This window comes from Myzus persicae, unplaced genomic scaffold (genome assembly GCF_001856785.1).
Source record: "Myzus persicae strain clone G006 unplaced genomic scaffold, MPER_G0061.0, whole genome shotgun sequence".
NCBI classification, from domain to species: Eukaryota; Metazoa; Arthropoda; class Insecta; order Hemiptera; family Aphididae; genus Myzus; species Myzus persicae.
Window position 1 is genome coordinate 407 of NW_019104057.1, and position 144,179 is coordinate 144,585.

A 144,179-nucleotide genomic window follows, 5' to 3' on the forward strand; every position below is an offset into this window, starting at 1 on the left:
CATACTTATCAGACATTTTCAACCGTCTCAATGTATTAAATTTAAGTTTACAAGGTAAATCAATAAACAGATTTTCAATGAATGACAAAATTAAAGCATTTATTAAGATAATTGAAATGATAAGTAATAATGTTTCGAATGAAAACCTACAGTCTTTTCCTAATACTATAAAGAGTTTAGTTTTCAAATGTTTAATAAATTGTTTGCTAGTTTAGTATTGATTGGTCGGGAACTCTTGAACATCTCAATATACACCTATAACATAGTGATAAATATATGGTACAATATATTTCATGGCTCATGATAGTATCTTCTACTGTTCTACTATCTCTATTTTCTGTTGATTTGTAAATCATTTAAAACGTAGCTGTTAAAACGTAGCTGTTAGCAGCTTTTATTACACATATTATTACTAATTACTAATTTTTGTCTAATTTTATATGTAAAAAAAAAATTATTCATCAACAATAATAAGTTAAGATGACGGACGTCAGTAAAACTTTATTTAATAAAAAATGTAAAAAAAAATTTATCTCTAATATATATACAAAGTTTTTCCATATTGAATTAATTAATAAATTTACGGTTTAAATTAACAGCGATGTCGACTCACAATGTTGTCAGTTATAAATAAATACAATTCACTTAATCCGGTGTCCGTACCTAAATAATATTATTTTATAATTATTATTGTTATATACTGTACATTTGTAACTCCAAAAGTAAAAACTTAAAATACAGCTGGTACTCTGATGTTTAAATAATATTATAATTTATTGATGATAAATTATTATTATTTTCGTATAGTTACTGTAGAATACGCATAATTACTAATTAGTAAAACATAAACATTGCAATAATGGTTAAATACGCTGTAAAATTAAAATTATATGTTATTCTATCGTTTTACACAATTATATTAATACACGTATATCTAGTATATAGTATAATACACTGCGTCGAGGTGTATAAAACATAATATATCATGATATATAATAATACGCCTTACTTGTTCAAACCCCCGGACAACTTATCCATCAAAAGGAATACCAATCCTTCCCTGGATAACTATAGTAATATTGTAATAAGGTTCCCGCAACCGCGTTTTATGAGCTTTTTATTATTATGTGGCGTTGTAAGAGTAGCACATTACATTGAGAGTAGTGACTTACAAACACTGCTATAATATAAAATACACATCGATCGGTCAACATAATGCGACTACTGCTGCGAGATTCCAAAATTGAATTTCATAATATCATACAACGACAATAACGACTTAACGCTTATGTACTATATCGAACATAATCTGATTCGATTAGTTTAAAATACATTACCATATAAGTACATGCCTTAATCAGCTCGTTAGTTTTTTTTTTTATCTCCACTCATCGTCTATATATATATATTATATACATTGATTATAATACGCAAACTCGCTGCTGTATATATAGATTAAGATATTGTGGTTCCTCCGAAAATATCGGAAACCTTTTTAATCGATCGATCATCGTACAGAAATAAACCTACGAGACTGCAGCAGCGTGAGACATCTCAACTGTGTTCGTACATATATTTGCCATTAGGATAGGTATAATGCAATATCTATGTATCATATACAATATTAGGTATGTATATACGGCTGTAAAGTTTTTTTTTCATAATAATTATTTTAACGCGTGTCACTATGGCTATAATTATATGCTAAGATCGTGTTAGTAAACAAGCAAACGCGTAATTTAATGGACGATTCTAAAATTATATTTTACGTTTGACATAATATTCAGCCATAAGACTGTTGCGATATATCTGATAAATGTGGCCGTTTAGTGGTATCTGGTATAATGAGGACCCAGAACCCAACACGATAGTGCGCGTGCCGATATCAAAGGTTTTGGTGGACGTATACAAAAAGGAGCGAAAATATGTGTATTCGAACGATCGAGCGACAAACATACGCGAGAAAAAAAGTTGGTTTGAAAATTGCATGTCAAAACTTCGTCCCAGTACTCCGCCTGGGATGCACGTAGAAACGAAAAAACGGCTGATAAAAAAGTTGACGATCACAATCTACAAGAAAAAAAGGATCAATGTAAGTACCTATATTCGACACACCACATAATATATAAGTGGTCTAATTATAATACAATTATTTATTTCATATTTTCTCAAATCTCATCATGTGTTGACGATTATAATATCAAACTTAGGTGTACCTATTATAGTTGCTTATAGTTTCAACAAATTTTAATTTATCCATGTATTTTGATAACTCGTACATCTTAACGGATTCGACAATTTTGACGAAATATGCAAGAAAAATATAAAAAATAATCGACCGTCACCCCGCAACTATTGTAAAATCATAACACGAATTTAACTTTTATAATTATAAAATATGTACAATAAATAAACCAATAATAATATTCGCAACCATTAATACACTCACGCCCATACTGCTAATTACCTATATACGTTACACGTATTCGATATCGTTTAATATAATTTAATAGCTAGTAGCTACTAAGCATGGACAGTTAGATGACGAACCCAATTATTATTATTATTTTATGTTGTTGCATTGATTACCTTCAAAACACCGACTCCGTATTTAATTAACCGGATTAATCACACTTTCTATATTACCAGTCTGGAATCCGCAATAACAATATGCATATTATAATAAATTATTTTTAAATGCTCCCAGTTCTTCGTCTCTATAATATTAGCTTATCGTATAAATATATGTTGCAGAGATATGGACAATAATAAAGATAGGTGTTTGTAGAAAATCGATATGTATGTAAACCGATGATGTATTTTATAAAAAAAGGCTGTATTTAGGTATTTGGTGTTTATATTAGTTTGATCTAATACAATAATTATTCTATGCTTCATTATATATTGCGTATTTGAAACTCGTATAGTTATGTATATGGATACGAAGAAGGACAAATGGACGTAGCCGTTTGGGTGTGGGGACAATTGGACGTCAAAAAAATATAATCAAAATTTTAAATCAGTAAATAAAATTAATAAGTTATTTATATTTATTATACTATTTATGCGTCAAACAAAAACGAATATACAAATGATTCAGTATATAAAATATTAAAATTAAAAATGTATCCAAAACAATTTTTTATTACAATTATAGGTACACCAACAATTAAAATACGATATCAAAAAAAGTTATTTATAATAATTATCATAATACATCCAAAATATAATATTTAAAATACCTATCTAAGAAGTTTTTTTTTTATGTTAATGAATTAAATGACTAAAATTCAATAATAATATTGATAAGGTTCGATTTTATATGATACCATTAGTTTATATATTATGAACATATAATATAAATGGTTTTATAATTTATAAGCATAAACCAGAACAATTTATTTTCAATTTTTTTAAATATATTTTGAAGATGATCTATTATAATAATATTATATTTATTTAATTTATAATTTTTTTTTTTACGTCCAATTGTCCCCACATCCAAACGGCCACGTCCAAACGGCTACGTCTATTTGCCGTAGATCGATATGGATATACCTCAATTCCTCGATGTTCTGAATCTGAATGTGGACACAAATAATTTCAAAGTGTGTTAGCTAAAAAAAACAAATTTAAATTCAATGTAGTATATCTACGGTTATAAGTTTTCGAGTAATACAAAAAAAAATTGATTGAAAACATTTTTTTGTTTTTTCAAGTTGCATTTGAAAATTACTGAAAATGTATTATTTTAGATTCATTTTCATAGGTGATGACAAACAGGAAAAAAAACAAACATATTCTTCCCCACCTCCAAAGTCTAAAATATAACTTTTAGTATGCACACAACTCACCGTCTTTCGGACGTTGCCACATGCGGTGCATCCTATATTCACAAAAAAGTTTTTCAAACCTAATATTCGTAGAAAAATTATCTAGATAATACAATTGTACTAAATTTAATATATTATAGTATATATATTGAACTCAAATCTAAAAACTAAAATTGTCTAGTTACCTGCATGTATTAAAATTAATTTTGAGTATCTTTAAAATCGAGCATAAAGTATATATATATTCTATAGTGTATATTGAATCAAAAAATTATGAAAATCGTTATAAGACAATAAGATATTGTCTTTGTTTATGATAAATATTATACAACAATACAAACAATCAGTGACATTTTTAAATTTCTGCATAACAATAATAATTACTTTCTGAATAAATGTATTTCGTAAAAACAGGTGTGCCACGTAAATTTCACCATTTTACTTCACGGCTTTACGTGCTCTGCAATCACTTGCAACTTGCCAGTTGCCAATCACCCATTATGTACCCGGTGGTCCTAAATCATTCGAAATTTTTGCCCATTGATAATATTTATTAGGTATCCGAGTATAACTCATTTGCATAATTTTGGTCGCTGTTGGCGACCGTAGGGTCCACATAAACTATATTATAAACAAAATGCGGGGGGCCGGCCGATGCCACGCTCCGCTTTCTTCCCAGCTTTATTCGATAATATATATAGTTGCGCCGCTGTTAAATTTTCGGCTGTCCGTGCAGTGATCACATAATAATATTTAAGAATATTTTTTATGTTTCATATATTAATGGTTAACATTTTAAATTTGATTTAAAAACGTGCATTTAAAATTGGATTTTTAATAAAATTGCACTAGGTTGAATCAAATTTATTAATGTAATTATAAATTTCCTGAGAGAAATATATATAATATTATGTATAATATGCATCTAATAAATAATTTCGTGATAAAACTATAGCTATATATACCTATTTATAAATAAGTATAATAAGTTTATTTGAACATAATAATATAACGTAACGTTAATATTATATATTTGCATATAGATACGCTTCCACGAGCATAGCTGCTGTTTATAATACTCCTACGCGTATATCGTTGCATTTAAAACAAAATCGTTTAAATAATCATTCGAAAACTAGTAATTAGTTAAACTGTTTTAATATAATATTCGTTTTTGAAACACTCTTGTTATAGATCCCGGTTGAACTGAAAACGTAATCATCTGTCGAAAAATCGTTACGACTTCGGAACAAATTGCCGAGTGATAAGATATATTTCCGCAGGTTTTTGAAAAAAATTTAATATTGTGATTAAGTCAAATAACACGCGACGATTTATTCGAAAAAAAAAATTATTATAAATTATTTCTGTATTACTTTGACTATAAACATTTTAATGTTTTAAACAATTATTAGGTATGTATAGTGGTATTAATAAAATGTATAATATTATACCTACACGATGGTGATAAATAATAATTTATTATGATGATTCTTTTGATTTATAATTTCATGTCAAGCACCTATACAAAATCGCGAATAAATAAATAATAGTAGCCAGAGCACGTCGGCTGAAATATATATGAGTGTAGTATAATAAGCAGAACGCATTTAGTAAAAAAAAAATTAAGAAGCTCAAAACAGGAAAAGTACCTATATAAATTCAATTACAAATTTATGTGATATTATTACGTTTAGGTTTCTCTTGTTTATTTTAAGTATTATTGGCAAATTACCAATACCACTCGAGACAGGCATTTTTCGAATTTTGATGTATAGGTACGTGCAAATGTGCGATCGTTTAAATTGTATAATATGAAAAAAAATTCACATTGATCACATTCGTCGAATATTAGTAGGTTGAAGGTACACGACCTCGAGTCAATGACTATTTTATACAATCGGATGCAATTAATTGTCAGCACACATAGATATCGGAAATTCAGTCAAATCAATAATATACATAAAATATTATATTACAAAAAAATTTTGTCGATCGATAATATTCAAATTACACTGTCTTTTTTTTAAAAATTTTTTTCCCGATATTTGTTTCTTTCGTTTACATCCATTAGTTAAATGTTTTTTTTCACTGAAATACCAGTTTGCTACTTCATTATTTAGCTGTATAGGTATATGTATAATATATTATAATATATAATAATATATACAATCATTTTAAAGATATATCCTCTCTCTGTATACAAATCATGACAACTCTGTACAGAAACATAAATAAATTTAGGTAGATCCATAAAATCATATTGATTTAAGTTCGTGCTTATTAAAACTTACTAATCGTTATTATTTCGATCGTAAATTTTACTTTTACATAGTTTTACTACAATTTCCCACGGATAATGCTTACAACTTTTTTTTTTTAATTTAAGCTTAAGAATTTTATGTATATTAGGTATATCAATTATTATATAATATTTGATCGTTAAGTAGTAAAAAAAAATAAACGAGAAAATTAAATGAAATTTAAAATAATTATAAAATATATAAATTTAACTTAAAAATACGCAAATCAGAATATAGTCACTAAATGTCCGGCCTTCTTTAACCTTCTTTCCTTCCTTAACTGCGCTGTGTAACAGGTAGGTGCCTATTATGCAAGCCTATATAGTATTTAGGGAGTTATTCGCTTACAGTGAGATCCACTACAATGGTAATATACGAGTACAAATTTAGACTCTTTAGTACCCATCGTAGAATATGTTTAGTGGTCACCACATAAATAAAAAAATGTAAATACCAGATTATACCTATAGTTACGTTGAATGTAAAAGTAGATAATCTAATAAGAAGATAGTATAGCCGGTCAGACATATTTACTTACGCCAGTATACGATATCTATTAATTATTTATGCCAACGCATCAATAAGGGGTAAAAATATATCTACCTATATCGTAACACATCCTTATCTCTGGATAGTTGATTAAAATTATTATTTAAAGTATTTTTTTCTCCGGAAAGCGTGAATCTGTGTTGTACGCCTAGCTGCAGGTAATTCATATTAGTGTATAATATCCGATTTCTATCAAAAATTATTATTTTATTACATAATGTTTGGACAAGACGCTATCTTACAGCGATCTCGTCTGCCGAAGAACTCATCAGCGCGATTATATATTTTATACGCACATAACGCAAATATCAATTTCGTGAAATAGAAAAACTATTAAATTCAGTAAATTCGATATGCGAAGAAGTGTCACAGTCATGTTCTGTAAAATTACAGTCAGACAATCTAGTCGTGATTATAATCCTCTCGGTTTCTATATCTCTGTGGAATAGTCGAATTCATCACGTATTCAAAAACACGTCTATATAGTATTACAATATACATATTATTACACGAAAAACAACTTACGAATTGTCAATTATACCGCAACGGAATATTTTATTTTCACTTATTTTCACTCAACTGTTGCTGTAGCTGTTGGGTCTACATTTACACGCTTCTGCGATTCTCGTATGTTATATAAATGTATACCTACCGATGCTGCGTTCCTATATAGATTACATATTAGTATTTAGAATACACTTAATTATATGTATACCAATTAAAAAAAGAAAAGAAAAAAATAGGCTAAATAGTTGATTTTTACCTATCCACACCAGCAGTAAACCAGTTCAGTATTCCATGAATAACTATATTATATTTAAATCATATTATATACAGTCATTATAACCACGTCGTATAACTAGTTTTTAACTACGGTCGAATGTTTCAAACATTCTTACCCAATTCACTTGGGAGGTGAGGTTTATGATGGCATATTCATTTTTAAATCCCTTTCGTCACAATTCTTCATACACTTCACACATTGATTAGGTATATTATAGTGACGAGATAAGAAGCTTAAAAACCATGAAATATAAAGCTATTATGTATATTTTATTTTTAATTGTGTTCTACCAAAAGACTATACTTAGTGCTAATATGATACTTGGATTAAATTGAAAATTTTTTCAAAAATCTCAATCTCCTCTCCTGTATTTGTTCGATTAACATAGGAATGCAAATACTTAAATTATTAAATTGTTGTAATATCAATACAGTATATAATACGATGATTTTCCATGTATTACATTTTTAATAACCGTTTTGCGAGTCATTAATTTATAACAGGTCATAATATATGTGACATAACATGCAGTCATAATGAAGAGACCCGTCACTTTCAAAGTCCGGGTGTTTCTGTAAAATATACAGCAGTGAAAACCGACGAGGCGAAATAATAATTACGTGGTGGGCGTTAAAATAATTTGTTAAAACGTCTCCTCACACTACCTATAAGAGTATGTGATATATAATGTACGGTTACGCGTTATATATATAAAACCTACTAGATCTACACGACCGTATACCTGGTACCAAATGACATATTATAATATTACAGCCTTTGTCGAGTTTTTTACACTGAATTTATGGTTCGGGGCGATAATAACACTGTAGCAGAGGTGACAAAACTATGGCGGGTGTGCCAGTCAATGGTGTACCCGTACCTATATAATATAATATTATAATATCTCATAAAATACACACATACGCACACACACACACACACACACACACACACACCTACCTCATATCTCATAAACGCGTATACGATATTGTTACTATATACACACGAATGCAACTAAATTATACTGCAGGTGAACTTTATATGGCTGCAGTTCTGGCGGTCGTCCCAAAAATCAAAATTGCGAAGCGAATTATAATTGGGCGCGCACCGCAAATATAATTTATATAATTTATACGTACCACACACATATATACATATGTATCGTTGTGTACGGATGCGGTGCACGGCATTTATTACGATGCAGTTTGCGCGACGACCGTCACGGTTTACCCACATTAAAAAATTACAATAATATAATAGTGATCTGCATCAGATGCAGTGCTAGACGAGCGAGTTGTGCATTAAACTTACTATAGCACATATCAAATCATTATACTTACAAATTATATAAGCCACGCGCACCAAAGTCCACAATGATATGGGTGCGAAAATCGGTCGCCACGGTAATCGATCAAGGCGCTCGCGTTTATTATATCTTAAGCGTGCATTTGGGTTTGTAAATACGTAGTGAGTACACCTCGCCGACTGCTGGGAAATGACGGCGGCAGCTAGGTGCTGTAATTGGATTAAGTGACTATAATATTATAATGTGTGTGTGTGTGTGTGTGTGTATGTGTGTGTGTAATGTGTGTATATATATATATAATATATAATATGAGATATTGAAATACGAGTGCGTTTTAATGTATTTGGGTAGAAGTACTTCCTGCCTCCAAGATCACTGCACTCCGGGTCATCGTCGCATCGAAACGATTATAATGATATGGGAGGCCGATCCTATTTAGAAAACCGTGTATATATGTACATAATAAATATACATACATAAGTACACTATACGCATATAGGTGGTACTGCTACAGCACCGTCGTATATCCTCGCCCCTATCATATGTGTTGGATACACATAATATTATTATTATAGGTATACGTAAATCGACGGCGGCGGCGGTCGGTCGTGCGAAATAAAAACAAATTTCAAGTGATGTCGGCGAAGGTATACATAATACAATATTATATATTATTATATTATGTGAGTAGTGCCCGTAACCAGTCGGTCTGGTCCGACCAGTCGTCACAACTCATCGGCCAAAAAAATATACGGCGGCGACATCACCGGCGGTGGTAGATATAGGTAGGTAGGTATAGGTAAAGGTACCTCATAATATTTATATATACAAACATAATTACTATACTTACCCATATATAGCCGAAACTCATAGATCCGACGAGAACGCATTATCCGTTTATAATACGATGACAAATTTCTAGTGTGACGGCGACGAAATGTTTCACGACACTATCGAAATAATTATATCAATATTATACCGGCGGTGGCCGAACCGTGGTTAGTGTCTTAACACGAGACACAAACTGCAATAATTACCAATGCAACAACATGTATCATATTATAGAGACTATCCCATATACCATAATTGTACATTATTACTATATATTGTTTCGGTTTTCCACAATTTTATTAAATATTTTGTTACATAATATGCATAATTATTTCGTTTACGATATAAATTATCGACGACCAACCTATATTTTCCTCGGCTCTTGCATGTTTTTCATTACATTTCGAGACTCACAACTACAAATACTATCGTATCGCTGGTTACCCCAGCTGTCATATATACGAATAACTTTAACTGCATCGTAAACAGGTGTTATAATGTGTGAGGAGTTTAACACTGGTTTCCTTTCCGATCTCGGAATATACCTCACCGTCCCGATACCGACACACCGTTCCTACTATCTACCTGGGTACATAATAATATATTAGACTATTAGAGTACCTATACATATATATATATATATATATACTTAGTATAATACGTATATAATTAACGCGCTCGCCGAACGTGCGCTTCTTCTGTCCGAGACCGACCAGTCGGCCGACACGACCTGCGACCGAGCTGTATATAGATAATATGTACTCTTATAAGACTTGGAAGTTATATCATATACATATATATATTATACTCAAATACATATATAGCAGGCGCCCACAACGTGAAATTAACTCGTCACGGGTCACGTCGCGTCAGTCCGGACGACGGTTGTGTGTGTGTGTGTGTGTGTGTGTGTGTGTGTATCGCATTTACTTCACCCGACAAAGTTCATCAGCAGCACTATTTATAATACGTATGTATATACATACGCCGCCGCCGTATATATAAATGAAGTAGGTATACATGATATATAAGTATGATAAACGTATATATAGGCAATATTTAGTATAGGTATATATAATGCGTTTATGGTATAATATTGTACGCAGTAGATACACACAATATATGCACGCGGTGGTTGCTGCGGTCTTATGATGTAATAAAATATTATCCTAATGACCTTTCGCGCGCGACTACTATTAATTATTATTGTTCAGACATACCTACCGAATGATCTGTTGGATATACATATTATATTATATATAGTATAGCGAATATTATGGTTTATTACATTATGATAATATTATGTCGTCCAGTGTAACGATTATTACAGTCGACCGCTCTTATCCGCTCGGACCACCCACGCAATGATCGCATACCGATACACAGGTATAACGTGAGTATATAATATACATATAAAGTACGAGGGGCGTACATTGATGTATTATGTATATATATTTTAATAAGGATCAATACGATGACGACCGCATACGAATAATAAACACCGCAATATATTTCAACTACCGTTTAGCCCGCGACTTTAATACAACATCAAAACGTATCCACAGGTGCGCGCACTATACAACACTGCAATAATATGATGTTATACTATAGTCAGATGCGTATTATATACCTCATTACAATATATATATATATATGGAAGACGCTCATAGGTACTTATCATATGTATGATGTAAATATATAATAATATATTATGCTTCCACGACCGGAACCGAATAAACGCTGATTTAGTGGGCATTACACTGTTGTTGTTGTTATTATTATTATATACGTATTTCTTTCCGATCGCTGTCGTGCGATAAAGACGTAAAATATATGTAACGTGAACATCAAAACATAATAATATATAATATTATTATCGTGCTGCAATTCGCATATTCTGCGATCGCCGACGTGGTCTTCAGATAATATGCGGATCGGCGTAGTCGGTTATTTTTCTACTTGCGTATATTATATTATATTACATAATAATAATATATACCTTCCCAATAATATACTCTTTGTCGAACAGATAATAATTATATACGTACGCGATTTGCGAACTTCGCGGTCTGCCTCAACTACAGCGGTTCGAAACCTTCGGGTGATTTTTATCTATGTATACACGCGCAAGTGAATTTTATTATAATAACGCTTATGAGCTTCGAGTTATATTCTGCGGGACATCGTAAACATATGCTCTTGAGCGAATAACTTTACAAGAGTATAATAATATTATAAATAGACATTGGTGTTTTTAATTGTTTCGCGATTTAATAAAAAAAAAATATGTACACGTATTATAATATATAATGTACATAATGTATGATATTAATATGTACATCAGACATCCGATGGGCACTGGTAATACTTATTAATAATAGTAATAATAATATATAACTGCAAGCTGTGTACATAATGTAAAAATATAATATATTATTATATATTTTATTGCTGCAGGTATGGTATCAATGGTATAATATTATGTTTATAGTGTGCATACAATATGGACACGGACGAAACACATTATTTTTATTTTGACGATACTATCGTTGTGTACCGAATAAATGTTTTATTTCTTAACATACTTATTCGTATTATTATTATCATATCAGAGCACTTGTGCGTAGGCATACCAGTATAAAATATGATAATATTATATCACGCTACAACAATTTACATACAAGATACAAAATATATATATAATGTATACATAATGAGTGTACATATATTATATACCTATATATATATGTATGTATATATTATATGAATATACACTATAAATATGTTTACAATTATACCATAATATTATAAGTGTGCAGGAAATAGGATCAATGCGTACCTATGTCAATAATATGATATGCTGTTATATCGTGGCCATATGAATCGTGTATTCAGTATTGTAAAAAGAACATTCCTCGGCAGTTTGATATAATATTCGCGTCGTATATTATATTATGTCCCTATAATCAGCTACATTTTATTGAAATTGAGAGTATTTTTTTTTACTTACCATAAGCTTGAAATAAAAAAAAAATAAAACATATTTGTTACTTACAAAATATGTCCAATAACCAATTAAGATTACCTATGTAGAACTGACGTATTAAATATTCATAAAGTTCAAATAATATTAATTTCGACAAGTATTCAAATTTCAAACGGTTTTATGCATAAACATTAAAATATAATATTATCATAATATTTTATAAATTATGTAGGTAGAAGATCATGTAAAGTCAATAGGATATTTATTATTTTAATGATATTTATATATATGTTAACTTGTTAAGTATAACCCAAAATGAATTGTATATTATTATTGCAAATATATATTATTATTATTATTATTAAAAAAATATATTTATTTATTTAGTTTTCATCAAGAGCATATATAACCTATATGCCTCAATTTGGGTTTTTATTTCTCTCTGGATAATCGAATTAAATAATTTTATTAATATTATATTATTATGGCATTTTTAAATAGGGATATGTTATTTTAGTTATGTTTATAATTATAATGTTATTTACTATTAATTTGTATTATACAAAAGATATAGGTAAGTACTTCCGTGACATTATGATTTGTGAATACACCTATCTTTGCACCTATATCACACTTTCCCTTACACGATTACACTCCACCCCTGAGTCAAGATCACGACCTTCGGACGTCAACTGGATCGTGACTTTGCACGTATACGAAAAACATCGCAGAAGAGTTTTAAATGCATAAAAGTAATAAAACAACTTTAACATGGTAGTTACCAAATAAATTATTTTAAATTTCCAGTTTCGGCTTCGGGTACAGACTCCACGTTGTTTCCAATATACATATTGTGTGGTTGGATTAGATTGATCGTTTTATCGCATTTCAATATCCCGAACGCGAACATTTATTTCCCTGAAAATTAAATATGTGTCATTAACATTATAGCTATACAGCATGCAATATGATGACTGGTTAATATATTTATTCATATCCGATCTCTAAGCAGATTATATAAAGTTGGAAAATAGAGTTCGAAAATAGAAATCAATTTAAATATTATTACACTTTAGCCGACAGCGCTTATGTTGACATAGAGCCTGTGTATGCGCTATACGCATATTTATATTTAATATCGATAATATAGTCTATACGATATCACTAGGTAAAAACTTCAAACGTTTATACAATGATGTGATCGATCATTGAGTATCGACGTTATGTATCGAATTATATAGAATATAAATAATATAGGTACCTACTTATAAAATTCGAAGAAATGTTTCATTTCTCGAAACGGCTCGTGTAGACAAATTATTCGTACGTCTATAGTAATACCAAATTCCTTTATTTTAAAACAAAACATTAGCAATCTTTAGTTAATTTTCTACAAATCCGTCTACGACTCAGCTACAAATTTTTTTTTTCTTATTTACTTTTTAGTGGTAAAGTTTGTGGGGCACCTCCGATATTTTACAAGTATTAAACACACAATACCTGCACCACTGCTATACGAATATAATAAGTGCATTGTTAATATATATATTTAATTATTTTCAATAAAAAATATCGTATAAATTTGATTGATACCAAATTTTTTGAAAGTTGTTAAAGATAATTCATTGCCGCGTATCATCGCAGTCGTTACGGAAAGCCACATTACCGTCACATGCAAACGTTCACGGTATTTTATTATTATTATTATTATTATTATTTTACACACAAAATACAAAATTACATTTGATTTTTAAGTAATAACGATCCGGTTTAGGTTAAAATTAATTTATAGATGTTTAAACGATCGTTATTATAATATTATACACTACACTATAACTACTTTAATAACAATCAAATAGTGTCTTATTACTTGTCATAACATTATAGTCATATGAATTACTCTAAATGGAAAACTCAAGTCATGTTTTTACAAAGCGGACAAATTATTTTTAAACAATTTTTATATAAGATTAACAATTAATTTCAGATTCTGAGCGTATAGCGATTGATGAACTGATTTTACAATGTTGGCTTGTTAAACATATATTTGTTACATATTTTTTATATTTGTTTATTTTGTGTAACTAAAGATAACCTTTTTCTAGTAGAAGAAATGACAAATTTTTTGATTATCAAATTTAGTTAAGATTTCTTTGTAGAAAATTAGTTCTATTCACTATTCAGTACTTTTAAAAAGGTTTAAAGATAGGTCTAAAGATGGCCATTGTACCTAACAGCTTTGATATATATTTCTTAATTTCCCCTTAAAACATTATAAATATTAATTTTATCTAATTCCTCTTTATGTTGTATGGTGACATTGTATAAACTTTTATTTTTTTTACCAAACAAATCGATAAAATATACTTAAGCCATCTAATCAAAGAATGAATAATTTAAATAGTTTGTTTGTGCTTTTTTGTTGAAATCTAGTGTTTTTCAATATTGTCTTACTCCAATGCTTCAAGGCCGTAGCCCGTAAGTACATATCCGAATTGATATTAATTTTATAATAAATTATTTTTGTTTATACAATTATATATGGTTTGTAATTATTTTTATATTATTATCTGATTGCGAGTTTAATGTGTACTGAAATATTTGTTTTATTCAATTTACATATAAATATCTTAAATTAAGGTATGAGCTGTGTCGTTTATCCTCTTATTTAACATTTTAATTGCCAAATAATTATTGTGTATTGTATAATACACATATAGGTTTACTAATCAGATAGAAGTGTACATAATACGAGCTACCTATATTATAAAATGCAGAATATAGGTATCTGATAAAAGTGTATTATAATAATTATTATATTAGACAGTACCTATATTTAAATATCGTACCTTAAATACAATTATTATATGAACAAATGTTTAAATACAAATTCTTATACAGATAAAGACTTTTATATAATGTAATTATAAATGTAAATAGTTTTGTATTTTTGTAATGAATTTTAATGATTTCAATTATTATAATGATTTTAAATACATTAATACCTAGGTACATAATTTAATATTTTTGAACTAAACTGTCGGATAACAACTATTATGTCATCAAGTCTTAAATAACGGGATAAACAGTAGAAGGCTTATTATAAAATAAATCATCACAAAAAAAACTTTTTAAACTCGAGTTGCAGTTCATTATGCGGGTCTATTATTAACTCGTCATCTTAAATCTGTCATAAAAATAAGCTGAAGATTATTGCACTTTAGTCAACCATTACTAATTCAAGAGAACTGCAATTGTAATAATAATACGAAAATCCTTAAATAAGATTACAAAAATATAGGTGTTCTGTGTAAACTAGAATATACACTAAACTATTGTGGTCAAAATACATTTTTACTAATCGTATTACTATGATATTCATCCAGACTTATTTATTTAACAACAATACCAACCGTAGAGCCGTCAAACTAACATGGATAATGGGTGTACAAAATAAATAGGTACTTAAAATAGTATGACGACAGCTGATTTAATATAGACACGGTTAATGCAAAACTTCCTTTCTTGCCTTATTTATATTTAATATAATATTTAACATAACATAATATAAATTCTACAGTCGTTGTTATTTAGTAGGTATTACAAAAACTGATAAAAACCGAGGGGTCATAGTTTATTATTGCTGTATAGACGCGACTTTTTTGCAAATCTTTATTATTTATTTCAAACCATTTCCGGTAAATTAATATTTTTATGAGAAAAATATAACATCATAAACGTGGAGCTTGTTAGGGATCCAATCAATGGTAATAGCTTATCATGGGTTTTGTTTACTATAGGTACTAGATGGATACATAACGTATAGTAAAGATTAAAAATGCAATTTCCAGGCATTGATGTTAAGCGACTTTATACGTAATTAAATGGCATTAATATAGTCATGAACATATTCTGCAGTCTTCACAGTCTTTTGAATTGATCAGTTTATTAAAAACATCAACAACATATATTTTAATCCCTGTTCGTTCACCTATTGAGTTTATTGAGTTCATAAACAATCAAACGAACGATACAAATATGCATAGGCTCACTTTGAGGAAGGGAAAGGGGAATTAATAAGACTTAGTAACCCCAAAGTTTTTAATTTTAATTTTAATAGTCACTATGGTAGCCATAACCATAAGATAATATTGTCCAATAATGCTTGAGTGGTGATTAGGCTAGATAATTTTTTACCAATAATCATTATTATTTTTAAAAACATTTGGATAATACTTCAGTACATGAGTGTTGGGTACAAAAATGAATTGTATGAAACTACATATATTGAGTGTGGATTGTATGCGCGCACATATTGTATTGTGATCACTCAATACTATATTTTTGATCTAAATTTACCTTATTCGTATTTTTTTTTAACAAAATCGTTTAGGAAACCGTTTTTGACATAAAATTATACCCGTACCTATTAATAACACAAATGTGTTTTGTTGAAACAATATACGTCTAAACTTTCAGCTGAGTCCTGATCTCTGTATCTATCTCCCTGCAGTGATACCTGAATACTTGATAAATATACTATTATTCAACATCCACTGAACACCGTAAAAATATAAAATCGTTTCGATTTGTTCAACCGTTCTTAATTTTAGGGACTTTAATTATGTACATGAATCAATAAGTCATATAAATTATGATCTATACAGCGTATATGTAAGATATGCATATAAATTAATTTTAGTCTGTTTGCGTATGTGTTAGCTAAATAATCAAAAACTACTGAAATATTTTCTATTATATATAAATCAATAGTCCTTGAGATTTGAAGAATGTTGTTACTGTATTTTCTCAATCCCTGCGGTAGTAGCTTATGGGTAGGTATCTTATCCTTTGTTTCAGTTAACAAAAAAATAATTTTTTTTTGTTTATTTATAAATTATTTCCATTTTTTGTATATTTTATAACTATTATAAATATAGTATACAAATTACATATTATACTTTTTTTTACAAAGATATTTATAAAAAAAAAACATATTTATAGCGTGGTTATAATTCCGAAGTGGGACACTAGCATATTTGATATGTTGGTACTATAAATATCGTGTCAACTGCATTCGAAAGAGATGTTTTTATAAGTTTTAATTTGCATATATATATTTATTTATTTATTATATAGGTACCTACCTATATTTGTGATATCATAATATATTACAATATTTGTAGTTCAGCGAGGTGCAGCATAGAAAATCTGAACGCATTTTTTTCCTCCGTTTTTTTCAATCGACATTATATATATAATATAGTTTTATATAATTTTATATAATAAATATATTGTATAGCCACATTATATATAGAAGATATATAATATATACTCCAGATTTCCTGATCTATGGGCGTAGGTACATGTTTTGGATTCAATTGCATTAGGTACCTTTAAGTACATTTACTAGCTAGGTATACATTTTTATTCCGTGTTTCGAATCATAAATGTAGGTAGGCATATAATATATAGAAAGTCCAATAACAGAAAAGTAGATAAATCACGAAATATAAGTTTACAAGAACTATATACGCTATAGTACAACATGTTTTTGTATCAGTATATTTTGTATTGTGGTAGGAGGGATTTGTTCCAATAAGCCAATACTATTATAGGTATATGCTACATGGCATAAATATAAATGTACAGCGGCATTGGTCACGATAGGTTTTGTGCAGAATAGTATTTTGTCTGCATGGGGGGAGTCAATACAAAGAGTGATTTTCAGCCCCTCACGTGTGCCATAACCTGTTTTCAAAATGGCTACCACGTAGGACTTATTATGCTTATTTTTTTTATCAAGTTGTTTATTGTAGTTACAAACATTATCACCGTCACGCGACCCGTTTTTGTTTAGAAAAACCGCACAGATCTCAAGAATACATACATAAGTAAATTATGTGGGTGTTTAGATATAATAATACTTTTATGGTATACATATATTACATAGTGACCTCTAGATTTTCTAATACCAAAGGATAATTTAAATAATTTAAAATGGTGGTGGATGAGTGGAACGATGAATTCTGATCCCTTAATGGTCTTTTTTTCAGGGTTTCAAAACGTAGTTCAATACGATTTTTTTAGTACATAATAGTATATTATAGGATGGATCTAAGTCAAATATCTGATCCCTCTCCCCACAAAAAAAAAACTATGTAACTATACGACAGAAATGTAGAGTATAATGCGAACTATGTATAATGCACCTAAAAACCTAATGACAAATAATAGCACTCTTAATAAACCTTTTTATCTAGAATAAGAATCAACACGACTTTTTTATAATGTTACTTGTTATAGATATACGTTAACATAATACATGAATTTAACTTTGTTGGCAATTTTTTATTTGTAACAAAGCGTACCCAATAAATTGTTGAACTACTTAATTTTAAGATTTTATTATTTATTTGATTATTTCTATCCATATAGTATGTAAATATAAACATCTATACACACACGTATACCATACATAATATATATACATACAGGGTGATTCATAATTTATGTTACAATCAAATAGATATTCAAAATAGTGAAAAATGTATAATACAAAACATCTATTAGTGATTTCATAAATTTATAATTGTTATATTTTTGGGGGGTTTTGAGAGGTGAACTTTAGAAATTAAAATGGAAACCCATACTTTTAAAAATAGCCTTCAAGTTTTGCATTAATTAATTAATGTTGTTCATGCACTAAGATCTATGTTTTAATACTATATTATAAATATGTTATAAGATATATTTTGAATGAACTCAAATTAATGTTCTGCAGTTGGTATCTCATGTATGTACTAAGAATTGCATGTATCTGGGTTATAAATATTGTAACTAGAGTAATAAACAAATAACATATTATTATATATTGTTAGCAGTAATAATAATAAGTTATTACATACAAATTTGACATCATTTAAACTTTAAAGCACAGATAACTATATACATATAAAGCGACATAACCTTAATGACTTTTTTATACAACTAGGAGTTGAATTAACAACAATAATATGATTATATTTATTTATTGTTAATCCAACTTTTAAGTACCAAACTTATCCCTACATACCTCGCAATTTTTGAGCGTTTGCTGTGTTAACAATCCACAACCAAGACAATCGTATACTCATGGTTCTGAAATTTGATGCATATAGGTTATAGTGGTAATTCGTAATTCTATAAAAATATATAGAAATAACTTGATGAATAAGGTCAAAGATGTTTTAATCGTACATAAGTCATAAATCATTAAAGCCAATGTAGAATCAAACATAAAATACAAATATATCGATATTTAATAGAACGCATTAAATAGTTATAAAGTATATACCTATATAGGTAGCATATTATATATGATACATGATGTGCACAATTAGATCCTTGACGAGTTATACGAAAATATCCTAAAGTTCTAATTAAAACAAAGGAAACGCATTCCGAACCGTTTCCAACAACCTTTTAACTTTTTGAAATATGAGACTTTCCCACAAATCAATAATCTAAATTAGACCGGATATTATAAGAACGGTTAACCTTTCATAATACATTAACATTCTTAACAATTTTACAGTTGATTTCTATAAATCCTTAAAGTTCGGTTGCTCTATTCTTAATGTATTTAACGTGATTATTAAAAACTATTTTACTATCCCTTACAATTTTATCTGCTTTCAATTATTCTAGCAGATTGTCTCAATATTACAATTTATAATTAAAGAATAAATTGAACTAGAAAGCAGAAATTATAGGAGACACCAAAATATAGAAAGGACATTTAAGGAACTCTGTTTAAAAGAATAGAATCTTGATGGATGATGGGATTTAATTTCGTCTGCGAATAAAATTTAAGAATAAGACAAAAACGAGATATACGTGCTTTTTAGAAAATTGATACGAACCATGAATCCATAATTTGTTCACTATAAATCACAATACTAATATGTAAAATTAAACTTTTAAACTCTTATAAAATGAAGTATAATATTGTATTAGGTTACCTAATTTAGGTATAAGTATATATTATGTTCCAAAAGTTCCATTATATCTCTTCAAAATTATTATTGATACCATAGTAAATCAATACATCGAAATTTGTTTTGTTTTTTATAACAGTTATAAATAGTTATATAAAAGTGTATTTAGGTATAGGTATGCTATAAATTGTAATTAGCTTTAAGGTATTATATGTGTTGAGAAACCACATTCATGTATGAAGGTATATTGTATATGATGATACGGTACTTTTTTGATGTATTATTGTATAATAAGTAATAACATATAAGTATAAAATTTAGTATATAACTTCTCGTTTTGATAAAAACGATTATACGATATACCATTTTTTCAACATAGATATGTTTTTGGGCTGGGTGCAAAGTTTTTTTTAACAGATTTTCGTAATGCTTTATTGCCACAAAAACGTAAATCAACAGTATAAAAACAACAAAAATTAATTAAATACCTATAGTAAAATGTAGGCTACTACTAGATATTTTTCCACTGTAGGTATTATATCCAAAAACATATCAGTTATGATTCCTCAATTTTCCTTGTTGAATTTTCAATTCTTTTTTAACCTAAGTTTTCGTAAAGCCGACCAACTTTCACATTCGAATTACACACTGCAGTTATTGTTTGGAGCTAACCCGGTTAAACAGATTATACAAGAAAAGATTTTACTTTTCAATAATATATTCAATAATTTACTAATTACGCCCAGCAAACCGATGAAAAAATATGATTAGGTACTTATACACATATTGTATTGCCATTTGCCATAATATGTAAGTATACTCGTAAATTATATAAGAATCGCATGAATCCATGATGGCGAATACAGCAATAAGGACGTATAAATATGTGTAATAGTACCTATATAGGTATATCGACTATATAATATGTATATGGTACCTACCTATATATTTGCATTATAATATACTATAAACAAAATATATTTTTTATACTCCAGTTATAGAACGCAATTTATATAAATTTAAGTATTGCTTCGTAAGATGCATAATAAGTTTTGCTTAAATTCTAAACTTCCATGTAATATGTTATCTATTTAATGTATAATGTGCGATACACACTTTCCAATTCCATGGAATTGGGAAACTATTAAATTCTCTTAAATTTTGGACACATTATGTAGGTTATCAATAGGTACTTGAAGATTGTGGCAAAAGCCTCACACGCATGAGTTGCCGAATAATTTCAAACCTTGTGGCTTATAGAACATATAATATTATCTAATATTGTTATTAATTTTGTGTCTTAGCTGCCAAAAGCTCATCTTCGCTGAACTCATTTTCTCGTCAACAACAAGTAAGTTTATCCCACACGAACACTAACAAGAAATAGGCGCCCACGCGGACAGCACAGATGACGCGGGCGCGCGCGACCAGCGTCGGCGGCGCACTGCCGAGACAGTGCCCGAGTGCCGACCGCGGGTTCGTAGCGTCGCGGTCGTCCTTCGGGGGGCTTCCTCTCACCGGCACCACCGATGCCGCCACCGCGGGCAGCACCGGCAGCACGCGGCCGATACACCGTTGCGGACTCGGCGGGCGCTACGGCGTCGGCGCCGCCGAAACGCGAGCGGCGGCCAACCCGTCACCGTGCCCCACTGCCGGGCCATCCTGGCGCCGCCCCGTTTCGCCCCGCTCGCCGTGAAACGGCCCCGCCCCGCCGACTTCTCCCCCACCCCGCGCCGACGACGATAACTCCTACACCACCTCCTCCGGCCACTCTTCCGCAACGTCAGACACCACGCCGCCGCCTCCCCCGGTCGGCGTAACTGGGCCACCGTGCGAGCGAGAGAGATGAGTCGCGTGTCACCCGGGCGCGGAAAGCAAAAGTGTACGGCGGCGGTGGCGGTGCTCCGGCCGTCTGTTGCGGTTTATACCGCGTGCGTGTGCGCGCTCTCGCTCGCGTATTAATATTATTATTATTATTATTATTATTATTATTATTATTGTAATACTGTAACTGACCGCGCGCGCGCCGCTAACGTTATTTTTTCGCGCTACTCGGCCCGAGTGGGATCGCTTCGGACGGACCGACGAACGGACGGACGGACGGACGAACGAACGAACGAACGGGCGGCCGGTGGGGGGAACTCGTCGGTAACGGTGGCGGTGGCGGTGGCGGCGGCGGTCGACGAAGACGCGCCGGGCGAAACTGGGTTGTCCTCCGGCCCGGCAGTGGAACAGACGCATCCGATACGCGAACAACACTCTCTCGACGTCGCGGCACACACCGCACAACGCACACGACGCGCGACGACGATCACAATAATATTAAAATAGTGATAGGCAGTAATCGCGAATAATATCGATCGTCGCCAGACCGTTAGAATATCGGACCGCTCAGTGATCGTGTAAACCTCATGGGTTTAAATACTTCGTTCGTGTGAATTGTATACGGAATAATAAAATTATTATATTTATTATTTCGCCGTCGGTCTTGTCGTTGTACGGTTTTCGTGCGATTTCGTTTGTTTGTTCGTTCGTTCGTTTTCTCATCGTCACATCTGTCGTTTTTCCGTTTTTGCCGATCGATCGGCGAACAAAAAAAAACGTTTGGTGTTTTCGTGCCGTCCACTGCGACATGGCCACGCGGATGCTAATATTAAATATTCGTTACGTGACGGCCGTTTAAGCTTTTGAAGTGTCCAAGTGTGTTCCGCGTGAGGATAACAACGACGCCGCCGCTGAATCTGCTGCCCCGCCGACACTCGACCGATAATCGGGTAAGAATATTTTCCTTTTAAGTCACGGGTTCTATATTATATGGTATTATTATTTGGAATGCGCTGCTAAGCATAAATAGTAGAACTAGACTGAATTATATAATTTCATTCGAAAATAAAAAAATAAAATTAGAAAAATGACTATAAATTCACAAGTTTTTCATTTTTTTAAATTTTTTTTTTAGAAACTATTTGGTGAATATAATGGAGTGGCATTTTTTAATGAGTATTTAGGTACTTAAGTATATATTTAAAAGTTGTTTTTTTAATCCAACAGAAAAAAAAATATTAAACTTAAATGTATACTTTTTTTTTTATACCTATACCCATACCCACAATTCTAAAATTAAATAATAAATATTAATTAGAAAAAAAATATTTTCCTAATAACTATTTACTTATAATAACTTTATCGTTGTTAAATTGTCTGTATTTTTAAAAAAATTAAAAATTAAACTAAAATGATAAGTAAATTGTCTGATCAAATTGTTTTCAATAAATCAGATGGATCTATAGTCCTTGATCCTTATTGTTTTCTAAATAATATACAATTTATTTGGATTTTGAACTTTATGTCGTATTTATAATTTTATACTAATAACAATATAATTATGTGTTATGCATCATAATCCTTCTGTATTAGTTATATTTCTATAATTGTTCATTGATTATTTTTTAGTACAAAATTCTTAAAAAATTATAAAATAGTAATTTTATATTAAGTGTTTATAAGTTTTATTTCGAATTTCAAATTTTCATAACGTAAGTATGTCCATGAAAATCGTGATTTTATTGATACATTAAATTACGATCTTAAATATATAGTTTTAAATACTACCTATATTTCAATAATTTATAAAATAAAATCTGTAATAGAACCTATTTCCCTATATTATATTAAATGTATATTTGAATCAAACCAAAGTCAGTATAATACATGTAATATTATAATCTATCGTAACTATAATTACCATTTTATGAAGAATGTGAGGTAATAAAAACAGAAAATACATAGGTACCCATGTGTTAATATTCAATAAAATATACCAATAAATTAAATACCTTTAAAATAATACCTACAATCTACATTAAATAATACCTATAATGATAAAGATACCTGAGAGCTAACGCTATAAGTATACGCGTAGGTACCTATTAAAATAATTGAGATGAGCAATTTTGATTTGCAATTATATTTTATTTATAGAACCAATATCACTGTATAATATAACAGTTATCAAGTTGTATGTATTTAATTATGAAAATCAATTTGTAATAAATTTAGAGTAGATAGGTGCTTCGAGTATTTATAATAACGATGCATAGCGGCTGTACCTATATAGGTGCTTAAAATACTCCCATCTATAGGTAATATTATATGATACTATTTTTTAGGAAAACGCTCGTAATCGGTACTTTATTATTATATATTGTCGTGGTTTTCCTCTCGCTCCCCATCACTTTTTGTTTCGTTGACCGAGTTTTCTCATCCGAATTCACTTTTCCCAATCTGTATTGTTCCCCGTTGTCTCCATTCTTATTCACGCGGTTCTTTTGTGTCACGAATGATTGATTACTTTTTTTCGTTACACATCTCGTAGAAATAAAAATAAAAATAAGAATAAGAATGAAAACCACAAGTGTATTGAAGAAGCCGAAAAAAAAGAGCAAACTCTGTTTCGTAATACGTATAATCCACCGCGAGAATATAATATAATATGCTGTTTCACACAAAGAACAATACCGATTTACCGCGACATTTTCGGTCACATTTAAAAATTCTTCACGAAAATATTGTTCTCCTCGTATAATATAATAACATACACCTGTATAGTGTATTGTGTATAATATGCGATATCTCCCGTGGTTGTGCAACAGGACTCGATTTTTTCCGCACGGCCGCTCCCAAACGGCACGTTTCTCGTTCGACTTTGCGAGATCGGCTAGCGCGTGGCATTGTTTATACTTTATGTAAAATGCCGACAAGTCCATCCACTCGCGTATATACAGACAACGCGGAAAGAGACGAAATGTGTGCCTAGGTATAGGTTAGGTCAGGTTAGCGTCATAGCTACAGTGAGAAATAAAATGATACATTATTAAAAAACATTAGCGCACTCGGGGGGTCATTGTAGGACGTACATTGTATGTGAGTTCTATACGTGACCGGATCGGGTTTCACGATTTATGCGAGACAAACTTATGATACAATATTCCCTAAATGTTATAAAATGAATGGAGGAAAAATAATAAAGACCTAATGAACACGATGATCCATCGCGTGCCTATATATATACATAATATTACTATATCGGTTTACTATATTATATTCATTGAATAAAGCCATTAAAGTTTATTTTATTAAACAAGTATAAACAAATAATAAACAATAATAAATTGTGAAATAAATATGGGTTAACTACGTGTTTATAATAATATATACCATGGTTACAAACGAGGCATTGTTCTTGGTGGTAGCCGCGGTGTGCCCCTATCATCGTCCAGAGCGATCGGGGTTAATGATCGCCCGTTATTAAGACGTAGCGTAACTGTAGGCAACAAATAGGTAAGTGTATTATAATATTATTATGACGTCTCTCTTGGAGGAACATTTTTGCTGCCACTGCTGCTGCAGTCATTGTGGTTGCCCAATCGATGTCTCGATGTGAACCTACTCTAGCCGCCGTTTCGAAATTCGTCAAAATTGTACCAACAACAATAATAATTCGCGTAATAATCATTTCGTGTCGATTTGGAACGAATACACCTATAGGTATTCTATATAATATATATTAATAGTGATATTATTATTATTATTATTATTATTATTATTATGCGCAAACAATTGGAACGTTTTTCAACATTTTCTTTACATTGTAAAAATATCTGGTGTATTGACACAATTAAATAAAAAATAAAATAAAAATTTTCTTCCGCCTCTTAGTGGAGAGAAAAACATTATGTAGGTAGGTACTTAATGTGCCTTATACCTATTTGATAATATAGAAAATTACCAGCCACGTGATGGTTATCGCGAGTTCCAATTGTATAAGTATATACATAAATATTACCTCCGGAGCGACGCACGAAACAATGGTTAATCCGATACCCGCGCCCACCCCGCCCTCGATGTCGGAAGCTCTTCTTTTACGTCGTGTACTTGTAATTACGATATTATTTATTCTCCCGCAATGTGTGGCGAGTGGGTAATTTCCACGCAGAGTCACGGTTGTCTCGCAGATTTTATTCATAATAACAACAATAATAGGTAATAGGTGTTTATCTACTTTTTGGATATTGTTCGCGGATTGCGCGGCGCATGTGAATTAAAGTCGTCAAAAAGTAAAAACGATATTATTATAAAATAAATACTGTATAAAACGCGTATTATACCTATTAACGTTTCAGAGTTGTACACAATAATATAAAATATACATATAACATATTTTGTTTGTTTGTTTTCTCACTAATAATATTGCAGTATGGCAAGTTACCTAAATAGAGTATATACATAAATTTACTCTTTGGCGGATGAGAACTACTTTTAATAACAACAATGAATTGGGTACTCATAAAGACTAAAATTAAGGTTAAATCATTAACATTATAATAATACTCGTAATATCATCGTGAGACGGTAATAATATATTACTTGTATATAGGTAGTGTACATTATTTTTGTAGCGAATCGTCACTTACACCACCGTTAGAATATTAGTATAACGTCAGTATTAGGTAAATCACTAAGTTATACAAATAATAGCTGGTAACAAAAATAATATATATTGTGGTACCTATAGCCTATAGTGATTTTTAATCCTGATAAAGAAAAAAAACGATCGAGTCGCATAATATGCGTAATTGAGTATTGCGAACGTTAATCGTTGGGTAGTACAAACAACAAAGTAATAATAAAGTAATTGTATAAGAGTTTATAGAGTCTTAACTCCGACCATTCCTATATGTATGTTCAAAGTGAAATATAAACGCGATGAATCCATGTTCACAAAAGAGCTGTCAGTCCAGCGAGTATAGAATATTAGAATATGATGCTTAAGACAATAATGAGTATAACAGTCTAATTCTTTTGTCAAGATCTATTCATCTTTCGGGACACGTTATATTTAGCTAGAATAATAATAATATATATGTCAAGTCATTATGTCATACTAGGAAAATTAGTTTATTCATACGATACGTACGACCAGATGTATATACGTGCATGCGTGCCGTTGAATATTTCCAATACCTATAGGTACCTATAATATATGTATATAATAGGCGTCAGGCATACTGGAAACTAAAAAAAATAAGACATCCGAGACGGTGACCGACAGAGTGACCAAAAGAGAGGATAATAATAATAATAATATTCGATTCTAATACGAGATCATATTCTATTTTCAAAAGCACATTACCAATTCACGGGATGGTAATTTTTAGGTCACAGACTACGAGTAGGTTCCAATGTATACACATACTTACATTTATATACATAAGTATACGGAGTATTATTTTTCTAATATTATAAAAATATATACACACACGCGACCGATCGATTGCACAGATCGGCATTATAAACACAAAATTCATATATATACATATATATATAAATATATATATGTATAATATACGAGTATCTGGAGCGCATGCAAACAATATAATTTGGTCAGTGGGCGGCAGTTGCATTATTGTCATAGCCATTAGCCAGTCAATGTGATGTCAGAAAAGTATATCGTTTTGACGAAAAAAATGAAAAATAAAAGAAATCGGTAGATTTAGCATACCTATATGGCATATGCGGTATACCTCCTGTACGTTATTATAAAGATAATAAATTATAAGCCATTCCAAAACAACGGTTAATGCCAGTGCTCCAACCACACATGCAATAACCACGTGGTTTTCGGGATCGGTAAACGAAATTATGAGCGCATACTTCTTAAATTTTTTTCGTATTACCTTAAATCGTAATTATACACCGTCCAGATTTGAAAAAAATACATACACACACAATTATTACTATATTACCTGTGACGTCACTATCGATTTACCTGAAATTCAAATAGTATATAATATATATAAGTATATAAAACATAGAATATACCATAAGATAATGTATATACTATGTAATATGTAATATATACGCGTATTATATGTAACGTCAGCGGTAAGAGGTGGGACGCGCGGAGGAAATAAAATGCATAAAAAAAAATTGAAATCGACGAAATCGAAAGTGTTACAGATTGGTTCCGTTACGTCATCACGACGTCTATTATATATTATTATATACATATTGTTTGCCCATCGCGGTCGTTTAGGTACGGCACAAAACGAATGAAAAACGAGGGTTTTCCGGGTTACGACTAGTTCTTTTTTTGTGTATATATGTAGTATCCGCAAACGTTAATAATTTCGTAATAGCTATGATTGACGAAAAATAAAAAAGGAAAACTACTATACATACAATTATAAAATAATAAATACCTAAAAAAATCTACTGCCAATAACAATAATATTGTATGTGATTCTCGATTGTTGTCACTGTATGTATTACAGTAATACATATGCCCTATGCGTATCCCTATACAGGGTGATTCATTTAACTGTAGACCATACTTTAAACTTGTCTAATTAAATCAGTTTATATTTAGTTTGGACTTTTAAGTATGTTTAACTCTATACCTTTACGTTAATTTAAAAACAAAATAAATCTAATTGTATACTTATTTCATATCGTTGCGGTTATTAAATTCTATTTTCGATTTTTCATAATCGAGAGTAAAATATTTTTTTAAAATTATTAATTTATTAATGTCAAATTTTTAATAATTGGTTTTTTTATATTAATATAAAACCATTTAAAGTTTAAATAGTTGGTTTATTAAGGATTGTAGTATCTACCTACATACATTTTATGATCCGAACGTCTAAACTTTAAAAGCTTATTCATTTAATTTTTAAAAAAAAAAAACAATTCATTTAAAATCTGGTATAAATAAATCTGCGATACAAAAAGTATATTCTGCTTTTACAAATTATGAGGTTAAAAAAAATGGACTGTCTAAAAGTAAATTAAAAAACAAAAAAACGGCTAAAATTAGATTTTTTATTATATAAAAAACTATTGTATAAATTAGTATTGCAATTTTCATTTTCCAATTAATGCAATTTCTAACTAAATCAAACAAATAATAATTTTTTTTAATTTTATAGTTAAAATAGATCTATAGATATGAGAATTGAACATTTAAACCATTAATTTTTCGGTTCCCTATGTGAATACGTCGTATATCATAACTATTCATCTATGTAGCTAAATAATCAAACAAAATGTCTCTATTATACAATTTCATTTTTATTAATACATTTTATTATAGTATTTTTTTTTTTTGTATTATTACCCATAAAGAAGTCAGCAAGTTTATTATAATGGATATAAAAGACGCTTATTAGCTAAGATTAGTGGTTGGAGGGCCTACTAGGAGGTACATTAGCAGATTATAAGCTATATTTATGCCATTATTACACATCAAATCATACGTACAAATGTTTGTTTCAAGCACACAAAAAATTACTATTGTCACATTTTCAATTACCCTACAGTTAAATGGATCACCGGTAAACCTACTGTATAAATTGTGTAAAGCTTTACACACAATGATATTATATTCTTTACGAAATCGTATCATAATATTAATGATATGCTACACAACGAGTAGATATTATAATATATACACATAATAAAGGTAAATGTACCCATGTATCCGACGTCATTCGGTGTACGATATCACAATAATATTATAGAAGTATATAGGTATAGAGGTATATAGGTTCATCGATTAGTTACAGCGGTATTGGTATATAATATATGATACAGATCGTAATATATATTATAGATATATATATATACTATATAGGTATAACGTGAACATATATTACAGTGATTTTATTTTGTAAAAACCTCGTAAACCGACTAGACGGTTGCAAATTATTTCGCTTTCGCCTTAATTGGACGAAAGGAATGTTTCGCAAACTGTATCAAATCGAATCTCGCGGACGTTTTGCACTTGTGTTATTATTATTATTATTATTATTATTATTATTATTATTATTATTATCATTATCATTATCAGACGTGTCGAAAGTTTCGCGTACAGTTATACATACGATGCTCATTGATGATGATTATAATAGGTAATAATAATAACAACAATTATTTTTGTTATTATTATAGGTTTATAGTCGAACAACATAAAATAATAATATAATTTATGAAAATAGGTTTAATAGGTATTGCCGTTTTGTTCATAATGACTAATGAGTGTTTGGTACTGCAGCAATATATAATATATACCTAATACGCGGAGCAATATCAATAATGACGTGGTGTGGTGTGTGCGTATATCGCACATGTCCTACGAGTACTGTAATATAATACGATATATTATTATATGCGATGTGTGTACGTCTGCAAGCCGTCACTTTTGTCTTTACTCGCATTATTGCATATTATTATTATAATCGTAACACAATATATTTATATTAAATCGGTGGTACGCTCTTATATTATATACATCATATAGCCATAAACGTGTACGTACTTGACTGTAACGCACGCGGACACGTGCACCGTAGCGCAATCTCTGCGTTATATATGTACCTACAACTATATTATATACTACAAATATAATGTTATATTTGTAAATTTATACACACACTACTCGCGTCAGCTGATAGTTACAGTTACACATATTATAATTGCATATTTGTATATTATTGTGTTGATTTCCGCGGGCAGTAGTAATTTCACAGCCAATTAGAGAAAAAAAAAAAAAAATTAATAATAAAATAACAGCAAAATATTATTGTCAATGATATTCAAATGAGATTCCCGACAACTGGTCCCGACGAAATTTCATACTTCGAGTGTAATATGTATAATATACTTACTCGAGTTGATTGATATATTTTATATTTATATTTCTCTACTGTTTTCTCTACGCTGTATAAACTAATAAAAATAAATAAGATATTAAAATAATGATTATTATATCATTGATGTCGTTATGCTGTTATTATTATTTGACAGCAGTTGCTGTCGCGAACAATATAATTTATATTACATTTTAGTTATTATAAATTACACATTTACGAGACTACAACACGCGCCGAATGCAATATTAAAATAATCGTGATTTATGAGTTATGATAACAATAACGCCGCGTGGTGTACACGTATTTTATTACTATAACACATCTGATTTTCTCATTGATACCGAATCGAATTAGTATAATAGATATATTCTAGTTATACGTATTATAACATAGGTACCTAATTATATGTTAGCGGTGTTTTTTAAAAATCTTTTTATTTGAAAACTCACTATTTGCAAGTGCAATAACACAATAAATAAATATGATTATGCTACAGCAACACTATACGCGTAACAGTAGATTACATTTTGATGAGGAAAGTTCATCTATTGATAGAACCTTTCAGAACTTGATTCTAATTGAATTAATAGATCACGACATCTGCAGCGTCGTTTGAGATAACGTGGTGGTTGTTTTGCGGTTATCACTAATTCTTTAAATATCATAATCATAATTATTATTTTTATTATTATTTTAGTACGATATACGTGCTCAACATAGTATCAATAAATAATATTATATGCTATGGTGTTTACAGGATATCGATAATAAAATAATATATTATGCTTGTGTAATATACTGCAGGTAGGCAGACGTCAGTTTTTGCCAGGGACTGGTTTTCACTGTATTTTGACAAGGGCGTAGGTATTCGAGATGGAAATCGAGCTACCGGTATTAAAATATTATAAACGTGAATATACGAACGTATGAGGCATCGAACCGAAAAATATTAGCATAAAACGGCCGATTGATCGGCAAAGCGACTTTCAGTTTCACCAGGTTTGATCGATCGATGTCCGGTCCATTCATCTTTGATCCAATTTACTTATTCCGAATAGGTGGAGAGCAAAGAGAGAGAGAGAGGAAAAAAGAAATAATCGTATGTAAAAATATATACATTTACGTCGAACCCGTGCTTTTGTTCATATTTTTTGCTGGTCGTTGGCCCCTTTATAGTGCAGATATAGAGTTAGATCATAATAGGATCTACCTGGGCGCTATTTGTAGCCATATAGGTATACGATATTATGCTAATGTACCACTAATAGAACGGACGTGTATATACTTATACTTTATTCAAACTCTTACCTATAAAATATATATTATAATATTATGCGCCAGCAACGAGTCTTATTATATGTCAAACATATCATAAATTATTGTTGTAAAATAGAATATATAAAAACTGAGCTCCAGGTTTGTCATGTCCAATATACGTAATATATCATGTGTATAACCTATACTATTATTATTTAGGCATCGATTCCACTCCAGGTTACGTTCCCTGTTACAACCTTCGAAGGTGATCCTTCACACCATTCATGTCAATAATTTGCGCTACAAAATATAGCGTGTACAAGGGTAATATGTACTTGATACGATTAGATACCTATTATCTGCAAGGGGAGAATATCTTAATTATTACTTATTACACTCGAGTTGACATACAATGAAGTATAGTGTTATATTTTTTATTCTCTCGGTATTATTAACACGATCTTTTACTGTATTAACAACTTATAGTGAACACTGCGTCACTGCATGTCTTAAAAGAACAATTTTTTTCCAAAAAAAACTTTTTAAGTCCATTAAATAATATACCTATAAATGTATATACCTAATGTTTATTAGTAAATATATTCACTTAAAAATTAAAATATATTGTTAAACGTTTAATGAATATAAAAATTAAAGATAGAAAAAAAACTTTGAATACTATATGATATTGTAATTAAGCTTCGCTAATTTATGACTATATATGTACTATATACTATTTATAATTTTTATGACATAAAATGTATACATTATACACCTAAGCCATTTTTATAACCATTGTTATATATTTATATACCTAATAAGAACTCGAGATGTGATTAACATATGGGTCACGCTTAATATTATAAATTTATTAAATACCTGCAGCACTCATAAACAGTGCAAGCAATTATTGAGTCTTTGACATTTTGATACGGTTTTGTGTAACTCACTGCAAACAGGTATGCACATTATATACCTGTCATGCGTGGTCGTTGTGTACATTGACTCGCTGAAGGTAAACAAATTATAATGTTTTTGTATATTAATTTTTTTCATAAATACTGTGATATTAGAGTACGGTCCACGGTAGTGAGCGAGCCTGTACAAATATAAACTGCTTCAGATGTATTCCACTGCACCGTCGTCCGTCAGTATATTGGAGATATTTATAGTTATACTTGTATGTATAAATGTATATAATATAATATATAAACGTATAACGGCACGGTATTAATTTTAACAGCAAAGAATATAAAATAATAAATCTATAAATTACTTTATTATTCGATTGAATTGGAGTTATAAAAGAAAACTTACAAATTACTACTTTTATTGCAAATTATATGTATATTATATATTAGTATATGTAAGTATACAATATAAATATAAGTGTGTGTTTTTTTATAACCATTTACATTTTATATGCCTTTAAACGATCTATAATAATTCCTCAAGCTGCAGAAATATAGATGCGTATAGTGTGTATATATGTATATGCATACTTAATTTTTATTTTGAGGAGCTTAAAATATTAAATACAAAAAATGGGAGTTTATCTAATTATTCTTATTTTAACAGTGCTTTTAAATTCTGCAATCGTTTAGCGTTGCGGGCGTTAAAGTTTTCAGCACCTCTCCCTTTTATAACGGGTGCAGCTTAAAACTGGACTCGGCGTTATACATGTAATGCACTAATACTATAACGTAAAACAAATTTTAACAAGTCTTATCGTCTTACGTAATAGTAATTACATATTAAATAATATAACATATAAGTACCCCGCAGTAACGAAAAAAAAAATGACACCGGTTGCCCCTCAAAATATTTCGTATCTTGGAATAAACATTTGGTTCGATCACGGCCTTGGGTACGATGACGTGTCTACGCATTACCTTAAACGAACGAAAGATGTTGCCTAAATGATATTTATGCACCATTGATTGAAAATCGATATAAAAAATAAAATAGTTTTTTACATTATTATCGTATGCGCCATTAACCGCTTACAAATAATAATACAAATGACGACAAATAACAACGAGTGCGATGATTGTGTAAATATTTTTCTTTTATCGTCCTGTACGATCGCATAATAGAAATATGTAGGTATTAAATGATTAATTATAATTTCTCAATAATATCTTTAATTAAAACAAAAAAAAAAATACACACACGAGCGCGCGCGTGCGCAAAACGTAAATTTACGATCGTTATCGGAGAAAAACGTGTGTTGTACCTATATTTTCTATATACATATTATACATATACCTATTTATATATATATTCTGCCTGCAGTTGTGTTTTAAAGAAAGTCGTCCGTTTTCGATTGAAGTACCAATATATTTATATATACACATAATATGTATATAGGTAATCTATTTGAAAACGTTTACTTTTAAGCGATACCTACACCTATATATATATATTATATAATACTACAGTGATACAATTATATATACAAAACCTATACCCATATACCATATCGTAAAGGTACCTGCATATAGATGCATAGGTTTATATCATTATCGATCAATTATTGTGCTCATCACTATAATCGCATATGCCTATACACGCCGAAGATTATATTATTGTTTCGTTACAGTCTTCGCGATACCAGACGTTAAAATTTTTGTTTAATATACAATAGCATATGGGTTCAGCTACATATACACGCCACTCATAAGTACACTGTACCTCTATATATATATATATATATGTATTTTATATTTACCATGCATTGCAAGACCTTCCACGTTGCGGTCTTCGGGTGGAATTGATTTTCTGACCACCATACCATATATTATAATATAGCGTATAACTATTGACCGCGTATATAGTATCGTTGACTGTAGAGAGAATACGTGAATCGTAGACCACGGATGTTTGGTGTGCATCATATACATGGTATAGTTATTAATTGTGATTATACACATTGTGCAGGGCTATAATAATACGGTTTTGCGACAAAATATTTTATTAGGTATATACTATACACATAGGTACACATATACAGGATATACTTATAATGTTTACGGCGCTGGTCGATTAGGCTCGACCAGTCCGTTTTACGCCAATAAATCTAACCACTAGAAAAAAAATATTAATGAGACCCGATGGGGCCCCGTCAACATCAATTAGCTTTAAGTCGTACGCGTACATATTATATATACTGGCCTGCTGCATCACGCACGTTATTATATCAGGTATATAGGTATACCTGTACTGCTGGCATTTTTTATTTTATTTATTTATTATTATTTTTTTACTACCGCGTGGCGACCGATAGCATATAACATAAGATGTATGATGCGTATAATGTAATGAGCAGCGGCAACGGCAGCGAATTCGTATTATATATTATATTGGATCACGTACGCGGACACGAACGGTTAACATTCACGCGCGAGCACAGACACACGCATATTCGGATCACGGGCGCGAGCGAGTAATGGAAAAATACATTAGCATCCGCGGTGGATCGCTCGTCGTAGGTATACCATGCTATATGTGTATTATAATAATAATATAATATGTGTATACGAAACGTGTTATTATGCGGATTTCGGTGTAGGTATATAACATAATATATTTTATTTCGTGACCCATATAACGTGCGTGGTATTGGATTACGAGAAATACGATAGCGCGATTGAAGATTTACGCAGCGGTAGCGGCGGCGGCGGCGGCGGCGGCGGCGGTGGTTTTTTTAATAAAAAAAAAAAAAAAAATGTTAATTCTTATATACCTACCTACCGATCTTTCGCCGACCGCCACCCAGTGCGAATGTAATTAAGCCGTGGTAAGTCTGCAGCGTGTTGCATTGCATTCGACGACAGGGCGGCATATTCTACATAGATATCATGTATACCTGCAAACCTCGACTATTAGATATATTTTATAGGAAGGTACTATTATATATTGACACGAACAAGTCTTCTGACTAAGGGTCCAAATGAAATTTGTAAGACACTTTTACTGTTACACTTGACGGTTATGACGTTATCCGTTGGTTTGGTGACTTTATATTATATTATATAGGTGCATACGTACACATATATTGAAGTGATCTCGCACTACTATAAACAGTAAGTTGTCCTATAAAACTTATGTGAATAATCAAGAATCGACTATTTTAATAATATATTGATACGGGTGTATATAAACCATATTTACCTACGCTCCAATACAAAATACTTTTATAAATTATAATTAAGACACACGTTACACGTCTTATACTTTAAACCTAGAATGGAGGTTCGCTGTAATATTTTAGACAAGCAACTGTATCGTATGGCAACACTAGTGGAAATGCAAATCTAATTGTAATTATTAACTATATCGGTTTGCTCTGTGTAATACCTTCGTAATTATGTGCCACATTTTTATGATATTATAGCTCGAGAATAAGAGCTGGAGTGGAAAATCAGTGAAAAATTGGTCCATAGGTCAAAGATGAATATATTTATAATATATCACTAGATTCGCATAAGATAGGAAAAATACGTAAAATCTATTCCTATCTATTAAATTCATTACAATACAATCTTTACGAGTATAATAGGTAGTCATATATAATGTGTATATAAAGCTCAGTTATTTGCAACTACTCACTACAATACGGCACTAGCAAAAAAAAAAAAAAACCGTACAACCATTATATTTCAAAAAACACATTGGTGAGTCTTCGTTTTATTATGAAATGCCATCAGTTGTAGGTACATGTGTGTTCTATCATAACCGAGAGCTCAATAGCTTTTTAAGACACGTATTTCGCCGTCGTCTTGCCCGAGACGAGAAAAACGGATTTTTTCTAAAAACCAGTTCTAGTTATTTTAATTTAATATCATATGGATGTACGAATGCAATATGTATTATCGTATGTTCGTATATCGTCGACGACGCCAGTCAAAAATCCAAAAAGTTTTGTCGCGTGTATATATTATATACGATTTTAGAGATGTCTGATTCGTATCATTTAAGTAAACATTTTTAACAATATATACATGTATATACAAATATGTATTGAGAGTATACACACATCGTAAGATTATACGCGTACTAGCGCGTATCATATATAATTATAGTGGCTGCACTATCTCGACGGGCGGCGACGTGTTGACGTTGTAATATTAATGTCGCCGCCTCGGACGTTTTCTTCTCACGACAAGAATAATAATGTAATATACATAGGTAACGCGAATCGCGTTAATGACAATAATAATAATAACCGAGATATTGTGAAAAAAAAAAAAAATTATAAAACTATGCCACCGAAACGTCATCCGCCGCTGTTACGACGCGCGGCGTTAATAACCAATTAATACGTCGTCTCTGCGTTCTTCGTCGTCTCCGCGGTCATCGAACGTGTTCATTAATAATATCTCCGACGACTGCGACTGAAGTGCGCGATTGTCTCTGCTGCCGGTTTGTATAATAATATCGTTATATTATATTATACATAATACTATGTGATACACACCGCGGACGCTGCGTCGACGATCTCGTGTGTTACACACTCGTCCACTGCAGTCTACATTATAATAATAATAATAATATACCCACGTGAGAAATATTTTTAAAAAATTATAATTATTTTAAGATTACCGTATCGCCACGCCGTCGAACCCACCGACGTTCCGTCAATCCAATTTTTGTTTGATTATTTTTTAACATCTACTTTCTATGCAAAGTGAAATTCTTCGCCGTCGTCGTCGCCGTAGCAGTGTCCAAAATTGGATCGATTAAACGGTCAAGCGAATTATAACGACGCGCGTGCGGCGAAAGCAGATTCTCCGAGAGACGACACACACACACACACGCGCGCGCGTTCGCGCGCATGTGCAAGCGTACATTATATCGAACGGTTTCACCGATCTTATTATTATTATCGATCGCTATTATTATTGTTTTGCCAGCGATTTTATTTTTTTATTCTTTTATCGCCATTATTTTTTCTTTTTAATCTAATTAAAAACGATAATATTATCTCCGCCGTTACGCGTCGTCGGATCCACTTTCGACCCGGTCGATTTGCGCGTGGCGAACACATTCCTTTTGTCATAACACCGGCCACCGAATCGGGTCACAAATCAATATACGTGTATCAATATAATAATAATAATAATAATAATATATAAGAGAGCATATACTCTCATTATACGTTTACTAATCAGCGTTGTGCCATCGGCGAAACTTCGAGCGATAGCGCCGTATAGTTTTGCGAATGTCTGTACAATATCCGTACATACATAAACATAACACATATATATATATATTATAGATTGATGTGAGTGTGTGTGTATACTGTAAATGTGTATACAATAATAATTCGTGTTGCTGTATAGCATAATATAATAATATACCATAATGTTGAACTATAGATGGATACTAGAACTAGGTAGACAGTATATTATTATAACGATAAAGACCTCGAGAATTACATGCATCAATTGTAAATATTACATATTATGCCAATGATGCCAATAACGACGGTTTCAGATTTGAGATGTCAACATTTCAAATCTAACTGATTTCATAGAATCGTAAGCACAATATATTTGATTTTAACGTCATAATAAAATAAGCATACTTGGGTGGATAGGTTCAATTTGATCATTAGTGCGTAAACTTTGTACATTATAATATTATGTGTTATTATGTTAATTAGTAAATATTTCTGAATAATTAACTGTTTACGATGACAAATCATTATCATAAAATAAAAGTTAATTTCTTTAAATTTCCAACAAATATCATAATATATAGGTACTCGAATTGTATCAAACGTATGTTAGTGTTAAATGGAATAGATGTGCATCTTGTACTTACACTGTAAATCCAAAATTTATCAAAAGCAAAAGAGAAATACCCACAGATAATTGTTATTTAATTTAAGTTTTCTAATTATTTTTAGTATTTAATTTTATTATATAGGTAACATGATTAAAATAATATATGTAGGCACAACATTGAAAAGATTAATATTTATTAATTTTCATTGTATTTTTTGCATCATACATCGATAGTTAACACATTTTTAGTGTATATAATTTTTGTCTCTAGTTAGTATAATAGCATACCAGGTATGACATTCCCACGACGACGTAACATAAGTAATTTTAATACTATATACCTATCTATAGATTTTCAATTATTTGATTAGCTGGTATTATAATTTTGCTTAACTATAGTGGTTTAATCTCTTAATATATACTGCGCGTTCGTATTTATATGGCCACCACTTGATTTTTATGTTTATGATTGCAGATAAACGCAGATATTTCGAATTTTTATTCCTGCTCCTCGGAGGTTGCTGCGAAGACACAGCCTCAGACCACGGCGGTCTGTAGATGATCTACTAATCAGGTATGCAAAACACACAAAAACATAAAATCGATTTTATGTAGGTATAGTATACTATACGTTACGTACCTACATAATACACAGTATTTTATACCTATACAGTATACAATATTATATAGAATACTGCAGGCTAAAAGAATTAACGTTAAAATTATGGTCCTCCCGCAGTCATTATCATAATGCTGTTATTAAAATATTATCAATAACCTCGGGGGCTCATCGGTCACACGTTATATTAGCGTATTATATAAATACATTTCCAAAACACTACGCGATCGTATCCTAGTTGTTTTTATTATTTTCTCCACCATCGTAACTGCTTTACACCTCGTTGCCCAAACTGAACTTATCATATTGTAACAGATAGCTACATGCGCGTAGGTATACATTTAGGTAAGTACACCCAAGTTTCTACGGGACCGTAACGAATCGTTACGGCTAGTTTCTTCCTCCCGTTTATCATAATAATAAAATTAGGGTGATACTTATTTTTCACATTATCGTTTGGAAAAACGGTTACCGATTCAATATCGGTTGTTACCCATAACATATTATGATTATTTATTTACTGCTCGTATTGTTTTTTTTTTCATAATTTAATACGATATAAGTACAAAACATATTATTACACATTACACACTCTCTAAGTTCATAACTTTATTGTTCGCTTATACAAAAAAACACGACCTATATTATATTAAAGAATATATTTTCTTCTTAAGTTCCTAAAAAAATGTGTGTCACTTCAAAATATATTATAAGTAAATAAGCACCGAGACAATATTATAGCTATAAATAGGTATTCATGTATATGTATATGTAAGTGTCTTATAATGCCTACACATTATTATATTTTTGATAAATTTTATTTTTTTCTTGAATGTAATAGATACGTTGTTACTAATAATTATATAACCGTTGCAACGCGTTATATTTATTTGTGACGATTGTGAGGAACGTCTGTATAGGTAATATCTAAAAATTGAGTACACCCATAACATAATATAAGCAAGCATATTTTGTATGTTATTCCCAGAAGTTAAAATACGATAAATGTTTGTAGGTACTTATGAAATAGGTATCGAACTGTACACTTTCGTCGTCCTTTTTTGGCTGATAGACTTGTGAAAAGGTATTATAATTATTCTGATGCGAAAATTACGGCCGAAAAATTGAAAACGCAACGAAATATTAATCTTTTGTATGACACATTAAATGTAACACATACTTAATATGTATTATTATTATTATTATTATTATTATATGACTACGAACGGGCGCGGGCTCGCCGAGACCGGCATCGTGTTGCGTTAACGGGCTCGTGAAATATTACACCACAAACAGTGTCAAACCAGTATAATCGTTATTATACGTATTGCAGTGTATACGCCGTACCATGTACAAACCGTTTTTTAGGTTCATCTCGAGATACCTATAATATACATACACATAATATATATATATAATACGGTTTTTACGCGTGACGGACTGTGCAGCACACAAGACGCGCGGTTTTGCCCAGAGAGTCTTGTACGCCAGTCGTGTACTATAATAATATGATATCGCGTGCACACCACATAATATTATGTATGTATAATACGCATATGTATAATATGATATATGCGCAATAATAATAATAAGCGCTGCATAAAAGTCATATATGTCTGTGTATGTGTATATATATTATATGCTCACGGTTAAAACGTAACGTCTGAATTTTAATAAGCTAATTATTATTACACGTCTATGATTTACGCTATATACATGCTCATCCCCGTTTGATATTTCGCCGACGACTGAGCCGCCGCCGCCGACGACGACGACTGTACCTATGTATATAGGCGAACGGACCCGATTGCAGCAGTGTGTTTCGGTATGTTAATGAACGCGCGCGCGGTAATTGCAGCCGGCGATGCTGCTGCCGGTGCGGCACGAACGAATCGTATATTATATTATTCGTGTGGCAAGTTCGGGTCGGAGGCAGACCCGGTACATGTATATATTATTTCACGCAAATACACATGCGTATACGATATATTACACACGAATTATAATAATAATATGTATATTACACGCACACACACACACAAACGGGCGCTCGCGTACCAATTGGCTCCCAATATAAAATATTATAATACACATTGTATATATTATGTACGGATGTGGGTGGGTGGGAGATGCCGATGCTGCTCCTGCTCCTGCTGCAGCAGCAGTGTACCCGCGCGAAACTAGGTTGCCCCCGAGCAATTCGAATACGCACACGCGTATAATATAATAATATCAACCGGGCATGCCGGTTCGTGAAACCACGCGAAGATCCTCCACGATAATATTATTATTATATATAATAATATATAGGTAGGTACTCGAGTTCACTCGCGGTTTATTAGCAAAATATAAACTATATTCCCCTCAGCCGTGTATAATAATATCTATACGATATTCGTCCGAACGAAGTGTAAAACGGCGGGCAGTTTTGCATCATTTTTTACCGCATAAAATGAAAAACCAACTACGATTTTCTTTTTAAATGTATTAATAAGCGCCTTGCGACAATGACGTTAACATTTCCACTCAGTATTATTGGTACTTATACACAAATACGATTTTCCCTGCAACGAGTGTCCTTTACAATCGACTGGAAATGTTTAGATTAAAAATCGCGTAAATTTCCGTTATCTCGGACGCATTTTTACATATTTTATGTATCATTAACTGGTCATTCTGCTACTGCATAGTGACGACAAATGGACGATATATAGGTATACAGCAATATGTTGTTACATGTATTATATTATTATATGTTATGCTCATCGTGTGTGTTATTTGTCGGTTACTCTTCAAAACCTTCGGAAGCATCAATATGTATATAAACATAGAAACATAAATAAATACTATGTACAGCACCGCCGAGGCCGTCAACTATAGATTATATAATATAATGATATCGGTTTAACGTCATGTTTAAAGTTGTCGTCAATGTGCAGCTGACAAAGCATGTAGTCCAGTGCGCATCGTCGAATATCACCTATACCTACTTCAATAGTGAATTTTCGATAAGTTTGCGTAAAAAATCGAAATATTTCACAGAATATGTGATAGCGATATTTCGATTCGCGTACATACAGCGGCAGTACGGAGGATTCGACGAAGATTTACAACGATAGATAATATATATTATATGATATCGAATCTTCCTGGTTCTCGGTGTTTTGATTCGACCGCAAATGTCGTAGTAATTATAAAATGAGAAAACGGAATTCCAACTCGACGTTGCAGCTGTTGCTGTGGAAAGCTGCGGCCCGCGGATAAACGTCCACCGAGTACAACGCGGATAAACGTCCGTTGGCATTGAGCTCGCCGCGGTATATAGGTACTCGTGTCGTGTATATATATATAGATATAGTAAACACCGAACTGGGGCACGTCAACGTATTATATTATTATGCATACATACATACATATATATATATATTGTGGCGATGGTAATAATAATAATAATCGCGCCGTCAACCCCTTCCGCCTGTATACCTTCGTCGCCGGCCGCATGCAGCAGCGGTGCAACGACATGCAAATGCACTTACCGCCGCCGGTCCAGTTACCGCACCGATGGGCGAGGATGCTGCGGCCGCTGCACTGTTGCACATATTATTATGCGCCTCCGTTTAGGAATGCGCTCTGCACGCGCCTGGCAACGTTCCTGCAGCTCCGGACCCGGCTCGATTTATTTTTTATTTTTATTATTATCCGATACACGTCGTACTTACACACACACACACACACACACGCGCGTGAACGCGCTCGCACATATTGTCATCATATATAAACGTCTCGCGTAAAGTCGTGTGTGTGTATATACGTCGAAAGGAGGAAACGCTCTCGACACGACTGTAACACGCGTAAATGTTTCGAGAAGGAACTATAACGGTCGATCTCTAGCCAAAAAAAAAAAATATATTGTGAAAAATTATAATAATCACGTAAATTTCGATTAACGACCATCACGGGTCAGTAAACGATATGATATTATACCTGTAGGTAGGACGTAGGTACTATACGACCAATTGGATCTCGTCCTCCGTGGTTGCGATTAACTTTTGAACCCATCCATATTATACATTTATACGAATATATTATTATTATTATCATCATATCATATATATTTTAGTTTATATTATACGAGTATGCGCTTTGGACGGTGTGGTTATAAAAAAAAAATAATAAAATCTAATACACATCCAATCCAATTACAAACACTGATTAGATCGTCGCCAGTTTTAATTGAATAAAATGGATACATTTTACGCTCGTGATTATCTCTGTTTTCGCTCGTACATAATAATATTATATTATATGTAAGTAGTTACAGCCAAATATAAAATTGGGGGCGAAATAAAAAAAAAAAAAAAAAAAAAAATGAGCTCTGATTAACGAATTAAATGCTTATGAAAATAAGATCGATTAACTAATATTATATTACACTGCAGGATTCTATAGGATATTAAAAAGTGTAATGTGGAGTTTTTTTTTAAGATCGCAGTCGTAAAATACACGTCTTACCGAAAATGTTGTCGGGTTTCTGATCTAAATTAGTAGGTTTAATATCGGAGTATATAACATACTCTGAGGTACGTGTTTCTTTTCACATTTCTATAATTATTCATAAGAATTATAATAACACTCGCGCCCAGAAATATACAAACACGCACTCTCGCGTTGCTGCAGATAATATACACACAATGTTATATTATTATATTTTATTATACTATTCCCATCGGATTGAACTGTTGCCCGAGAATGCGATTGTACATCCGATTCGATTGTAGGTATATAATAATGATGCAATTGTGCATCTTGTTAAACATTTTTAATTAAATTAGCATTGAATGCCACTATAAGAAAACGTTATTCGTGTTTGTTATATTATAATTTCGCGTGTATGTGTATAATATATTATTTATTGTATTATTATAATAATATTATCGTAGTGTTGTACACTGCAGCAACCGAGCTGCAAATGTGTCGACGGTGAAACACTCTCTCTTCTTCATTATTCGAATGCAACTTGCACAGTTGCACCGCGATGGTAATCTGTTATTAATAGTCTAATTTGGGATCAAAAAAATGATCATAGTTTCTTTCTGGTACCTACGAGTTTATAATAATATTATTGTATGTATCCGATCGTTTAAGAGTATTCTCATGTCCGGGAGCACGTTTTTCGCAAAATATTATATTAATGCACGGTCGACCGAAAAATCACAACATATTTTCTCATGCCGTGGGTCTATATCACTTCTAGTCTCTTACCTGCAGACAATTTACCCATTAATTATATGCTATAGCTGTTATACAACTAATAAAGAAGACATAATATGTGAATTATAATACTATATACATCTTATATTAAAATCGTTGGGTGACAGTACAATTTTATTGACTCTGTGGTTGCTGCATCATACACATCAAAAAAATGGCCATCAACCCTGACAACGTGAAATTATGTTCTTCACAAGCCGTGGAAATACCTATAACTATAACTGTAAATTATTATTGTTATTTATCGCTTCATATGCCATCGCGACACTGACGTCAAAACACGTAGATAAATACCTAATACCCATAAACACGAGCTATGTGCTTTGTGCTGCACGATGGACGTGGCATTAGGCCATATTTCCGACTCCGTACCGATCGTACAAAAAAAAAAAAAATAATAACATAACAACGATATCACATTCATATATGTATATACCTACCCTACACCAGACGTGCCCAAGACGAAAAAGACAGAGGACAGACCGCACGCCCACTCGTCCAGCGTGCCCGAGACTTTAAATACGTCACTCGGTGTTTTATTTGTTCTTAAGTCGTTTTTATCGTTAGCCTGTCGTCGTCAGATCGATCGATCTTCAACCGATCGATGGACATCGTGCACGGTATACTTACCCATACACAGTGTGTACCGCGGTTGCGTGGGCATACCCGACTGCAGGTTATACTATGTACATATACGCGAGTTACATACTATTGCGAACTAATTGGACACCGAGTGCCAGTGTCACGTCGTATATATACAATAATTACGCCGTGCCTATACATTGTAGAAACGTTTCGCAGCTTTCGTGTGAAAAATCCGAATAGACGAGACCGGGCCGCGTTGTTCGCCGGGAAGAGATGGAAAAATAATAGTTATCCTTTTATGATTGATTTACGTTCGGACGACGCACGACGGAATCGAACTACAATACACTGCCCAGAGAGATGATGATGGTGGAGGAGAAATTGCATCGTTTGCGCGACAACAATATTTTTATTATTATTATTATTATTATTATTATTATTATTATTATTATATTACTATTGACTTTGTTCGCGCGCTGCTGGTTAGGTAACACGCACGACAGGAGCACTGCATGCAAAACGGAAGACGGTAGACGTCCACGCCGCCCGTCTCGTGGACTTTATTTATTTATGATGTTATTTTGCCCCGGTGAAAGTCGTCGAAAATTATTATTCGCTCTCCGCCGTTGACGTATATATACATAATATATATAATATTATACATACCTGCCTTAACACAATGTACGCAAGCGCGGTGTCGGACGAGAGATCACTAATCGCGGATGCTGTGGCCCAGTTTTGAAGTTTTTTGCGAGCGGAACCTTTTTTTAGACCGAACTGGACGCGGCATCGGTCGCGGCGATCATCGCGCACACAGTCGACGTGCTGACCGGCGAAACAACGCCACTGCCCGTCCGCCCTCTTAAATAATTACAAATTATCTTTGCCGATAAAAAGAGAGAGAAAAAAATCCACATATAACCGATATCGCGTACCTACCTATATATGTATGTATAATTTGTGTATCGGACGAAAAAATAAAATAATAAAAAATAATTACTCCACCGCCGCCGCCGCCGCCGACCTGTTTCGAGCCTCCGGGACACTGCAGTATTATATTTTACTCGCACAGACTCCGGGTCGTCTGATCACCCGCGGTCCGTCCGGTATATATGTACCTATATATACTTGTACATAATATCACATAATACATATGTGTGTTGAGCAGTAGGTATAGGTATAGGTATAACATTATAATATTGTGCTCACTTCCCTGCCCAGTCTTCCACCATGCGTACGCACATATATTATATGTACATAGGTACGTATTATAATATGAGCACACCGCTCCGACCGACGACGACGTCAATATATATATATGCAGTCCGATTATCTCCGAGGAATATCAATCGCCCGAGGACGCTGAAAGTTGCGCACCGTGTACCCGCGCCGAAACATATCTTTCCGCGAACGTTCGCCTAAACCCGATGTAGGTACCTCCACACTACGTACATGTATGTATATGTACCTATATATATATATATATACCTCTATATACCTATAGTGTATATGTACCTATAGTCTATATATAATTGATACGTGCACCCGGCTGCTTTCCTATTGTTCTCTCTTTCCAACCGTATTGTAATGTTATAAATGTATATATTATGCGAACGAACGGTTATACAGTTATTAAACGTGTACGAAATTGTATTATATCATTATTAATATACATCATCATCGTAACGTGTTTCTTGATCGGCGGTTTATATATTGCATAATCTTCGGACGATTTAAATATTTGTCCGGGCCAGAACGCACGGTGTCGTATTATTTCTTTGTGCCAGATCCGATCAGAATACATTCAGAAAATAAAAACGTCGAAAAAACTGTCGTTTCGATGAATTTATTACATATATTGCGGACATGCATAATATAATACGTATACAATATGTATAATACGCGCATCTATTTTAAACATTATACGTTTTCGACAACCTGTCGTGTGACCATTAATCCAAAGGAATATTGATCTCCTGAGGTTCAACAAACACCGAGCACCTACATATAGGTACATAATATGTATAAGATGACCTTCGATGTTGTAGACGTTTTTTTAACAGTTGAGAGGACAATATTTGTATCCAAGATTACAAGATTTTTTTTTTAAGATCTAGGTCGATGTTATCGTTTTACCAAATATATTAAAATCATATTTATATCCTTTGCTTATTTTTTGTAACATTGAATTGTTACGATTTGTGCGGGTTATAGACAATTTTTTATCACGATGAAATAATATAACGTGTTCGGAACCAGTTGTTTGTATCGAATATTTTATGAGCTTTACAATATCATTCGTAATATTATGTCCATAATATATAATAATCCAAAAGAAAAAAATGTAATTACGCAAATCGTACATTATTATATTAAGTATATAAACTATAGAGATGATACTATATAATATTAAATTATTGTGTATAATATGTGTTCATCCATTGTACGTTTTCGACAATCTGTTTTCGCGTCGGACTACGAATGTGCGATGCGACGTCGATTATTTGTTTTCTTTTCCTATGATCGCACCCCCGCGGGTTCGGCCCACGTCGTGACCAAGCGGACACAATACACCATACAATATTATATACATAATATACCTGATATTAAAATATGTACAAGTACGATAAATACTGACGCAACGATGCGACGTCGTTAAAGTCGTTTTCGGTCGTTTGAAATGCGTTTAGGCAGATCATTAAGCGCGTTAGCCGCCGCCGTCGAGGATCGTCTCGCGTATTGTTGTCCGTGACCCGAATGCCGTGCGGACCGTGGTGAACAAGCGCGCCAAAAACGATTCAAAATCAGTTTCAAAACCGAAAAAATCCATTAGCCGTGGGTACATAGATACGGCGACGGCGACGCGTGAGCCGTGACATGGTTTTTTATTTACGATTTTTTTTCTCCTCCGCTCAATAGGATTCCACCGATATCGACGGCTGTCAATCACCCTCATCTGCGCGGTATAATCGAATCGCGCGACTATTAATCCGGCGAAATATCGATCTCCCGAGGTTCAACAAACAATGCGTAGGCAGATATACCTAAATACCTTCATACATCCATCTGCATATAAAATATAGTAGGCTGTAATAATTACCAATTTGAAAGAAGGTTATTCAAAGGTAAAGAAGACAATCCAAAACTAAATTGGAAAAAGATTACTGCTTACCGCGTCTTCTGCTTCGAAAATAAAAGCTAGAGGAACATGCGCCATGATGAGTCATAAGATAGTGTTATTTAAGTACTATTTAAGTACTCTACGGGCATACAAATGGACAAATAATATTTATTATCTTATCTAAATATTTATTTACCTAAGTTGATAATATTATGTATTATAATTTTTATGTTACAGTAATTTATGTTTTGAATTTCAATCGAATTAATTTTTTTGATCGAAAATTTCGAAAACATTAAACTAAAAAATTATGTTTTCCCACTTTTCGTCTACCTTATATGAATATATTATAACCACAGATTGTGGTTATTGATGTTGCAGTCTTTTTTAAACGACTAAGAGGCATATGCAGGCACTTAGCCTGCAGATATAAACTTGTCGAAAAAATCTGCAGAAGAATGGTGGTTATAACTCCATAGGTACTCACTTATTTTTTAATTGCTTTTTTGTGATTTGCTTGTGATTGACGATTTTTACGGTAGGTACCTATACTATACTATGTGTACTAACCGAACACGACGTTGTTGATGGAATTAAACGTCTCCGCAGAGCAACCCGTTTATCCACGAGTATAGATTTGTTGGGTTTGTTTTTTTTGCACCGGATAGCGTAGAAGCGGAATATATCGGGCGAGAAAGCAGATACGCGGTTTTTTTTCTTTCGAAATCGCCGGTCGGCGATGAAGTCATACGATAACCGCGGCGGCGGCAGACGGTCGTTCAGTCAGCCGCCACAGTGAGCCCCTGCCGCCCGCACCACACATTATATATTATAAATTTATAAATATATATGTACACATATGCACACTTGCTTGTGTGTGTGTGTGTGTGTGTGTGTGTGTGTGTGTGTGTGTGTGTGTGTGTGTGTGTGTGTGTGTGTGTGCGTGCGTGTATTGCAGTGACGGCGGCGATCCTATATACGTCCGAGTTGGAGACAGTTATAATCTCACGATCGTCCCGATGGCTTTTCCCCGGCGCGCCTATATGTTTTTGCGTACACATAGATAGGTGGGTAGGTACACATCTCGCGGCGGCGAGTTACGGGACGTTTTTATACGCGGATATCATTGCGTATAATATAATATAGTAGGTATAGGTACCTATACGTGTATAATATTATGCACTCGACCGCGCCGATATCGCAAGTTCGATCGAAAATTGTGCGAATTCCTTTCTATTGTCATCGTACGGCGGTCGTGTGCAGTGGCATAGGTACCCGAGCACATAATACCTATACATACACACTCGTGGCAGGAAAACGCTGCGCGATAACGAGCTGCTCATAATATATAATATAACAATATTAAATCGATCGGACCACGAGATACAATAATATTAAGCTTGCTGCGGGGAGACGATTTACATTCCGGGCGGCGGCGGCGGGATGACACGGAAACGCGAGCGCATAATGGATTCCGGAGCATTGACACGGCGAGCGAGCTCCGTATTCTAAATACTCGCATGGCGTGAGCTATTACGATCGCTCGGTATAATAACAATATCAGAGTTGGACGAGTTAACTGTTGCAGCCGGAAGATTTCGTCACCTCTGAGCGGGGCCTTCCGAAACGACATCCGGACGCGGATATTCGGCGGGCGATCGCAGCCGGATCGAGCGATATGTATTATTATTCGTGTGCACAGGTGTAACATTATTCCGTGCGATATTACAATATAATATACACGCGTATCGTATTTGCATCGGGTCCGGCGACCGCGACCGCGTTATATACATAATGATAATGATAATAATTGTCCACCGGCGTATTACATATATTATATCGTAAATGATAATATTATATCGGTAAATCACGTAACGCGTCTACACGGCTAGGTAGGACGTATAGGTACCTGGTACCCGCAGCGTACATGTATGAATATTATGTGTACTGCTCGGTGATAATATCGGACGCGCATTATTCAAATGGCATTCGGATTTCACGTGCACTCGCGTGTATAATCGGTCGGCGATCGCGGCGGAGACGGAGAGAGAGAAAAAGTTCCGTTTACCGTTATCCGAAATTGAATATTACGCTCGCCGGCCATTACACACACACACACACACACACACACACACACACACACACACACACACACGCACACACACACACGCACATATAAGTGCGACGGGATTATATTAAAACGCCGGCGTTCGAGGAGCGGCGGCGGCGACAACGATGATATAGTCCGTCGTCTTCGTTTACCGGCTACCGCGCGCGTATATATACATGTGTTATAGCTACCATATAAGATCCGCGCACCTACCTGGCTATGTATATACCTATATACAAGTACATATCCGAGTAACTCGGACGGACACGGTAGCCGACCGGATAACAACCATTGTTGTTATTCATCCCATTGTGTGTGTGTGTGTGTGTGTGTGTGTGTGTGCGTGTGTGAGCGCTCAGCACTTGGACTTTTGCCCGTTTCGTATACATTATTATATTATTCAGTTACAATGTCATCGTCGTTTTCGGTCGCGTTTCGCACAAACTTTAACACTATACGCATCGTATTATTATTGTCATTATTATCATCACCGTCACTGCAGCGATCGCAGTGTTATAATATTATATGGTCGGATAACCCATCCACGTCTAATGCATATATTTATATTAATATTAATGACGGACCTGGGCGACGAGGTGCTTTCACCGCGGTGGAGGCTGGGCCCGTCTGCGCGCGCACCCGCGTGTGTTACAATAATAATAACAATATATTATATATATGGGTAGGTAGGTGCCTCTCTGCGCGCCGACCATTATTATATTATGTTATTATAATATTATTGTGGTGTACTGTGCGCATTACAATATAATATATTATATGGAAAAGCGCGTGCGCGGGCAAAACACACGAACGGCGGCGTGTGCTCGAGATCGTGACGCCGCCGTCGCGTCGCCGGCGCGTGTGCTGCAAGTCGCGCGCGCGTCCGCTCGTCGTGTGTCTTGGCGTGAATTACACACGAACCCGGAGACTCGTGCTCTCACGACGAAGCTCACCGACGCGCGTGCACCGTGTGTGCAGATGTGTCGTCCGTTATTATCATCGTCATCGTCATCGTCATATATAGGTTATGTGCAGGGTACGCGGCGGCGCGAGGGGAGACGTACAATCCGCGCCCGCGATGACTGTCCAAATCGACGACGGTACATTGTGGTCGGCGAGAATTTTTTCCGTTGTCGATTCGAAATCAATTTTTACACGTCATTATATTATATGCCTACTCCTCGGGATATCACAATATCCGCCCACGTCGAGTCGAGTGCCGAGAAAATGTAATGCCCATATTACCGCATATATCCATTACGAGTAGGCCGGTTGAGATGTGTTTTGTAAACGCTTGAGATATTTCAATATTGAAATATTTGGGCTTTGACGAAACATTATGTGATTCAAATCTTGAAAAACTTCGATCCGTGTAGGTATATACCTGCAGTTTTCCGACCACTCATCATCACTCACCATCACAAAAAAATAATAAGAAATATGTGCATGTTTTGATCAACAACAATCGTAAGCTATCATTATAATGTAAGTCCGTACGACGGATTCACTTCATTCAATCGGTTATAAAATCCTCACAGCTGCAGCCATAGTACAATAATTATTGAATTATTTCAATTGTGTATAGCTACGATTTCGGTAAGAGTTTTCGTATGTACAGTATTATTATTAATCATATTAATATCGATGTTAAAATATTATTGTTTGAAATTGTAATCGGAGGCTATGCGTTTAGTGGTGCAGCCATATATTTGAACAGAGACACAGTCGGGTCCCTCTATGCGAGCATAGATAGGTACCTATATTATATTGTATGAATATACAATCATGTGTAGGCATACTCGTATCATTACACATATTATTATCTATATTGACGACGAGTCAAATCGCACTTCCAGTATAATAATTATACGTCGAGATCAATGTAAGAGGTGTTTAAAATAATGAATTTTCATAATAGGGACTCGCTCACAAGTACGTGTGTATGTATTATGTGCATATATATATATATATATACGCACATAATACATAATATAATAGCCGCCAATGACCATAATATATAGTTACGCGTATACAATTATTAGATTAATAGATCCGTTGCCGCATTGTAATACTTATAATATGCGCCGTACATTATTCTACGATATGCGTATACTGCTCGTTATATAAAAGGAACGGCTGCAATGTGATATTCTCTTAATGGCTTTTTAATTTATTTAAATTTCATCAGCTCAGATTTAGATTGTATAGGTATATTTTACTCTTATGCGTGTACTGCTCACTGTAAATATTATTCAATTACCGTTATCATTTTTTGAACGATCCGCCGCCACATCGACGATTTAAATGGATTATTATGATTAATGTATAACATATCGCGTGTCCAGTAGATAATGTATTCAGCGTTATACAATATCGAATGCATCTTCTAAAAACGCCAAGTTGAATTGTCCATGTTTAGGACTGATTCTTCCGAAAGAAAAATGTGTATCTACCTACCTATATTGATTTGATTTGACTTAAATGTTTATAGAGAATTTTAGTCCTATATAAAGAACGGAACGAATAATCACGTGTAAAAAATTGGAGCGCACGCCATATTCGTTTCCTATGCGTATACGTAGGTATACGTATATTATTAAATTCGCACTCGAAGCATGCCGGCAACTATTTGTGAGAGCGCAGAAATTATCTCTCATATAATATAATACAATATATATAGCTGCAGCCGCAGTGGCGGTGTAACAATAGTAGTAAATCCTGCAGGAGTTGAAACTGCCATAGAAGGATTAAACTTTATTCTTACACGAGTTTATTATACAGTTCCATTTCCATTAACACGATCGAGTTGAGGGGTAGTGTTAGAAATTCCTCTAAACTATTTTAATCGTCCTCGTCGTTTTATATTTGTTCGGCCACGCAAAAATGACGGCAACAATGTCGGAATCCGATGCCAGTTGTAGTTGTTCGCCGTTACATAATTGCGTTGCTGGCCGAAAAATTGCAATCGTTTTTTTGAAAACGATTAGCGCTCGGCGACGCTCTAGAAAAAGGCACGTCGACGGCAAAGGTATAACCCGATGGGTATTACTTGTGATACATTTATAGAATTTGAAGGACCCGTCGTCGTGCAGAGCAAACGGATTTCTATTCGAGCAACGTCAAGCAATAATTAATTTTTTTTTACTCGTAAAAAAATGTACGATAATTTATTATATTATTATTATTCCCTTTGGTCGTCGCCGCCGCCGCCGCCGTCTCTGATAAACCAAGTACTTATCGTGTACAAAATCGCTCGTAAAATATTATAAGTACGAAAAAAAGAACACACATCATATAAGTATGCAAGTGTGACGCACACTGTATATGTGCAATAATTAAACCTCCCGCTGTCCCGTACTTGATAGTTAATAACATTGTTTATCAACTTGTTGTATAATCGTAACCCACGCGTGCGGCGTGATGTCTTGCTGCGGATACCGCGACCACGGTGGCTAAAACCTCAACGGGTCGTAATTATTCATCAATTTTTCAAAAAATAATATTCAATTTGATATTCGAAATCGGAGAACTATGGAATAATACGCCTGCACGTACCTATAGGTACCTATAATAATAATACTTTTAACATCATAATACGCAGTACATCGCATGCATGATTTATTACACGTATCGCGCCATCGCGAAGAAGACGGACGGGAACCTACCTATAAATGTAATATATTTATATACAGTAGAACGTAGAAGTCATATAGTAGTAGTAGTAGTAGTTAGTATAGTATCTAACTTAACTGCGTACATTGTAACCCGTTCGGAACTATATATAGAGGGGACGATAACCACACTGTATAATAATAATAATAATAATAATAATAATAATAATAATAATAACTATATGTGTAGGTACTCGTTAATGATTACACTACTGGCTACTTCTGTTGCAAACTGTGCGTATATCTACTCTCGTTTTTCGGGCAGCCGTTCCGGGAGGAGGGGGCGCACACGCATATTTTAAGTATACCTACGCGCAATATTATGATAATATAATAATTACGAAAAACAAAATGGTAATGATAACGTAATATTATAACTCGAAGGTGAACTAGGGTTAGTATTTATGAGCCATGTGTGTGTGTGTGTGTGAGTGTCCGTCTTCCCGCATCTGCTGCTCCATTTTAAGACCAATCAAGGTTGGCAGGTCGATCCTCAAATTGTGTGCATTATGTGTATAATAAAATACATACCTTATACATAATATTATTATATAGGTACTCGCGATGTGTACGCGCTTTGGAAAACCGTCTCAAGGACGGATTCGGTGATATTGCGAGTATATATTATACAATTATATTATTATTGTCAAGGTAATAAGTATGTAGTTTACTATAATATTGTTATAACATATTATAAATATACCTACTATCGTAACAATAGTACCTGAAGCAGAGTCATCAAAGTACCTGCGTTAAATGAATTATACAGCGTGCAGCAGGGAAAAAAATGTAAAAAATTGTATTTCATCAATTTGAAAATGGATAACGCGGTCGAGAAAGCCCTAAGGAATTCGCGCTCCGTACCTTAATCATAATATAAGGCGCAGAGCATTATTATTATTATTATTATATTGTACATACGAGTCGCGTTGTGCCTACATCTGTACCTATACCGCATTATACTCGACTACCTATGCTACGCGTGTACCTACACCTACGTATTGGTTATTATCCACGAATATATAATGTATATATATATATATTTTTTTATATTATATAGGTAACGCGGTGAACGACGAAATATATAGAGAGACCGAGGGAAAGAAGAAGAATATAATATAATAATAATATATAGAATGATAAAAAAAAATCGCGCGCATAAAAACAATGAGCATGCGAGCATGCATATACAGGTATATTATACCTACACCGAGGAGATACACGGAGAGATAATGTTCGAAGTTTTCACGGTCCGTCAAGCGTGGCGTAAGAAAAAAATACGGTTATATATACGTTATAAATCCTTTCATCGTGCTTTCTCACTCGCCGCCGACGTCTTCTCTATACACCGCAGTACCTACCTATATAATATATAATAATATGAGCGTGATAGGTACCGTGCAGCTATAAATTGTGTACACTCTTGGCCGGCGTGCTGCCGTGCCGACTTCTGTGATAATATTGCTTTGCACACTGACCGAAATGCAAACAAAAAAAAAAACAAAAATCAAAACAAAACCGAAAACCAATTAATCGTTTAGAAAGTGATGAATTATTATTATTACGTGGCTCCGTTTAAAATAATAATAATAGTACGCCATACGCTTGTGTGTGTGGTGTGTGCAGGACAACCGCACACACAATGATTTTCTTTTCGTCCGTATAATACTCGGCGGTGTGTGTAAAATAACTACGTTAATTATTATTATTATAATCGTCGCAGAGCTCGATCGCGTGCAATCGACCGAAACGATTTCGCGGTTATACACACACGCATCAGAGATATACTACCTACCCACCTACCTATATATTGTACACACCGTAGATCTCGGCCGCTTCAGAAATCGCGAGCGAACAGGTCGTAGGCACGATAACAATAATAATACAATTTCATATTATAATATAGATACAGTCCGAGACGATTATTTTTCGATATTATTGCTGGATGCGTAAGATCCCGCGTCGGAGGTTTATGGAAAATAAAAACCAGTGGACTTGGAATAATATTATGTCGTCACTAGCAAAAAAAAAAAAAAAAGTAAAATCACATGTCGTCTGGACCGGTGGATAGGACGTGGACAGTGGACTGTAGTTGTACGAACAAGTTCATATAATAATAATAATGATATGTTATCACTTTATTATGGTACGTATATAGTGTTATTAGAATATTATATGTATCATTACATATTATTATATTGGGAGACCGTCCTCGATCGAGTTTTAACTGGAAAACGAGTTCGAAACTCACTCGCTGCAGAAGAGATTTCGCCTGGCCGCGACGAGTATCGCTTTTACCGAGCGCTTATAAACCACTAACCAGTGCTACTATATATTATAATATTATACTCGTATACTTATGCATACACATTATTATAATATTATGAGGACTCTGGTGGCGGCGTTACAATTCTAATTGCGATATTAATATATCCAAGTTGATGATTATACAGCAGCGACGTTGTATAATAAGTTATAATAACGAACTGCAGGGACACGCCAACGCGTCGATGTGTATATACGTAATTATCATAACGACTCGATATCATGCCGACCGACTACGGAATAATAACATATTATACGAATAAGAGCAAATCGGTTAGCGCGTATTAATTACGCATACACCTGCAGAGGTGCAACGCCAGTCTGAAGGCGAATCGATACCCAACGGATATCAGTGCACCGTACCGTATTATAACACCATATTATTATTATATTATGTTTATTATTATTATTATTATGAAGTCGAGCAAACGAGATTCAGCTGCAGATTATTACAACCAAATGTAATTGTGGAATATCGTTATCGTAATTGGCGAGGAGTCAGACACTACAATATAGTGTATTAGTGTCTATATTATTATAATACTTTTCGGACGCGTCCTTATTCTCCAACTAATAAAATATTAATTCTATTGTTTATAGTTTTAAACTGTAACACATTTCGTTCAAATTATTTTTAAAAAAGAAATGGATATAACAACAAAATGTATTAAACCCATATAACATGCAAGACATTTGTTTCGAAAAATCAAAAATGTAAAACAAAGTTGTTGTGATGGACACCAGCAGAATTAACTTTCTATAGCCAGGGCCTCTAGACAATTTTTAACTAAAAAAAAGAAGTGACTTCCAACCACTGTACGAGTACCTGCATAGTGAGTAAAAGAAGTCCCATGTCGCGGGAAGTATATTTGCGGAAAACTAATCAATTCGTATTATTTATATTAGTTACAACTATGATATTATTTTATTTCTTCTACAAATAAAAAAAATCACGTCGAGAGTTTTGGGAGACGTTCCTATCAACGACACTATTATTATAACGGCAAAGGGGGTCGTCACACACTGTATTTGTCGTTATTAGTTTGTTGGTGTATGGATTTTTTTTCCTAATGGGAGCCGCCCCCTTATACCGGTACTTATAAGCGTACACGATCACAAAAATCATAAATCAGGCCCTATAGCTGCAGTTCTCGTAGCATGCTGCATACGATATAATAATAATATTATGTTATGACCATAATAATATTATGTGCAGTGCTGCGGCCGTATAATATACCTACACCGGCTATATCTGCAGCTGCAGTAATAAGAGTTCGGCCGAGCTTTTTTAGGAGTCTCCGAGTGGGCGGCATTATAATATGTATAGCAGGCTGTATGTATAGTTGCACACCACGCCGGTGCACCGCGATAACCTGTTGGACTCGACAAGACACACGTTGCAGTGAGAATGGCGTGTGTTCACACTTTCCATCTGCAGGTAATAATAATAATTGCTCTACATGATGTTACTCCGTACATTATACAGGTATATTATAAATGTATCTATCGGAGTATCGGACGGTCTCATATCATAATATATAATATACAACGGCGCGTCGTATATACACAATACGCGTACAATATACATAATATACCTATACATTCAAGTACACCGAACATTCGAGACGTGTGTATATTTATATGTGTATGGGACAATAATTATTTATATTTTACACGCGTGTTAAACAAACATAAGCATAATTATATGTGAAGAAAAAAACTGGTTGTGCTCGACGACAATTTATTATGTGTACGCGTTAGGTCGTGGGACAAGTGCCGCCGCGGTGTATGCGCTTAAAATATTATTTTATTAAATTTTTCATGGGTGTATAATATTATAATATACTGCGACGATTACGCGTCGTCCGCCGAGAGAAATAGATACAGATCGGTCAAGTGTCCGCGAAAGTGCATGGACTCAGCAGTGCGCGCGCAACGGAGAAACAGCGATAAAGAAAATAAATAACGGAAAACGGCCGTGTAAATTATTATAATTATTGATACACGACGTTCGGAGATGGATCGGATTCGTGCGTTTTTATAATGTTGCCTACAACGATAAAATATGATCATACCGATCCCGATGGAAATGCGGAAGTGCATCGTTCAAGCTGCAGTCTCGGTGCACTATAACATTTATTTGAGTCCGATATCCTTATTATTATACCTATCTAATATCATCGTACTCTGAACCTGGAGCTACGACTTGAAGATAAAAAATATGTTAGTTATTTCGTTATTATTATTTATTACTATATCAATACGTAAAGTTGTAATATGTACCTGAGTACAATATTTTTGCTATAAACATTGGAGACTCGCGATCGCTGAGGGTCACACCGAGATCTCCTGCTCAGCAACTCGAAAAACACGCCACCGTACAGTGCACGCGGATAAGTTACCTGCTGTACATCATAAACTATGGAGGTATACGTACACGATAATAATGTATATTGTACGAGGTACGCCCCGTGTTCATTAACGCCCAAGAATGCAGTGACCTACGACGACGATGACGACACGCCGCCAACCCGGCCGCGTCTGGTTCGCGGAGATCGTGTGTACTTAAAAAAAAAATATATATATTATTAAAATAATTATTATTATTACACTTAATTATATAATTCGTTCTCATTACCGCGGGATCGTAACTGCGCTGCTGCACGTAGAATAAACGTAACGATATGCGACAGTGTGCATGCAGGAGAATCGCATTATAAGGAATAAAAAACAGAGATTTTTTTTATTTTACTCGAATTACCGCTATAAATCTCTGACGGACCTATTTAGGACGGGATACCGTCGTCGTCGTTTTTATAACCAAACGATGTGGACGACGCGTTAAATAATAATCACATATATATATATATGTATTATATATTATGTACCTACAGAAACTACAGAAACCGAATACAGCAAAATCGAGACGACGCCGAATATGACTTTGGCCTCGGTCCACCTGCAGCTGCAGACTTCGTACCTAGTCGTTTCAACGGCGTTCGAGCCCAAAAACTGAGCAACAACTGTGAATCGAGCAGGTCGTATGACCGCGTGACTGTATAAATCACATCGGTGATAATGATGATGAAACCTTTTTTAATTTTTAACGCTTCTCTCGAACGATTTTCGCTAGCGATAATATATTACAAATTATAATATACGTGAGTACGGAGGTTTTCGGTTCACGCACATATGTTTCTAAATTGCATATAGTTTTATACAAAATGTATATACACTCGGTAATTGACGGTAAACTGCGGCCAGAAGAAGCGCACGCTCGTGTGTGAAACGCGGATCCGTTGTGTGTATATTATAATAAATTATATTATAGTAGGCGTTGGCTAATGAAATAAATTACGCGAGCGGTCGCGCCAACAAAACGGATACGGAGGCACGTACGTCGCGAGTATAATAAATAGATTGTGGCGGTGGCAGCGTAAAATATAACATTTTATTTTATGCGTAAGTACGCGAAAAAAAAAATTATAATGAGAAACGGTCGCGAGCACCGTAATTATAATACGTCGTCTCCGCTCGCCTTGTGCATGATGTTAGTCATCTGCAGCCACCCGCAGCGTCACCGGTCCATCCGTCGGTCGGTCACGTGTAATAATAATAATAAAAAATTATTATTATTATCGTGGTCATCGTATTCGTTTTCCATCAAAACGACAACGCTGCCCTCCGGTTTAATTAATTCAAAACGTATATAAACAAAATAAATAGGTACATACTCGTCGTATATTCCCGAAGTCGTTCTGATTTCGCGTTTAATCGCCACCGCTATTTTATTATTACAATTTACAATTTATTATTAAGAATACATATCGACGTGGAATCGTGCATCGGTCGCGGACCAAATGCGATCGGTCGGCCGGTCGGTGCAGGTCGCCTTCTCGGATCATATATAAATAATGAAATATTATAACATCATATATTATTATTAAACCTATACGCGCCGAATAAACCCATATTTAATATTATGATGATATGAAGAGGTCGGACGTGTGCATACTTCGGGTTTTTCTTCGTCTACAAACGACCCTGTGAATAATGAATACATATAATATTATAATACTTTAACGGGGACAAGTGGCTTGCAAGTGAGCCTGCTGCAGTATTCGCGTGTTCCGCCCGTGATATACCAAATTATAATAATATGATGGCAACGAAGACTATATATACGTATAAAACGACGAGCATATTACATTATGTTAATTATGTTATCTGGACGTGCACCTAGTACCTATAAATGATAATAACTGTCGACGGGACTGTGGAAACTCGTGTTTATCGTCGGCGGGGAACGGAAAACAAACAAACGAATACATACGACAACAGCGACTTGGGTATGATATAAGTAGCCCCATAAAAAAATCAACGGGAGATTTGAATTGAAAAATAACAGCAACCACACGACGTGCTTATTAGAACGACGAAACGTATAATATAACATATACGATAATAATAATTACGATGATAATAATAATAACAATATTATATATTATGTGTACCTATACGTGTACACCTCGAAAACCCGTTTGACGTACGTAAACGCGTATACTTACGTATTTGTTATAATATTATAACGTTCGCCGTTTTATACATTTATATATAAATATTATTATCATCGTCGTTAATCCCGCGCCGGCGATTGATCGATTCGTGCCGAAAACATGGATCGAATGTTAACATTTACCCAATATTATATTATGCGCATTAGCTGCAGAGCATTGCGAAAAAAAATAACATCGATCGCGTAATAAAAATATATATAATGTTACCTACTCTAATATCGCGATAACGCCCGACGGACACCGCGTCCGGGAATAATACACTGCGGGCCGATGCGACGACCCTGGCGGCCGGTGGGCATTTTTTGAAAAAATAACCAAGTCGCACCCATACAATATATATATATATATTTATGTAATATTATTATAATCCGCTGACGCACGAAAACCTTCACATTAGGTATGCTAATATACGTCACGTTTTAAAGTACACGGCACTATTACCTGCGATTAACGACGCCTCGTCATCGTAGGGCCCCGGTCGCTCTCGAAACGTCACTGCTACGTCAAACACATAATAGTATAATAATAATATTATGTATTATTACGATGTGACGTCGAATTTCGGATCGTGAAATTTGTCCGAAGAAATTCCGCCTCGGAGGAGGACTGTCGGCTGCAGCGCTCGTATACCTATTATACCTGACCACATCGATTCGATTCGCATTCTGACACATCGACGACGCACGACTGCGGATTCTCGGAACTGGTTTCAGCTGACTGGTACCCACAATTATAATATTATAATCGAAATATGTACTCAACCCTTATTATGTATACGACAACTCGATATTATAATAATGTACTGCAGCGATGCAAGAGCATTAACAATATTAATATATCCAATCGATCAATAATATTAAGTAGGTAGTTACAATATATACACGCGGAGTTATCACATATCGTAATATTATATTATACCATTAAAATATCAACGTGGTCAAGTCGTCGAGGAGTTAATTTCGCTCTAAGGAGAAACCACCTCTGAACCGCCGTCGGAGTAGTCATCGTTGGATTTCATCACAATGTATCGATTGTAAAATCGTACTTGATAAGTGTGTGTGTGTATGAGTATTAAAAAAAAAATCGCGCAAGTGCAAAAGTCACATAATATATTACATTATTATTATTATCTTCTCGCGAGCTTCCATCATTAGCGCCGTCGCTCTTTTTCTCCAGCTGCTGTGCAACTCCGTAGCGGGCCACGACATGTTTACGTGCAATAAATATGTATGCCGAGGAAAAAACGAAATCCAACACGGCGTTGGCGAAGAAGAAGAGGAAGAAGAAGTATAGAAAAAGACGAAGGGAAAAATCGATCGCCACACCAATTAGACGACTCCGAGCTGGGGAAAACGAAAGTATATGTCCATGACGGTCGTCTGGTCCATATTATTATTATTATATTGTATACACCTAGGTACGTGCCGCGTACTCTGCGAGCAATCCTATAATAAGATATAATATATTTTAATGCAGTACAGGTATATACGTGTGGCAACGTCTGCAGTGTAGGCTCGCGAGTGTGATGGACCGGCGGCGGACTCGGCAATATAATATATTACGTATAATATATATTATATGGAACGCTTCAGCGGTGAACTCGCCCGGCGGATTCCGATCCGAGTAAATTATTATGTGCTCGCGTGTGCAACGCCTCCGTATGGTCTCCGCGCGTTACCACTTACCATATAACATAATATTATAGAAATGAGATGGCCGCGACTAGGCCCGCCGCCGGGGCGGTCTGGATCCGTCTGGGGAGGAGGTGCAGAGCGGAAATTTCGAATTCCGCGAACGCGCCACGCGGCTATTTACGGGGCTATTTATTATTATTGTATTCGCGACAATACGCTTATATATATTATGTATGTACAGCGTCAGTGCATTTGCGGTCGACCGCAGCTTATAATATATTACGGGTAGGTAGGTACGATATTGTAATATATATAATGTTATTATAATATGCATTATCTCAGAGTTTTCGATTTTCGAATTTCTACGCTCGAGAGAGCTGCAGCTGTAGCACACTCACACCGTCGGTGTCTCCCGTTTGATCGAAATGACGGATCATCGACGAAAATCATCATCACATCATTATCGTCGTTCCAAATATGAGTAAACTGTTTATAATGGCGAGCCACACATGCTGTGAATATACCTATATAACATATTATAATAAATTCGCAGTCGCATAATGATATAATTATATCATATTTCGCAGTATATGCGTCATAACGTCGTGGCTTATGCACATTTCACACGTATACCCGCGGTGTATATGATAATAATTAATTGTACCAAAATTTCAATGATACAGTGCCGACTTTGATTTCGAACGAGTATTTTTGCCGTGAAGTAATAATAAAGCCTGAAACTAATATAAGTGCCTACGTTACACGGAGTACCCATATATACTACATTATTATTATTACGTTTTTATATTGTGATTTAGTCGAAACTTCAACACGACCGTTATTATTCGTTCATTTCGAGAGTATACATTCGATGATAAAATATCTCGACTGACGTTTCGACCGCGTGTGTACAGTTGTAGGTACATGCCTATAACGCTATGATTTGTAATGTTTTCGCACGTATATACGTTTCTGGGCATTATTTTGTATATTTGGTTCCTACTAGGTGTACCTACTTTATCATACTCATCGCTCAACATGTATAATAATAAACTTGAAGATGACGATATGATTTTTAAAACGCCGCCTCAGTGCTGTTAATACGTGTACAGTGTACCTACATAATAATACATAAATTGTGTACAGGTGATGCGCTCAACAGCGTCGGCGGCGTTGGATGAGACGTGTTGTGAGGACGGTAGGGGGGAGGGGGTGTGGAGGCGAGACGGGAGAGGAAAAAAAACGATCGGTAATGTACGCCACCGAATGGTCTCATTAAGACGAATAGAATTTAAATTGCCAGCCGAGAGTGGTGATGACCATTAGGACGGGGATTGTTGTCTTCGAGTGCATTATATATATATACCTTCCTATAATAATACAATATTTGTTGTACATAATATACGTGCGTATATTATTATATACAGGTATGGGTTGGCAGATATATACACCTCCACGGAAATAATATATACATACGTATACTACGTACATGAAACCGTATTCTTTTCGTTCTGTTTGGTGTTGTACCGGATAGGTATGTATATAATGTAATGTACACACGCTCTGCACTTGGCCCCACAGCTTTAGTAGTCGGCGCAAAAAGGTCATCCTCGGCAGCTGACGAGAGCACAGCAGTGTATATAAATGTATAATAATATAATGTGTGCGCTTGTATCGCAGTGTGTGCGACGCTCGATGATCGTTGGGGGGGGGGGGGGGGGTAGTGCGGAGGAGTTCATACACATAATAATATTATACGTATGGTAGGAGGTCTATATATCACCGGGCGACTGACAGCGCCGCACACACCGGAGATTGATGGCATATCGCCGCGGCCGCGAGAACCGTTCATTCACAACTCACCGATAGCCCGTCCCACGACGACTTTGGTAATGATTTTAATAATAATAATAATTATTATTTTAGGTACTATTATTATTATTATCATCATCATTGTTATCATCACCGTCGCCATCAATGTAGTCGACATCGTGCGATCACCGTGATGAGTGTCATGATCATGACGCGTGCTTGAAAATACCACGGAGATTAAAACGAAAAAGAGGAGAAATTGCAGTTATCAGAACATTTGAAATTTCATAAAGATTTAATCAAAGCAAATAAAAAATAAAACCTCAGAATTATATAACTCTATTCGCGTACAAATAAGTAGTAGTGTTTGCTAGATATTGACAAATAATTTAAAAAAAAAACGGATGTATTATTATTTATTAAAATAATAATACAACTTTGTAACCTCAGATGAATCTAATACAGAATACGGCGTCATTTAATACATTATTCTAAGAAATGACTACCAAGTGTACCAACAATACATATATTATTATGCAAAAGTGGTCATATTGCAAACTTATATGTACATTGAGAAGCCTCCGAGCAACAGTGTTTTGGAATAGTGCCTATTGGTAACTGGTTCGAAAATAAATTATCGACTTTCTTTTTTAATTAACTTTTGATGATAATATTTTCGTTGTGTGTAAGTGTAACATAACGTTATGTTCTCCTATTTAATTGCACAAACGTAATACAAAGCTGCGTCGGTGCCATATGGTAATCACGACGTCAATCACTATTCGGCAAAGGGATAGAAAAAGCTCCACCAAATGATGTAAGAAAATATATTATGTACTTACCTACAATATATTGAAAATCAAAGTTTGTAACCATTGCGTATGATTGCACCTAATTTAAAAAAGTGTTAAATCAAATGATTGACTTGTAAAAATAAATTCACGAATAACTCTGGATGGATGTGACGAAATCAATAAATACATGGCGAACAATTTTAAATAATTTGCAAAACAAAATTTCGTACTTCGACTCTGGTAATCGGTGGCTATGATGGGTAAGGTAACCTAACTTACTATGCACAGCGTCCATCTGCTATAAGTTACTGAAACCGAAGTAAGCTTATACATAACAATGTGAATATGATTATATATATTATTTTATGATGTGTATATTTTGAGATTGTGGAACTTCAAACGATTTCCCGAAGGTACCTCTGGTGCGTTGGTAAGCCGGACATTATTCATAAATTCATAATTTCAAATATGCATCACATTATATATGTCTTGTCGGTCGGTATAATATCAATCTACATCGCAGTCGATCTTTGAATGTTATATTATACTAGTAGTCGGTATACACGGGAAATCGTCGCTGTCGTCGTCGTATATACCACGTGACCTGAATGAAGCAGTTTTGATCTACAACCTTCCTATATAATATATATATATGTATTAGAAGCGGGTATATGTATTATATACACAAATACATATAATATATGACCGTTTCTCTTTCTCCTTTTAGCCGACGACTGTATATATACGCGATATACGTTTAGTGCGTCGCTTTCGTCTATATCATACAATATGATATTATATTTAATATACAACGACGCCCACGTGATGGGATAAGAAAAGGAAAATTAAATTGAACGGTATAAACTAGTACCGTTTTTTCAATCGGAATGATACTCGCGGCGGCGGCGGCGGCGGCGCGTTCACAAGGAGATTGCGATAACAAATATATTGTAATTATTATACATAAACGTAATGAAAATCTTCGATCGGTCGGAAGCCCCGGCGGTTGTGGGTGAATCCTCTGCATCCTCTAGTATATAATATACACACGGACATATTGTGTATACACGGGCGAAGCAACAGGATTCTGCAGCGGCAATAAATCGTAAACGCGCTACATATAGCAGGCGGATGGCTCGTGGGCGAAAATCGTACGTTTTAATATCGGGCGGCGGCGGACCCGGGCATAATATTATGTTATTATTATTATATTATTATGGAAAAACAAAACAGTTGTTATTTAGAAGTAACGATATGTAAATGGCATGTCGAACAGATTCATCGTGCAGCGGGTCGTAAATTTCTCGTCTCTCCTCGCCACCGCCGCCGCCGTGTTACAGCTGAAGAAGCAGCCGCAGCCGCAGCAGCAGCAGCAGAGACCCATCCGAATTGAAACAAAACGCTTATATTACAGACCGATTTATACATAATATATTTTACCGGAATATATAATATGATGATATATAGGAGGCGTGCAACCATTATGCGCATAATAAGCGTCCGATATAATTTTATTATTATATTATATTATGCATATTCGTTTTCGGAAGAATCCGGGTTTTCAGAACCCCGAAGGCCCTTTCGTTTATACGCGTATTATATCGCGATGGATTCGGCGGTCGCAAGCGAGCGATGACGCTCCGATATGATTTACGGTTTCCCGCTCGCGTTTCCCCGCCAACGCCGGGCTCTATATAGGCACAGCAGCCCGCGGACAATATAGTCTTAATATAATATGTGTATGTTCGGCGGCCGAGATTGCAATAATGTTATGATATTTTGTATGTTATTATTATGTTGAAGCACAAACACTCGATACTAATAATTAAACGCATATTATACACAGTCAACACGCGGTAGAAGTGACATTAACATAATATTTTAAGACATATTTGGTCTATACGTGGTAGAAAACTATAGCAGGCAATGATATAATTACGTATAGTGTAACGGACGAATATTTTTCTCGGAAATTGTCTACCAAAATGTAGATTTAACTTTAAATTTAATGAGTTTAATTAACGCGTACGTCTAAATAGACAAAATCGTAATGCCCAGTCACAGACTGTTTATCGCAATATAATAATACATCATGAGACAGTACGCATCATCATGTGAATATGTAATGGCAGTATTGTCTTTGCCCCCCGCGCCATTATGATGATATTATTAAATGCTGTTGTTGTTATGACACGTGCGTGCGAATGAAATGTTTATAAATCGAAGCATATATACATTGTGCAGCAGCGGATGCATTTATAATATCTATATACACAAATCTGTGTAAAGGCTCACGTAATAAGTATTTAACATTGTAATAATGTATGGGTAAGTATCGTTTTTACACCTCACCGTAGTAAAATATTGTGTAGGCACAGAGCCGTATGGCCACTGCGATCCATATTACGATGTATTTTATAATATCCGTATCGTACGCAGCGGAACGGCGGCCTACTGACGAATCCGCTCCCAGGTCCAGGTAATAACTTTTAATAACACTTTTTTATTTACCTACCGACGGTCTAGACGCGTGCGTGCCTCCATAGTCCATACCTCGTACACACATATAATATGTTGACCATACGAGCACTGGAAACGAGTATTTTCAGGGATCACGATTAATTCATCTCGAAACCGTTCCGCGGACGGGAGAGTGTAATATTATACCAAATAAGCCTATATGCTAATACAATATAGATGAGGTGCCTACAATATAAACACGATGCAAATGCGCCATGACTGTATAATGTATATTGTATTATTGTATGAGTTTATCTACAGGACTATATTATTCTTAGTCTAATCAGACATGCACTCTGCTGAAGCGCTTCACCACAATGTTTTCGTTCGATACAAGCATAAGTGTTACACAACAATGAGAAAAAAGTCCAAGCTCAGTTCGAAAAATTCGATAATACTTGTTTGTTTTTAATTTCGGCGATTCACGAAGCCCGTAAAATATTTCAAAGAAGTTTTTGTCACATAGTAATAGTTTGTTACCTTAGTATATTTCTCAGAGTTTTATAAACTATTATAGCTTTTATACTATGTTGTTTTGCAGATAAATTAGCAATCAAATAGTATTGTTATATGAGAAAACTATATTAATACCATGTATATCGATATTATAGAAATCATCTTTCAAAAAAAAACATAAAAACCCAGATAACTGTTTATGGTTCAAAAAACGACCAATGTTTTGAAATATGCTCAAAGAAGATTACATGGACCAAAGAGTTTATTGATTGGGAGTATCGATTTCCGAACTGTCACGTTTTTCCCGAGTAGAGTATACCTACCGATTGCTTTCCGTTTTCGGCTTCGAACATAATATCGAAATGACTAAATAGGCATACGGCGGCGGCGGTGACCGTCTTCGTTCGTCCTTACAACGACACATTATTACTATCGTCATCATTATTGTTATATTATAAGACCGATCGGATTTTATACCAAATTCAGAAAAGAAAGTTGTACACGTGGCGTACAACGTACGTGGTCCGACGTGAGGCGGGTACGTGATCGCGAAAAAAATACGAAAACCGAACGTCTCGACGTCAGCCAGTTTTCATTAGGTATTGTTGTATATTATCGCCGGGGTCAGAAAATATACAGATTTCGACACTCGCCCGCGGGCCGCGGAGTGTGACGAAAACCGAAATTGCTCATTGCGCGAGGATCCAAATGATATACCTATATCGGCTAGGCATAATGACTATTATAATACTGACCTAATATAATCTATATCAAAATACCGATGTCGAGGTTCTCACCGATATCGACCGCGTTATCTGTGTACGTACAGTAGCGAGTAAACGACTACCAGTGTCTACCACTTCTACAACGGTCGCAGGTGTATAATAATAATAATAAACCGTTCTAGTTCCCAATATACAAGCGAATACAAAGAACAATGATATGGCCGGTCTTGTATATAGGTATAATAATATAATAACGAGATGTAATATAATCGTCGCGGTTGTATTATTACGTAACGTCGGCGAGAAAAAAAATCCGTCGGCAGTTTATTATATTATTGTTATTATTATTGTACATACATCATATATAATATATATATATATATATATACAGTAGTCGCCGCTTATTGGACTCACTTTGGGACCCGACAATTTGAGTCAATTAACCGAAAGAGTCAATAAGGCGAATGACTCAAAAACCTAACCTAACCTAACCGTGCGAATCGGGACCAACCGTTTTGAGTCTAATATGCGAATGAGTCAATTAACCGTGAGTCCAATAAGCGGCGACCACTGTACATATATATATATTATATAGGTACAGTATCGAGCGTATACAGATGTAATAATTATTATTGCGCGAGTAACGATCGCCGCCGCGCGTATAAATACGGTGTTCATCATCTCGTAAAGTACATTATGTTATTGTGTCGTATACTCGTATATAAATGTATAGTGTGTATGCTGTATGCATATATATATATTAATATCGTGTATAATGCGATCGTATTATTGCGCGACGAGACCAGTAAAATAATAACGGACTCAGAGCACGTGCGCGACGGTGTACGATAGGCAATAATAATAGTAATAATTGTCCGACAACAATGCCGCTCGTATATTACACGGACGACCGGGCTGCAGTAGCACCTGTAGAACGGTTGTGCAAGTGCAGCGCGAATCCGAGCGATTGTTATAGGTTTAGGTATTTTTTTTTTTTTTTTTGTTTCCTTTCGGTTTTAGGTCTTTGCCGCATCATATTATTATTATCATTTGTAATAAAGTTATGATACTGCAGGAGCAGCGGAGGAGCTCCGTGGAAATAACTGTCTACTGTACCGTAAATATTATGCATCATCTCCAAACCATCAAGTCGGGTTCGACTTCGACGAATACAAAGTAGCGATTTGCAGACTACCTATCGCATATAACATGCCTTCGTCCAAACGATTTGATATCGTACGGTATAATATTATTACAATGTCACGCGATGGAACATATTTCCATATATGAACACTGATCTCCACCATCTGTATTTCGGAAAATTACAGTCCAATGGCAGAGTACTTTCGCTATAATATTGGACTTGTATATTATATTAATATGACGTATTGTGTACCGATTCTGTACCTTTAATACATACTTACAGTTTATGTGGGAAAGTTTCAGAATTTTGAATTTATCTTGTTTTCAGTCATTACCGATATGAGCAGATGTACCTATATGCATAACATAAGTAATATAATATCACTACGCTTATTTCAGTTTATTCGTTTCACCCACACATGACAACGTGTGGTTTTATTTTTTTATCACGACGTCATAATATTATGTGCAACCTCACATTATTGATCGATTATTATTCAGTAGTAAATCGTGGGCTGAGTATAATAATTAATAATTATATAAATACATATATATATATCATTAAAATTTATAAGCGAGCGTGGAACGATTATATAATGATATAACGAGAATTTCGTCGGATCACATAGATAATATACATTAATACGTTGCGATGTAAGTAGGTAGAATTTACCAATCTATAATAATATACGATATAGGTACCATAGTATTTGTTTTTTACGACATATATTTTGAACGTAACTCTCGCTCGGAGATTTAAATGTATTGCCTATGCATTAAAAGTCGATAATAATCAACAAATATCGTCGATGAAAAACAATATTATAGTGTAAGCCACAATTCGTCGGTTTCTTTTGCCTTATATAACTGCAATCGGTCAGCGTTCGGGCGAATCGACTATTTAATTATCGCTGGAAAAATTACTCCACAAAATGTGTAGTCATCGGACTACATTTTCCTGTAATTTCTCTGCAGAATATCAATCTTTAGGAATAATAGGTGACCTAAATACGATAATGATGTTGATACAAACTACTTAAAAAAAAAAAACAAAAATAGTTGTACATCACTATTAATCTAGGTTTTTATAATTTACCTAATGCAAAACAGTAAACATGATATTGTTTTGTTTTTTTTTCACGCATACCTACGAGTATAATAGATACCTAATATGGATATAATACAACTATATCTACTAAAAGGACGGGACCAAAGGCATCCTGTTCGAAGTTTGTCCGGTCAAAGGGACATAACGATGCTCACAAAATTTATAATCCCTTTTTAAACGACAAGTGCGGCTATAATATGTCGTTTATTGTATACAGGGTGTATTCGTGTATCTATTAGGCGACTGGTATAATAACGCGATAGTCGGGTAGTGTAATAATTTTGTTCAGTAAAATATTGTCAAATCCTCCAGACAAAACCTATATATACGCAGGCAGACAATTATTTATGTGTGTCTCTTGCTGTTATCATTATAATATTATTACTATGAGCCTTCAGACATTCTATGTACAGCTAAACACAATTTATAATTATGCGCGTGACAAGCGTTGGCCAGCTACAAACCAAATAACTTTCCATCGTCACTGTGACTGGAGTGAATTTTGAAATTTCGTACTAAAAACGAGCCATGTTATTTTAATATATTACCATCGTCTGCAAGCTGCACGTGCATCGTCCGGGTGTGATTTCCAATCGCGTCACGGCGATCGTCGGACAATTATTATTATATTATTATTATTATTATTATTTAACCATTACTATTATAAAAACGTTCGTACGACAAATAAATAATGTATATTATATTATTATGTATACGATCAATGTACTGCGGTGTGCGGCGGTCGCGAGGTCTGATTTAACGAGACGTAGATCGATCGATCGATCGACTTGTTGCCGATCTCGTCCCGGCCGACTGCTGCAGGGGAGCGATTCCGGATTCGCGGAGTCACCGCGGTCTAGTTTTCGTCGGGATTCGCCAAAAAACGCTCGCATGTACAATGTACCTACATATACATTATACTGTAATAATATAATACACTGGTTACGTGAACGGCGGGTACTTGGGATTTTGTCGTGGATTATTTTATTATTATTATTATTATTATTATATATAAAGGTTTTTTTTAACTTTTTTTTTATCGGCCGAAACCGATTTGGAAATGCGATAAACGGGTTTCGTTTCGTCGCGGGGCGCTCGTTAGCGAAAAGTCCGCGCGGTGGACGACGTGAAAAAAATAAAAACGAAAAACGAAAATTGCGATCCGCATTCAGACGGGGAAAAAAAATAACAAATAACGTTACATAATTGGAAGTTTCTTCCACAATAATAATATAATGTATAATAACATATATAATACACGCCGGGAGAAAATCGGAGCGACGACGAGTAGTTATTTATTTTTTTTTATTCTTCTCCTCCGTCTTCGTCAAACTTGGCGAATTTAACAATATCACGGAGCACATGTCCCTACCTCTGTTATAGTACATACCATATGTACCTCTACACGACGACGACGACGACGACAATGACGACTACTACTGCGACGACGTATGTGTACTTTCAAACACGACATGTGATAATTCTCGGACGGGCTACCGGGTTTACACGGACCAAATTTTTGCGCCGCTCCTCGTTAAAATTGCAGTTGGTCTCGTCGTCTGTCGCCGTCGTCGTATAGTCCGTCCAGACGGCAATTATAGCCGCGTTTATGTATGTGTGTGTGTGTGTGTGTGTTACAGAGCGTAAGTGCACCGGTGCACCGGTGCACCGAGCGGCCACATTGCGTCACGTTGTGAGCGGAGAATTTTTTTAAACCGTTTTATATTGTACGTATACTCACACATAATGTGCCACCCTTTTCGCCCCCCCCCCACACGTGTTCTCGGGTTTTCCAGTCGGATCAAAAAAAAATGTATATATGATATGTAATCGCTATGTCACACACGAGACAGACGGTGATGACGCGATGACGATTATACTATGATGACGCGTCACCTTCAGCGCATCCGTCTACAGAACTATTTCATAAGTCATAGAGATAGGTAGGTACAACGTGTTTTTTTTCTTGTCAAACATTCCACATAGCGCATTGTGATTTTTGTTTATTTAAATCGCTTAATTGGATAGACCATATAGTGAAGACGTTAAACCATGACTATTAAACGCGAAACTTATTAGTAGTTATTTGGTTTCAAACAAAAATTGATTACCAAACTGTATTATTTTGTAATTATATATACTTACACTGTCTAAATTATATACGTCGGTATTCGTGCATTTTAAACGTTCTTATGTGACCTTTTTGCTAAAAAAATTACAATAATATTATTTAAGCTACCGATGTATATAGTAAAGTACTATACTGCTGCAACTTGTGTCTTTTTAATTATTTGATACTATAATATTATGTATCTACGTCGAAATGATTTGGAGAATGTCGGTGTCTTAAAATTTCGAATTAGAAATGTTCCTCTATTTGCCTTGCAGTGACATACGTACTAAATGCAATAATCAAATAATAATAATAACAATAGTTTATTTTAAATATTCACATTATATTCTAACTTACTGTATAGTATTACCCTAATTCCCGAAACATGACGTAAATATGTAACGCATTAACACACGTCAATAATTAGTAAATAATTTTTATTTTTGATGTTTTCGCAGACGGCGTGGCCAAAGTGATGAGCGTGGTGGACACGTCTCCTCCGGCGTGGTACACCTACTACCCACGACCCGTGGTCCCATCAGTAGCGCATCCGCGCGACCCGTCCAGCATGCGCGAGAAGCACTCGAGCCCGCGCAAGATGGTCACCGCGCCCGCAGTGGTGCCGTGCGTGTCGCCCAAACAGGGCTCCGTGTACCCGGCTCACCACCATCACCATCATCACCGCCGGCACCACGACCAGCCGGACCATCGTCATCACCGCGACGACGACGGCTCAGCCGCGGACAATGACGACGACGAGGATGACGAGGACATGATGCCGTTCGACTTGTCACGCAACGGTGGCAGCTCACCGTCATCGTCTCCACGGTCGCCGCTCCGGTCGCACCGCATGTCACCTGCCGCGTTCAAACCGTACGACGGCAGTGGTGCCGGCGTCAACAACGACCAACCACTCGACCTGCGAGTCGACTACAAAAAGTCACGTCGCGGCGACGAAATGGAAGACGAGAACCAGAACCTGATCATCAGGACGCCGTCCCCGGAGGACATCGAAGTCGACAGTCCCGGACCACCGTCCGCTGACCTTCAACGATACGCGTCTCACCGAGCCGACCACAGCGACCGCAGCGCCGTAGTGCACAGCCCCTGTTCGTCGTCTGATAAGGAAGTGAACGTGACCGACGACCACCATCATCACCACCACCACTTCCAACCATCTCAACACCACCAGAACCAGAACCAGCTGCAGCAGCATCAACAGCAACAGCACCAACAGCAGCAGCAGCAACAACAGCAGCAGCAACAACAACAACAACAACAACAGCAGCAACATCACCGCCGTGGTGGCATAACCGTCGAAGACGAACGGCATCACCACCAGCGTATGGTCAACTATCCGGTGCTGTTCCCGCCGCAGCCGCTTCATCCCATGATGTTGGAGGCCATATACAGGGCGGGCGCTGTGGGCGACAAGTCCCGGATGCCTTCGTCGCTGGCCGGTTACCAGACAGGTAGCGGTTACCACAGATCGTCGCAGCATTATCCGTTCATCAACTCGCCACTGCTCAACGGGCACCACCACTTGCCGCCGCCAACCTACGACGTTGTCAGACAGCCTCCGCCACCTCCACTACCGCCACCTGTGGCCAGATCACCGCAGCAGAAGCCGTCAGCGTTCCAGGAGACGTCTGGAAAACCGAAAGACAGGTAGGTCGATGATGACAATAATAAAAAATATTACAACAAACGGAGCACGCGCAATTTGGGTTAGGTCGTGGCACGTTAGGATGGCGCTATGGTTGGGGGGGTGGCTAGGCAGTAGTGCGTGCAGCAGTCGTTTAGGGGCAGCAATAAGTGCGAGTGGGGAGTGAGGACGTGTCGGAAAACCGCAACTCGACGGTAAATTTTTTTCAAAATTATTCGTTTTAACGCGTGATTATTTATTTTGATGAAATAAATATGGTCACGTATATTTCTGTGAGGCAAATTTTGATACATATTTTTTTATTCCTTTATAAAGTGTATTGCACCCGTGTCCGATCGGGTCTCAGTGGTAAAAAGTTAATAATATGTTTTACTAACAACATTGTGTATGCGTTCTGTGCTACAGGTACTCGTGCAAGTTTTGCCAGAAAGTGTTCCCGCGCAGTGCCAACCTCACCAGGCATTTGCGAACGCACACGGGCGAGCAGCCGTACAAATGTAACTACTGCGAGCGGTCGTTCAGCATATCGTCCAACTTGCAGCGACACGTGCGCAACATTCACAACAAGGAGAAGCCGTTCAAGTGTCCGCTGTGTGAGCGGTGCTTCGGACAGCAGACCAACCTGGACCGGCACCTCAAGAAGCACGAGGCCGACGGGCCGACCATAATGGACGACCGGCTGTCCTCGTCCGCGGCCGTGGTGGCCGCAGCGGCCGCAGCGGTCGCGGCCGATCGGAGGCGCCCGTCCCGGGGCCCCGGCGCCGGCGACGAGTCCTACTTCGAAGAGATCCGATCGTTCATGGGCAAGGTGAGCGAGGACGGCAGCAGGTTCGCCGCAGCGGCCGCAGCAGCAGCGGCGGCCGCGGCCATCGGCCACCGTCGGGGCGGACACGCGCATCCGGCCGGCGGGAGGCGACAGTCGACGACGTCCGCTTCGTGCCCGTACCGCCGCGGCTCGGCGGGCGACGCACCGCCGGCCGAAAGGTTCTCGTCCCGGTCTTCCGCCTCGTCGGCTGGTTCCATGGAATCGTCTTCGGGCGCGGCCGACGCGTCCGCCACCGCCGCAGCCGCCGCGGCCGCCGAAAAGGAGTGCGTCAACAGCACCTGACCCTCCGCCTTTGCGGACACTGTCGCGACGGCTTCCAATCGCGATCGTCGCGCTGATACCACATACGCGGTTACCGGCACCGACCGTCGACGACGCGGTTGATACCGACGGCTACGACGACGACATGATGTGCAGCACCCCATTAAGTGCGGCGGACGCATCTCCGTGGGTGCGTAAACAGCCCAGCGAAGATAATTTTTTTTTCTACCTACGTTATAATATCGTATCGTTCCATTTTATCACTACGCAATTTTCGACGAGGTAACGAATAACATATATAATACGAATAACATGATTTTTAATACAATATTTTAGTAATTTTAGTGGTACATGTACATAGTTTTTAGTCGAGGATTGTATTATTATTATTATTTTTATATATATATAAAGTTTATCATATTGTTATTGTCGCGTGTAAGTATTTTATGTCGTAGAATCTACACAGGTTATTAAGATTTACATATATTATTATATTTTTGTAAACTCGCTCCCCCCCGCAATCGACTGCGATCGTTCTGTGATAATAACAGGTATATCGTCGCGATTAGCTCCTCGCATTGGATAGGCATGTAATGTGTCAACTGCGACCGTTTTACCAGCTTTTGACAATATTATCAGCGGTACGTATACCTAACATGCCGAATCCATTTTAATATTATAACAATACGTATAATATGTTATTCTCGTTTGACTATATTATGTTATATTTTAAGTTTCGATTTTGACCCACCGCGATCCTCACACTTTTGTTTCGATCGTAACAGAATTTACTAAAAGACTTAAATCCATTATAATAATATTAACTTAAAAACTCGTATAGGAATTTTTATAATTGTATAAACGCAGTGTAGCACACCGGCGGACATGATGATATATTACGTATAGGTTCGATCGGCGTGTCCCATCGAGACACGTTTCATCAATCGTTCCATTACGGAAAATCGGCGACAGAAAAGTCTTTTCGCTTACTCAGCAGCGTTTGATAAATACGACGACGCTCGCCACACGACGACATGCGCCTTGAGGTTAAAATATTTTTTTACTCGCTTTTCGCTCGCGAGAACAATGAAAAGCTTCCGGACGCGGACGGCACAGGTGGGTCTGGTGAACTGGGAGCGGGGGCGAAAAGAGTATCCCGAGAGATATCACGCTTTACAGACTTGGTGGTGCACTCGTGTCAAACGAATCGGACGACGACGGCTGTGCAGGTAAAGAGGTAGGTAGGTATAGTGTATTAGAAAACGGTTTCTCTATCGGCCAATAGTGCATTTCGCATTACCATAATATTTAAAACGCGTCGAGCAGGATGCTCTAGATTCAGCCGGTGTGTGTGTGTGTGTCTGTGTGTGCAGGACGAAAACCGGTCGATGAAATCGTTATATACGGTTTGTTTTTTTTCACTCGTAACACACGCTCGCACACACTCACGTATCCACTTGTGTGCGCGTATTATTTTTTTTTTAACTTCCAGTTCGATAATATACGGTTTTCTCGCTAACCGGTTCCCCTGTGCGGCCGCGGCCGCTTCGGATGCTGCGCAGTGCGCGGACACGAAAAAGGAAAAAAATTATCAATTATTATTGTATATCTTATATTTATATATACGATTATGATATTGTGTAAGCGTGTGTTTTGGTTATTATTATTATTATTTTGTTTGCTCTCAACGCCCGTGTTTACCGACGGGCGGTTATAAAATCTCGGTTAATTTTCAACTGTAAATAATAAAAAAAAAATATTATTTTAATAAATAGGTACACATAGAGTGAACCTCAAAGTTCGTCTGTGCGTATACAATTATGTACATAATATAATAATAATAATAAAATTATGTTAAATTTCTCGCTTTGGGGTGTTTCGGAGGTGTTTCTGTGCACGGAATACGGTGAAAAACTACAAAAATCCAAAAAAAAAAACTATTGAGAAACGATTTGCGTCCACCGCAATGTTCTGTATAATGTTACTGAAAATGTTATCATATAATATTATGATGAATAAAAATATATCGTATAATGTATATTGTATATCTTATATTATGTAGGTACCGTCGAACGGACGACGACGATGGTAATAATTATAAATAGTCGATCCGAATAATAATAATGATAATAATGTGTTCAGCATCCAACCAGCATATATATATATATATATACGGTACACGCAAAGTGCTTAAAAAAATATCGCAAAGCTAGTCAAAAAGACGATAGGTACGTAAAATGAAATCTGTAAAAATAGAGAAAACGATATAAATAGTCTTACTTAAAACGGATATAATAAAAATAATATAGACAATGTGTTAGATTACAATATAAATAAATAATATTCAATTATAATACTTAGGTATACGATCGTTTTAGTTTTAGTAAATATTTTTTGTTTTTGTTATACGCTTTAAAATTATAGAATATACTATTATGTTTTGATTATTATATACTATTTTTTTAAACGGATCTATTAAATATATTAATATTATACGATATGATTACGTTATACAATATATTTAATAATATGGTAAAATATATGTATTTTTTTTTTTTTTGTTTTAAACAATATTATATTTTATAGCATCTTGTGTGTAAGTTACCAATATAATTTTATGCGCCTTCGTAATACTGTTGTCTATTATATTTTTTTTTTTTTTATTATTATATATTATTTTTGTTAATTTTTAGTTTTTAATTATATTATTAAATTTTTAAGATTGTTATTTGAATTTATTGAAGAAAAACAACTCAAATTTATATATTTTTATTAAGTGTTATGTTTAAATTTTTACTATTATAGTTGTAATAAATGCATACCTAATACCTATGTATTATGTGTATGTGTGTGTGTTGAACAATATACAAATATATATAATATATATTATATACGATTATTAAAATATAAACCAACTATTTGTTTTTTTTTCGTTCATTTGGCACACTGCAGAAATATAGATAGATACTGCGTTCTGAAACACACACAACCCGTCCCGCGCTGTACTATGCCGCCTGCAGATTACGGTTTGTCCAATATATCATATTCTTATTTTTTTTTCTCAGTCTTTCTAGTTCAATGAATGGACGTAATGTGATGTTTTTATAATGCACTACCTGCAGTTGTTTTCACACGATTCAATACGATGTCGATGTCGGATAGTGACGAAAAAAAGGGGAAAAAAAGAAAATAAATAGAAAAAAACAGGTTGTCTTCTATTTATTTCAAATAAGTCCCGGTGGCGTAGAAAAAGAATTCATATGTAGAAAGAAAAAATACGCCTGTTGTACAACACCACCGTTTTATGGTGACCCGAGTATAGGTAGTTAGGTAGGTACTCGGTATAAAGTTACGCGATCTAGTGTATCTACCTATACCCCGACCATACTGCGTCACACGCTTGTTTGCAACAATTCATTTATATATATTATATTATTAAATAAACACATGAGGTCCGACTATAAAGTGAGTAAAATCACTTACATGATAGATCGATACGCAATTTGGCTATTTCAGCGTTTTTCTACGACACACGTGTACAACAGGTGGTCACGTCGGGTTTGTTAAGGAACAAGTACATTTACATACACATTATACACACACACACACACACACACACACACACACACACACACACACACACACACACACACACACACACACACACACACACACCTTAAACGCCCGCCAACTAGGCTCGTATAGTTAAATGAATGTACTTCCTTCAGCCTCGTCAGCTGCCTAAATTTTAATATTACAGACATCAGTGTATCGATACATTTTTATAATTATTGAAGGTATCTCTGAGAAAGTGTTTAATAGTTTTCCAAACGGGATGGCTCCCAATGATCGCGACAAACACGCTCAGGCGCCTGTGTAAGTTGTGTGATCTATATAAAACTGTACATCAATGTTTTGTATGCGACAACCTAAAATCACAAACCTCGAAACTATTTTTTTCAGTTCCAAAGTAATTATGTATAAAACACTACTATAAAGGACAGTCGTGTATTTGATCAAACAGTCAAAGAGTGCATCTCCGATTAATTGCATTTATTTCGCGATAACGGTAATTTCGGATGTCGATTGATTGTATACTAATGATAACTGATATGTCAATGTAGAGATGGAACCGAACCGAAAAGAACCGGTTCTTTGAACAACTCAAACCTTAATTTTTTTAAAAACGAAAAACCGGAACCCGGTTCAGTATAGAAAAAATATTCCAGGTAAAAATCATGACATGTTGTCAAAATAACTAATTTCGGAGTTCAATCTCTCTTGGCCGTGATGTGTAATATTATAGACTAGATATCTATAGTCTTTTATAATTATTCTTACTAAATCATAATTTTTTTTACCTTCAGCTTTCTGATGTGGTTTTATTTTTTATGACATCGATGGATATTTACTATGCACGCGTCAAAGGAACTAATAATTACTTATGTCCGTGCCCAAACTGAAGTGGGAATCACTAGCTGGGTGATATTTTTAACGGAAGACACTCATTATCTTGAAAAGTAATGAAATGTGTGAAGTGATGAAAATTATTGTTAATTTTAATAATTATAATTGTTTAATCTTTTAATTTGTTGAAATGGTGACACAATTTTTATACTCGCAAGCCGAATACAACTAATTCACAGCTGTTAGTATCTAATAGATAATAAGTGTCTATTCTCGAAGTGATAATAATAGAACTCGGATTCACAAAATACCCAAACGACTCAGGTTCATGTATTATTTTTTATAGTGATTTTTAATCTATTAATTGACTGCACCGAACCAGACTATAGAGTGCAATGACGAATGCTCGATATGTCTTGGCTGGCGATTTATTCTCCTAGTATAACAGCTATTATATATAGGTAGTGTTCTTAAAATACAATCTTTAATACCTACTTATAATTTATCGAACAATGTTTAACCGGTATTAATTTTTATTAGTTAACATTATCATTTAAATTAATCGTTGTATATACGATTAAGGAAATGTTTACAACTCGTATACGTACTCTTATACATAGTTATATGGTTCCACAGTGAATTAACATTTGAATGAATATGTTTTATCGGTCGTTTTAAAAAAAATATACAACGTCGTTAAACGTAAATAATTGTGGCCTGTGGAGTAGTAATAATTTTATAATTAAAAGTTAATAAATAAATAAATAAATACCATAAATATTCAAAATAATTGTAATTCGATAAAGTTGTACCTACTGCATATTATTATGTCTGCACTTCTTATATTATATTTTTACTCGATTCGATGAGCTGATAGTGTGCAAGTTATTTTTCAAACGGTCATTTTTTCATCACAATAATGGGGGAATAATATATATTATATAATATTATTGACAATCTTTCATCTCTCATTTACCATTCAATGTACATTGTAATGGATATAGTATATAAGTGAGAAAACAATTGAAGTTTCTTTTTTCTTTACTTGAATCAATACTATTGTTAAATTCCAGAATTATAACTTTTGAATCGGTACCTTTATAGTATATATATTTATAATGTATAATATGTAGACAATTTAAACTGTACTCATGCGTACAATCTCAAATATCTTACTAACATTACTACTTCCGAGCATCTATACGACTATACTACCAATATACCTCAGTGGTCGAGAAAACAAATGCCAATGAAAATATATTTGATACGTTTATGCTAATTAAATAGGATAAATAATCTTCACTAACACAATATTGTATCAATTCCGATTATGACACCGGGGTGGTATGAACAATCACTAAATATTTAACTAATCAATAGCGAGCTAATGGTCCCTTAACATGATATTTTAGTGGCTCATCAAATTTTATTGGACCTATAATTTAATTCATTTTTCACTCGACTCAGCATATGAATCCATCAGATTACAGGTTTAGATTTATAATTGTCTTGAATTTATTTTGTTTTAATTTTTTTACATCGTTTATTATATTACTATATGTACGAACGTTTGTCTGTAATGTATTTGATTATAATTAGCCGTTTAATTGATTTGAAAAACATGTTGGTACATATATTTAATAGGGGATTGGCGTAAAATGCGTTCGTCATTCATGACAGCATTCGTCGTAGGAGGAATTTCTAGTGCATGGTACGATAGGTTTTGTGCCTCTGATTCTCTGTAACGATAAAATGTGTACTGCACTTAACATTATATTCTGTTACACAATCATATGCTGTAGCTTCTGGGAGGATCTATGGGGATCAAATGTAGACGAGCTGCAGTCGAATCATGTATTTGCAATGTGTATACCTACAATTATTCAAAAACCTGCATTGATTTCGATTTTCAGTCTACCGGAGAGGTGTCCAATTATTGTTATTAATATTTTTAAATTTATACATTTTAACTTGACGGAAAATATAACGACGCTATTTCAGGAACTTTCGTCGTCTAAAAATTAAACCCGTGATAATATATTCATTCAAATACGATTGGACCAGACCATCATTTGTAATCCGACTAACGTAATAGACATTTGTTATTTTAAAAAGATTTTATACTGTACACTCATACTCGTATGTTATTGCAGTATAATCACATTATTATTTACCAAAGGACCATTTTTACGGTTGCCTACGACAAAAAAAAAAAAGTACGTATGTAGCTATAAACAGACTAAACGCCCGAGATCTCAATGCATCGATATCTCGAGTTGGACTCATATCGGCGACGAGTGTGGGCAGAATTCTGCGAGGAAACGGTCGTGCTGGAAACGGAACGGTCGTCACCGTGGCCGGAAGGCTGTACGCGTATATAATATAATATATACGGCAGATTGGTCGTAAAACGGTCGGACGGCGCTCGGTCGTCGCTCGCGTGCACCGTGCATAATACTCGTAATAATAATAATAATAATAATAATAATAATAATGATTGCAGCGTTACAAATAACGCCAGGATAAGTCCGTTTATGAGGTGTGCACTGGCAATAAATTTCGCAGCCGCCACGCGGACGACGACCATAAATTATCACACACACACACACACACACTCGGAGTTTAGTTACGTACCTCAAAGTATATTATACAGGTACGTGTACTTATAAGTTATACGCAATTTATACATTATATTATATTATATGTGTGTACTGTTGGTGCTTTCTTTCTCTCTATTTTCCCGCATAGCACTGCCGCACACAATATATATGGCACAGCTGGCGAGTACCTACGTCGTAATAACAAAAAAGAAATTATTATTGTTGTTGTAGCCGCAAGACGAGGCCGAGTCGAGCGATTTTCGATTCATCTTGTCCTCCTCCGAGTCCATAACGATTTTTTCACACTCCCGCACCGTCGATAGCATCATATTATTACTGTGCAATGCGTCCTACGTGCATTTCTGTTGTGCACGCGACCGCAGTGGAAACCCAAGATTTTCGATCCACTGCCAAAACGATGATTTCCCGACAACTGTAATGTAAGTAACAATATAGATGTTTGAAGATGATTTTTTTTTTGTTGACGAAATATTGCTTGTGATCAAAGTTAATGTATGGATCAATTTTTGTATTTCTCCGTCAAAATTAACATTTAACTATTTAAGGGTCTGCAATTGAATCAAGACATTATTCAACTCGGAGTAATAATACTCTGGCTACGGCACAGTCGGCTAACACATGGCGTAGGATTTATCGGAATAGTATCAATAATTTTTAGATCTTATTTGTAAATCATTTGTTTTGGTAGACACTCAGTAAACACGCTTGGTGCACATTTGAGACTGTTGAATGAGTTTTATGTTTAATCGTTTAAACCGTTAGAACCAATTCATCACGATAGCGTTACTACATGAAGAATTATCGCGCTTTACATTAAGTAAATACAAATGACTCGCCATTAGTTATTTTGCTCATTAAACAATTTTTCGCACCTTAATGGAAACATTATCAAGAGATAATATTATTGTATATAATTATACGCACCCAGATTTGTTGACAATGATATCTGCATAATATTATGCTTTGAAAACCGGGAAAATATGGTTTTCACGGAAACCTTTAGTGTTCGACTCAAGACAACTCAAATTTTCAGCGATATTAATTAATTTATAGACGAGAACAATACAAGAGTTTATAATACGTATAGTAATCATTTACACGCCAGTGACGCGTTGGCCCCTCGATTGTTGCCGATTGATTTGAAACTTATGTTAATGTTCTGCAAAAAATTGTAAATCGATTTGTAAATAAGTCATTAAAGTAAAGCACATAACTTTTTCGTGTGCTAATAATATTTTTTCCCAAAATTGTACTACTTGTACTGAAGAGAAGAGAGTAATTTTGTGGAAATTAATTTCCGCGATGGGAAACATATCGGAGGTGGGGCCCATCGCTCTTGTGTGCGCCACTGGTCATTTACACATTGAAGAGGAATCATATCATTAGTATGGCGCGTCCAGGCGATAATATTATTAGTACAATAATTAGTTTTTACATTACGGTTTAATAGTGTTTAGACTGCTTTAAAATGTAAAAACAATATTATATTTGGTTTGTTTACATGTAAACTAAAACATAAAATGGAAGGTATGGCTGTTTTTTCATTATATAAGTATATACGTCTAACGGTTGCTTTGGTTAATTATTTTCTGTTTTGTGTGGAGTAGCAGTGTTTAAAGGAATCTTAAGTAAACTTATTAAATTTAGTGTTTTGGTTTTTTTCCACGTAGACGATAATATTTATTATATAAGCAATATTACATAATGTTATGTTTGTATCACGTAATAAGTGTAAAATATATGACACAGAGCAGTTTATTTTAAAACTTGCATATTGGAGCTGCTGTTCTGTGAGCTCCAAACAGTAATTAAGTGTGAGTCGCTTGAGTTGAAAATTGCAGTGACGGATACCAAAAATGTAGGTATGTATAAAAAAATAATAAACGACTAAAAAGTTATTATTTGCTACTTTGACGAAACTAGATGAGAGTAACTATAAGTAATTTATTACAGGTTTTTTTTAATAGTCTTCGCGGCGTAGTATTTAAATGAAATAAACGTATTAATCATATAAATATATTGCTACTGCAGTACTATTTTTATGTACCTATTTAATAATACGTTGGAACTTATAATAATGATACGTATCAGAATAGGCGCAGTGCAAGTATAAAACATAATTGGTGGAAATATTAAACGTAATCGGTCCATCTTATAACTTATTGTAACTTGTATGATGTTATTTTTTTGATTTACTTGACATTCGACACTCGAAACTAGACACTCGATATTAGACCCTCGACACCAATGATAATATATTATGGTCTAAAAATAGTTAAAGATTTTAGGTCTCAGTGGAGCGATGGATGTATTAGTTTTAAAAAGGTTGTTTTTTTTTGTTTATTGCCATAATGTGAGTTTTTTTTAAATTTACTAATAAGCACATCCTTTACAGTGACCTGCGGAACGAGGTAATTTCGTATTTAGTTTTGATAAGGAATTCATAGAACTGCAATATATACTATATATTATACTGCTAATAACTACTATAACACTGATAATAGGGGGGGGGAGGGGGGGATCGTATAAATTAATTATAAAATATTCTGAGAAATAGCGTATCTACTACGTAATTGCAGTGCAAGTTATCCGTTTTTTTGATTATTAATTGTTTCAAAATTAAATTAAATTTTAATATTTTAGAATAAAATAATGCATATTATGGGACGTTTTAGAAAATCTCAAATAATATTTATACATGATATACTTAAATAAATAATGTCTACTGCGAAGATTAGATATTATGTTTGGCCATTATCAATTATTTAAATAATCTTTCATATAATGCGAGTATTTTATATTTAATTTAACCACATCACCGCTGTCAGTATATACAATACTAAATATTATTGTAGGTATGCATTTTCTTATAACTATTTCACTTTTGCTCTGTTGTAGTTTATATCTAACGTGTCAACCTTCAATAAGTTAATTACAATTGTATATAATATTGTGTACTATTGAAAACCAAAGTCCGAAGTACTTAGAACAGTACAGAACTCTGGACGGGGCACAATTCATCTGGAATGCCCATAAAATGCAATTCGCCGGTAAATCGGACCATTATGTCTTTTCCACTGCTCCACTGCAGATGTTGTGCCGTCGTTTAAGGCTTGCAAGACTGTAACATGTTCAACAGCACAGAACATTAGCACGCAACAAAAGAAAATACAATTAAAAATAATAATCAGGTGGATGAGGGCTTCGAGTTTTTACAGTAATAAAATAATTGTTGTTTGTAGACATTCGTGTTCATTATGTTGCAATATCTATTGGTTTTACGCTTATTGCTACTCTATAATATTATATGTTTAATGGCCATCGATTGATGTAAAGTAATTAATAATATTTGATTTTTAATTTCTTGCATTTTGATGCATTTATTAATGACACATGCGATATTAGATAATTTTATAACAACCATTGAATTATGTTTGTTAATTGAGATTGAGCATTGTATTGGATAATTTGCATTTAGTATTAACTATTTAGTGATTAGTGATTGTTATAGTTTCCCCAAAGTTTTTATTTTAGATGTTCAGACACAAGATTTAATTTACACCACCTAAATTCAATAATTGTTGCATTCATTATTCGCTTATCAAGCAGTTCCTCATCTATTCGCCTACCACTTGGGGAAAAAAGAATAGTAAGCCCTTGAAGAATATTTTTTTATCACAATATTATGTTAAAGTTTACTGATTGTTTAACTTATTTTTCGATATTTGGATACCTTGGATAAACTTTAAAACATCGTTTTGAAAATATGATTTGTATATGTTGATCCGTGTGACCAAACCATATAGTATACGTATATGGACAGTTTCTTCGATATCTCGATTCATTCTTGGATTTTGGAAAAACCAGTACCTATCTTAAATTCTTAAACATTTTTATACGTGTTTATACATTATACGTCAACAAGTGTGTATTTGGATTTTTTTAATTACGAACAGGTTCGTAATAACACGGATACATTAATGATGTGTAGAGAAGTTTCTGAAGTGTTTAGGCGAGAATATTTTCAAAGCACTCACAAAAATAATCTAATGATTTAACGTTTTGAAATATTTAACATAAAATGTAATGTACAAATAAATTGCTAACCAATAAAAACGTTGGTGAATATCGTTATAATAAAAATTTTTTATGACAAAAAATGAATCATTTATTATTTTTGGATATTAAAAATTACCAAATTTTAACCTAGGTACAATAATACAATAATTTACTAATTTAATAAATATACTGAAACTTTATATGAATTACAGCATAAGCTTCCTCGTCTAGACGTTAGTGTTCTATTGGTCGACAACTCAACCCTAACCTTCTATAATTTATAATGACTATCGTATCTTTCACCTAAAACTTGGAAAGTTTTGTGTTCCAATCATTTTTGGTGGTCGTCCTGTGAAGTCAGTCATCCATTCATATATATATATCGGTCCAGATAAGGAATTTTATGTAAGCATCAGGTAAGATGGTAATTTTTAGATCGTCATCATCATCTATACATAAACAATCACATTTTTTCAAATTGTAATGAACTGCGCTCCCAAGTTGGTTGTTGAGAATAATATTCAAGGTGACATGTAGGTTTTTTGTTGCAAACTGACGGTATGGCTGTTTTTGATAACATCTAGAGGTAAGCGATATGACATTATTCCTTCGGAAATTGATGAATTAGCAGTGGTGCATGACAGCAGGAGTGCAGTGCAGAATGGTGCCGTAGTATAAAGGTATTATATAAATTATATCTATACATCGTGACAGACTTTGGAGACGGAAAACAAATTCTGACGCAATGCCACGAAATCATCTCTTAATTGTTAGTATTATAATATTCTAATCTGCTGCAACGTATGAACTTCAATTTTCCGAATGATTTTGTTAAAAAACTCAGTTTTAGCCATTCTCGAGTGCCCGCGGTAACGAAACGGTATAGTATAATATAATAACAATGTAATAACTGCTGGTATATAATAACTTATAAGGTATAAAATGTGTCATGATAATAACCTTATCGCGTTGTTTCTCTAAACATAGATTAGGTTATATAGGTACCTAATAACAATTTACTAAGTGGTAAAAAAATGCGTTTTTCGCGGTCGACGGCGTCGTCTTTGTCGTGATTTATATTGTTGCTACGGTGTGTATTATCCATTGAATTTATTTTAGATTCATCCTTCAGCAGGTCATCGGTTTAGTCGCACTGATGATAATATCCGCAGATCTCTGAACGAGTGGCGGTGCGAGCACTCCCGAAATAACAACAGTAATCGTATCATTATTAAACCCGTTGCAGTCGTTTGCAGCCAAATAATAATACGAGTCATAGTGCCATAGCTGTAATGGTGCAATCCATCTCGGCCGCCCTGAGTGCGAGTTCACACCTCCGCAAAAAGGGAACGAACACATAATATTACTATTATATTATTATTTATTACGCTTTTCAAAAATTGAAAAATCGATTCGACCGTTACCATTATCGTGAATTTATGATACGTGACGTCGAATCGGAAACAAGCAGAAAAGAGACATTGGTGAAACGCTGCAATCCAACTGCGCCTCCACCGATTGGTTGTGTTAAGCTAGTGCCGTGTAATAAGTTGAGCTCGAACTTTGGTTATAACTTTGACGTGTTTTTTTAGATTTAAATAAATGTTTATGCATATTATATGACAAAAATTAAAAAATAGACATTGGATCCCTGACTAAAATATTAAATAATAATATTTTTGGCAACGTTTTTTAACAAGCTGTTACATTTTATTTGTAACCTTTCACTAACTCTCCAAATTAACTTGGTAAATGTTTTATAGAAAATAATGTACGTGGGTATGAAACGAGTGTTGCATCATTTTCAAAATCAATTTTAATTTAAAAAATCGCATTTTAGAGCTGACATTCTCTGTGTTCAAAATGTTTTTCTAATTACCTCGAAGCTACTCTTATCTCTATCCGTAGATTGATGTACAAAATAATAAACGTAGTATCAATTACAAACACATCATATATTTTCTCATATTTTTCATAGAAAAATTATCTTAAATACTCACCTAAATGTATATGACAGGATTAAAAGCAAAAACAAAACACGTCATACGAAAGGCATAAGTTCTTTTTGGAATTCTTAGGTGGTCGGGATTGCTAAGAATGCCAATTTTCAAAGCCACCCTTCTTGAAAATTAGATAACATAAAAATGTTGAATACAAACGATTGGAATAAAAGCACAAACCAACACAAATATAGCACTAATAAATTAAATCAATTATGTCTTGAAATGCTGAAGTTGTGGGTAGGAGGAGGCTGGATCTAATACAACTTCCTTATTTGCTCAAATTTTCTTCTTGCCACAATAAAACATAAAAACAATTTTAGTATTCATATTGATTCTTCAATAATAAAAAAAACTAGTTGTTTTCGCTTTATAACGTTGCAATCGTGATATCTTAAAATATTTGTAGTATTTTTTTTTAAACTATCAGCAAAAAAAAAACAACTTTTAAGTAATTTTCCCTAAATTCTATATGAAACCGGCCCTTTGTAAATATTATTCCCACTATGATCTAAAGTATTTTTGGACAAAGAAATTGATAGTAGAATCGAATTATGATAACAGATTGTGGATATGAAATCATGAGACAAAATCTGATGCACATGGTGTATATATTATAATAATATACTCCCTATAGTGTTGAATTTCAAAATATTTTTCAATTGGCATCACAGGGTTGGTAATATCAGTCACAAAGTTGCAGTGCTACAAGTGATTTAATACGTAGATTTTTATTCTCTCTTCAAAACAATCAACATAACCGAGTTACAGCATGATGGGTGGATTATTTAAACTTTCAAAAAATGTCGAGTATCGGCATGTCACTCTCGGGGCAGTGAAAGAACAACTCGGTGTGACCCAAAAATGATGGGCATGGCAATGGAGAAAAAATTCACAAAATAACTTATGGTAGTAAACTTGTTAAGCGCATATTTGGTGATCGTTTACAGTCAGATATCTCGACACAAACGTGTTACCGTCGGGACTACTCGCCGGCCCTATAAGCGTTCCCGTGCACCGTTCGTATTACACTGTCAGAACGACGTTCGTTTTTTTTTTTTTTTTTTTTATAGATACGGTCTGCTGATATTAAAACATTTAAAACGCATTTATTTTCACCGTCGCGATTACACGGCCGTCGTCATTGGCGAGATATTTTGACACGTCGTTTCGCTCGCTGTTACGATTTTTTTTCGTCTGCTTTTAGTAGTCCGGCCGTTAATTATACGATTATTAATTACTATCGCGATTTGTATCATTTTCCAAGGTTTTTTTCACCGTTATACTGACAGCGACGGCGGCGCATTAGTTATCGTCGACAGAACATTTAATTTATCATCCGCAAACCACGTAAAAACATTATTTAACATAATACTATATAAGGTACATCATTCGATACGATTTGATAACTTTGATTGCGGCAGTACGGCTTACCAATGATAATTTTCCCTTCATATGTGTTCAGTTTTTCCGAGATGATAATTTGTATAACTATATAAAAAAACACACACACGCGCCCAAGTAATTCCAATACGGTGGGCAGTTTGTTGTATACCTATATGGTGAATTTGTACGGAAATTCAATAATATTGTTTGAAATGTTTTCATCGTCTAACCATCATATTACACTTGGGCTCAGATTTGTACAAGTTATGAAATGATTTCTTATACATATAATATGTTGTGTGCCTTTATAAATCATAAAAATAATTACAATTGTTTGATTGCCGTTATTAGGGAGAGACTTGCTATCGTAATTATTTAGGTACTCGTGAGGTAAAAATATTTTCTTTGCTTGCGGTATACTTAAACAATTAATCAGTATAGTAGTTATAATACAAAGAAGTTAAATAAAAAAATTATGTCAAGTGATTAGGTGTATAAAACCACTAGGTATGTAGACGTCCACGACTTAAATATGTGTAAGAAAAAGTTGTCTATCGATCTCGACCGTGAAATGAAGATTATTGAAATAAAGCGCTTGAAAATTATTACAATCATGTAGTTTTGTGCGATGTCGTTCGAATTCAGCATATTACAAGATGTAGGTTTGTCTTACATTAATCATTAATAGGATTTAAAAAAAAAAATCAACCTGTCGATATTTCTTATAAATTAAGCATCGCCCTTTAAACACAGTCAAATAATATTACGTGTATATTATTTGACTATATAGCATAATTGTTCTGTCGAAAGTTCTTTTTGAAACATTGAAGTCACACATAGCAATCAAGTAACCGAAATAGATATAATGGTTGACTATTTATTATGAAAATGTGGTAGTATGTCATTATGGTATTGGATTTATACATTTGCATTTGAAAATTAAGCTATTATCCTATTTTAAAGAACACGATAAATAAAATAATTTGTTGCATTATAGAATGGGCAAGACAAATCGAGTTTGTTACGGGCAACTTTTATTTCAGTATAATTTTTTTTAAATATCAGTTTAAAAATTAATAAATCCATAGCCGTGGGTACAATAATTATTATTATTAACTTGTTTTTTTTTTTTTGGAGTGCCCCCAAAATGTCTTCAACTGGATCTTGGTGCATACGATGGTAATTTCCTCTTGCATATACCTACTTGGATGCAAATACGCAAAACCGGGAAAGTTACTGTTGTTTTATTTACTCGGGACCATTAAGCTTATTAATTTCTTTTAAATCAAATTATTAATTTAAGTAAGTAGATATTTTTAAGCTTTTATTTATTTGAAAACAATTTTAATTTAATTGAATGCATTTACTATTCTTATAACGAATAAATAAAAAATAAAATGAAAATTCCAAATGACTCTTTATCCATTGAAAAATATTGTGTTACTACAAGTTAAGGCAAAACGTTCCGTTAATGAATTATAATTGACTGAACCTACTTTTAAACTACTTAAAAACTAGATATAATTTATTGTAGTTATTATATATTATTATAGTTAGTATTTAAGTTCATTTTCGTACGTATGTTTACAAAGTCATTTTTTAAGGTGGTGACGTATTAGGTATTTAGAAAAGTGTTTAAGTTTTTAAAGATATATATTTTTTAGATTATTTGTAGTCATTACACAATAATATTTTTGAAAAACATACATAAAATTCACTATTTTTTACATGGTATTTTTTAAAATTATTACTTTTATCACAGCATAGTTACATTATTAACTTTATATTCTGAAGCGGACTTTACCAAAATTTTCCTCCGCCGGACCTCTTAGACTATAGTAAAAATGATTGCAGCCCCTGTGATAAAAATAACGTAACCTAATATTAAAAAATAATAAAGTTCGCGGACCCATTCAGTATACACGAGGACCCTAGTTTTGGAAAAGCTGCTCTGAAGCAGAATATTTTTCTGATAATTTAAATGTATAAAAATCGAATTTTGAAAGAGCAGTTATCAATAAGTTATTATGAGAGCAGTGGACAAACCTTTTATGGAGTATCGGGCTACTATCCATTCAATTAAACATAGGACTCTTATAAGTAGGTTATTTCTAATTAACGACACGTTAAGATTTCTGAATTCGATTTTTACATTTTATTGAAAATAAGTTAATGACTTTCCATAAAATAGGTGTTCGCCTTCAATAATAAAACTATATGAAATTTGGCTATGATTAACATTGATTCGAGTAAAAGTCAGTCGTCGACGAAATGTTTACGATTTAGATTTCTGAATTCTTCTCATCCTCGTCCAACATGCTTGATATTATATTTTTTAAATGATCTTCCTTTATCGCCGTCAATAATTGCCGTTTACGTAATATTTCGTGAACCTACGTGTACACCACGTGGATGAATATTCATATACATAATATTATGATGTTCCAAATATTGCTGATTGACGGCAACCATTAAATATACACAATATTATTGCGATCAAATAATTAATTAATAATAAAATAAAGACCTCCACGCGACTAGAACTCATAAAACCGTTTACGCTTTAAAAGCCAGATGATCATAATAATTATTATTGTTCGGCTTTATTATTATTTCGAACGCTTTGGAAATTTTCTCACACAAGTCGGTTGGTCGGCGGCGGCGGCGGGTTCCGGTCGGGCGAAAACATCAATGAACTGGTTTTCCGCACTACGATGCTGCCGGTTTCCAATTCTGCGCCTGCGATTCCACTATAAAATATTATTATTATTGCGTTTAACGTTTAATGTATGATAAACTATGGTTGGCGGTGGTAATTAGTCGGCGAAGAGCGACGGCGACGTACGATGTTCGACAACCTTCGACAAAAATTATTTACATGACTCGGATCGAGAACGCGTATTATAATAATATCTGTACTACCTATGCGTATTATTCGGAGTGTTTGATATCTGGTTCCAATTATAACGAGGTCATTTGGCGCAACGCGAAAGGGCGTAGTAGATGCGCAGGATGACGGAAGAAAAAAAAATATTATCAAGTCGTCTCGGCCCCGGAGAATAAGACTGACGGGCGAAAAAAAAAAACCGCGATCGGATGAAATTAATATTTTTTAATTACAGTTTATGTATTGCAGGTATGTGGTACTAAACGGCGATGCGGTTGAATGTACATATTATAGTCGGGAGGACAAGACAACGAAATACATACATGTCCAGACTTGAGCGACGCGACGCGCGTTAACGGGACCTCGAAACGCTGACAATACCTAATCGTATTTTTATTAATATAAGACAACTATACTATTAGTATAATATATACATATATAATTAGCCCAACCTAACCGGCTACTGCCGTCGCAGAGGCGTATTTTATAGGATTTCCGTGACCAGAGTACGAATTTAATATGTCCGCTCATAAGTTCCAGCGACCGTCTGTATACCAACACCGACCGGTACACAAAATTATTGTAATATATCATACAAATATTATTTCTGTGTGTCGGTATCGTTTTTACTACGAAATCGCCCGTTTCGATTTGCATTTAAATAATCTAATATAGTAATATAATTAAGTTACACGTACTAGTAGTATATCTCAAGTCCTAATATATTATTTTTATTGCCGATAATTCTCACATTTCGACGTTCCATAGAACCTTTGATCGATTCACGTACGCCGTTTTCCTGCAATAACATACTTATATAGAACCGTCGATTATAAATACTATAATTTATAAATCATAATATAAGATATTGCAATTTTTTATAGGTAGGTATAAAGTGAATAAAATATATGTAGATGAATCGGACTAATCACAGTTTTCTTTCTTAATTTTTTGAAATTGTTGTAGTTTTTCCCTCGGTTTTGTACACTTATCACGTGATTAAATAAACAAATTATTATTTCTTAGGTAGTTTTACGATAAAAATTTAGCTACGACGTAAATGTTCATGTGATGATTTTTCCTAATTATAGAGAAACGTTCAATAGATACGGCCACACACTCAGATCGTACGGATATATTTATATTATTAATCTATCAGTGAAAATAATTTATTGGTCAACGTATCCCAGGTCATTAGAATTTACTCTGAGGTTATGGCAAGAAATCAAAATGTTAATTTATATTTAACTCCAAATTGTGTAAATTATTTGAAATATATAATATACGAAAAAAAATAATATGCGATAACAAGTGCCGTAGATGTTGAACGTACTTTGTCATTACATAAACATAATTTAAGTAGCAGACGATACGATTTTCAAGAGTACAATATAGAAATGTACTTATATACATATAAGTTTCAATTCAGAATAATGATATATTTTGATTTTTAAATATTATTTTTTGAATTCTATTAGATATTAGGAATTATATGATTTAATGAAGTAACTTTGATGCATTTTTATTGCAATTTTGGCATATTTTCAACGCAATTATGTCCGATCTTTAATCATAATTAATGCTATGATAGCTTTATAGTTGGGCGGGGGTCTAATTATATTAACCTATTATTAAAGTTTCTCTCTAGTCGAGCTTAGAGCTGTACAATATACGTGGCTATAAAAAATCGTTGCTAAAAAATAAAAATTACCTAAATAATCTTTATCGGTCTATATATTCGTAATTCCAAGGTTAAATAATATTTATATTCTTTAATGAATACATATTATTGTGGCGTTGGTGTTGGTAATTGGCAGAACAAATTGTATAATAACATTAATTTATAAACGCTATTTAACCAACACTAACTAAACGTTATAATTATTGTTCGGCATATTTATGAAAAAAGTAAAGCAACAGTAATAAATAATATTTTCTATAATTATTATTTTCATATAATAAGGGGCAATTCAAGATCAAATATTTATTACCCATATCAACAGGTCATATTATAGTGATGAAATAGAGGAAATAGCTAATTGCTATATATAGAACGTTTTGAAGATTGAGTAAAAAAGTTGCACGGATGAGCTTTGTGATTTACTAATTACCTATTACTCCTAAGTTGTTTCTAATGAAATAACGATAACGAATTTCAATCGTATTATTATCTATCGTACTAAATAATTATGTACGTATTGTGACTGGCATTTTAGTGTTCAGAGTACAAAGATCATACCGAATTGACGACTCGTAAGATCAACATAGAACCAACTATCGGTGGTGCCAAACTTAAAAAAAAAATGAATGTAATCGAACGAAAACACCGCAGACCCAAGCCTCTCATGTAGCCATAAGTCTGCATTTTTACTGTGTATGGAAAATCAATATGTTAAACGCATTCAAAGGATCGAAATCGCAATGCATATAGTTATTTATTTTACACCATGTATGGTATACTACACTTTAGACTCTAAAGTCTATAAACTTTATCAATAAGTGTTTGTCCCTTATTCACATTAAGTAATTGCAAAAATAGTTCTAGGGTGGATTATTGCGAGCCACCGGGTCATGTGGTCAGGCCTTAAAATAGAGTTTGGCTCCCCGCACTGCCGCCATATTATATAATGTTAGGCCTGCCCGGCTGACGACAATTTGTTATTTTCATTTTTTTTTCCACTGTCGTGACAATATTTCAATGACCTGCAGTTATAACGTAGTAATTAATAGTTATACAAAATTAAGAATTATAATATTATGCAATATTATCCAAATATATTATTGAACTCGCTAGACGACGCGGCGGTGTCGATATTGTTGGCATTGAATTTCTGTGTATTACGATGAATTTATTTTTGCTTTATTATCGTGTTCCGTTATTTTATAGTTTATTGGAGTTTTGACTATAGTATAAAGTGTTGTGATACAAATTTTAGTAAAAGCACATAATCAGTTACAACACATGTGATGACACAATATGTCCGCGTAGACTATTACGGTATATGTATACCTATCTGTGCCATGCTCTTCTTAATAATATAGTCACTTCCCTTGTATGCATATAACTCGCATAATATGACGTCTTTGGTTGTAAAATAATATATCATAAGTTGTAATAAATACGTTTATGTAATCTGGAGCAAGCCAATTATTTTGAGACACGTTGAGGTTACGTTTGAAAAAAAAAAAACAAACATATCATATACATTATATATGTTAGGTACTTTATAATATGTATTCGTGTTGCTATATATGTATAGTAAAATGATATCGCATTATCTAAGATTTATATCTCTTAGAATAACGACACAACATGTTTTCATAACTTCCATCGAGCGAGCCCTATGACTCCATTTTGCGGTGTCCAAGTTTTCGCAGTAATGCACGGAACGAATGACACTTGCCGAAATCATATAATATTAATTATTATAACAAATTCTATACAAAAAGAGCGTAATCCTACTCAATAAAACGATAGTGTTTTTTTTAGGTAAAACGTTTGATGACAATGTCTCTTGGTACATTATTTGTTCTTACAGAATGATCAAAAGACATATTATTATGTTACTACTGCCTATTTTATCCTTTAGGTCTGTACTCTAAATTAATGATCACCCGATCGCCGTTCTTCAAATACCATAATTGCAAACTTCGTATATCATAATAGTGCTATTGGCTTATGTGGTAAAAAAAAAAAACTGATAATTTTTTTCGTTACAAATTGAAAGTTATCCAAGTTATTCGCATAATATACACATATATTATGTGTTAACAGTTTTCTTTTGGCAATCTCGACATAAATTACATTAATATTAATATATTTAAATAGCTTGAAACTAAATAAAAATCATTATTGATATTGCTAGGATCTTAATAATTGTAATTACCCATACTGCAGGCTACTGGTTTTATTTTTTTTATGGACGTATATAGTTGTAGACGAAAATATAATACCTATATTAAACTAGAAATATTCCTTACAATAAATTCGGATTAAAAAGCCAATATTTAATTTACGATTGTATTTATCTATTCGTTTACTATAAATTATCTTCGTGTTTTGTTTTTTTTTTTTTATTCAGAAAACTAATAATATTTAATACTATAGTGACTAATAGGTATCTAATGGTAATGACCGGATTTGCATGCACTTATAATTTTTACATATTTATGCAAATATTCACTTGTAAAGTTAAAAATATTCAAGAAAACCTACTAAATATATATAACAAAATGTAATTATTTTAATTTTGTTTTGAATTGAAGATGAAGAAGTACCATCAATGCATATCATAGATTTAATAAAAAAAACAAATATGTACAACTCATTTCAATGTTGATTATAAAAACAATAAGTTACCGTATAATATGTTAAATTTTTAGGAAATTAAACCAGTGATTTGTTAGACTTTACGAAAACTGTATTTTTCATCAAAACTCGATATCAGTGCGTACCTCAAATTAGTAAATACTTCTGGTGAATAATGTTTCACGGGAATATCGTTAAAATTAATATTCTCTGTGATGGTGAATTCTATCACCTTGAATTATTTTAGAAATGCATTTCAACAATTATTTTAGTTTATTATTTTTGAAATTAACCTTTTTAGTCATTTTTTTTAAAAATTTCTTCTCAAATTTAATTTTTAAGAAAAACATTCGAAGGACTTTCAACTATACTTAATAGAAACTCTATCGTTTCTTATACTTTTGGGAGTAGTAGATATGTAGTTTCGAGGTTTTTAATACATTCAAAAATAATTGAAGAGTTAGAAAATGTAGCCAAGATGGTATAAAATCATGTTTTACATTGGATTTATTCAGAATTAATTTACAGTACCAATTAAATCTTTTGGCATCGTTTTGTAGACGTTGAATAAAATATAATTTTTCAAAATTATTTTTATACAAAATTGCAAATTCTATTCAAGTACGGCGCCGCATAATAATTTGTAGTATTGCTTAAACTTTACCGTTAATGGTTTATTTGGTAACGTTTTTAATGCAACTGCAGTACTCTATGCGAATTATTTAGTAAAAACCTTTTGCCAGTTTGTGACAACTTTAATTAAATAATTTGTATTAGGATACTAATGCTCTTCTCATAAATTATGTATATATTATGTTTATTTTTGTATAAAACATACATTTATACGTGGGCTACACAGTTTTCACATTATGTATCTTTAATTTGTTTAGCGATTCGAGGTTAATCTCGAGTAGTCCGGTGCCTTCGAAAGTCACGTGGACAAGATCAAGTATAATATAGCTTTACATTTTTCACGACCTTAATCATATTATATGGTGCTGTATCAGACTCCATCAATTCAAACTATCGTTATTGTTTCTTTAATTTCAATAAAGTTTGATTTAATTGCTTACAGTTCATCGAATAAATTGTTCCTCCCAAAATCTATGTAGAAAGATACGATTTAAGAGGTGAGTTAATATTTAATTTTCCAGCAACAAAACTTGCCACAATTCTAAGTGCTTTTTTTTAGGATCTATAGTTACATCAACATAAAAAAAATACTATTAGTTGATAATATTATCTCGAATTTGCTGTGTAAACCATCATTGTAATATAAAACAAAAATAGTTTCAATGAACATCGCAGGACCGTTGTATCCGGTTAAACCAATACCAAACAAGCAGAGTTGATGACTTCACTAAGACGTAGTGTATACTACAGATAGCTATATTTAATAAATACCAATAAAGGAAAATGACCAAAATCTTGGCTCAAGAATATCTAGAAGTAAAAATATCTTGGGTGGACACTGCTTTTTTAGCAGTTAATTTTTATAAAAACTGTAAAATAATATACCTACAAAATGGTCACAAAAGCTTCTCAGATTCATCGCACCTTCATAAAAAAAATACTGTAGTATACGTGTATAATATTCTATTTCTTAAATGTTTAGAGTTGAAACCATTTATTTTATGTTAAAACACATAACAACGCATCCAATTCAAACGAACAAATGTAGGTACATGGAGTATAACACGTATGGTTATTTTTCATTTACTCGCCTTCGCGTGAATGTCTACAGTAACTTTCATTCTACGACCCAGCGAAATGCATTCGCAGCTGCCACCGATTCGAGGCATACACACACACCCCACGTTACCACTGCAGCTGCACACGTGTAACACTTAAAGCGTGTGTTGGTAAAGATTTTTAATACTAAGATAAATTATAAAAAATAACTCGTTAAAGTTGGAAGAGCGTCTCAGCTGGGAGGATCAAACCTCGATTATTCTTTCAGGCGCGTGTTGAGCAGTTGGCCGTGGACGTGTTCCTCGCACATAAAATTCGAAAACCGCATAATATAGGCATATATTAATTTAATATACCCCCATGACTGGTATTATATTACTTACTGGTATAAAATAATAACATAATATACATTTAACCGTTTAGTGTTTTAATATTAAGGAAGGTCTGCGTGCTCATGTATTATATAGGTAAATGTATAATATATACAATGTAATATCTAATATTTATGGGTTATTTGGTGTTTCGTGTCGGGGTCTTCGGAATTCACTAGTCCTCGGGGGGGGGTTCGGGGAGACGTCGAACACCGAGCACTCCCTGCATCTGCTGCCCGGAGGCTCCGAGACACGCGTATCTCTTTATACATTTGCGTACTTTCGATCAACTCGGAGAATTCGCGACCACACCTTTGTGCAAAACGCACTGAAACACACACACGCGCACACGTGCACGGTAATAAACGATACGCTTGGCCGTCTGTTCCTCCGATTTGCGCGTGGCTGAAAAGACACGAACGACTTTCCGGCTCGTTTGTGCACGCGTCTTTCCGCACCGTCCGATCGTGTTAACGCCTCACACGTATAGGTATAGGCTCAACTGCACACACACACGCACACACGCATCTGTATGATCGGCCAGATGGGTGACCAATACTGGAATGCAACGGCACACGTGCCATCGTGAGGCGAGTGAGTGAGTGCAGCCCACCTTTGTATCGGGATGAGCTTGCAGGCTCAACCGTTCAACATTATTATTTCAACGGTTTTATAAAATGTTTAGTTAAATTAATATTACCTATATGATGTGCCTTTGTGTTGTTCACCACGAACCATGCACTTACGGTATAGGTACCTAATGTAAGCACTTTAATGCAGTAGACATCGTTTATGATGACACCGGTTGTAGTGACATATCGGGTTTTATGACCTTAGAGAAAAGGAACCGAAAAATGCTTAGACTATCTTTAAATTACGTTGAATTTTATCGGTAGTTATGAATATCGGTTATTATGACTCACGTCTTTCCTGCCTTACCTCGAACATCACTTTAAACGATGTCTACTGCATGCGTACTTTATAACTATATTAGGTACTATACAACAGTATTATAATATTATACAAAATGTGAACAGTATAAACTTATCTCGGAGAAGCATGTATATGATATACGCTTTATTCAAACGCATATTGAATAACTTTTCTCTATCATAACGTCTATAAGTAATAATATTGAGTCGAGTTTTTTCGGCTGGTTGTTGTCCGAAATCCTTTGGTTGCACTTCGACCCTTTGCTGGTATAGTCCACGCGTCGTAATCGTCGTAGACTTGTACATTCGTATTGTTTGTTTTTATTCGAATAATTAATATTATACACGTTGCCTTGGCCACTGCAAGTTATCGCATACCTCTGGACACGAGACAGGTCGTTGCAGAGGGGTCGACGCGTTCTCATAATTTTTCCGATAAATTTACTCGCGTACTACTCGCTTGTAGCTCTGAATCAACAATAATATATAATATACAAGTAACTACTTTAATCGGAGCCGACATCTGTCGGGACTAGGAAAATTAACATTATCCACTTAACATGTATCCGTCCCACGAAGTTTTATAAATGTTTTTTTTTTTATGTACCTATATTATATGTATATACACGTCTTGTTAAAGGTAAAACGATCGTAAGTCGAAATCTTTTGCGAGCAGGCGAACACGGGGGAGGGGGGCGGTGAGATCCGCGACGAATTCGCAAACCTGTGTGTTGACCGCGGCTGCAGTGATCATCATTATACCATGGACGAGTAAAACCTGCACCAGAAACCAGAAATACCTTTATACATAATTAAATTACGTATAATATGACACGTTTTGTGTGACTTATTCTTTTATCTTCTAATAGTCTTAGTGCTCGAGTCGTTTTCCGCATGATGAAAAAGTGTGTATATATTTTTAAAATGTACCTATATATATATATATATGCTTAACTATTATGCACCCGATTCGTCTTGTTCAGTGTTAATCTGTGTATGTTGCATTTGATATATTAGATCAACATTATAATGGCGCAACGCTACAATAACATTGTAGATGTATAAAACCTACATATAGTTACCTACTACCTACATTATTTCTCTTTCGCCTTATAATATGAAAACTGTGAAGTCATAGGAGCGGAAAATATTTCAGTTTAAATATACTGTAATAATCTGGTATTTTTTATTTAAATATACCTTATATCGGTTCTTATATTTTGGTTCAATCTATAAAGTATACCCGAAGGAAATAAAACCGTATAAAATAAACGCATACATATTATGCGACCATGCTACTGATCCACATGATATATCATAATATAATATAACGATCATGCAGTGTAATATTATAATATATACCTATGATGTATAAGTAGCGTGAATAATATATGCGAAGATATAAATTGCTTTCTAACATAATAGGTATTTATACAATAAATTTAAACACTGTCGTTTAGTTCTGAAAATCATGCAGTTAGGTACATACTTATATACTATATAGGTATATCTCTAATAAATACATATATTATAACATAGGTATAACATGGTACTAATATGCGTAAAACTCTCGCGCAATGGACGGTTAACCTATAATGCCGAGTCGTGCGTCAAAGTCTCCACGCGCTCCAGTGCATGTACCCACATAATATATAGATAATAATATAATATATATTAATAATAAGAGTATACATAGATAAGATGTACCCAACTATATGGACTACAACGCATGACACGGCAAACCATATAATAAAAATAATTATAATATATATCTAATATGTCCAGAGGATATTATATTATATATTTTACACTATATAGGAACTATATTATTATGTGCATTGTACGCGTATTAAAGTATCGTTTAAAACGAAATAATTTACTCCAGCGCACGAGTATTACATATAAATTATATTATTATTGTATATCACATATTATTATAATATGTGTGAGTGAAGGTGCCTATTATACTATAATTTCAACGCACAATAACAAAAAAACCGCCCGCGTGTCCTGTATAATTACGAACGGGTCAAAAAATTCAATTCGTACAAGAGCGCAACTATATAATATTAATACCGTAGTGAACTCGCAAATAACTCAATTTTCGAGTTCTCGTTCTTTGGGTTTTACGTTGAGGTATATATTATAGCCGACTGTGATACCAGTTACAGGTGACCTATATATATATATATATATATCATACGCATGTAAATACGCCTGCCACGTATTGTATAAAGTGCACAGAATGCTTACCTATGTCATATTATATACGTGCCGTTTGGGGGTAATATTTTGACACGCTGCTGCAACGGTGTAGACTCATGAGCTTTGGATGTCGAAGTCGCAATATGTTGTAATGTGCTGCAGTCGCCGCGAACAAGGAAGAGTACGAGCGGCTATAGATCGAGCGAGTATTATTATTTTGATGGATAGATGCAATTGAAAAAATAACTCATCGCACCGTGTTATTGAGACGAATAATATATGCATTGTAATTATATATTATTTAATCATTTTATATGCGAGTGTAACGCGCATGATGTAGCGATATCGCGTTCGCGGATAAACACTGTTTACTAAACATCCGTTCGTAGGTGTACCCATGTATAAGCGCATACCTAATAATATATTACACTCGTATATTTAATAATAATAACGGGCGATGGTCCGCGCGATCGAAAAATGAAAATCGATTAATTTCTCCGAGTACTTTTAATATATATTATAGTATAATATGATAGTAATATATATATATATATATGGCGGTGACGATAATATGTATAGGCACTTGCTGGTCGCCAGTCGCTATTACACGGATCTAAAAAACGGACGCTGGCGATAACTGGGAGCGAACAAATCCGAAAAGACATAATAATAATACGGCCCGTCCTAATCCATTCATAATGGACTAAACGTCGTTTAACCAGTTCGTCCGCCGGCGGCCGGCCCGCCGAAAATATACACACACACGTATATACGCAGGACATTATAATAATATATCATTCAATATTTTTTACGTCTGCTCCCCTGCTGTAACCCGTTCATCGTGCAGGTCTCGCAATAATTGTACACGCGTAATTATTGTTGTCATTACAATATTATTTACAAAACGATATTATTCCACGCGTATAACATGATATTATATAATATTATAACGTCTATGTCACGCGAAAACGCATGAGGCCAATGCGAAAATCCCGTCTATATATGCATTTATGAATTTTATCAGCGTGTATAGGTACCATGTATAGACACAAATCGTTATTATACCATAAACATTAAAATAATTATTACAATTTTTTGTTTGACATTCGATGAATATTATGATGTATTTAAAAAAACTCGAGGATGTAATCCCATCGGTGAAAAGAGGTGAACCGCAGGACGACGCGTATTCCACATACTTTTCCTGCAATTCTACCTGCAATATGTAGGCATATATATCCAACCTATTGGCTATTAGATACATATAGTAAGTACACTATATTATTACATTATTATATATTGCATATTATAATATTTACTACCACCTCACGTCTGGTTATTGTTTAGTATTATGCAGATTATAGGTTTATACCATGTTCAGTAGAATTCCAAAATAGCTAATTTCTAAATCTGATGTTTAGAAAAATGTTGATTATAAAAACATTTATCTAAGTCAAGGGGTTTATTTTTATGATTTTTTTTATTGTAAATTTTTTTAAGTAATAGCTTTTGAAAAAAATTTTAATTATTTACCAATATAAATATTCTCATAAGATATTTAAAGAAAGTTTATACTTTTTGAATTTAAAATGTGTTTTTACAATTATTGGATCGACTTAATTTTATAATAATAATGATATTTTCAAAAAAAAATTATGACAGATAAAAAATCAAAAGTGTTCAGTCATAAAAAAACAAAAATCAAAATGTTATTCTATACACGTGTAAAGCAACTGCCTGTAAATTATTTTTAAAAATAAATATTAAATTATCGATAAGAACAATAGTTATTTAATTTGTCCGGTATCCCAGTTACACCCCGCTGTATAAAACATAGGTAGTTAATAATGTTAACATTATTTTTACTTTCCATTCTATGAATGTTGTTCAATATTTAAATTATGTTTCAAATACTCGGACAGCTCAGAATACAAGATGGCATCGACAACGGATAAACCTCGGGACAACGAGTGAAACAATATTACACGGATATTATATACTCTTCTTGCAATATATCGTAATACTTACCTGCGTCGTATGCTATATTTTATATAGATTCCTATATGTATATCACCGCCACACGTATTACGAACGTCTTGTATTAGGCAGATGCCTTACATCTATATTATAGGTATATTACTCGTGCTATCTGCATTAATACAGTCTCGTCAGTTATAAATTATAATATTATCTACCCGCGGTTGTTCGGTCAAATTATATACACCCACCCGTATAAATGGAAACTGTATACAATAAAATAGTGTAGAGTGGTTTAAATTTGTGCGATATATACATCCAGATACGTACTGGGTGTTCCAAAGCCGAGTACATTATAATATATACCTGCCTGTTAAACAGTTACCAGATATTTACAAAAATACGAAAATCTTCTATCTACAATTATTGTCGGCTGGTGTAATTTATGATGAGCCGTATGGCTACATCAGATCAATAATTGTATTTTAAAAAACACCAGAAATTTCTGGGAGGTCTAGCTGGCGTGATATTGATGGGCAAATATATTACAGTACCTATATGAATTCCTGCTAAAGTGACGAATATTCTATGCTTCTTCCCATAAATGTGTTTAAAAAATACTCATATGAGACTATGATATTATGATGTGCACAGTCGACAATCATTAAACAAAAACTTGTCTCCTTCACATTGGGGTTATTAATATTATTCTTTTAAATTATATTTACAATGATAATTGGCAAGTATTTGCGTGCTTTTGGCTTGAGCATGATATTAAAAAAAAAAGTTGGTATAAAATGACGTATCTACAACACTACACGTGTCCCTCTGTTCCGTGATCGTGGCGGTTTCGTTCGGATCGAATTTTATTATAATTGGTCATAAATTTACCGTCATCATGATATCACGTTGTTTTATTATGGACGTTTCCTTATATCTTAATAAATTTATTGTTGTAATTTACGTTAAATATATAGCCGCCTAGGCAATTATTGACCTAAGTTTGAAACAAGTAAGGAAAATGAGTAAGCACGCATGGCACGCGCGCCGATTCCTGGTTTACGTACAAATATATATAGACATATAGTCACCTAAGCATTATTTATCAATTTATTATTAACAGTCCGAAGCAAGACACCTATAACCAATAATTATTATGTTTTGTACGATGTTGGTGCGTTGCCCAATCGAATTCAATATCATATTAGAAATGTTTAAATTTATATTGCTTAAACAATCATTTGTACCTATTCATACATTATAAGCTGAAATATGCAAACCCAAGATAAATACTGACTGCTATATTATGCATTATGCAATATATGGTGTGAAATGTGATAATAATACCTATTATTATAACATGATGTGCTATAACTCATTTGATTGAATGTATAATAAATAAAACGATAATATTATAAAAATATAAAAAAAATAAATAATATTATGAAATCCCGGGTGAAAATTATATCGTCAAATAGGGGCGTGCCGAGTGTTTTATTTTTGTGGTGATCATTAACTCTCAAAGCTGCAGCAGCTAACCAGCAAAATAGTATAATTTATTTTACGTATCCGGACGAAACGACATAATATTTTCAGAGTTTTATGAAGTCAATAAAGTATTTAGTCGTAGTCGATGACAGCAGCTGTACTCAAGCTATACGCGGCTGCTCATTAAAATAATATAATAATATTACATATCGATGTATACATTATGGACCGTCCGCACATCCATTTATACTTGGGCACACTCGAGTATAATTTAATATACGTATATTATATTATTATATTATATCGGGTCCACTGAAACGCGATGAGTTTCCCACACGGTGCATAATATTGTAATACGTTATATCCCACTCGTCATTAATATTGTTATTATAATATTCTCTCGGCTGCTCGGCGCCGTTATATGCAGACGACGACGACGACGACGACGATCTATCCGCCCTCGTCCGGCGCTGCATGTCTGCTGCATTTGTGCATCGCTCGAAGTGCAGTAAACACGCTTTTCCGTCGGCTGCAACACCGAACTCATCAACAACAACAACAATAATAATATATCGCTCGTGCGCGCGAGTATAATATGAAATATACAATTTAACATTATAATATTAATATTATCGTTATTATTAACTATACCCACTCGGCGTAGGTACTAGCCGCTGCAGTGCTGCACTATCGTCTCGCGGTCGTTATAATATCATGTTATTCCGACGGTTAAAGGTGCACGAATTATAATAAACTGCAGCAAGTACGTCCGCTTTCGGACGACGGGCGTATGCGTAGTCGGTGCATATTCGCTTAATAATGATTCGCGTTGGACGACCGCCACGATAAATGCATTTCGTTGCGACTTTATAATATATTGTAATAATAAAAATGATAATAATATGGATTACGGTTGCGCTAGCGAATATAATGTATACAGGTATATATATTATATGATATAATTAATCGCCACGGACCGGCGACGGCGGACGTACCGAATTAATTAAACCATCACTGCGGACATAATTTTCTCGCCGCTCTGCATTATATATATATATATATATATATATATATAAGTACACACACACACACACACACACGTGCATGGATTTGCGCGTGGTCGTCATCGGGTCAAATGTACTGCATTATACATAATATATATATATAGGCAGGTACATAATATTAGAATATTGTATGTGTATAATATAGGCAGGCCAGAGATGCTGCCACTGCACGCACGTGGCGGTCATGCTTGAAATATTTAAATGTCTTACCTATAATATTATTTATCAATAGCACAAGAGGAGATTTTTGTCTGCCTGCTTATTAAGGGTTTCGCTATTCACATCTCACTCAGTATCGACAAAACCAAGATCAAGATCAAGACTTTGAAATGAAAATCAGTATAATATAACATGTATGGAGTCATGACTTCGGCGGTTACCAATATTCAACAAAATGGCTATCGGGATCAGACGATTTCGTTATTTGGCTTTCCAGTGGAAGTAATCGCCAAATATGCAGGACGCCCCGCAGGGCTAGTCTCGTCTCGCAGAAGATCACTGCAGCGTAATAACATTATATAATTTTCGACGAATATTATCTAAAATCCACCGACTAAAGAGCTTAAGCGGGGGGCGGCCAACGACGAAAATGGCATTCACGTCGAAAAAAAAAATATGAGCGATCGAATGAGCAAAAACGCATGTTCCTACATACGTACAACTATTATAGGCACCGTTGTAATATGGCATATTATGAGCACACGCGTGTACATAATACGTATACAGGCGAATGTATATAGATTTGACGTTTCGGTCAGAGTACCATGTGTAATATAATAAATAATAATATTATATTCTACGCGTATAGAAACGAGTCGAGAATGGCGCATTAGATAACCAAATCGGGTCCGGTACAAAAGAATGATTTCTGATTTCGATTTCTGTGATCGCTTTCGTGCTCGCGTGCGTGCGCACCACACAAAAGCCGCACCGTCCTCTTTCCGGGCGATGACGCCGCGCCGATCAGTTCCGCACACGACACTGCCGGATATACGATACTCGTGTCTTAGTGATGGATATCACTGAACACTGCAGTAGTCCACTATAATAATATACTTTCGTCTTAAACACGGCACGTTCCACGGTATTTGAAATATTCCGAATAATTGTAATCAGGTTTTCGGTAAAAGTTTAATGACAAAAAATAACTATATATACATCAGAAGGGATCTGATTTCACATGCATGGCCCCCATCTATAAAATATAATATATGTCATTACTGATTATTGTCGTCTGATGACACATCACTTTTTAGAGATGCCGACCATCTATATAGTAAGTTGTTGATGTGTGCCTAATTGCCTGTTATGAGCCGAAATAATTGCATACATTTTATATAGACACTACTATTATAATAAACCGTATCAGTTGCATAATAATATTTAAATTATATAAATACAAAGTATAGAAAAAAATGATTTAGAAATTTTTTGGCCAAGAGCTCATACAGATGTAGTTGGTCCGCTGAATAGGTAGAAGTTTCGACTGTTCATCGTCATTGAGTAGGTCACTGTAATGGATGTGTTAAAATTTAATTCAATGATAAATCATTCTATACGAAAAACGACCTGAACGGAAACGGGGAGACAGTCTGCAGCCTCTCTATTTCTAACGATATTTTATATTTTATTTATATAACTAACTATTATTAATTTATTTTTCTCTCAGTAAAACAATATGTTGAACTAAATGTATCCAAAAAAAAATTAAATACGCAATATGATTATTAGTATAGTTAATAAACTGTATATTACTGTTATTTTAATTTAAATAAATCAATACCGATGTACCGTATAAGGTATAACATGTGAATATAATATACACGAATATCTTCAAATTATTAAGTAGACTAAATATATTTAAAGTGTCTATGTATAAATACCTATATTAAACAATAAATTAATATGCACGTAACTTAAACATTTTTCGAGTGTCTACGAATAACTTAATTTAGGGTGATTACTAAAACCGTTAGATGACAAATCATTATTTTCGCCTAAAGTCCAAGTTTTTAAAAATTGGAACATTAAATGCTTTAAAAAAATGCTCCAAACAATTTACAAATATTATTTGCATGATAATTAAAATTTCGTAAACAAATCAAACGCATAGAATATGAAGATAATGTTTTTAACCTTCAGTTTGATGACAGGTCAATCTAATATTAAAGCTATTAACACAAGATTGGTTCTACTGCTGGTAAATTTTCTATTTTGCGCACAGTGAGAAAAAAACAAATACTTATTGCTCTGAAATTCTTTAAACATCACCTTTTTTATTTTATGAGTAGGTAGCTTAAATATTTCACTTTGAGACTCCAGTGTTTTTAACAAATGGTTTACGACCCGTCCACCGCCCGACCGGCTCGTATAGATGTTGATTTTTCATGTCATCGGCTAATGGCATCTAATTTAATATCTCATAATATATCTGTCGGGCTTTGTATTTTACGCTATTTTGGATATACGTTTAAAAAAAAAAAAACAACAACAACAAAATAATAATAGCATGCGTGGTTAGTTTTCGATATTTAGTCGGGCGCTTAAATTTAATATTTACACTGTTAGCTTTGGTGGTGCTGTGAAACTCGGTCCACGACCATACTCGCGACGACAAATAGTTTCTTATCTTACACCACAAATGTCACAAGTTCAATATACTTCAATATTACACACACGTGGCCCGTGGGTAGCAATAGTGGAGGCATTATCATTACCAAATTCCGACCCGCGTTAGTTCACTCACACACGCGAACACGCTCACCAACTCAGGGCATGAATAATGCATTTAAATGATGTACAGGTAAGTGCATCCATAATGTGCTGCAGAAAACGAAATTACCCGATTTTAGATTCCGTGTTACTGAAAACGAGTGCAATAACAATTTTTGAAATGCAGTTCAGTTCTACTTTGTAGTGCATCGAAACCTGTTCCCGTGAGTTTCACGAACATAAATCAAAATCTTTCATACGACAAAAGTACCTAAAACAAAAAAAATAAAAAAACAACAACATAATAGGAGCTTGAACCTTTCTAAAAACAATTAGCGCAAATTATATACTTTATTTATATATATTTTATATATGTTTGAAAGTGTGTGTGTGTATAGGCGGGCCGAGTAACACTACCATATTATGCTAATCATTAAACATATTATATATATATGTATGGAAACTTCAGCAATCACAGTAATATAATTACAAAAGTAGTAGAAGATTTTTGCGTGTTAGCCGAGTAAGTTTGAATTTATTTCTTTTATGTATTACCATAATTTATTCAACGACGCACGTATATTGCATATACCTATATACGTTGTTGGCTAACGTCTATAAGCTCTTGATATGTTGACATTAAAGTCTCTCCGTATAAACACACATATAATATTATTATATAGAAGAAAAATCTGTATGCGCTATATCGATAACGCGTGCAGTATAAATGTCGCTAGAAAAAAATTATATTATATTATATTATATTATTTATTACCGGGGCACCTGTGTAGGTTAGGTATATATATGAGAGCATAATATTATAATAATATGTACCCGACATGAATAACGATAAAGCGTGTTCCTAAAACACGAATATGTACCGTGGTAGTTGTACATCATGTAAGCGATATCGGATACGAAATTGAAACTCGTCGTTGTTGTCGTCGTCTATTTATTCAGCGTGTTCGAAACGGTTTTCGGTGGATTCAATAAATCTCGTTTACCGGTCCAATGTGAGCAGTGCACGTATTAATGGTGAAAAAAAAAATACATGTTGTCGGCGGCCCGTTTGTCGCGTCGTGAGTTGCGCGTGTAATCGCTACCGAAGTTCCATATTAAAGATTATTTTGCACACTCAGAGTTGTAGTCGTCGAGGACCGAAATCGTCGACGAAAAGATTATATTATTATTATTATTATTATTATAACTTTATTTACATTAATTTGTACGGACGAAAAATACGAATTATTATACGAAGCACACTCGGCCCGCGACATTGACAATATAATATTACGTTAATAAAGTCGTGTACAGTGGAGAAAACCCGACTTTCCTAATCGACGACCGTACATTATTATTATTATTATTATGTTTTAATGCGTACGTATTTTATACGATGGAAATCGCGTGCGAAACGTCTGTAAATCACCTGGCGCGAGTGGAAAAATCGACAACGCGTATATACTTATAATATGTCTATGATATAATATGTAAGCATACTATACGTATTTTATACAAACAGAACCGATAGCAGTTTCGATTCTCGCGATTGAGCTGTATATTATTGGTAATGAAATGATATCGTACTCTATACAGGTATAAGTACCTCGTACCTATGTCTACTTGTTTATATTAATATACTATTATACTCTCCGCAACGGGCGTGATATCATATATTTTTACGTACGACCGTTGTACAAGTCAGTTACAAATATTCGGTTTACGAAGGCTTGCGGAGGTCACAGGCATGCCGTTTTATACCACGCGACCAACATACTTGCACTATTTAATGGATCTCTCGTGAATTTCTGATAATCTCGTATCTAAGTGTAAGTACTTAATGCCAATTATATAATATTTTGAATTTAGGACGTTTGGGTAGGTAGTTAATATCAATATTATGAATGCCGGTTTTAAATTTAAAATAAATACTTACTCTTATTCTAATCAATTAAATCTTATACAGCTGACTTGATTAGTTTAATCGGAACACGTGTTAAATTATGCAAGATAATAATATACGTAATGGAGTTACTACTAGTACTATATGAGATAGTTGGTTACTACCAACATTTAAAACAATATTTCACAATTTAATTTTGAATCTATATGGCATTTGTTATACTTGTTGGCATCATATCATATCCAATATAATACATAGAGTATCTACGTAAGAACTTGTAATAGGGAGCTATTAATTTAGTCCTGTATCTGTCGGTGACGATTTGTCTGTCACTGATAATTTTATTGATTCCTGCATGCTAGATCGATTAATAAATTAATTTTTATGATTGGATTACATCGACCGTAATTGCGTTATGTTTTGTATAGATATTTAGGTTTTAAAGGCTGTTGTGATTTTATTTTTAGGCCTTACGTTTTCTAAAAACTTTCTTTTGCCTATTCAATTTTAGCCGGTTTGGTACATATAATATTGTTACACAGATAACAGATCGATTCAAAACTCTTATAACATAGCATTTATGTGTTATATTTTTTCCCACAAAATCTGTGTAAGACAAGTGCCTAGAATAGGCGTTATCTGGACCGCACATTTGAATGTTTGAAATTCAATATTATTTAATTAGCAACGATAATAATACGCGATACCAATGGGGTTTGTATTGTTTTGTTTGTAAAAACCTAATGTGCAGAATACTCCGGTAAAATAATGTGGGGTGAAAGTGAGAAAATCTTTACAGGGCATTTCTGAATTCGCGGTCGATTAAAAATAAATATATCACACACAGTCATCGCCGCCGTGACATATGCCTGCAAGCTGATATTTCTTATCATCTTATGATCGTAACTATTTTCTCATATTATCATTATGGTATCATACTATATGTTTAGAGTTATTTCGTGTTTGGGTTCATCACAGCCCCAGCAGGAGACGTATCAAATATTACAACACATTGTACCCGTATTGTTGTAGTATGCGCTTGGCCGAGAACGAGGGCACCTCGCACACGAGGCCTTGCAGCGGCCCACGCACAAAAACAGCCGGACCACACGGATCCGTTGAGATATTATAATAATATAATAAAACAATAATCAAAAAATCAAAAGTCGAATAATAATATCTCGTTATTGTGGGGCCTGCAAGTGTATTAGGTATATATATTATTATAAAAAAAATATTATAATCACAACGACTATTATACGTGCTTCACGTGGTGTTAAAACATCCGAGTGGGCCATAAATCTGGAGATTATCGGTCCAGATATTACACACTCGTTCATTATACAATGATATTATAGCTCTGCAACGTACTATCGTAGAGATGTATATTATGTGAAGCCACTGAAGCAGGCCGCAGTGTTTCTAGAACGTGCTCTGAGGGCTGCGACTCTGACTGGTACCTAATTTATTTATAATATTATTTTAAACAAACATTCGACCCGCAACGTTAATATTATAATAATAATATAATGCAGTACTAAATCATTGCTCGATATATTATGCGCACGCGCTCACTTAATCTATATGGATCGTTTGTCCGTGCGTGTCAATTTATATACCTATATATGCATATATTATATAGGTAATCTCGCCGTCTGTAGTTCATTAGTGAAACGATAAAATATTCCTATAGCCATCAGCCGGCTACAACTTTTTATAAAATGCTTATGGTAAAACATATAATATCCGTATTTTACATTATATAATATAATATTATAACGGCTCCCCTATAGTGCAGTGTTTTAAAGAGGAAAAAAATCGGGATTCGTAGGTATATGAGGCGATTATCGTGCGACGGATAAAAAAAAAATTTCTCAAATAATACGCGTCGTCGTGAGGTTTATATACCACGGAAACTAATTAAATACTATATATATATACATATAGCTACCAACGTCCGGCGCTTTAGTGGCAATATCATGCCAGTACATATTATGCACATGACGTGCTTACTGCGAATCATAATTTACAGCGTTTCCATTTGTCTTTTGTGCGCGTTTTATATTGTTAGGTGTATAAATAGGTAGGTATGTCTATTATCTGGCAGGAGAAAACTGTTGACGCGAGCGGAGACGGTCGAATAACACTTAAACAATACATAGTATTTTTAGCCGATATAAAAAAAAATAATAATAATAAAGAGAGATACCCCGATTATCCGTCGTCGCTCACAACCCATATTTTTCGTATCATCGTCCGATAATTATTAATTCGACAGTGAAAATCACCGACCCGGAGGACCTACTCTCTTGGTAGCAAAACAAAATTGACCTATAAATTACAATAAACTCTATTTTTATGGCAGTACTTAAAGTATAATATTATATTATAAATACCTATACGCTCACCGCAATGTGGCTATACCTGCGTGATGATATAGAATGTAGATGAATTCAATGTGACTGACGAAAAAAATAATCACGCGATGTATGCTGCAGGGGTGTACTGACTGTAAGACGTACCGGAACCAGAAATATATCAATTTCTAGATTTAATTCACATTTTACACTGCAGACAAAGTAATATATGTAAAACTAGTTGTATGGTATCCAATTTTCATATTATAGCTAAGTAAAAACCAACCTGTGCCACCAGACTCCTACGTAATGCGGTTGGCCTAGGATGGCAAGCTAAGAAAACCCAGAGTGTATAGTTAACTATCGTACAAGGAGCGGGTGACCAATATTATAATAAACAAAACCAATAATTTTCATATGCACCGTCGTGCTACAAATATACAATATATAATACGCGTCGTATAAAATACACGATATAAATAATAACAATAATAATGGAAGACGGGCGCCCAAATACAAGAAATAGTAAAATATAATAATAATAATTACAAATCGATTAATATTGATAATAATTAACGTGATCGATATCACTGATATCACGGATACTATACAGACAAAAACAAAATAACAGTACCAGCAAGCTGCTTAACTCCACCGACGACCGACGGCTGGGTCCCTCGCAGCGTGACCAATAGACTGGTGGCGCTTAATTATTTGCCTGATATCACTTTATGACGAGTGACAGGTGTCAGGTCATTGGCGCGAAAATCCACGTAATTTTTACGCACTCGCAACAGACAAGGGACGCGATGAAAGGGACGACCCGCAACAACAATACAATGACCACAGATCGCAGATGACGTAAAGGCCGCGACGTCTCGAACGGCGGTCGCGGAACAACAGACAGCAGGGTCGTACGTCGGTGGATATCCTCGGTTGTCGTAAAGGCAAGTGCGGAGGGGACGACGGTTGAGCTCGCCGAGCTTATCGCTTACAAAAGGTCGTCGGCCTTAGTCTCGAAATGTCGTGACAAACGATAATCATATTATATCTTGAACACAACCATGCGATACGATAAATATTGGAATTATCAGATAAGTTCCTATAATTGTCATATCCTCATCGATATACGATTATATTTGGATGTTGGTTCAAACGAATAGTTCGATCAACGTCTATTTTATTTTAGGTAATATTATATGTATAACATTATGGTTGTTATTATTTGTATTGTAATTTGTCGGTATCGTAATAGCTGAGAGTAGCGAACCCCAGAACGAGAGAGAGGAGTCGGCTCCGACATCTCAATTGCTATTTCTCAATTGAAAAATGTTCCCAAACCATTATAATTTAATTAGTCTATAATAAAACAAAAATGTAGGTACCTACGTATAATACTATACATTTATAATTTTAAAATACTCATAACTATATTTCTTACAAATTAATTTATCAACACAACTTAGGTACGTATTATATATATGATTACCTAACTACATACTTAATAATTCAACAAGACATTTCTTGAATACTACTCGAATGATATATTTCGATGCACAAGTTAACATATGTTGTTGTATACTATTTGCCAGCCTTTTACCAAAATCTAAATAAAACACGCAGCTTATGAGGCGTAGTAATCTATTAGTATTTAGTCGTGAATCCAACTATTCGTATGATGATCATGCACTTGTGTGCGGAGAACAAATAAAAAAAAAGTAGCAATTATTGAGATTAAGACCTCCTTCCTTTTAAAAAATATCACGGTGTTGCTCCACCGGTTTGTTGATAATATTGACAATCCGTTCGGAAAACCGCAAAGCCGAGACTCGAAATTACGTTTTCATTTCTTTTCGGAACAGATGTTAGAATCTTATCTTAATATTACCTATTATGTCCGTGAAAAGTGGGCAACAACGAAAATAATAGGTATACCTGTACGAGTTGTACATAATATATCATTGAAAAAATCTAACTTACCTATATCATCGTTGCTACAATAACGGCCATATCATAACAAAGTAGATACTACTTTGCAGCCGTGTCATTATATCGTACGGAAACGATAATTCCGAGTCCACGCCGGTCGTATTTGCCATTCGCCGCTGCTCGGAGGGATGAAATCGTAATTTAAAAAAATTAAATAAAAACACGTTTACACGAATGCGACGCTATACACTATTATATATTACACATCGTCTGCAGTGTATGTACCTACATACAGTATAATATTATTATTATACCAATTAGACGGAAACCGCTCATAAATCTCGCCCGGCCGATAATAATTGACAGCCAATATTAGTTATATATTTTCTTTTTTAAAATTTATACACTATTATGATTTATTTCCGACGAATAGGTACGACTGCACACACACGCACACACACACACACACACACACACACACACACACACACACACACACACACACACACACACACATATAATCTGTATTGCGTAGTCCTAGTGTTGTTGGATGTCGTGTGCGCGCGTGCGCGCGGTCAGCGTTTTCGATCCGTCCTGGTCCGGCAGCGGACCCGCTGCGCGACGTCCGAGAAAACGCGCTATTAAGCGGTTTATACCAGATACGACGTACCGCAGCGATGGCGAACCACGGTCGTGGTTAGTACAATGACCGATGTATACATCATACTAATCGGTACTCCGAGACGGGTAGACCGAGGATGAATCGTCTAGGTTCATCCTGGAATAGGTTAAAAAACTGGTTAAGAAACCAAAATCACCTATATGTTTAAAGTGATTTGGAAAAACACGGAGTGACAAAATATAGTCTATACACTCTTACATTTAAACGATTTCACACGATTTCCTAAATCACATTTCCCACTGAATTCTACAGGGCATTGTAATACACAACTCGATACAAGTATAATTTGCTCGGACTACGTAAGAATAAGTGTTGACAGTCCGAACCGATTGTTTTCACTACGCCCGAATTTTCTACTTATTGCGTTTATGATAAGACAAACGGGATGATATATGTATAATAAAATACAAGATAATAAATAATAATATTCATAGGCATAGGTAAGTGCCTAATTGTGTAATACTTGCAGCCGAAAATAATCACAATAATTCGATTCACGTAAAAACTGAACTGTGGCACGCCCGGCCGGTTATACGTCGGCTATTATTTCATTTTTTGAGCGTTTAAAAATACCCATAATAATATTAATATGTCTGCGTTATGTTTGAATAGCCACCGTTAAACTCACTTTCTCGCAATGTATTCATTCAATACAATAAAAAAAAGCCAAAGTCTTATTTAGCATTCTAAAGAAAACTAGATAATATAGTCGAAAAAACACAACCTTTTAAAATTTGAATTAGATACTACATTTTTAATTCATTAAAAAAATAAAAACATTTCATGCAAATAAAAAAATAAATCATAGTTATTTATAACGTATGGCTTATTAAGGTGAAAAAAACTGGATATGAACCAATATAAAAGATTTTTCTTAGTAAACTACGTGTTTATGTTGCAGGCAAATATTTTTGGAATTTTTGGTATGTAAGTCAAACTTTATAATAAACTAATCCCGATGTTTTACAATATATGCATAGTAAATGTGAAAAAATCATTTAATGTGGAAAGATTCATAAAATATGAAAAACCGTCAGGACCAATTCGAAATAAAATGATTTATTTTCTAAATTGTTCTCTGCAGTATACATAAAGTATATGTGCTTAAAAATGTAATTTCACTCTGCTTCGTTTTCATACGCATCAAATTTGACTATAGATACAATATTGCTGTAAGTCCCATACCGCGGACTTCTAATAGAAAAAATCAGTTGTGAGACATAATATGTAATACGCGTCTCTCTGAATATACAATACACATTGCACATAAATATATATATATATTACTTGTATACAAATCGTTTGAACTTATTATAGTGTGTGTGTGTGTGTGTGTGTGTGTGTGTGTATACAGCGTTATAATATACAAGTAGAAAACCATCTCTAAAAGAAATGGAAGAGAGAGAGAGAGAAATATAATACGTCGAATGTCTTATACATCTCATGTGAATGATTTTTGAACACTGCTGACCGATTGTACCTCTTCTATCTACTGCAAGTGAGACTAAATTTTAATCGTTGTTATCCTTCAGTTATGTACTACTATGCGGAGTAGTTAAGTATGTATAATGTTATGCACATCCTGTAATAATTTATATTTGTACACTATAATATAAGGCACTAGGTATAGGTACCTATGCATTAACGCACACATCTTAGGTAATTATTATTATCATCGTCGGTCCGAAATGTATAATGACTGCTGCGCACGAAAACCGCTTTTTGACGACGCTTTGACAGCTACTGCAAAAGTCGTGTGTGCACCGTCTGGATATAATTACGGTGGACGAGTACGTATACGCAAGAATTTCTCACTCGCCGCCGATAATCGACGATAGTGTTGCACTAGGTACACGGGTAAAGTAAAAAAAATATGTATAATCATAAACAAACTACCATGTTTACAATTATACAAATTTATAAAATCCTATTCGCAAAAAAATGAACCCATGAGCAAAAAGCCTTAAAAATAATTTCGTAGGAACGAGATAAAGTTCGCTCAATATTGAATACGCATGCATCTTCTGTAGAGAATTATAGGTGTGTGTGTGTTGTTACTTGTTATTAGGGTAAAAAGTAAGCTAAAAAATAACATTTTCTTTTTCAAAATCACAAATTATTAAATACCTTAACATCCTGCTTTCCTTAATAATATTAAACTACTATAAAAGTAGTTTGTGATGAATAATTAATTTTATATTAAATTGATTATGCAGATTAACAAGTGGGAAATATTATATAACAATAATTTTGAAGCATATAACCGAGTCGATACAGCATTTTATTATAAAGTGTACTATTTTATGTCTCTAAAATATATGATTTAATAATGAAAAAATATAATTTAACTATTTATGTCTACTAAAACATATGTATATAACCTGCAGGTGATGTCACACGAAGATTTACTGATTTGGGTAATGCGTAGGTACATATACATAGATTCCATTCCGGTGTAAGAGTTTAGATTACAATAAATCTTCACGAAGCACCCTGCAGTAGACCGCTTCAGGTGACAGCAATAAATTGCTATAGTATGGTCGTGGTTGTACGCTTACCTATACAATGATATACACTCGTGAATATAGATATATATTTTTTTTTTTCGACAACGTTGTGAAATTCTATTACATATTTATAGGGTTCAGCCGATTGCCAAAAAATACAGAATCGGAATATCTCATTTCATCATTCGTTAAACTAAATGTATAGACGATGCGATATATTATAATAAGTAGGTATAGGTACCTATATATAGTCACTACCTACAAAAAAAAATTGTTTGTATTTTATAGACGTCGAGATTTAGAAAAAATAAAAACATCAAAAACGGTATCATAATAACACTGCAATATTATAAGATAGGTATAATAGGTGCATATTTCATTATGATAGGCACGGATCACAAAAAAAAAAAAACAACAATAATAGATCTTAACGAGATTGTGGTGAGACTGTCAAACAGTACTGCGCACATATTTTGTCCATGCTATGGACCATGGTCAATGAGCTAAACGTTACGCCAGCTGCTGAGGTGAAGCAATTTTTTTTATTCTGATGAAATTCAACAGGTCGATTATCTCGTATGTATCAGTTCGTTTAATATATATATATTATGCCTTCCATATGCTTTGCTGTGCACCATCAGTGACGATAAACGCGGTTATTACGCCGTTTTATTTTATTGCATTTTATTTATACGTAATCGTTTCGATTTTAAGCATCTTTAATACAGTGCTGTATAATATATTATGTTTGGTTACTTACTTCTTGAATCTCTAAATTAATGAACCGTCAACCGATGACACGAAGTGGTTTAAAAAAAAAAAATGCCAATCGGTATATTATTATATTATAATATAGAAACGTGTACGGTACATAATGCTATATACCTTTATATATAATATATATATATATTGTAAATAGTTATTCGACTTACCTACATAACGACTCTCTCGAAACACACACGAACGACGTTTATACATATATTACCTACACGAAGAGATTTAACTGTTCTGCTCGCGACGGATGAATAATTGTAAACAAATTAACTCACGTGTGAACGACATAATAAAGTATACTATATTAATAATGAATTAGGCCGTCTTATAATATATTATATAACCAACGGAGCCGGACGTGTCGCCTAAACTGTCACCAGCTACTGTCGTATCGTCTGCGCCCGAGTGAAACGAGTTTAGTATTGACTTTGAGCGAGTGGATTATCATAATATTTATCATTTATAAATATCTGCAACGGAGACTGTCGATAAAACGTTGATGGAAACATGCGAAAATGGTACGAGAAGACTTAAAATATTTGGTTTAATTTGATATTAATTTTAGACTTGAAAGCATAGTGCCAAACAGCACTATACAAACACATAATAATTATTCAATAATGTGTTAAAATATTTTAAATATAACGACAGCTATATACTATGATATAATATGGTGCACTGTGAGGCATGTATACCTACTTCACTTTATCGGAATCGACAGATTGAGTAGGAAACCCTTAAAAAACCTATCCAGCAGCACAATACTCCACAATACATATGGTTGAATTGTTATCACAAGAGGAACTACACATTTTCATTAGACTGAGTTGTCTCCATAAATTGAATGATATGAGGTATTGACTATCTAATGGAGAATGGATTTCCTTTCATAGACATTTTTTTTAAAAATTATTTTCACAGCGTTATTTTATTTAAACAATTTACAATTGCTATAATCGGACAATTTACAGAAAGTTTTAGTAAGCTATTTTCATAAAAATGTTCTTTAAAAAAAATGTATATATATCGATTATAAATATATATTTAAACTTGAATGGTTAGCTCAGACTGTAGTTATAATAGTATGTACCCTATGCCTATGTTTAGTTGAGCTATGGGACACTCGTTGTCACGGATCATGCTAGTGTACCGCCTTACGGAGTTAACTTTCAAGCTTAGTCCTTACAAAAACATTAACGGTACCAATTGCAGACATTATGCCCAACACAATTTCAACAATAGTTTAAACTTATAAGTAGGTACCTATATACCACGTGAAAGGTTATTGTAGAGTCGTGTGTATATACCTATTATGTATATAAATTATTAAATATTATACATCCCAGCAAAATTTGGGCAACAGATGTGTCCAAAACAGTATCAATGAAAAGTCTACAGTCTCAAACAATAGTGCACTTAAAGTCTAATAATATTATTCGTGTGCCAATGCGTCATAATCTTGTTTTTGAACGGTCATCGCATCAAATTTTATTACACACCGCCTTTGTCACACCTCCACAAAGGCGATCGCGGCATTTATTGTAATAATGACGTGCATATAATGGGTTCTATGCATCTATTACAATATTATTAGCATTTATTCAAATATTATTTTCATTACGGCCATATCGCTGCTGCACGTATATATTGTGTACGGTCGGCCCCCAATCGCGAACGTCGAAAGTACCTACCTATATACGGTTTACGAGTCCGGCTGTCGACATATTTTTTAACGTCTTTTCAAAGCTCTTGCAGCGGAGACGCTGGCACCGAGTAAAACGGAACGTGTGCGATTTTTTAAGCGTATACACATTACGGAGAGCGGCGGCGGCGGGTAGCGCGTGTGGATCGAGCGGGTATCGATACACATTATATTATTATACACCGACGGACGGCTATAGTGACGGAGAGATGACCGTGTGTGTGGTGTACAATATAGGTACGCACAGATAGGTAGACGCGTATAATGTTTATGCATTGTTATATTACATATACACAGGTATATATACGAGAAACACTTATAAACATGTGTATCCGGCCGGCTCGGCGGCGTCAACCGCGGGCATCGGTGCCGTTAGTCACTCACGGCACGTTCTGCTTGTTATATTCGTTTTATTTAATAAAAAAACAATTAAAAGTCGACACATATACCGAGGGACGATGACGACGGTCGGAATCGTTCAGCCGGCGAGGCGTGCTCGGCAAAACAATCGCATTATTATTTTCCCGTGTAGGCAGGTATATAATGTTATTGTCGCAGCGGCGAATGCGCACACGCACGTCGGTGACGCGAGCGAGCGCACGAGTGAGACGCAGACAGCGAGTGAACCGCGGTCGCAGGCTGTTCGAGTCGTCGGAGAGAGAGAAGACGACGACGACGATGACGATGGTAATAATAATGCGGATAATCGGTTGTGTTGCAGCGGGGACGCCGCCGCGGACGATTTGCGACGGCGGACGACACTGGTATTGAATCTGTAAACGCGAAATGAAAATGAGACGGCGGCGGCGGCGGCGAGGCCGGCAGACTCGGACGCGATAGAGGAGACGAAGAAGAAGAACAAGAAGAAGTTAGATGAAAAAAATAAAAATAAAAAACGATTACACGTAATTACACGTTGTAATGGCGAAGAGACTGTGGGAATCCGCTAGATCGATATATAATATATTGCTTTCGCGCTACACTACATTTATATATATATATATCAAACGCGTATACATATAATACAGAGACGACGACTCGTCCGGAGTGAAGACGCTGCCATTAAAAAATTATCGTTATTATCATTATTATCATTATTATTTTTATTATTATGTACACGCCGCAGCCACCGCCGCCCAGATATATTATACACGCGTATAGGTATTAGGTATTATATTAAATATACTTTCAGCCTGGACGCGCGTAATGTTTATTGCTTCGTAGAGCGTTATTGCTCTAGTTTCGTCGGATCGACGGCCTATCGATCGTTTTATCACAATTTTTATTATATATTATGGCCGGTCGTCGCGCAATAGCGTCCATAATTAATAATTGTTATATTATACAGTTTTTTATACGTGGCCACGATGATTATGGTCGGCCGACGATGTTCATACCTACCTATTATTGTGTTGCACTTAATTTTTACACTCGGCTGCTACAGTTACACCACTGCAGGAGCAAATACGAAAATTGATAGCATTACTATACATTCAACCAGATATGACGTGGCTACAAGATTACAGTTTTTTACAACGCGTGTATTTGAAAAATCACGATTTCCCTAGATTAAATTTTCCTCACGACGAACATGGATACGAACTATGGATAGACACCTGCAGATTTCCACTTGTATGTTTTTTCGTACGCTAAATCTTCAATGTTTGTAATTGAAAGTTGTTATTTTCTACCCGTAATTAGTAAAAAAAAAACACTATTTAAAAAATGTTTTCGAATTTTTGCAGAAATCGTGTTATTATAGGATACCACATTATTGTACTCCACTGCTTTGAAATAATCTGCACATGAGTATACTCAATACTGCAGGTGCATCATACACGGAACTAATGTGGAAAAAAAACCTATACTGTTTAACGTACGAATACAAGTGTGGTGGTAAATCAAGCTGTGCTTAAAAATCTGTACGCGTGTCTGATGAAAAAATTACATGGGAATCAACAGGTTAACGCTGTAATCACTCATCAGACATCATACATAATATTATTATATTTTTATAATAAAACGTTTGTAGATCGGTTATACCTATTCTTTATATCGCAATTATATACGTATAGTATCACGCGTGCAATATTATATACATCATACATAAAGAAAAATAAATCGATGGATTGTTTTTCATAATTTCGCTCAGAAGTCGACAATTTAAAGAAGACGACGACACCGACACACCGTGTAGGTATAGATATATCGTTTAAATCAATTATTTATAAGGTCGATTCACTTGCACAACGGCTAAACGTGTTTTGCCGCGCGAACACTGCAACGACGATCCATAAATTATGCAGCTGCAAGTTGACGATGATATTATATTTTATTGTCTTTTTTTCGAAAATCTTAATTGCCAGAGAATTGCTTTGTTATGTTGCATTTATTGTGTACTCACAACCCGCGCAACACGCATATTACGTACGAATGACGCTATGTATGATAACGACACGATTGTCGATCGAATTGATGTCAAGCATAAAAAATTACAAAATGTACGATTTATATACTATATATGTATGCGTATACTGCTGTTCTAGCTGTTACAAATATTTAGCAAAGACTTATGCGATTAACGAATCACACGTATCACATCTTTATATTGGACTTTATTCGTCAGGGTCAAAACAATGTATTCAAAAAAATGTTAAATAATAAAAAAAAGTCCGAGGCAAATAGTCCGAGAAAAAAGATTCAGAATACAATTATTTTATAATTTCAAATAAAATTTACACTGTCCGCTATATTGTAATTAGCTACTAAATTAATAAGCTAATGTAAAATTCTAAAGCTTTCAATAATATTACTTTTACGACGGTTCACTATAGAGATTATCTTCGATTTTAACAATTGTATAATTGTTATTAATTTATCTCAATTGGGTACCCAAGGATAAATTTTGATGAAAACATTGTGGATAAAGCTGTCTCTGGTAAATTGATTTTAAGTAGGTATACAGAGAGATTAAAACATATCTGAAGAATTGCCTTCGGACGTTTTTTTCTGTTTACTCTTTTTTTTTTTTACAGACATATCCTAATAAGACATAAGTATATACGAAACTATTCGATAAACATAATCAATAACCTTTTATGTTATTGACCATGTTATTATACTGGGAGGTACTTTATAATAATTACAAGGATAAAATATCACCTATTTATTGAATTTATGTTTAACGAATATTTGCAAAAAATATGATTTGGTATTATCATTTATAATATTTGTATCGCCAAAAAGTGAATGGCATAGTAATATGAACTGGAATAATAAGAATTTGGAGTGTATCTTGTATTTGATTAAGCAACAACCGTTTACCTAAATGTAGCACAACGCCAAGGTCATAATTGACGGCAGTAATAACTAGTATGATCAATTTTTATTGACAATTATTATTATATCATCGTTTATAGATAGGTTTGAAATCGCCAACGCAATGAGCATGCCTTATAATTTTCGGTATTAAATCGCATCGAGAGGATGACGATCGATAAAATAATAACTATAATATTCTATTGTAATTGACCACTCAAATAATCGTTTTAGAAGTATAGTTTATTGTACACCGTTAATAATATTGTATTGTTGTATCGTTCTCAGACTGAGCGAAACGTGTTTTGTGATTAATATACGTTCAATAAGAGCAAATAACCATCTTCGAGTTTGACGGGCTGTAAATAGGCACACACTAAAATGCCTTACCTTATACGTTTGTATTTCACAACAATAAGCACCGTTCATCAGTTTCCATCGAACGGCTATGATATTATTATTAATGTTGTGCAGCGCGGTATTTAATCAAAACTATTTTATGTTAATTAATATAATATCAAAATATGTTCTAATATTATTATAATATCGTATTGGCCGATTGCGAAATAACACGATCCGATATCATCGATCGCACGCCATTTGACGCATTCGTGACGTTTGTGTCATTTATACGTGTGACTTTAATGTTATTATTATTCTACAGGTCTTGTAAATTGATTCGTCGAATAACACGGAGTGCTATTATACAGATATCAGTAGTGCGCAGCAGCCCGACACTTCCCCTTCGTCGTCCGGCGGCAGTCGTCGTGTTGGTATAAGAAGAAAAGCGCATAGATCCAGTATTTTCCGTAAAATTGTATTTTTGCAGCAGTCAGCAAGATTACAATGATTATAGTTTGTCATAATATACGCATTACGTGGTCAGAGTAGGTAACCGTATACCAGTCCCTATGTTTTGAGAGGCAAACATCAATATAGCTTCATACGCAGATGGACAGTCGTTGAAAAGTCATGAATGATTTCCCAAAACCGTCTATAAGTTTACAACAACGACCCGACACTTTGCCAAACGGTTTGAATTGTTCTTTGTGGTTTGTTGGTAATTTTTGTAAAAGTCTCACTATTTTCAGGACCTCGGTTTATTTTTCACTAAATTTTGAATAATCGACTTCACATCAAGTCCATCGAAGGTCCCACTTTAGTAGTTTAGGTACTACTATACTATATCATAATATATCATTATAATCTTTTTTTAAACTACTCAATCGAACATAGTTTAGTTTAAATTGTTAAGAAAAATAATAGCTAATAAGAATACATTTATAATTATTATGTAATAGTATAGTTCGTATACCTGTAAAAAATGTATTTAAAAAAAAGTTTAAGTTACCCGATAAAATTTGGTTGTTGTAATAAAAAAGTAGTAATATATTTAAAACTTAAAATTTTAAGTGCAAATTGTATGAACTAAAAATAACTGTGATGAATCAGTAATTATCCATGAATTTAAATAACTATAAGCAATTTAAACATGATAAAAAATAAAAATTAATAGTAAATTAATAAAAATAATAATTTTATCTTCAGGTGTCGTATCGCTGGAATAATTAAACTTATTAAGCCTATTGGCTCAAATGGAATTGGGCATTATGTGGCCTATGTAAGACGCCTCACGGGATCATGGGAGTAACACGAAGAACCTGTATAGTAAAATGAATTACTTGATTAGTAAAGCACTATATACTACACCATTCATTATAATTAACTGTGTACAATATAAAAAATAAAAGGTATTAAGTATAATTGTATTCATACAGATACATTTTAAAGAAAAATTGTGAGTATAGTTTTTTAAAATTCAAAAAACAGACTTCATTAATAACTACTAACTCATTTTGTTTTTAATAAATTTATTCTTAGGTATTGAAGTAGTTAACCTCTGAGTTTTATCGTTCATTCAAAAATTCTTATATAATAAACCGAGATCCTAAAAAATAGTAGGGCTTTTCCAAGAATGACCAATGAACAATATTTTGGTTTTTATTTGAAGCGTTCGACTTAGTATTCGGCGTTAGTGTGAACTAAGTGATGGTTTTGGAAACAACCAATTATACAAATTGTCCAACAATGTCCAACAAAATTGTTGGATAGGTTTACTGTTGAGTCTTGCTACATATATGACTCTAAGTTGACGGACTTGAACAATTTGGAAAGATAGTGGGAAACTGCAGTCTGTCAATTTTTGGACTTTATATTGTACTGTACCGCCTTTACCTACAGTGTAGCCAGTTGACATTCAAAAAATAACAGTGGTATCTCTCGATTATGATAGTTCAGGTACTATACATTAATATCTAAGCTGGATTCAAAGAAAACATCATAATTATTACCTATTAGTTGAATACAATAAGTAACATTAAATATTCAATGTTATTATACGCATGGACACAAATCACCTTATAATATGGATTTAAATCGCGTGCGGACAGTTATGTCACATTTGATCACACAGCTAAAAGACAATACGAAAAAATGGTTTCGCTGCAATTATTATTTTATACATTTTCAAGGATTTTTTCAAGATCCCGTAAAGCCAAAATGTCTCGAAGCGACGCTGTGCACCTACATATTATTGTCGTTGACACGAATAAACGGGTCGAAAAATTGCATATAAATATAATACTAACGTGCAAATTTGTTGGGTACGAGACGAGCCGCGAGGGAAAATCAGAAGTAAACCGATAGGCCTCCTGGTGATTTTTCAAATCGCGTTTTTACCACAGTCGTGAACAAGGATTGGATTTCACGTACGTTAACCAGAGTCGTATGTGATGCGTATACATTATTATTATGTACCTACTCATAAATATATAGATATATACACATTCGTATAGGTATCTGGTATACGTACTGCAGCGGAGATGAAAAAAACCCATCCACACCGTATAAAGAAATCGACTTTCTACACGGGTCGTATTAAATTTTATCTGATCTAGTTGAAATTCAAAATTGTTTTCCGATTCACCTTAACACGCGTCAGTGTCTACGTCTCATCGTTTGTCCAAGATATAGGTACGCGACCGCGGCTTGTAGACGCCATCGTAGAATTTTTATTAATAATAAATAATAATGAACGTGTTCATATATTACATATATGTATTGTAGCTCAAACTCTTTAAGCCTTAAAGTCACGAGTTCCATACCGACATCGAAACGGGACTTTCGACTGAAAATTTGCAGGCATATAGTTGGATCGAATTAGTATTTTTAATAATTCATCACTTGCTATTATGAATTATACAATCATTTTTTTATTTGAAATTCGAAATAATGTACAAGTAGAGTAGAGGTAATATAACAACTATCGCGTATACAAATTTCATAGCTAGGTTATATTTATATAAGATACATAATTAATAATACATAACCTTACCTTTTTTACAAGAAATATCTATAGTTTGAGATTTTAGAACTTTAAGTATGAGTCTATTACTTGAAACTCATCCCATTTAGGTTCGAAGTCATGTTGAATAACATATGATAACAATTGTGTAATAATAATGGCCATCGTGTATTATTTATCTATAGTATTGATGGTAAAAGTATTACTGTTAGGAGGCTTAGTTGATGTTCACCTTAATCGAAGTTTGGTAACAATTCTTCGAGTGTTTTGACGATCGTATTGTCAGAAAAATAAAACGTACAACCAAGTAACTTAAATGACGTATTGCTTAAATGACCAAACACTCGGTAAACATACGAATTTTATATTATTACGCGAATAAACTCGACTATCTGTTGCGCACGGATGACAAGAAAAATAATTAAGTACCTACATGATATTATGTTATAAATCGAAAATACAGGAGTTTTCCCGATACTCGCGAGCTAGATGATGAAAACATTCATTTCAATTTACATCACTTTATTACATCGTTACAATAATATATATACATATATATATATGGTGGTATGCACAAACTGAAATACGACATCATATACCGCAGGAACGTTCAATGTCGTAAGTCGTCGTCGTCGTCGTCGTCGCCGCTGATCAAGGTCGACACCGATATTATTGGGGGCCGTGGAGGTGGTGTGCTGTTTTTTGTTGCGCAAAAACTGACCGCTGAACCATATCATTACTATAATACACATTATAAAAACACAAAGTTGTACGTATTACACACGCGCGCACAAATCTATATCTATATCGTACACGGGATCTCAGCTGTTTAAGTATAAAACGTTTGGGAATCGATACGATATGGCACCGAGCACTGCAGGTAGCTTTCGAGAATTCCTCGCAAATTCTGATCGGTTACACCTAACTCAACCGACCCGGTGTCCTACAAGATAGTTTGCAATATAGTATATACACCCCCCCCCCCCTTCCAATCACTGTACGACGGCGACACAATGTTTTTAATATTTTTTTTTTGTGATTACATAGGCAAAGCTGTCTTCGCTCCTCATCTTTTCTGCCACTACCCCTAATCCTTTAGTGTGCAAGTATATAAAGTATTATCGTTCTCGGTTAGTACCGTATTCAAAATGCACGTCTATGAAGTTTTTTTTAAATTTGATATTCACCAGAAAACAGATTATGGGATTATGTTGTGTAAACGTATGTAATGTTTAAACTGCCTATTATTTTCATAGGAACAATAATAATACCTATTATAGTAACAACTTCACATTCAAACAAAAAAATACTCTATAATTAATGAAAAATGAATACATATTATGATTCAATAAAAAAAAAAAAAACGACAAGTTGATAGGGCAGGAATTCACAAAATCATATGCTGAAAAATACTTAGGTACTGCATGTTATGTAATCAATTAATTGATATAATCTATAGGACATAACTAATTATAATACTTAGAATAATACTAATTGTTTTACCTTAGTATCACACATTTTTTAGATACATACTCTTAGTATTATTTTCATTTTTTTTAGGATTATTATTACATAATATTCCATTTAAATAGTTGTTGAACGTAATTCCAAATTTCACAGTAAAATTTTCGAAACAGGTTAGGGTTGAATACTATAAATGTTGAGTATGAAATCAATTTAATAAAATTGGTTTTGCTTAATTATAAATAGTTATTACAATGTTTTGCTCATGTATGGTTATATTTTACAAGCCTTATTACACAAACAGTAGATCCTTTCAAATGTAAACTCTAATTTCCTTAAAATATATCAACTTAAACTTTAACTTTTACAACTTAAAATTATTGAAGCATTTAAAGTTTAGATGATCCGTGTGAATTGTGGTCACAAAATGTTGGTCCACTAATATCCTATACTAAGTTTTTATTACTGATATATTTATAACCTACTAATTAACTAGGTTCGTTAGAATCAATTTGGTTTATAAGGATGGCAAAAGAAAAAAATTGCCAGTATCTGGTTTTCAAAAATGTAAAGTAAAACAAAAAACGGGATTTTTTTAAGGAAAACCAATTTTCGACTAAATTGCTCTTGTTTTTTCTTTTTTGGTGTCACCGTATAGATACTTTAAAATGTCACCAAATATTTTAATGACCGTTTTCCGTACATGATAACATTTTCAAAATATTTTGAATCTTTTTGAGCTATTTGTAGCAATGATCAATTTTCGATTTTGTTTTCAATAATCGTTTATAAATAATTTTTGCATTTGAAACGATCGCCCTGTATTACTATATGTTACAGAAATGTATGCATTTCAGATCTAAGTACCTACCTAATAAACATCACTTTTCATGGCACGAAAAGGAAACCTAAGCGTTCATATTGTATATTATATTCATAACGATACATATTGTACAAAATTGTATACGACATACAATATTACTGCAATAATAGATTATTATTCATTATTCGTGTTGTATCAAGATCTTCCCAAATGCGTGCACTGTTTTAAAATTATAATACGATTTTGTTGTTTAATGTTTATTTATTACTTTTTTACACGAGTATAGATATCTATATATAGGTTTCTATACCTATAATATGTTGTCATATGTTTTTTTTTAAACCTTTGCACTCTCTAAAATGATCTGTTAGACATTACTATTCGTTTCGACGATGTTATTCAAATTCTGTTCATTAATATTATTATTATTATTATTATTATTACAATTTTAGGAACCGAGGCTCGAGCAGAGCAAGGAAGCAATATTGATTTTGCAACTTTTTCTCATTATTCTAATATCAAGTGTTATATACAGAGTGTTTCACTAGGCATACTCACCCTATTTTTCCTTTAGTAATGAATTTATTCAAATCCCTGTTACGTTCTTGAATTTTGTTATGTTCTTATAGGAGTATTCTATAGGTACTCATTTAGTCCTGTGGATATTCAAACTTCAGTTTTTAAAATAAGACCCCCCCCCCCCTCCCTTTACTGTAAATTATTTAATCGACAAATGTTGGAAAATATGTTTGTAACTAATTCAATATTTGAACGAGTAGTTTCACAGTTATCAACATGTTTGTACTAAAGATAATAATACTTAAAAATAGTTTTTGAAAAATCAAGAGCCTTTGGCTATCTGTCATGGAGTTACCCGATTGTGGCCCGAATTTAGGAAGTCGTATTTTATCCAAAATATAAGTATCCCGATTGCGTCCAAAGATACATTGGATCACAAAATACCTTATATTTTATAGTATATAATATAATAATATTATACATTATATTTGAAATTCAAAATTGTATTACAATATGATATAAGTACGCCAATATATATATGTCTCGTTTATAAGTAATATACCGAATTCTGGGACTGCTATAAGAAAATTAACAGTTAATAATTTCTGATTTTAAAAACAACTGTTAAATTACCAAATAATAAAGTATTTCAAAATTATTATACAACAAGTATAAAGTATAAAAATTATTTAATTACATAGCAAGTATATTTTGTGTTTTAAATACTTTCTGAATGGATGTAATCTGTATTTAAATATACAATTTTATTCTTTATTGTATCGTTTGACAAAACTTTTGCAACTTTTATGTGCACAACATCATTTTTCTATTTCATTCGCAAATAACTTTTGCATTACAAATTTATGTTTGAATATTACTTATATTGGTTATCAAGCATTTCGTAAATTTCCATTATTCAAACTTTATAAAACGTAGAATCAAACGACACTTACAGCACAATATACAACTGTGTTCCACTAGCAACATTGTAATCGTACAGTTTATTTGTTTTTTTTTTATTATCTGTAATTGACTGGAAATTATCACGCCAAATATTGGTGATCGTATGAATCGTGAACACGATAGTGTTATTTATGTCAAAATATGTGTCAGACGCAATCGGAATATTTATTTAGTTTTGATAACCACTTAAATAGTATTTCCTACCTATTATAGACGGGCCGCAATCGGGATAGGTGAAAAGGTAAAAAGTTTACTTTGGACCGCAATCGGGTGACATCCATTTGTAGTTATCCGAGTATACAAGATCGTCTTCGCTCAGCCTTGTTTTAGTATACAATTATGCGTGTCAGTGTGTCACTGCATTCAAGTTTAACACATCCATTGCAGTGAAACACACGAAAACTCATGTACAGCAGAACTATACCCACTTGCCCACCTTTTTTATTTAATACACCTGAGCAGAATATTTTTCCGAGAATTTGAATGTATTTAACTTGAGTATAATGCTTGATGTTTATAGGTACTAGCAGAGTGGCATACACCAATATTTTGCAGGGGATGGCATACATTAAAATAAAACATACATTGTGTTTGATGAGTTGATGAGGCTAACTTCACAAACGTCAACTTGCATCAGGATTTTCCACCCACTATACCTCAACCAGCTGAACTCGCCATAATAATACGGCAAAGCCACTTCTTTTAATTTTTTGTTATAAGTCGATGTATATTTATTATGAATTGTTAGTACACCACCACTACATCGCCATATTTCACACCCTATTTCAAAAATATTTCTATTAATACATTTATAATTTTATTAGGTACCTATACATTACAGCATTCGATATTCAACCATAAATGAACGATTTTTATTTTATTATATTTCAACCTAACTGTAAGTACTTGAAATTTTCACCATATCTTTATTTTATCATTCTTTATACATGATATAATTTTTAATATACCTATTTAGACTCTTTTTATGCTATTTACAGACATCTGAATTTTTGAATTTTTTTTCTAAAAATGCCGAAACAATTTAAACAATTTTTGCGAGGTCAATCAATTGTATTATAAGTTGCTATAATGATAGTGATTTAAACAAAATCTAAAAAATTATTTTAAATTAGAAATTCAATTTTTAAATGAAAAAAAAACGATTTTAGTTATTTTTTTGTGATTAAAAAATATTATCTATGGATATTTGAAACTTTAAAGTATATTATTATTATATTTTATGTACACAATGAAGTTTTTTTAAATATAACGTAAATTAATTCATCCATCTGCAGTATTACCATATAATAGTAAAATAGCTTGTGAATTATTTTAAAGCACAATTTATACAATTATTTTTGTTATATTAAGATCTATAAAAGAATAATAATTTGTTATGACAAAAATGATGAGTACGTTGTAATTATTATTACTTAGGTACATTATAAAAATGATGCCATGGGACAAAAATCCATACCCACACGCATTACTTAACTTTCAAAAACATAATATTTAGATATTATTACTAAAAGTAATTATCTACATTAATAATTAATACATCATTGATAATTTATGTTTTCTAAAAAAGTGTGCCATATTATCAAAATGGAAATGATAATTATTAAAACTATTTAATAGTGAGTTATCATGAATTTCATTTGTGAATTCCAAGAATTTGAATTATTTTCAATAATTACATGTTGTATTATTATATTATCTAATTATATAATATCATAGTGTAAATTATATATTACATATCATACTTATATTTATAAGATAAATTAAGTATTAACTACTTAACGAAAAACAATGTATACATAAAAACATGTTTAATATTATACTAATATCATCGATAAAAATGTGAGCTTAATTAATGTATGGAATTTATTGGGAAGGCATAATAATTCATTACTTTCTTATAAATATACCTTTAGGGGTGCATATTTTATCACTTCTTATAACAACCAGGTCAAAATTCAATTTCACAAAATTATAGAATTAATTTCCGAAGAATGCAAATTGTGATCGTTTAACTGGTCATTGAGTATGTTCAATTAAATCTGTTGATTTAATTATATCCATCCACGAATATTAAAAAAAATATATTTCCTACAGCAAATTTGAATACATTAGCTTTATGCAAAAGTCATTACTCATCAATATTCACTAAACAAATTATGTTCTAGATTACAATTATTCAACGAGACCATAAAAAAATAACAAAATAATATACAAAATGTCTCGAGCAACATTTTTTTTCTACTAACTAACTAGATATACCGTTATAATATTATATAGGTAAGTATAAAAAAATCATGTTTATGGATAACACGACACACGCAATCAATAGCATGCACTCGTAGACCGTAGTAATAGATAGTTATACCTTCAATATATTTTTAGTCTTGACGTGCTAATCCTCTACAGAGAAAATAATTCGTTCTAGTTTACCTATTGTTAAAAATGTATCACTATTTATAATATTCTAATGCTTTGTCCGTATGTATCGATCGAAGAAGTTTTTAGCTTGCAGAACGCTTCGATAAACCCATATTGTTGTATTGCTAGTATTCTTGAACTTGAAATATTTTAGTGTTTTATTAGTGTATTAATGTGGGTTGTATAAAAAACTGCATAATTTCGTTGTGTGTTGTACCTAAACGCGTGTACAAGAGAATACAATTATACTGGTATTGTTTTACACGATGCAGAAAAGTGCAATTAAAATATATATTTTTTTTTTTAGTGTTGACGGATGTACACAATAGGACCTTCCGTGATAATCAATAACGTCGTTCGTATGCTGGACGAAGTCTTATGTCACGAACCAGAATCCTTGTGGTTTTCTTAGATCCGAAAAAACTCGCCGCTCGATCGATATCCAAGCACAGTGTATCGACGTGAAATACAAATCAAACCGTCTAAAATGTCACCTCAATCGTCAAAACGAATATCTAACCCCGACGATAGTCCATCGTCGTACATAATATTACTGTAGTCGAAATGCTATAATGTAAATAATTATTTTTATACATTACATAAGCTGAGTGGAAGTCACATAAATCGATCGTGGACGAAATACGCGAATATATAATATTAGTACAAATATATTATTATTAAAATGTAAATTCCGTTTTCTCGTTAAGCAGTTTCGATTTTATCAAGGATTACGCGTGATATACTAAAGGGATATACATAATATAGTGATATAAGCCTGCAGGCCTGCAGCGATTTTACAGACATTCTGACGGAGTTTTCCGGTTTTGTCCAGGGTCTGCCGTGGTCTCAGACACCGATAATATTATACCAGCCGCATGTGTTAATATAGTTTTTTTTTTTTTTAAATTGATCCTGAACTCGGCAACTGTGGCCATTAGCTATTAGTAGGTATTGTAGGTTTTTGTATTGATGGTTTGTAGGTTTTTGGTACGGTAGGGGGGAACACGTGTGTGTTTGTTTTTGGCAGAATTTCGAATGGGGCACCCGTAGGTTTCTGCCATGCCCCGGGGGTGGGGGATGGCAGCACTTGTTCTCCGGTCACCACGACTTGTCCGGAGAAAAATGCCGCCCGGTGGCCGAGGATCGTTAATAATATAGTGTCGGGAATTATTGTTTGTACCTATGCATAAAAGACGGAGACGGCGGCGGTCCGTTCGAGTAGATATATTTATTATGTTAAAGCACACGCACGTACGGCGGTCGGTGGACGTACCGCGGCTCCCGCACTAAACGCGGTATAATATTATAATAATAGGTATATAAAATAATACAATATAATATAATACAAACTCATATGGCTCACGATTAACCCCGTTTGACCCGCTCGGTAATTACCGCGAACACAAGACCGCTGCGTGCGCGCGACTGCTGCAGCTTTTCTCCTCTGCTCCGTCCGCGCAGACCCGCACGCTTATATACACCGCGAATTTGTACACATATACATATATATATAATATATGAGTTTATATATATATATATGTTTATATACATCGCGGTCTCAGTAAACAGTAATAACATATTATATCCATACGAGCAATAATAGGCGTATATTATGGTTTATATTATATACACAGAACTACCTTATACATATTGAAAGGTTTATCTTTATATGCTGCATAACCCGAGCATAGGTCCTTGCCGGTCCGCTCTCTCCGCCGCCGCCGCCGCCGCCGCGGTCTCTTTGTGTTCGAGTATTTTCTTCTTGCGAATATCGCGATGTTGGTCTAACCGGAGGCCACACGCACTCGGCCATCTTCGTTTTCGGCTGTCTCTGATTTATAACACGGTTACCGCTGCGGTAACCACTCGGCGTTTCGCCCCTCCCAGCGAGAGCCGCACCCCGTTCGAAAATTCAAACGGCTGAACCGTACCCGCGCCCGGCCGGTGGTCGTCGGACGGTAGTCTTGAGATACCTAATTTATTAAATATTAATCGTATATCTATGAGCAATTCAGTTATTTCACTGTAAGTATACACGTCTGAGTTTCTCTGTAATATACATGCATAAATAATAATTATTGTTACATGACTAAATCGTAATACTTTCATTAATATTATTATTGTTATTATGGATAGTTATAATAGCAACCGCGCATATTATCCATATTATTATAACTGAAGGGTTATCCTATTGTCAAGTTGTAGCTACACCAATTGTTTTCTAATTTGTTTGGGTCCACTGGTATTCTGATTTTGAAAACGATTTAAACGGCTCCCATAATTACAATACAAAATAAACAAATGTACATTATTTACTACAGATTTGGCTCCTGGCTTCCTATTGATAATTATTGATTACCAACGCCGCCCCTGGGAATCACGAAGCACAAGTTGAAAACCCTTGACGGCCTGACTTATCAAAAGTTAAAATGCAGACTGATTTATTTTCTTAAATTCGACGAACATATATAATAGTATCCAAAGTTATAGTATAATAATGTGACCAGCCATGACGAAATGTAGTTCAATCTTTAAAAAGAAAAAAATGTGTTGACCTCTTACATAGTGTATATAATTTATAGTGATGTTGGCAGTGACTTACACGACTGCCTATATTATTCTAGTATTTTAACGAAGGGTGTGTAATACATTGTATGTAGCGCATCAGACAAGGGGTGGGTGTATTTTGATAATTTTTAGGTACACCTTCATTCTTAGACGTGCTCCATCCACGTACAACATTATGCTATTATAGACGTGTGTACGGCGAGTGGTCGTCACGAGACGCCAATTACGACGTCATATACGCGCGTGTTTTTTACAGACTCGGTGGATATATGCCGAGACGCGAAACGTCCATAATTTATAATACACATAATGCGTATTTTCTTTTCCGGCGTCGTCGTCGCCTTCGTTCGTGTGCACATATATTATTATACTTATTGACGCGAGTGCGGCGCGCGTAACGACCGGGCGTGGGCGTGCTGTATGGGCTCATCGTCGTGTGTGCGGAGGACGTGCGAGACAAAAACCGAGGAAAACGAGAACAACCGAAACGTAATTATACCGCGGTTACCGCACGGTTGCGGCGCATAAGAATCGACCGGCGCGGCGTGATTAATAACAATAATAATAATAATAATAATAATAATGACGATAATATTCTCCGGTCGCTCGGAATAGGCGTGACGATCTCGCCGAAGAATATAATATACGTTCATGCGGTAATACCTATAACCTAACCTAATGTTATAACTATATTTGCCCGTCGTGATTTTGTACTTGTAATAAAGTTATATAATATACCTAATATTATTGTCTTTGCACTGCAAATGCAGACGTCGTGGCAATGGAAAAGGTCGCAGGGATCGTTGAGGGGTTCCTTGTGTAGAACCCATGATTGCATAGTTTTTTTCAGCTTCGGTTAAATTAGTATGTTCATCGTGTATATTTACGTTATTTGTAATTAGATTATTCTGTATGAAATCAAAAGAGATTGTACACTCTTGTGGATGTCTCGATGGCCGGTTACGGCTCATCAAAAATATTTTCGATTTTTATTTTCGTCATATTTTCCTGACGAAAATTGGTGTATAGCTATTTAATTTGTGGTGAATCCTCCGGCACAAAATATGTATGGAATTCGAGTTTTTAAATCTAAAGCAAATCGGCAATTGACGAACACCGATTATAGTATATTATTATGATCGATTATTATTATTAAATTCCGTGCACCGGCTGCAGTGATGATAAAATAATAATATATTAAGTAGTTACCTATAGTGTAGTACCTAATATGGGTAGGCACTACCTACCTATATGGTTTTCAGTCGCCAGAGCTATACAATATAAATGTTATGATAATATTATACTATGCACCTATAGATTTTCGAATCGCCGCCTTCCTAGGCTAAAGTGTATTGGCGGGGCCCGCGATCGCCGACTTGCTCGCGCGTATGGTTTTTCACCTCCATGACCCGCGATGATCCTGTGATATTGGATGCTGCAAAACGACGACAACACGTATTACGTGCCCGTGTTGGGTGGGTGCATATACAAGACATAATATTATATTATTATTATTATTATTATAAGCGCACGCGGTACTATTATAATAATTGTCACTTGTAGTACGCCTTCGACGAGATATCGATCGCGGATTTCCGAGACCCGATTTCGACGTGCGACGGGGCGCTCGCCCACGAAGATTAATATAATACCCATAGGTTATAATAATATAATACATATATAATAATATGTAGTATCTATGCGTACCTACCCAGCGTACAACGACACAATAATTGGAAAGTCCCTGCTCCGGCGTATGAAGACGAAAAGGTCACGTCGTCGTCTTCGGTCGCCGTCCGTCGTACGCAGTCGTGCAGCTGCAATAGTACAATAATATGCGTATTACACTTAATCGCGGACCTATAAATTGTGATAAAAAATTAAAAATAAGCATAATAATAAAATGTAGGTACTTACAACAGCTATATTATAACATAATGCGAGACGGCGGCGGCGGCGGTGACGTCGAAGAAAATAATAATAACAGAAACAGGACGGACCGACGTGAGTTTAATATAAACACGTTAAATATTTTATAAAGCTATACCTCTACGGATCTACATGTATAATATACCTGGCCGGGCACCTTCGCGGTCGTCGTCGTACTCTAATCCTGCCGGCGTGGGCGCGAGCGCGCGTGTGAGCGCCAATTGCCAGGGTGATTGATTGGCCGAGCGGCCGGCGGGGAGCCGACGTCGTGGCGTACCCACCTGCGGTTCCATTCAACGCGAATATAAATTTAAAACGACTAAATAATAGTAATAATAAACCACGAAATAGACGATCCGACAACGACGACGATACTATAAAATTATTAACATTAGGTACATTATGTATAGCATATTATATTATTATAATATTATAGAGTACCTACGGCCAGAGTCCGGGTTTCAAATTATTGTTTTTGAATATTTTATGTTTACGTTGTTATTGCTGTAAAATGATAAAGTGGAGTGACCGAAATAAATCGGCGTTCTACAAATCGGTGACATCATTATACATCAGTTCTGAAATGTTAATGTACATATTTTTGCATGTGTTTCGTATAGATAAGTATAGGTAATAAGTTTTACGTAATAAAGTGCAAATTTCAAATTTCGCACGCTCTTTTCTCCATTTCATAGCTATCTATTTGAAACGGTATTCTTATTCAAATTAATTTTTTGTTCCTCGAGAAAACTTATCAGTTGATAATAATTTATACGATGGGAGTATCGATCTACTATAATATAATGCTGCAGCACTATCAAGGTATTATAGTACTATAAGTACGGATATGGATCGTAATTTCAATTAATTTTTCCATCGTTCTTGTTCCTTGTTTTTGAACTTTTAACTGACATTTATGACCTGACCAAAAAATAAAAGCGTTTAAAATAATTTTCATCTCAAAAACATATTACATTATTATTAATTTCGTAGTAGGTACTTATGCATACTATAATTTGAGAATTTGTAATGTATATTGAAGACGCGGTGTGTACAGAGTTACAACAACAATATACGATGTATTTTTAAATTGTATATTATATATTGTTCTCGACGAGTTCCGAAATGTCTAACCCTACTGCAAACGGTTAGTAGATAACCAATCTGGTCGTATGGTCGGGCGCGTCTACTACATGGTTAGTGGAGGACAGTATTTATTGCATCGAACATTTCGACCGTTTTTCCGGAATGTTGGCTGGAGGGGAACTTTACACCGACATTTTCTAATAACGCACACAATAATAATATGTAAATTGATAAAACCTAAGTATTTTAATACGACAACTTATATCATTTTTTTGTATTATATTATATTCACCGTGTGTATGCAACACACGCGCACTCGCGGGCACGCGCACTTTGGCGATGTATAATAATAATATATACGCTATTGTGCGCTCGTCAAGTGTCAACCCGAGTACAATGACCACACCGCGTTTCTCGCGTGTACGTCGAGGAGACCGAGAATTCCATTAGCTCCATAATCTATCATGAGGCCGCCGAAAAAAAATAAAGTATACAACATGATGTTTCGTCCGGACCACTGGTGCTGCGTGGGCAGCATCCCGATGGTCCTTACACGACTGCGACGGAGAATTCGGAACACCGGCGGACTGATATTTCGACGGGAAATGCGACCACGGCGTTCCGATGTGTTATTACATTATTATGGCTACGTACATATTATTATACAGGTAGTATGCCCATTTTCCGCATAATATTATTATATTGGTAATACAACCTCGCACGTGGCCCAAACTGACACTAAAATGCTCGGTATAAAATAAATACTTTATACATTATTTTTTACAGTATAACATGTCAAATTTTTATCTCGATTTCAGTTTTTTTTTTACATTCGCCTAGCGTTATTGTGATTACATGATGATAATATGTGTTCCTTGGTATATGTTACTACATTTATACTATAGAGCACTGGAGCACATAACTATATTATTATATCTGCCCAACGCTTTTATTTAAGTTATCTTCTATATGTTTATACACATCATACATCCGATTCCTCCGGGGTGACGTCAAACAATAAGCCAACATTTTCTATTGATAGGCAAATGATTTATTCCAAACAGTTTTTGCATCAAAAATGAAATTCAAACGAATTATTTTTAAATTATTAAACTTAATGTTCCTAGAAAACTTAACTCGTTTGAATATCGAATGAGAGGTACCAACATCTTGGCATTCTATTTAATAAATAATAATGAACAATAAAATATTATGGTTCTCATTTGAAAGAGAACGTTTTCATCGCATCTATAGGACTTTCGTACAGCTTTAAGTATCTTAAAATATGGTATTTTTACTAAAAGTAGGCTAAACAATTTTAAAAAATCAGTATTTTAATAAATACAATATTAAAGGAATAACGTTGGGGTGAGAATATACCTTTGAAAATCACACACATTAGTGTACACAATTATATAGGAACGCCGAATTTTAATAAGCCACGCAAGAGGACGTCTCGCTACATTATTTATATTTTATGCAAATAAAAGCGTTGGGCGTACACAATAAATATATAAATACTATCTAACCTATTATTTCATCGTGTACTAAATCTTGTACTCAGCGAATCTGAAAATATATTAACGACACTCGATAATAATAGGAAAATAAAATTAATTAACGCTCGACGCGTTCCTTATCGTCATTGTGGTATATGTTTATAAGTTATAACGGTATCATATGCGTAATAACATGATTTCCTGCACCACGAAGAATTGGATAAATTAAATCAATCGAAACATATTTTCCAACTGATTAGATGTTATAATATTATATGCAATTGGCGCAAACCTACAGTAGGATATTTATTTAATGTATTCGTTTCCAAAACCATAGCGACCTCGTTGTTTTAATGCATTCGGATGTCAGACGTGGAAACAGCTAGGCACGCACACACATACACTACAACAGTAGCCTCCACTATTCCTCCCACCCACACCCAATACGTCATTCCAAAATTATTAACATGTATAATAATGTGCACATAATATATTTGTTATCGAGATCGTATTTGTAAACATAGTAGGATACCATATTTTTATTATGACATATTATAATTTTTTGCAAAAATTAGGCCACAATTTCAAAAGTCGTTGGTCAGAATAAGAGTACATTAAGTTACGTGTCAACTTATCAGGTTATGAGGTACTTGTAAAGTGTTGTACAGTTTAAAACTTAGTTTTTAATAATTTTGTTGAGACTAGTGTTATCGGGGTGGACTGGCCTACAATCCTGTATAGTAGGATTGGGCGATAGGACCCTTCATCAGGACCGTACTCGACTCGGTTTTCCCGGGACATTTATCCGGGACCCAGCACTAAGCCTATTTTTTATGGCCGAAGACTACAAAAAAAAACTATTATTTAGAGGCCCGGAAATTTAGTTTGCCGAGGTCCGGCAAAGTTATGAGGCACATATTAAATCTCTATTATCTTCAACTGTAATATCTGCAAGTACCTATTCATGAATTTAATAATGGAATACTATATTAATGGATACTCCTTTTGATATATTGTATTATTGGTGTAATACATTTACAGTTGACATTATGAATTATGATTTATGGTAGAACAGGTGTTGTTTTAAATTTAAATTTAGAAAAAGATATTCTATTGGTACAGAACTCATTTATAAATAAGAGCTACAGGTATATGGATATCCATTTAAAAATTTATTACACTCCCGGGGCCACAGGTCACTGCTGTGTTTGACAATAAATACTAATTACTCGTCTGAATTTCTCTGAATGTGGGCCTTCTATTACTATAGGTCAGTAGGTTTTTACAGGCCCAGTCCGCCCCAGCATTTGATTCATTTTAGTGAGTTGTACATATTTGTATTATATTATAATGGGCTTCCGGTTAGATTATATTGTGGCATGTTAGAATACGTCGTCCTTCGTCGAATATTGCACATTAAGATTCATTTGATTACCCGATTATGAATATTTTGGACCGATTGGACGAGTATTTTCGAAATGTGCTTGAAATATTGACGAGATTTGTCAATAACTTTTTACGTAACCGTAATTTGCGTTAAACGTCATATAGAATGGAATTAAGTAGGTACTATTA

The 144,179-nt window shown here is 34.0% G+C and overlaps 2 protein-coding genes across 2 annotated transcripts; both read left to right on the plus strand.

Moving 5' to 3' along the window:
- Window positions 1-1,816: 1,816 nt before the first annotated feature.
- On the plus strand, window positions 1,817-5,051 carry LOC111038187. The gene is made up of 2 exons (XM_022321183.1): window positions 1,817-2,092; window positions 5,028-5,051. The coding sequence occupies exons 1-2, from the start codon at window positions 1,817-1,819 to the stop codon at window positions 5,049-5,051; spliced, it is 300 nt and encodes a 99-aa protein (XP_022176875.1).
- A 17,704-nt stretch (window positions 5,052-22,755) lies between these two features.
- Window positions 22,756-78,642, plus strand: LOC111038186 (pair-rule protein odd-paired-like). Its single transcript, XM_022321182.1, has 4 exons — window positions 22,756-23,345; window positions 39,807-39,905; window positions 74,374-75,583; window positions 75,987-78,642. Exons 3-4 carry the CDS (start codon window positions 74,391-74,393, stop codon window positions 76,687-76,689), a joined length of 1,896 nt encoding a protein of 631 aa, XP_022176874.1. The 5' UTR covers window positions 22,756-23,345; window positions 39,807-39,905; window positions 74,374-74,390; the 3' UTR covers window positions 76,690-78,642.
- Window positions 78,643-144,179: the final 65,537 nt, after the last annotated feature.

Coding starts and splice junctions, on each gene's coding strand:
- LOC111038186 (XM_022321182.1), top strand. CDS start 74,391: ATGAGCGTGGTGGACACGTCTCCTCCGGCGTGGTACACCTACTACCCA. Junction 75,584..75,986: donor TCTGGAAAACCGAAAGACAG/GTAGGTCGATGA, acceptor TCTGTGCTACAG/GTACTCGTGCAAGTTTTGCC.
- LOC111038187 (XM_022321183.1), top strand. CDS start 1,817: ATGTGGCCGTTTAGTGGTATCTGGTATAATGAGGACCCAGAACCCAAC. Junction 2,093..5,027: donor ACAAGAAAAAAAGGATCAAT/GTAAGTACCTAT, acceptor CTCTTGTTATAG/ATCCCGGTTGAACTGAAAAC.